Source organism: Enoplosus armatus, chromosome 18 (genome assembly GCF_043641665.1).
Source record: "Enoplosus armatus isolate fEnoArm2 chromosome 18, fEnoArm2.hap1, whole genome shotgun sequence".
NCBI lineage: Eukaryota > Metazoa > Chordata > Actinopteri > Centrarchiformes > Enoplosidae > Enoplosus > Enoplosus armatus.
In genome coordinates this window covers 9,612,000-9,756,178 of record NC_092197.1, presented here as the reverse complement: position 1 = coordinate 9,756,178, position 144,179 = coordinate 9,612,000, and the positions used below count along the sequence as shown (strand labels likewise).

At 41.2% G+C, this 144,179-nt stretch overlaps 3 protein-coding genes across 3 annotated transcripts in view; 1 reads left to right on the top strand and 2 right to left on the bottom strand.

Annotated features, from left to right (window-relative positions):
• Positions 1 to 47,631: 47,631 nt before the first annotated feature.
• LOC139301132 (mediator of RNA polymerase II transcription subunit 13-like) lies at positions 47,632 to 118,873 on the bottom strand. The gene is made up of 31 exons (XM_070924441.1): positions 118,787 to 118,873; positions 103,247 to 103,484; positions 75,265 to 75,349; positions 71,650 to 71,733; positions 62,481 to 62,626; positions 61,868 to 62,074; positions 59,963 to 60,127; positions 59,293 to 59,449; positions 59,078 to 59,182; positions 58,212 to 58,868; positions 57,728 to 57,941; positions 57,530 to 57,611; positions 57,274 to 57,395; positions 56,937 to 57,033; positions 56,574 to 56,788; positions 55,408 to 55,586; positions 54,273 to 55,201; positions 53,743 to 53,922; positions 53,349 to 53,578; positions 53,028 to 53,226; positions 52,642 to 52,924; positions 52,296 to 52,548; positions 52,009 to 52,197; positions 51,665 to 51,888; positions 51,389 to 51,531; positions 50,803 to 50,961; positions 50,258 to 50,422; positions 49,778 to 49,941; positions 48,761 to 48,925; positions 48,444 to 48,553; positions 47,632 to 47,848 (listed from the first exon to the last, which is right to left on the bottom strand). Exons 1-31 carry the CDS (start codon positions 118,856 to 118,858, stop codon positions 47,716 to 47,718), a joined length of 6,351 nt encoding a protein of 2,116 aa, XP_070780542.1. The 5' UTR covers positions 118,859 to 118,873; the 3' UTR covers positions 47,632 to 47,715.
• Positions 118,874 to 133,411: 14,538 nt separating this feature from the next.
• On the bottom strand, positions 133,412 to 141,343 carry mtfp1 (mitochondrial fission process 1). The gene is made up of 4 exons (XM_070924702.1): positions 141,253 to 141,343; positions 137,152 to 137,279; positions 136,427 to 136,659; positions 133,412 to 135,870 (listed from the first exon to the last, which is right to left on the bottom strand). The coding sequence occupies exons 1-4, from the start codon at positions 141,320 to 141,322 to the stop codon at positions 135,804 to 135,806; spliced, it is 498 nt and encodes a 165-aa protein (XP_070780803.1). The 5' UTR covers positions 141,323 to 141,343; the 3' UTR covers positions 133,412 to 135,803.
• A 1,773-nt stretch (positions 141,344 to 143,116) lies between these two features.
• Positions 143,117 to 144,179, top strand: part of lman2la (lectin, mannose-binding 2-like a) — a 4,226-nt gene continuing 3,163 nt past the window's right edge. Inside the window, exons 1-2 of the mRNA XM_070924708.1 lie at positions 143,117 to 143,165; positions 143,749 to 143,867. Of these exons, the coding sequence (XP_070780809.1) occupies positions 143,117 to 143,165; positions 143,749 to 143,867 (168 nt within the window). The remainder of the gene's footprint in view (positions 143,166 to 143,748; positions 143,868 to 144,179) is intronic.

Here is a 144,179-nt window from a genome sequence, read left to right as displayed (position 1 = left end):
AGCATGGATAAGAAAGATTAAGAAAAAGAAGAACTCTTGATTTTCCAACTTTCACTTATTCATTAAATGTATTATGTTTACATACAACATATAAAGGGGTTTGTTGATCTAACTAAATCTAATTCTTTATGATATATCTTTTATTAGAGTGAATATAACAGGATATTATTCTTATTATACTCTATTACTCTCATTATAAAATAGGATATATTGTTAAAATCAGCATTAATTCTACACAGAGAAGGACTGGATTAAATTAACTCACATCCAATCAATGATCGTCTCAACTCCCCAAATATTGAGCCCAAATCTAAACACAAACTGTCTATGTGCCCTTGTTTTTAAATATGTGGGAGCCAGAAATAATAATATATATACAGCAACGTCACTGATGAAAATACTGCATGTATTTGTTGATGATGTTACTCATTTTATTTAAAAGCTACCAGACACTGGACAAATCGCATAATCCACATATTTATTTCCAACAATGTGTTTACAGTATGAATATTTAATCTGGTGTTTCAGATGAATAACAAATCAAAGTTATCAAGAAAGAAGAAGATAAGAAAGCACAGTGTGTTTTCTCTCATCTTGAGACGGAACAGGTGCTGCTGGCCACCAAGATCCGTGTCAACCGGAGATTACGGCACTGAGGGATTGTGAACGCAACTCAAGAATTACTGTCATAGGAACTGAGATTACAAATATGGATTAGGAGGGGAATAAGACGCAGATAGTGCTAAATTCACAAGATAATCTGTCGACGTGCCTTGACGAAAATATTCCTTTTGTGAAAACAGAATTAAGATGGCTTTAGGGGTGTACATGTGTGTGTGTGTGTGTGTGTGTGTGTGTGTGTGTGTGTGTGAGGACTTTCTCGCATGTTTGTGTGTGTGCTGGGTGAGGAGTGGTTGGGATTATTGCAGAAGCGGATGCACTTGCTGGTAGTGCTTGAAGTGAATGTCTATTATTGAATTACAATATCAAAAGAATGACCATTATGTTATATGTAATATTTTTATTTAATAATAGGAAATTAACCTTTCATTTAGCCTTTAGTTCTTGATCTACAGAATATAGATATTTTTTCTGTTGTGTATGTGTTTGTGTTTCACACATTCTTTTGACCGAGACCAGATATCTGAGGTTTGCTTGCCAGATCTAATGTGATCAGAGCACAGAGAGAGTGTGGACTGAGTATGTGTGCATGCAGCGGTGGGCTCAGAAGTGAGTGGTTTGGAGAGAATTCATTAGCGTGTAGACAGGTGGCTAGTATTACACTCCACTAGTGAAAGTCAGCAGCCCGAGCTGTCCTGCACTCCACTCTCTCACTTCCTCTCTTTTACTCTCTCTCTCTCTGTCTCTCTTTCTCTCTCTCTCTCTCTCTCTCTCTCTCTCTCTCTCTCTCTCTCTCTGCGAGCAGCAAAGCTACACCAGCCTGGATGACATTTCCAAAGACAACAGGCCACTGATTAGAAAATGGTCTGCACTGAAACAACAGCCTCCGATCTTTATCAAAGTTTAACATCCCCCCTTTCCCCTCTCTCTCTCTCTCTCTCTCTCTCTCTCTCTCTCTCTCTCTCTCTCTCTCTCTCCAAACTTGCTATCTATCCGTCTCGAAGGCCTGTCTCTCTTGGGAGCCAACTATAAGTACTCCATCAAGCAAACCGCATTAGTGTAATTTCGTCCCAGGAAATTAGCAGAGCAGAGCGGCGCCAATTAGAAGTCAATAGCTGGCTTTATTAATCGAGCTAGCCATCGCACTTGATTAGATTAAGCTGGGGCTGAGCTCTGTTTGTGCGTGTGTGTGAGAGTGTCTTTGTGTGTTTATTCATCTGTGTTTGTGCCTGTCAGTGTATTGCTTGTGCACCCTTGGCTGTGTGTGTGTGTGGCCTCATGCAGAGAGCGGCAGGTGCTGCTGACTTGCTGATCCTGTCTCATTGTGACTGTCTGCGGCTCTGTCAGAGCTCAGTAATATGTTGATATTGACCCTCTTCGACTGCAGGCTCTTAGAAGACACACTGCAGAGGGGGCCAGAGCTAAAGGCATCAGTTAACGCAGAGACAAGGCAGCCAATTGGATAAATTAAACTGACATTATTATATTAACTATTGTAATCATATAGCTGCAATTAGCAGGCCACATAAGGAGTACCATATCATACTATCACAGTGTAAACCATAACAAACAGATGGATGTTGTCATAAATAAAGTAGTTTCACAACTTAACTCCATTCTACATCTATACCTGTGTCTTTGTCTGTTCTTGCGATGATGTGAAAAGCTGTTTGCAGTCAGACAGATCAACAAAGATCAGCGGATTTGACAGCTTAGGTGGCATTATTCACTGATATACTGGCACAAACAGAAAAATCTTGAAAATATGGACATATCCCTCCATATATCCCCTTGGTAGATCCTCCATTTGCGGATTAAAGTGTGAATTTCCGGCGTTATCACTGCCCCTACCCATATATGTAATCTGAAAATCTCAGCCCTCACTGACAATCCTTCACAAATTTGGCTTAATCCGTCTGCCATATCTGCTGGCTAACACCTGTTCCTGAAGGAGCAGGGAGTGCAGAGACGCTGTAGAGAAAGGAGGGACATCAGAAACAGGATGTATTGGAAATTTTCATCAAAATGTGTCATTTTTTTGTCTTTTGTGTCTGTCAATTTGTGTATAGGTCCTGTTGTACATGTGTGTTTTTTTCTGTCAGTCTGTTTATGTATCTGTCAGTCTTTTGTCTGTCAGTTTGCCACTTTCTCCCTCACTCATAAAATAAATCTTTGTAATCCATATCCTGAAATACACTGGAACAGAGCCTGGCTTTAACCAAACACACTTCAAACACATGTGGTGAAGTAGCTTGTACACAAATTATGCATTCAGAAATGGAACGGAAATTTACATTAGAGTGACAACATTGTAATTTTCTTTTAAAACACGAGTCTCTTAACAGAAGTAAAAGATCTAATCACAGTTCACTGCTGCCACTGAGCAGAGGGCTTGGAGTGTTAAATTTCCAGCTGAAAACACTTGGAAATCCAAGGCCCCTGTGTGTCTTTAAGACATGGAGTTAGGGAACCACAAAATGGTCAACACAACCAAACCACAGAAACCCCACTCCCTCTAAACACACACACACACACATGCACACACACACACACATGCACACACACACACACACACACACACACTGGCACCAGTATCACCACTACCTACCCAGAGTGGCAGCCCTTAAGCCAATCTGTAGATCCAGCTCACCATCAAATTTCCAACACAGCTGGCACTCTTACGTTAGAATTCATTGCAATCTGTGTTGAAAGAAGGCGAAATTAGTCTTTTTACACCAATGCAGCCCATCATCCCATCCAGCTACAGACATGCTAGCATAGCCCAGGCCCCAGAACAACATTGGGCTCCACTGGCCCAGAAAGGGCAGCTCCCCCTGGGCCATGTCTAAGAGGCTGGTGGCTAAGTTGCTCTGACAGCTACATGCTTTAACAGATGCAGTTCCCATCCAGTGAAACAGCCTCTTTGGGAGCAGATAAGCTAAAGAGAGCTGGTATGGCTATAGTTGCGTGGGTTTAGGGGGTAGCAAGGAGGTGAGGCTAGCTAACTAACAGCTAACTGTAGCTGCTGGATAGAGCTTGTCCATTCTGATTGAGCTCATGAAAATTATGACCGGTGACCTCAAAGACAATATAGTGTCAGGGAAGGGGGATGCTCCAAGCTGGATATCAGTAAATTCAGAAAATTCAACCGCTAATCTGGGAGGACATAAGACATGGGCAAAGATTTCTTTGCATTGTATTCTGTTTGTTAAAGAATTCATTAATACATCTCATTGCAACTACCTAAACCCTGCTGTAAATCTCTTTTGCTATAACGGACCAGTCAGTATAAATGCCAGCTGGATCCATGGACAGCACATGCCAGGAGCTATAAACTCAACTGCAACAGCAATCAATTGTACATCATGCCAAGTTACTTTCTAAAGGGTGGCAGTCTTACACCCCACCTAGAGATCGGCTTACGGGGCACTTCAATCTCAAACCTAATCACAGAAGCAACAATAGCTGTGAAGGGAAACAAAGCAAGAGGCATTTCATATTCATCTCCCTTGTGTCAGGTGGACTAAGTGCCAGCTGGACTGAAAGGGCTGGCAAGGAAGCAGGTAATGTTGCTGACTGCAAAACAGTCTTGGGTTACCGAGTAAAACTGAAATCATCGATCAGTGCCGCCACGGGGGAATTGTAACTGTGCTGTCTGAAGACACAGAATTTAAATGTTTCTGACAAGGGGAAGTGAAAGAATGCGAAATGATTTTCAAAAAGGTCTGCAGTGAATAATTGAAATACCGATTTATTATAATAAAGAAACAATTAAAAACAAATCCACTCATCCACTCCCACTTGCTGGTAAACAGTCACATTTCTCACTCTAAAAGCTAAAGGCTGCTTGTACAACCAGCAGTGGAAGAGTATGCTGTATAATCGTTTTATAGTTAAACGTGCAAAACAGTATTTCATTTCAGAAGAAAATACAGAAATGATATGGGAAGAACCTCATACCCACCATTTCTGTGCTTTAAATAATAAACAAACTCTTATGCCCACAGAGAATATCAAATTAAATCCTTAAGTTGTTTGTTGTTCACTTATAAGAAAACATCTTCACTGACACATTAGTCTGCCTCTCAAAATTGTAAAATTATGGCCGAACATTTAAGTTGTGACCTCTCAAAAAATTCCCCAGATCTGACAAAGGGCCCATTCCTTACCCAACAAACAGCACCATTCACATTGGCTGAATCATGTGAAGCATTGCAGAGACATGACCAGCTGCTAACCTCATCTGTGGACTAAAATGTGCCTCAGGAGAACAATGTGAATGAATAAAGCCCAGCATAAACAAACAAAACCATAATCCGGGGCTTTTTAACACGATACTCAGAGTTGTTGATATTCCCAATTCTTTCCTTTCATTTATGAGACTTGGTGAGGACACATAAACATGAAATCAAAGCGTGGAATCAAACAAAATAGAAATTATCTGTCAGTGCTGCTGACTGTTTAAATGATCAGGCAAACAAAATGAGGAAAGCCAAACTCTTTCCATGTTACTCAAAACATTACAATATGGAGGCTTGAGGGAGCAAACTTTCTGTGGTGCTTTCATCAACTACTACCTCCCTCTCTTTTTTCATCTCTTGCCACCAAAACATCTCCTGCTTTTATTATTTTGAGTGCCTTCGGGCCCCCACGCTCATCAGTGTGTGTGTGTGTGTATCTGTGTTTCTGGGAGAAAAACACCACTTATTAGGTGTCACGTCGTGTTAGAAGCCGTGACCTGTCAGGGCTCGTCTCGCTACTTATCTGTCACCACTAGCCTGTTCAGTGTCTGCGGGTGGCTTGGATCAGCGCACCTCAATACACATATTTGCTGTTCAAGCATGGCCTGAACAACAGAGAGGTCAGCCATCAAGATGACCCTGATTGTCAAACGCAACTAAATACAAAGACGTTTTAGAAGCCTTCTAACCCTCGGGCTGCATGGCCAGACTTTCTCAACAATTATCATGTAGCCGCAGTGAGAGGGGTTTCATAACAAATTACCAAAAGTCCAGTTAGCTTTGGAAATTGTGATAAGTTCATGAAATCTATTAATTTTGATGCGTGTCAGTACCGTATGAAGTTAACCAAGAAAAAAGTGGAGCCCGAGTTCTGAAGCGTTGCCCCAGCGTTCACCATTTTCCGAGCTATAAATCATGCTTGTGATGGGGCCTCGAGAAACTGGAATGTGAGAGCGTGACAGTGATGGAGGTGAGCTGCCAGACAGGGCGTCAGGTAGCTGCCACACAGGGTTGATCAGCCCCGTGACACGCCAAGAGGCCCGGGCCTGTGACATGCTGTGCTGTCCAACAGGTTATGAAAGCAGGCAGGATGGCGTTGGGGTGACAAGAACCAGGGGCTGTCAGGAGGAAAACACAAGGACAAGATGTCATGTTCACCATGTCGGCCAGGCGCCACTATCTTTGATTTTGCACGACTGAGACAGCCGTGAATACGGTCTCTGCATGGCGCTGATGGATGTGTGTGTGTATATTGCCTCTCAAGGATGAGGAGATGAAGAGATGTGTGTGTGTTTGGTGTCCTTTAAGAAATGCTAGCGCAAAGCAGCTGATCTCTCACACATAAAAATACATTTTATGAGCCTCGAGTTTTGAAACCTTTATGCAAGACAGTAGCTTTGCTGTTCTATCCAGATAGACAGTAAATCCTTAGGTAATGGCACATCCCATTGCTGGCTATCACTTCATTCATGGGGCAGGTTAAGTGTGTTTAGTTTGGATCTCACTTCATTCTACCATCTGTCCCAAACAAAGCCTGAGGTACCAACTGTCCTTACCTGATAGATTTGGTGGTAAACTTTTCTCCGAGGTCCTTCTTAGATGATTTAGCCAAGCTGTTTGGAATAAAACGACAATTGTGAAACAGTGGAGATGCAGCAGGGTCGCTCAATGTGTTCCTTGTAAAGGGATTCTCATGATGTTGAGAAATTGAAAAGGATGCCTTTGTTTTGTGAGTTGCCGTTCAAAGGCAACATTCAGAGAGTTTGTTTTCGACATCCCCAGGGGCTTACCAAAACCCAGTCATTGTACAAATGATTTTATGTGAGAATGGCAGGAGAAACCAAGTTGATGTCACTCTCTGTCTGTTACTGTGTGAGGATTACAACCAGGAAGGGGTGGGGTGGGCTTAAAAAGTACTGCAGTTGGAGTGACAACCAAGTAATGCATTTAAGCTACAGTGTTTTGTTGTTGTAAGCAAATTTAGATAACTAGCTATTATCTTGAATGTGGCCAGATAGGAGAAGTTATTTCATGATACTGACACACACTAGTTATTTTGTCATCTTGAGAAAACAGCGTCCCTTGTTATTTCATAGTCTCAACACAACATAATTATCTATATTCAGCAAGTTGTTAAAATCTTTTTTTCTCATGATGGGATTATTAAATAGTCAAGTCAACGTGACTTCCAAGGGTATATTAAAAATGAAATTTGTGATCTTGTTGTGGCAAAATCATTAAATAATTAATCTGTTAATTTTGTCTGACATTGTAAAATTATAACAAAAACAAAGAAGCAATCATATGCATGTCCTTTCTGATCTTCCGTACTTGAAAGCTTAAAACAAATTGAAAATGATAAGCAGTTGCTCCAAAATACAGTATACTCCTAATACAGTAAAGTTAAACATGTGACTTTAAAGCCCAAATGTCGGTTAAGTTTTTTTTTTTCATTTAAGTCCATTCTCAAAGCCTAAAATGGCATGTTTGCTTTTCTGGCCGAGTTTCTGTCTCCACTGTGCTGGATGATTCATGGGTCCAGTGAGGATGAATTTACACATTTACAGTGTCAAAAAGTTGTGTTAGACGCAATCTAGCTACCCCAGGCCTCCAATAAGACAACCCAATGCTATGCTTGGTGAAAGACAAGTGGTGTTATCGGGATCATCTGTTGGACATACTCCAGACGCCGCAGAAGCAAAGTCATCAAGGGCCATGGCAGATCACAGCACCTTAGGGCCACGTTTAAGGCACTGTGTGAACTTAAGGATGAGGGCGTCCTATTCCAGACATGTTCTTGTGATGCTTGTGAAGCACGTACTGGCAAAGACCTCACTCAATTAATCTTGAATGGATAAATACTGTACAGCAAAACCATGCTCAAACAGACCATGCACGCTGAGATTTAGGGACAAACAACAGGCAACGTTCACACACACACAAAACCCCACCCTCTCCCAGCCCCTTCCTTTCATGCTCTGCATTAGTGTTTACCTAAAAACCCATCCCTTGTTAAATCACAGCCCGCTGTTGACTGAAAAGTTTAATGATAGCTGCAGGGCCTTATGCATTAGTATCTGCTATTGGCAGTCATTCATTTCTCTCCTCTCAGGCTTTCCTCATCCTGCCTCTGAAGAATAAGGGTTGAAGTCACGGTCAGGACCTCTTAATGGGGCTGTCGTTCCTGTCTTTCCACCAATCACAAGACCTGCTCTCGAGAAGTGTTGGTGCAAGGTCAGATGACATACAGCAGAAGCATGACAGTGCTCTTTGCCAACAGTGCACACGCACACGCACACACACACACACACACACACACACACAAACACTGTGGGCTACATATTTCCTAATAGTGCTACAGCATCCTGTCATGTGCATATCTGTATCAGATTTCAGATTTATCTTCTCACTGACAGCTCCTTGTATCCAAACCGAACACAAACACCAGTCAAGCAGGTTCATCTATAAAACTGTCTAAATGATTTCATTGATTAGTAAAATATGCATGCAGGTTTGGAATATTCACTTTAACAAAAGAGTGGTGCTCTTTGATAAAATTTCACTAAATAAGGGTTGTATAGGAGCCGCTGTTGGTTGTTGTTAAAACCACCTTTAGATCTTGCATAAGGCTCTATATATACTGTATGTCTCGTCATGTCATATTTGAACTGCCGTCTCCATGTCAAACAGAATGATGAATAGAATAGGAGATGAACAGAGAAAAGCTAGAGGGTGAATCAGTCTGCGGCAGAGTGCTTCATGCAGTAACAGACAGGAGATCAATATTTACAGACACTCCCCTGCTTTAGACAGCATTCATGTCAGAGCGAACAAACAGTCCTCACTGCAAAGGTAATGTCCAGCCCACACACTACACTACGCACTCACACAGACAAAAGTATACATTCTTTCTCTTACCTTGTCCCCCCTCCCTCTCCCTTCCATGCAGAGACACTCCGACCTGAGACAAAAGGACAGGTAAAGGTTGACAAAAGGTGTCTAAGGATCTTTTGAGTCACACACACACAGCAACCGCTGTCTACATTCACCCTGCAATTATCTCCTTACAGACCTAATCCTGGCAGTTAAGTGGCTGGCTAAAAGCATGTGTACACAAACAGGGGCAGAGAGCAAGGTGGTGCATGCCGTTTATCTGCTGGCTCCATCACACACCTGATATACGGCCATCGCCAAACCTGACAGGAAGCTACTCGGTCTGACCTTACAGGAGTTGAACTACACAAACATAATGCATGCTTGCATACTTACATTCACACAAAAACAAACTAGATTAATACACGTTACACTGGTGAATATGGATAATAACAGAGCAGTATGTTTGATTTTGTGAACTTTCCATTTGCCAAATTTGATGAAGTGCTGGAACCTCTGAAGCCAATGTGAGTTTGTTTCTGTACTGTTTAATCACTGAGCACCCCTGTGGGCAACTTGGTGGCTTTGTGGTAAGATAATTCAGACCCCCCCCCCCCCCCCCAGGAAAACAAATTGGTGTCACTGCATGTAGCTTTCCACCACTTGCTTGCATATTTTGGATGTGAATCTTAAACAATGGGTACATTTATTGTTCCTCATTCCTCGCTCCTCACTTGAGCCGGAAATTTTTCCAGTGTGCCATCATGAAAGACCTTTCCCATTCCCATATTTTTGCTCTTTTGGAAAAGACACAAGTGAGGGAAACATGGATGCAATTAAGGGAATTGGGAGTTACCCAATCATTGCAATTCCCAAGTGAGTGTCAGTATTAAATCAATGTGACTGGCTCCAGCCCACGAAAAATATTGTGTTGAAGCCACTGGAAGCTACCTATAGGTGAATTGAAGGCAATATCGTAGATAATTATTCTAAAACAAGTAAGTGCTGAGTTGTTAGTTTATGGGGACAAAGAAAAAATACATACAACTTATTTGAAAAAGGGTGCATGAAAAGCGGTATAAGATGAGAGACATATCATTTTTTTAATTCAATAATAATGTGGAAGTTGGAATAATGGCTCCATATCATCCAGCCTCAAATCTGTGTATGAGGCAGGTCATTTTACCCTGACTAAAAAGAGCAAAACCAGCTCTAAAGGGAAGGGTGAGAGAGGTAACTTGAGCCAGTGTGAATGGACTCATTGTTGTTTTGGCTTAATTAGGCGTGACAAGTGAGGCGTGAACAGATTCCCATCATTAGGCCCCCTAAAAAGCCCATTAGAATCAATGGGCCACACTCCGGTCAGACTTTCTGTCTACCAGCCAGCCAGCCTCCTGCCCCTTTAGCAGGACACTGGATATAGTTACAGCCACCCAGCCACGGCTAACTCAAACAAGGCAACTCTATAGCAGCAGCCCTAACACCCGAGGTAATGCAATTGACGCCATGTTCAAGGGAAAAGGGGAGGATGATAAGAGAGGTAGGGACATAAGTGTGTGAGTGGTGGCTTGGGGTAAATTTTGCGTGGAAGTGTGTGTATAGGAAAGTGTGTGAGTGCAGATGTGTGTGAGAGAGTGAGAGTGTGCATCCACAAGCATAAACCAGTCTGCTCGACAGAGACCTGTACCAGACAACAGATCCCGGCAGCCAGCGTGGCTGATAAACTGCAGGGATTAGCAGGCACTTCTGGAGCCCAAGTGGCCCTATCAATACAGGACCGGGCCCATTGATCTGTTGTCTGGGCGGGTGCTGGGGCTAATTCCTGGACCTTGGCTCTGAGTGCTCCTCACAAGGGAGGTGGGAGGTGGGCGGAGGTGGGGGAGAGACTGGCTGGCTACAAGTGGCGCCATCCGCAGACCCTACTGGATTTGAGGCTCTGTGCTTACCATTCAGTAAACCAACTCAAGAGCCCCATTACCACAGCATGGCTCATCAGAGAGAAACGACCAGTCCAACACATGTATTGTAATTTTCTAAAAGTCAATAATTAGCACATTACCTAAGGTGGGAAGTACAATCACAGAAGTTGAAATGAAAATGTGGTCGCCTAATTCTGAGTAAGCTTTGGCCATAGAAAGTTCCATTTGTCATGTGATGTGGATACTGTATCGTGTGTAATCCAGCCAGGGAAGCTGTACTTCAAGCTGATATTCAAAAAGAAAACATTTATGAATTAATATATTTATAGTTGACAATTAAAAATAAGGTCAAATTACCAGTTTACTTTGGTCAAACTTCACCTAACTAAATAAGTGTAGAATAATCATACTAATCAGATTTTACTGTAAACAAATTACTCAAACATTTGTCAGTGTCTGGTATGGAAATTGCAGCGTGTTGACAAATGGAGCTTATCTAGAGTAGAGTAGCCCGCATTAGCACCTCCATGTAATCCCTTTCCGTCAAAGATATGGCCAGTGGAGGAAGGGTAGAAAGAAGTTAAAGGGATGGTATGATAAGAATGGGGAGTTAGAAAGGGTGAGGTACCTGTTGAAGAAAGGGAAAGAGAAAAAAGACGGGTAGTGGAGGGAAAGCGAAGTTAAAGAAGGGCTGAAAAAGTTAAGGTGGAAATAAAGTAGAGTAAAGAGAAAAGAAATAGGAGGGTGAATGACTCTGCACTGCAGGTAGGCAACAAGATTTCTTTCTAGACCGACTTGAGGATGTTGTTTTAGCTACATGAACACAACAGGCTGCTACTGATTGCTAAACACACAAAGACACACTCACAGCGCACATAAATCTGTGAGGCCATGCCTTGCAGCAGTAAAGTGTAGCAGGAGTTTGTTAGTGCAACAGAGAAATGGACATTAGCAACAGATAAACAGAAATACTGAAACAGAGTGAAAGATAGCACGCCAGTATCACAGTGGAAAAACAGAAAAGGAGAAAGAAGGAATGATAGACAGGTTTAACACTGCTACTATTCAGTGGTGGAGAAGCCAGAAGAGGAGCACTTATTGCTGAATATTTCATGGCTGGAACTGAATGACTGACTGCCTGTCTGTCTGATTTAGTGACAGTCTCATTCTGGTGCTGAGGTGCACCCTGAGATACCGGAGCACATCACACATACTGTATGAAGAAGGGATATACTGTACTGATTAATGCCCATAATACACAGAACATGTGCATGCACTGAAGGAAAGGGGTTAATCAAGTCCATAGCCTTGGTAGTGCCACTGTGAGGCTGTGCGTCGTTAAAGCAATGCTTTGGACTAAATGCTAATAGCAGCATGCTAAAATGGTCACAATGACAATGCTAACATGCTAATTATGAGCATGTATATTTTTTACCATGGTCACCACCCTATTTTAGCAAGTAAGCATACTAACATTTGCTAACCAAACCAATGTATTGGACAAATTTAAATTGTGAACCAATGATGGTGCTGGATGAAAAGTTAAGGAATCACATGGTATTACAATCCACCCTGAGGAGAACATGAAGGCCTGTACCAAATTTCATAGCGAAGACATTTCACTCAAAACCAAAAATGTCAACCTCATGGTGGCACAAGAGAAAAAGTCAGGGGATCTCCAAAGAGTGTAGGATTCATCCTCTGAGGGACCATGAATGTCGTACAAAATGTCATGGCAATCCATCTAATAGTTGTTCAGATATTTCAGTCTGGACCAAAGTGGTGGACCGACAGACCAACAACGTCATCCCTAGTGTCACTAGCATGGCTAAAAACTCAACATATTATTGGATATTTGGGGGCACACGTGACGACATCGCTTTGGAGAATGCATGCTGCCAAACAAGAATGATACAATGATGATGTTACAAAAATCCAATAATATGCCAGTTACAGTATGAAATGTCCGGCCACCACTGTGACACTGGCACATGTCAGCATGTGACCATACATGTGACATGTTCTGTGGTCTACCTGTTCCTCTTCAATAGCTGCCCTCACCTGTGCACAGCTGCAGAAAAACGTCCCCTTATTTTATGAAGTGCAGAGTTACAACAGCTTTCAAAGGAAAATATTCGGAACAACCAGTCATACCTTAACAATTAAGTCAGAGAATTTATAACGTGACCCTATAATTGCTAGAGGTTTAGCCCAAATGTGGCAAGGGAACACTTGAAAACAGGCATCTTTATTTGACCTGACTAACATGAAATGTATTTTTCCTCATTAGTAGGACAGAGTGCTACATATAGCACTATATATATCGCAGATTAAATATGCCACGTAAAATTTGTTGAAACATTTATGCAGCACATAGAAAGAAGCAATTGACAGTGAATTCTTTCTTGAACAACTATACACACATGCTCTTTATGTGCACTTCGTGTGTTACTGTGAATTCTAATATTCAGATAACCTTATTGATATTTCAGCATACAGAGTAAACAAGGAAATCCTTGTACCGTGACTTGTAACGTGACGAGTGAATATGAAAGTTGAATTGGAGAAGTATGACAACAGGTGGAGCTGTGATATAGAGTCTAAAATATACTGCTGAATGTTACTTTATGAATAGCCTTTAGTCAGAAGTTAAGTATGTGTTCTCTTATTTCAACCGCCATCCACCTTGTCACCACTTTCCCTCATTTCCCCCTCTCTGCCCTTACTGGGTCATCTCAAACTCTCTCCATCGACTCTCATCTTTCAGTAGAACCATCCCCCTAAAATCAACTCAAAATAACGTTTCACCTCCAAATTCCTTCCAGAGACATCCGTTACCTCTCCGAGCCCTTCAGAGAGAAAACCCATTCATATTTGATTCACGTCTGAGCAAAAATGGCAGTAATGTCTCCCGTAATCATGACAAGTGTAATCAGGCGGGCTTTTGATGGGCTAACGGTTGGACGCGCGCTCCACTACTGTGTCAGGAGTGATATTATATTTGGCAGCTGTGTCACATTTTTCTAAAAAGCTTTTCTTTGATTTCCAGACAAAAAGCTCTCGAGACTCTGCTGACATTTAGATCAATTTTCCTTTGTTTCCATACTTTTCTGTCAGAGAAGAGAGAAAGGTTCGAGTTAAAGACGGTTTTCCTATATTCTTCAATGTATTGTTTTTATATATGTAGAGAATTTATTAAAATGTAGTTATTTGGATATATTTTATAGAGCATTAGGATTATTTATATATTCATATGAATGAGTACATTTGAACTTATGCAGACAAGTATATATAAAGTACATAAAATATAGTTTACAGACCTATTTTGGGGTTGTAGTAAGATGTTTTCACCAATATTTTTCTTTCGAGTTGTTGTTCCAAACTGCTTAACTCATTTTTTATAATTTTCCATCCCCTCTCAGCCTGTATTTTATAATAATTGTGTGAAAATCATTGCACCCTTAGGTGCCTATAAGCACTATACAAAACTGAAATGAAAGAATCAATTGAATTACGTCAGCAAGAAGTATTAGTGGCTGTGATAGATGCAGTTGTAAGATGGCTGAAAACGTCTAAAATACTGAAAGTGGCAACCTCAGACAACAAATACAGACATGCGCATTTACTTCTTTTTTATTATTTCCTACCATAGTTTAAGTCTAACCAATTTTATTGTTTAACAGTTTGGGTTTCTTGTTAACTTCTCTTCACTTTGCCTAGCTGCGTTAGATGGAACCATACCTTATTTTGGTCTTCCCAAAATGCAACTGTAGATTATTAAAACGGAGACATTCCTACAGGTAAAAGAGAACTGCGATTACTAGGGGGAAAAAAGGAGGGGGGGCAATGTTGGCGCTGAAATGGCTTTAATGTGTCATGTAATCGCGACAAGTGTGAGATCAAGCGGGTTTTGATGGGCTAACTGTTGAAGTGCTCTCCACTCACATGTCAGGAGTGATATTACATTTGGCAGCCTTGTCACGTTTTTCGTAAAAGCTTTTCTCTGATTTGCTGACAAAAAGGTGCTCTTGAGATTCTGACGACATTTACTCCCATTACCTTTTCCCTCCTCTGTCAGGGAGGGGAGCCTTCACAGTCTTCAGCCAAGCAAATCCTCAGACACTCCCTGCATTGATCTGGGATGGGGATCAATGGTAAATCAATGAGAATTCCTTCATTGGCTCTCCCTCTTCCTGTACAGGCATCATCTTCCTTTGCCTCCTTCGCTTTGAGCCAATGCAAAGCTCAAAGCGATGCTCTGAAATGAGCTTATTCTCTACAGATTGTTTCTCCATGAGGCCCTTGGCATCATGTCCTGTGTACACATGTGTGCAAATGACCGTTCACGCACATGTGTAAGTTTTTGGTTGCACGCTGTTTGCAGTGTGTCAGGGGCCCAGGATCCTCCTAATCAGGCCTGACACCACACCAGAGGCCCCTTATGCTACCCCTCACTAATTTCGACCTCACCAGCAACCTCTCTGCTCTACCCCTCCACCAGGCTGACAGGGGCCAGACTGTGGCTCCAATCAATCCACACTGATGGCAAATAGCTTCCAGAGCTATGCCAAGCCTATTATTTCCCACCCAGAACCCACGTAGGCTCAGGTGAAATTGGCCAAGCTGAAAAAGAAGGACGGGGGTCATCCTGGGGCTGACACAATTTACAACCACACACTCAAAACACACACGCAGACATCAGAGCAATCACCATACCATTCGCTGAGATTCTGACAGCATAAGTGCAGTCATACCCATACATGTTAATGCTATCATATGTGTTTAAATTTACACACACACCAGGAGGAAGTGAGGGTTCTGGCCTAAACAAACTCAGGATGCCAGGGAGTGTGGGTCTTAAAACACACTTCCACATGGGATCAGGTGACTTCTGATGAGCGCTAGTTAGTCTTGGATATCTTCCTCAAGTGCATCCACATTGCCCGGATAATCATGAGGGAAGTCAACCCAGACTCTGAGGGAAACATTACGTCAGTTTTCTGTGACTAATTTAAGCAAAAAAAGTAAATTGACTTGGAAATGTGGTTATTTTTTTCTGCCCATGAATGATGAATTCAGCATTGCTAGGATGTCATATGAACTGACACTGTAAGATCGCCATAACTCATCATCAGACACATGACCGGCCTCCTTTGAAATGTTAGCTACTGAACTCGCTGTGATTCTGAAAGACCACAGCCAGCCATGCTATGATTGACTCTGTCATGAGTTCGCTTTCCCACCTCTGAAGTGTCAAGGTTCTCGCTTGTTTTTTTTTAAAAAGATTTTGCCAAAAACATACAATCCAACTGTATGCCTGCAAGCAACAATCGACCAAGCTATGTCTTTTACCCTAAATCATAATCTCCAAGTCTGCCCCCTCTTCAGAGTAGAATGACATGTTTACAGAAGACGAAATGAACTTGTTTTTAAGCTGCATGTGAACCTCTAAATCACCTCTATGACTGACACACAGCTCACACCTGCAATGATTCCCCTCCTGCACAGATCTACCAGTGCAAACAAGGGTTGTTCCCGCCGCGAACCACTTTACTGTCTCTCCCTCTCTCTTTGCTGCCTTGTTCAGCTTGTCGAAGAAGATGCTGATGAAGAATTATGTTTTGTTTGTTTTAGTTGGAGGCGAGAACATATTTCACGGTGTTGTAGGTCATAAAGCAAGTCGAATTCTATGTGGCGTGGGGAGGAAATATGAGCCTTTAAAACTCTTTAAGTGATTCCCTCACTGTCTTGGCCTCGGGGCGAGGCTAGACTTGTTTCAACACAACCTAACAGAAGAAGGCCCAAAGCTATACATCAACAGGGAAGTGATTTGCAAGGGGTCATTGGGGCAACATATGGTCACAAACTGAAATTATCATAGGCTTTCTATATGAGATCAAATAATGCTACTGTAACAGACTCAAAAGGAGTGTTTTTCAGCACCTTCTTGTTTCTTTTCACAATATTGTGAAGTAAAAACATGGTTAAACATCACGTTTATGAACGCCTCTCTCTCTTTCAGTATCTCACTCGCACTCACCTACAATCACCTCCTCCAGCCTGATCATATTGTCTGAATATGAGCACTGCACACATATAGTCAAGATTACGTCAGTTACCAAGTACAGCATGATATTTACCAAGCAGAATCTGCTTCTGAATAGCTCTCTTTTTCTGCTAATACAGAGTTCATTTCAGGGACGTGACCCTCTGAGTGATAAACCATCACAATTACCATACGAAGAAAAAAAAGAAACACGTCTGGGAAAGAAAAGTTGGGGCTTTCCTGTTGCAGGACTCAGAGTAACACAGAAAAAAAACTGCTTCTGATTGGCTGGACTAGTCAAAAGGCAAAAACCATCCAGGGACATGATAAAGGTCGTATAAATGAGTGTAGTGTGTGTGCGAGCTGAATCCCTTGTGCCCATCTTGGCCACCCTCCAATTCAACTCAGCTGAGTTCTCGTACGAGGAGGAGATAATTGTTCCAGTGATCACTGTATGAGAGAGATTTAGTGTTGCTAAGAACCAACAAATGTCAAAACACCCCTGATCCTTACAACCCGTCAGTTGTTCCTCTTATGCTCTCAACTGAGAGCCTTGTGGTCAGCTCATTAAGGGATTTAACACATGTGATTATACAACATATATATGAGTGTTTTGGGGCCGTGAAAGGGAATCTTTTCTGAGTACGAGCGCAAAGAAGTACAATTACTCTCTCTGTTGCTCCCCTTTCTCTGGCTCTCTTTCCCTCCCGTCTCTGCTCTCTGTCTCTTTCACCTCATCACCTCTCTGTGTCTCACCACTGTGAGGGAAGGAAGCCATGAAGAGCATCACAGCCTGATTTGTTTAACGTGCCGACTTCTTCTATGAGCTGTGTGATTGTGTGTGTGTGTGAGTGTGAGTGTGCATGTGGGAGACAATGAATCAGTCAAAAAGGAAAAGAGAAGAGAGATGAGACTAGATATCTTTAATAGCACAGTATATTTGACATGAAGAGGCGGGAAGGCTGGATGAGGTCCATGGCGGACATATTGCACCCATACACTAACACGCATACACACACTTATCCCTGGAGTGTGCCCCTCCTTGTCAGCCAAGTGGTGCTACGCTTTGATCTTGACACTGTGGGTCAACCCAAGCCCCCATCTCTCTTGTTTCTTTTTTCTCTGTCTCTCTTACACTTTCTCTCTCTCTCTCTCTGGCTCTGTCTCCCTCCCTCCAGCCGTCTGGATGGCTGGCCCGACAGCCTTGGGGTGTTTAGGCTCTGGAGGGATCCCAATTTCCTCTTCTAATCATGACATCATCCTGCCTCAATAGGTTAAAGATGTGGCCAGGATATTCCCTGCTTCCTTGTTCTGCAGCCTTCCATCAAATTACACACATTACATGTTGCCAGCCACGCTATTAGAGTCTATTTTCTAAAAAAAAAAAAAAAAAAGGAATGCATGCATGCAAAAGCTGTTTGGTTGAGGGTTAAAATCATGTGGAACTGGCCTCCGAATGTGAACATCCTGTATTTGTGCATTTTGTTAGTGATGCAGAGTACATAAGTTTGAGTGCAGCCCATATCCAGGTCATGAGGTAATCCAATAGTGCCATTCATCAGTAGTTTGGAGATTGTGTCCCAGCCTCAGACTTGATTAAAGGCTAAGGCTGATTAGAGGTGAAGAGTAGCTGTGGCCTGCCTGGCCTGTCAATAGCTGTTAACTTCACCTCCACCAGCTCGACTAATCACACCAAGAGTGGCTCATCTGGCCGCTCTTTGCTGAGCACTGCACTGAAGCTCTTCTCTTCTCCTCTGTTTTGTTTCACTTCTTTGCTACAACACTTTACTGTGTTAAGTGAGTAATGAGAGAAGCCCAGATTACAATCAAACTTTTCATTTTCTGCCAGGCCAACAGCTGTGCTCACCCATCATGCACATAATGAAACAATGTTAGTGGAACAATTCAGGCCAATATCAGCATTGCCATCACGAGGGCAGCTCAAGTCATGGCAATTCACACTGACTAAAAATTTTGAAAATCTTTTTTGGATAGCACAGCAAAGCATAGTTCAGTATAAACAGTGACGTTTTATAGCAGATTGTACAGTACCTGTACAGTGCCTGGTTCAAAGATCATAAGTTATAGTACATAAGGATTTCATCATAGGGTTGGGCGATTGGGTGAATAGATCGGCTACATATATCACTTGTTTTTTGGTGGCAATTTTTGTCATTTTATTGTATTTCACACACACCTACACACCGCACACACACCTGTTGTTGGGCTGACGGTTGACAGTTGGAACATTTAAACATATTGCCCAACACTAATTCATGCGTTACCCTAAATGTTCTTTTTATGCATTTTGTCCTTTTACCTGCCTACCAATGAAGAATCCTGCCAAATACATGTCTTCTCATAGCTCTTATCTGACAAGTGTATCTGTGCTGCAGGTTTGGACTCACATATGAATAACAATGTACATGCATGTTTTTAACATATTAGATTTCCATTCTGTTTATAACAGAGAGACAGCAACAACAAACAGACCTTTGACCAGAGGGTCAGAGATTTGAATAATTTTATTACTGAATAGGAAATGCTTTTGGGGAAAGTGAAGTGAAAGCTATTCCTTATCTAAACAAACCCCAGGGCACTGCAAGGGTAAATCTGTAAAGAACTGCACACCAGCATGACCAAATGGAGCACAGCCAGGAAAAACACCTGCAGTGACAACACTTATCTGGGTGCGGAAAGAGGTGTGACGCTCTTGAAGTAACTGACAAAAATAACAATTTTCTGCACACTTTATTGTGGTTTTTCCCTTTCAAATCCTATGTGTGAAAATGTGCAAGAGGCATGCATATTTATTATGTTATTGTTTAAGAGGGCTCATGCAACCACTTCTGATAACTACCTATACTTCAAAGAATAGATGTAATATATCCTTTCTGACCGTCCTGCTGTCATGAGTCTTCTAACTAGAAGTTTGCTGAAATAGTTGACTTAGGCTCCTGCATATGAATGATGCTGTAATAGCTGGTATGCATCAGCAAGTATAAAGAAAATATCTGCTGACTACTGATGTCACATCTGTTGCAAGTTTGTCAATCCTAAATCTCTTATTTACTGTAATATTTTTCTCTTTTGTGCTTTTAAGTTTATGCTGATTATATCCCACTAAAGTTATGGTGGCTTTGTTATAGTGATTAAATGAATTATTATGAATAAATTAAATGAAAACTCTACCCAGATTTTGATGAACTGTTGTGGAGGAAAGTCAGGGAGCTAAATGCACTTCTAGATCCTGCTGACACAGCAGTCTCCATCTGGTTGCTGTTTCGGTATGAATCAAAACATTGCTGGGATTTGGGGTCACATTTCAATTCTATATCAAATTAAAGAGGATAAACAGTGACCTGTCTTCTCACTGCAGCTGCAACCACGCAGGCTTCATGTAGCTGTAAGGCCTCCTGCACCCTCTGACTAACCATCCAATGGAATGGCTCCATCATTGAGAGCAGTTAACATTCCCATCCACCTGTTCCTGCATCAGCGAATGACAAGGTCTCATGGGCTCAACTTAGAGAAAGGTTCATTCGGCACCCCATGCCCAGAAACCCGAGCCCTGAATTTTAAGTCCTCGGAGGGAGGCTTTCAACCCAAAGCGGGCCAAAAAGGATCTTCAGCTCTTAAACAGATTTCAGGCTCTGAGGAGGCCCCCGACATCCTTGCCAACCCTCAACACTTCCACTTACCACTGCCCTCTCTTGCAGTCAACATGACTGTTCAATATATAAGGCGGTTGGTAAATTATGGAAGATAATTGGTATTTATCACACCTGTCCTTTCCATTGGAACTGATATTAACATTCTCAGATTTAATGTAATGACATTTTTTCATCAGTGCTTTACGTGAGGTTTGACTTTACATAATCGCTGGTTTTATTTGGTCATCTTGGTTATCTTTTGCACATTGTGTTTGTCTCTATTCACTTGACATAATTCAATATGTCCAATGGCTGTGGAGATTTTGGCAATATTTGCCACATAGGCTCTCAAAAAGAGCTTAAACTGTGACAACGTGACACTCTTTTATTTGCATAGTGGCAATAAAGACTTTACGGCTCTTAATTACAGGCAATTTGCAAACCATCTTGGAATTATTTTCAGGCCATTATCCATAATTTAAATCTAATTAGTTTAGCTTCAGTGGTGACCACTGGGTGAGGGCTGTACTTGACATGTGATTTAATTCTTTATTATTTTATTATCAATATTGTTTTAAATGGACAACTCTTAGGTTTACAGAGGAAACTCAAGCTCCGGACAGTTTTGAAGATGCATTGAGAATCCATGGAAAGTTAGAGCTGTAACATTTACTGTAGTAGGCTGGCTAGCACACAGCCAGGGTGTGTTTTACATTAGGGAATAAGAGAGTGATACTGTGCTTGAACCTGGCAAGTAGTAACCTTTATGGTGGTATGAGAGGCGTATTGAAGTCAAACTCACACAGCCGTTTTTCATTCTTCTAACTTTTTCATCTTTCAGTCAAGCTTGCTCTCTGGGGATTACGTTTTTCTCACCATTGTGATGAAGCAACACCTCTGGGATCTTTTGGAAAAACACAGCAACACTGATCTAGCAAATAAGGTCACATGACTTTTGTAAAAGAGACATTATATTGTCCGTATTTTGAAAGCATTCCAGTCCAGCAAACAACATACCTTGAGTTTGATGACCAGTTAGCATGTGTACTCACGCACTTACGAGCATATCTCCTCTTTTATTTGCAAAATGAGAAAGGTGGGAGAGGTGGGGAATTGGATTCCTCTAACCCTGCTGTTCCCAGTCAGTGCGGCTGTAGACAGCTGGGCGCCCACTACAGTTAAGATCAGAGGCCTTGATAACCTGGGCCCTGATTTATGGAGAGCAAGCGGCCTTTGCAATCACCTAATGAGGTAGAGAACGCAGAGTGTTTACATGTTTATTAGATAGCCAAAACCAGCTGGGGACACTATTTTCCTCCACCTCTCTTTCTCCCTCTATTTCTGTCTTAGCATTCAAAATGTTCTGTCTCCGCTGCAAGGGACTATTATGAAATCTATCTATCTATCTATCTATCTATCTATCTATCTATCTATCTATCTATCTATCTATCTATCTATCTATCTATCTATCTGTCTGTCTGTCTGTCACTCTGTCACACTGCAGTAAGTTCTGAACAATAACTTATTTGTGATAAAATGGATGCTTTACATTTGAGTAATTTCTCTTCCAAAGAAATCTTCACTTGCAGTCTTTTGTGCCCTGTTTCTGATACTCAATTAGATTTTAATATGTAACACTGATCCGAAAACCAAGAAAGGTCATCTGATGCTGAGATTAAGGGGAAACAAACACCCCTTTTTATACTGTTGCCGGTAAATAGGGGCTAGTTAATAGAGATACACCCATGAGCGTGTAACAATGAATATTTGCTTTCTTCCTAATCAGTCTGGCACAGGTATTTTATGATCCCCAGCAGACTCTATTGTCTGCTCTCCACAACCAAACTGCACCACATACTTTGCCGTTCTCATTACAGGAGGTCATGGAAAGTGTCCTCAGTAGGGGCTCGTCTGCCTCAGGAGACTGGAACTTACATGCAGCTTCTTGGCTTAATACACTTCAATATTTAACAGTTTTATCTAAGCCTATCTTTGCGCTGGTAGTTCAGCTGGTGTGTTTGCGTATGCATGCACATTTGTGTGCATCCATATATAGACATTTTCAGTAACCAGTGCTCACTGGAAATTAGATCTTATAATCCCTGCTGCTGGCTAGTCTCTTAAAACTAAAAAGAGGAACAAGTGGTGGTAAAGGCAGGTACTTGTGTATGCACACACACACAACCACTCTTTCAACAATGTTCTCTAGGTTACAGTGATAAATGACTAAATAACACACATGTGTACACACACACACAAACACAAGCACAAAATAACACACTTTCCCATCAGCATCTCTGGAATCCCTCAGCACCTGGGAAAAACTCTTTGCTGTCCAAAAAAGTTAATGCACAACAGACCGCTTTCTCTCTCTCTCTCTCTCACCCTCTCGTTCTCCGTTTGGCCTTGTAAAACCCTTGCAAATCAAATCCGCTTTCCATCAGGGTTCTGTAATTGTTGTTTTTGTTAGAGGAACACTGGTTCTGAAGGCTTCAGAGCTTGTCTCTCAACTAGACCGGATCTCTGCTGTTGCTTGGGTCTTGTTATCCACTGCTGTGTACTAGTGGGGAGCAGATTGTGTCAGAATCCCTGCTGGATCTAAAGGAGGTTTACAAGTCTCCTGACTGTTCTTGGAGAATGGGTGACCTGTAAGATTACAGTGTCAAGTTCCTCTAACAGTTCACTGCTTGGGCTTTTGTCAAACTGGAGCTTGTCGGTTTCCTCTCATCATTCGTCCAGTTTCCTGGATGTTCTGACATTTTCCTTAGAAACAGGGGATATATACAGGGCTTAATCAAACATACAGTGGCTTGAGAATTAACTTCAGCTCCCTACCTAAGGCCACAGCGGTCTGTTTGGTTTCTCTGGACATGTACTGTACCTACATGAAAAATACCAGCACAAAGATGCACAAATATAAAACACACTTCACTGCTGACTGGCTTGAGTTGTGAACCTTCAACTGACACCTAAGCAGAACAGCTGAATTCCTTTAGGGATTCACAAACACACACTTTAAGCAGCAACAGATTTACACACCTACTGGTTTTACACAGTAACTTGCGGGAAATTCTGGAGGAGCTCGATCATCAAAGTCTGCCATCTCAACGTCTATCTTCCCTCTCCTCCTTTGCCCTTAAATGCCGACCGGCCGGCGCTCTTAACCAGCCCCGACCCCAACAAATCACTCATTTTTATACAATTACCTCCCGCTCCCTTCCTGCGCATGGCTGGGTGCAAGTGTCGCCCGTCTGCCTGCCATTGTGTGCTAATTTTAGGCCCATTATTCGCTGTAACAAATGTGCAATGGGCAGAGTCACTTTCACATTAATAGTTTGCACCCAGAGGGGAAGTCTTCCCCCTCATCATGGATCAAAGGTCTCCTCTATTGTATCTAACTTCCTGTTTCCCTTTTTAGCCTCTGTGTGTTGTTTTTTCTCACTCTCTCAACCTGGACCACACTACACGAGCAGTTCTGGGCTTCAAATTGGACACTTGCTGTGAGTGACAAGCATGAGGAGATGCCCTTTGACCCTCTCGGTGATGGCGGGAGAGCCAACAGGTGATTTGTGGAAGTAGGAGTAGATGAGCGGAGATGCGTAAAGTGAAAGCTCACGCTCTTGGTATCATGTGTCCACAGAGAAATCTGGATTCCATTGTTGTACTGTCAGCGGAGGTACCCATATTTGACAAATGCCTCGGCACCTTTCTCCAGTCAACTCCCACAGATGGTAAATGATAGAGGCTGAGCAGCTAAGATAAGCGTGACCTTCCCAAAATTCCCCAAAATAAGCCTTTTCCAAGGCAGAATGGGCAATTGAGTGCTCTTGACAGTGCCCTTATAATCTTGCACCATCCCCGTGTAAAATAATGCCCACTGCACTTTTCACTCAAAGGATTTCTTCCCTATATATCACCTCCAATGAGTTACTACTTTGGATGACTGATGTAACTATGTGTCACAGGAAGCTGTACAGTGTAGCGGACTTGGAAGACCCTCATATCACAAAGCGAAACAAATCTCATCTCACCATTGTACTGTGAACAACTGACCCAACACATGACTCCTATGAATCACATGGACACGTCTGGCGGGAAGATAAAAGGCAATAAATAATCAGGCGGGGGAAAGTCACCATTAGGGCCAGAATCAAGAAACATTCCAGTTTATTCGTCTTTGATCATATTTATATAGTTTCAGCCATCATTCCTATTGGTAATAAGAACAGGACAGGGCACACAAGCAGTCAGACGATCATACAGGCTTCAAACTAACCCAGGGTTAGACAAACTTATCAAGTTATCAAGTCAGTGTTGTCACCATCCATCTGCACTAATCAAGGCTTACAGTGCTTCCTGTCTCAAACCTGAACCCTTGATGAGATAAGATTTTACATGTGTGGCAGAATTAATTTATGTCTTCATGAGCAACTTCTTAGTCATCTGTTTACAGCGTGCTCTTTCAAGTCCTTTTCTTGTCTGATGATAAGGTATATACAGATACAGATACTGTAAGCTATCATACCAGTTCACACTAGTTTCATCAAGCTATATCCTCCAAAAGACCTGCACCAATAAATGGAAACTGTGGATGCACAACTACACAGCAAAGCAGTCATACTTTCTGATTTTGTGATACACAAATATCAGAAAAAAAGAAGGACTGAGAAGATCCAACATGGCTCAGTGAGGAGGCATTTCTCTGAGCCCAGTGATCCTGTAATTAGGGCCACACAGAAGGTGAAAGGGATTGCTGATTGCTGAGAGGGTGACCTCTTGGGTGACGGGGGAATGGAGGGCTATAGAAGCTGCGGCCAGTACTGCGGCTATGGGAGTGCGTCATCCTCCGCCATGTGACGTGTCCATGTTAATGCAGAATGTCCCCTGTGGGACAGCAAAGGCACTGAGCCCTGCAGACTTAAAGAATGAGCGGTTTGCTCATGATACTTTAGGTCAAACATTCTCCTCCCGGCAGTCAAGGCTGATGATTTCACAGAAACTGTGTAGAGAGCCACAGCTAACTCTCGGCTAGTGGGAATTTAAAGTATATTACAGACAAAATATTCATTATTAATGTTGTGTACATATAAAACTTAAAACCTTTCTACTTCAGAAGCGAAGTGAATAAACAGAACTATACTAAAAGCACTAAAAGAAGCAAATTGCAGAGATGTCAGAATTGTTTTTTTAGATTCTTGTTTTATTTTACATTAAACATTTCCAACCGTCATCATTTTCATTACCATTTTGTCATCATTTTACATTTGAAATATTAGTTGCTACTTGAGTACAATTTGTTGCTCGCTATTTTCATAATTGCCAGATAATGGAGAGAGAAAATAGAAGGCTAAGAACAGAAACAGAGAGAGCAGGAGCCTGGTCTGACAACAGGCTGCAGCTGCATTGCCCACATTTCTTTGGTTTTTAAATTATTCTAGCCATTCCTGTGCCTGCTCCAGTACCTATGATGGTAGCAAAGGTGTACTAGTAACTAGCTATGGTATATGTTACAATGAAATATGAAATATGAATATTCCAGCTGCTAAATTAAAAGAACTATGCCAAACAAACATGACAGCTTACTTGTGTTTCCATGATTTTGATATGCACCTGTACTTCTCACATTACACCTGTGTTCAACACAGCTCTTCACCAGACACTATGAGTATCTTCTGACTGATTTTAATGTATAAATTATAAAGGGGGCTTTGTGTGCATGCGCGGATGGACAGGGGAATTCATCAGTCATAGTATAGGCAATTTGTCAGTTGCCACTACACCACTGAAAAGGGAGATTTTTAAGACTCCTTAAATTAAGCTATATTGCTAAATAAGCTATGTTGAATCCACCTGGACCTGAATTTCCTTGACCCATTCATGTGCTATAGTTGTCTCTGTGCTGGACACTGCCTGCTTCTTCAGCTTGTCTCTCTCTGTTACCCCCACATGATAACTTGTTATAGCCACACTGGGCTCTGCCTGGAACAAGCCCAGACAAATTGACTTTATCCTCTTTTGTAAAGTTCAGGGGTCTGACAGACGGACAGACACACACAGATGGGAAAGAATATCTCTGAGCATCTGTATGTCAGGGAGTCATCTCATGGGGCATGTTCAGAGAATATAGAGCGAGGTTGAGGGGCGGTGGGGGTTAGTACTGTGTGGAATGGAGTGGGGGGTGGGGGGCAGGTCACTGTGCCTTCAGGCAGGTGGGGGTGGGCTCAGGAGTTAATTGGTAGTTTGGGGTTTGATGCTGAATGGTGGTGACAAGTCTGTGTGGCCAGACCCAGTGAGCCCCTGCTGCATATTCACTGTGTCGCAGGGCATAGCGGCAACTGTCACAGCTCACCAGAGATAGATAGATAGAAATAGAGAAAGGGGCAGTAAAGGGAGCAGAGAGAAAGATGGGTGGGGAGGAAGAAGTGAAAGACAGATTCACTTTTTTTAATTCCTTTTTTCCCTACCAGTTTTCCTTCTTGCCGCATAATGTTTAAAATGTCCAACTAGCTGTCCAACACAATATGCTGGCATTTTGTTTAATTTGAACTGTTCACTTGCCTGGTGAGAAGGGAGAGCTGTGACTGTTTCAAAGCCAGCTAGTAAGTGGGAGAGGGGGAGAGTTGGGGCCAGAATGAGGCTCCATGGAAGCATGACGCTGGAGTGACTCAGTGAAGCCCTGGTCCTAATTGTGGCCCAGGGAAACTATTGTAGCCAGGGTGCAGGTCACCCCGGGCCCCAGGAAGGTTACACTGGCCCTCTTAAACCTGTTGTTGCCTGGCGCTCACATAAAAATTACACCTCGTAAATATGTACAGCTAGGGAGTGTGTGAGGCAGGATGGGGTCAGTTACTTTTCTGAACCCTGCCCTTTAAACTTGCAGTCACCTTGTCCTGCTGCCGACTGCCTGTTAGGTTGTTCTCTCACAGCCTGCGTGGCAGAATTGGAGACAAGCAGCTGTGTGTTTACTGGCTTGTCCTTTTGCTGGGTAGTGGTTTTTTGGCACCTCATGTTGCTCTTTAGCTGGATAGCACCGAATTACGTCTCCTGTGTGCATATGTGACTCTTGTACTTGCTTTGATGCGTTAATGTATTAAGGAGCAAAACCTTGTTTTGACTCTTAGCTATTATTTTTGTGCATAGACATTTCTGTCATACACTCTTATTAAGCAAAAATACTGTTGCATCCTTTGTCAGGGCACTATGGCTCTGATACAGTTAATATTGTCGGCCTTTAATGTTTTTGGCAATGTTATTCTAGTGCAGACATGAAAAGTTAATCTTTGAATTGCCAGTGATTAGAAACTAGCTCAATAATCTCCTGCAATTCAGTGTCTCCTGAGGCAATAAATATATACAAGTCCTCCCACGAAAAACGACAACATCAGTTGTTTCGGCAAATGCCTAAAAATGACATTTGTTTTCCTTCAACTGACAAAGACCTTCAGTGGCCATAGTAATTATGACTCTTATCTGTTGGGATCAAAGGAGGAAGTTGGGGTGAATGGGCGGGTAAACAAAATGTGGGACACTGCCACAGGAGACAGCTGTTTGTATCCCTTTTTCTACCAATAGTCAACGTTGGTTTCCTTTAACTATGACTACAATCGTTCCCTAACCTTAACAAAGTGGTTATTGTCCAACAATGTACTGTATGTGGTTTTGGAGGGCACTGACAAATGTTGTCATCCTGCCGATAGGAAGGAGGACTTGCTGTCCCCAGTTTCAGGATGTATTTTTGGTCATATGTGTTGCGCCCATTATCAATCTGGTTAGACCCCAATGCAATCAAATGAAATTTAGTTCTAGAGTAAACTCACCATGTCAGGCCATGGTGACATTAAAAGAGTACTCCACTAATTTAGCATTGCACCCCTGTAACACTGTCGGCCTCAAGATGGACATTTAAAAGAATTAATGTTAATTATCATCTCTTTATTCCACAAATTCTTCTTCCTTGTCAAAACCTGACACCTACATTACCCACAATGCAGCTCAGCTTCCAAAAGTTCTGTTGGAGATTCTGGTGTGTTATGCTATTAGCAGCTAATGTAGCCTTGAGCTGCTAGCCTCAAGCAGAGATGAGGAGCGGGCTACAGAGGTCTGTTAAGTTCACTTCTTTCTAACTCCACACCGCCAGATTTCTTAAATTTTTATAAAAAATAAATGTGTAATCCTTAGCCCCTACCTAACTCAAGGGACATCACATCAGCAATTTATCAAAACAACTCCTTTATACAACCTTTTCACGTATGCAGTAGTATTCTCCAAGACCTGTAAACAGACTTTGATGTGTAAAATTGCTGGAGTTCCCCTTTAAGTTAAGCTATTTTATCATGCATTTTATGAAAGAAAGTTTCTTGTGAGGGGTCAAACCAATACAGAGATGAAATGAATACAAATACATGTATTTATTTACTATTGAAAATCCAGAAAAAAAAATCTATCACTCAACTTTGTCACATCATTGCATTTCTCCAAATGACTGGAACAGAGCAATGTAAAATGTATTAGCCAGACAAAAAAACACAATGTAAGGTCCATTGTCTATTCTGGTCAGAGTTCAGTCACATTCGCAGTGCACAGGGCACCTTCACATAAATATTCACTGGTCTGGTCTGTAGGGCAGGTCTAGCCGGGCCTCTTACTGTATGCACGAGGTGTACCACTGTATGTGCATATGTGTAGAACACGCCTGTTCTAATAAGACCTCTTTTGTCATTAAGGTGAGTAATGGGGACACAGGCAATAGAGAGCCCAGGGGAAGGCATCAAAACCTTTGTCAGTCTGATATTGTTTTAGAACATATTTATTCAGCTTCAGCCTCATTACTCTCCCTCTCTCTCTCCCTCTCTCGCTCTCTCTGTCTCTCTCTCGCTCTCCTTTCTTTGCCAATTTTCTCCTTCTTTGGTTCCCAGGGACCTATGTGGGAACAATGGATGTACAATTAACGTGGGCCAGGCACGGGAGAGCAAGCGTTTGATGTTCCTGTTGAGTGGCCTCCTTGCTGAGGGTAGGAAAGCAATGTTTGGCTGTGCTCAGGCTTTACTGTGTGTTTTCCTTCTTTCTGAAGCATATTAACTCCCAGATTATTAAAATTCAGGCCATAAATAAGCTGATGGCAGCTGCAATATGCCAGAAATAATGTTTACAAAGCCAAGGCCCTCATTATCTCCCCAAGGCCTAAAGTGGGAAGACAAGGAGAGGGAGAGAAAAAAGAAAAATGCTTTTAGCCTCCTTTATGCACACTTACTCTGCTTTTCTTCAATCTCATTTCCTCACGTGCTACTTCCTCTCTCAATTAGTGTAAGGAGCGAGACAGAGCAAGGTATAGTCATGCTAATACCTGGCTAATAGTAACAGTATGGAAATGAACTCCACCAGTTCTATTGATGAACAGTAAACATATACTAGTTTTTTTGATAGTGCAGTGGAAACTTCTGCACGCAATTATTATTCTAAGCTAGTTAGCTGCCTAACTAACTATACACTTACCATAGTTTATTTCCCATATTACCAAAATCTTTCCCTGACCTTAACCATTCTGTACTGAAATTTTTAAGAACATACTAAAACGTGTGCTCCCATTTTATTTTGAACAACAAAACAACCTACCTGCTTGGAACTTGTCCTCAATTTCCCTTATCAGACTTGTCTCTGCTGGGCACAGATGTTTGCAGGTTCTCCAGAGACATCATCACGAAAGAGCAAAACATCCATTGGAGTGGTGCAGCCAAATAATACCCATCAACTTGAGGAGTACACAGCCAATTCTTCTTTAAATGTAGTCACAATGAGAAAGGACATTCAATTGCATGCACGCTTTGTGATTGCACATTGGCTGTTCATGGGGAAAAACAATATTGGGCAGCCAAGAACTGGTTTGGGTTGGCTGCCCTGGCAACCCGAGAAGTGAGCAGTAGTATTTACATGGTTATGGAGGCCAAGTTCATAAGAACTCTTCCATGAACAGAGTCACAGGTTCAAGGGACGCTTCCATCATTCATTTAGCTTTATGTGATTCTGGGTGAACGATAACGACTTTGTTTTACACACTGCTGAATGAACCTAGCTTCACAAATACAAAGGCATGTTTACTGGGTAAATGTTTGAGTATTCATTTAATTCAGCTAAAATCTAACAGCTCTTCCTTGGTGGTGTGTGCCATGACTTGAGCTGCTGCAACAATGAATAAGATGAGAATGAGAAGATGCAATTTAGGCAGAAAACACAATGCCTGTGTGTATGTGTGTACTATGTGTGTGTGTAGTGATACGCACAAACACTCATAAACACACAAACACACAAACTAGTAGCAAACCCACTCGCATACACACACACAAATCAAGAAACAAACGTAATACATACAATGGTGGCAGGTGCTTGTTCTAAATCTAGTTGTAATGTCAGTGTCTTTGATCAGTGGGGCTGCTGATGGAGGCCGGGGAAGGTCAGAGTGTGTTTTCATAAGAGACAGACAGCGTGTCACAGCAGACAGGAGGGAGTGAATATTGAAGTGTGAAGTAATGAGGAGGGTGTTGTCATATTCTCTATCACAAGCACACACTGAATAGGAAGATTTTGGAGATCCACTTAATAAGCAACCTTATCTATACATAAAATATGTTGATTCAGCACTAATTTACGTTGCCAAATACATTTTAGAGGAAACGTTGACGTTTTTTCAATCCAGGAAGTACAACATTCCCATAGTAAGGAGGTCAGCGTGGTTGATTGGGACTTGGAGACTGAGGTTTGTCTCACCCGTATTGTAAGATTTAGACACCTAAAACAGTTGGCTAGAGCTAAAGTTTGACTTTTTGGGAAATACACGCGGGTTAGATGAGAAGATTGATACCACTCTCAAAGCTAAGCTACCTGGCTACAGCCAGCAGCCGGTTAGCGTAGCTTAGGTCAAAGACTGGAAACAGAGGGAAACAGCTACTCTGGCTCTGTTCAAAGGTAGCAAAATCCACCGAACAGCACTACTCCTTTAAGGTTAGGCAAAGCTTGTGATTTGAAGTATATTTTGAAAACACACAGAACGTTTTCAATATTTTACGAAGACCACAATCTTTTCCCAACCATAAAGAAATACTATGAGTTGAAAAGACTTAACCATAAAACATCAATCATGCTTTACTCTCCAGAAAGATATCGTAGGAGAACAAAGGAAATACGCTGACAGTAAACCTCAGTATGAAGATTTGATGTTGCCAGGAAGCAGATGCGTTCAACATATTAATTAAAACCTGTAATCCTGCTGCAATGTTCCCTATAAAACATATTTGTGAATGCAAATTATTTATATGTAGGAGACAAGGCTGCAATAAGAACCCAGAAATAGACTTAACAATGCTAACCAGTGATGACAACGAGGAGAGGGACTTTGCTTTTAAAGAAATTATCTAAAAACTCACCAAAGCCCACAAAGAGTGGAAGTCCAAGGACGAAGGTGGAAGGAGTAACATTTTTCTTTTTTTTTCACTTCATTGTTTTTCTTCCTCTTTCTTCTGCTGCGGTCCGTGTCTTTAAGTGTGTCTAAGACTTTCCATTTGGCTGTCACTTTAGATCTGCTTCTTATCTTCTAAGAACTCATCTACTCCTCTTGGCAGCCAATGAAAGTGGTGTGGAGGTGTAGCACTAAGATGGCATATACGCAGGGTGGCCAAAGTGTCAGCATGGAGGAAAACCTTCCTGTGATGGCTTTCAGTATCTCAGGTAAAGGGGGAGAGGTTAGGGTCGTGACAGACAAAAAGAATATTTCTAAATTAAGGTCACAATGTGGCAATGTTATTGAAGTCTTTGAGGACACAAACAATGACATTTGAGCTAGCTACAGAATTGTTTAAGTGAAGTTGTTCTGTGACAAGGTTTTCTCATTTATGTCAGTGTTTTGAAGTAAGGAAGCAGAGGTGTTTGCTCCTGTAAAACAAGCATACTCGATAAACGCGTTTCTGATAGAATGAAAACAGCACAGAGGAGTGGTGAAATTTATCGGTGGCGCCTAAACAAATTGGCAAGATGGAAAAAACTTCAATATACTCTGCATAGGATTTAATGAATCGGATACTACTCATGCAATTGCTGCCAGCTGCAGAGCTCCATTTGCAGCTGAGAGGGAGAGAGGATAAATCAGAAGTCAAATGCCAATACGCCATCGGCCAAATCTCTCAACCTGATGAAACACAAGAATAATCAGATTTGGAGACGCTTTTTGGGAGTGGAAGTTCTTGGGGAGTGGGAGTGTTGGTGATGATATGATGACATGAGCAGAAGGGACAGAACAAGGAGCGCTTTTTCCTGACTGACTGACAGCCCCAAATAAGGCTGTTCTCTTAGGGGGGTGGGGGGGGGGGCAAAGGGTATCGTACCCAGACATGATCCCAGCAGCTTTGAGAGAAAACACAGAGGAGGAGAAATGATCTTTGTGGAGGACTGAGGATGCATTGGTTGATTTGTGGGTCAGATAAGGGTAGAGAAACTGAGAGGCTGACGGATGAATTAGTCTTGGTAATGTTTGTTATATAATGTTTTCATGTGCTTCTGCGTTGTTTCTTTGTACACAAGGTCAACTGAGCGTGTGTTAGGCTGTGCACATTAATGTTATTCTTCTGTAGTACTTTTATTTACACGCACAATTATAGTAATTGCATAGTAGTGCATTTGTTACTGTATTTGTGTATATGTGCAGTTTTTCTCTGTATATGGTTGTCCATGGTGACAAATGTGTGTGTCTGTGTTGCATGCATTTCATCTCCTTGCTCATCAGTTAACACAGGCGTGGACAGAAAAGCCTGAAAACAACAGCATCGTGGCTTCTCTGTCAAGCTGAACATGAGACACCTCGGCTGTCGTTACATTTGCACGCTCTGCACTCGCACTCTTATCACACACTTGCCATCACTCGGTCAGCTGCTGACTGTTTGCATACATTTTACAATGACATGCATTTATCTGTAAAAGGCTTAATGAAACGTGAGATTCCTCCTGAATCGGGTATGTAATAGTTTAGGACATGATTCATCCATCACAGGCAGAGCGTGTTTAGACAGGAGAGTTTGTTACACCAGTCATAATATTCTCTGAATTCAATACAGTCAGAAATGAGCTATAAACTCATGTTAACAATCGTGCAATATCTGCCATGATTAACTAGCAAATCTTTTCTAGTTATAACAAAAAGTAAAAATAAAAAGCTCACACAGAAACTTTTCAGCTATTTACAGTAGGTTATGTCCATCACAATATGTTCTATTGTTGTATGTAATCTCACTGTGTGTAAAAGTGTCCATTATCTTCTCTTCTGCCAAACATGTTAGTATTTGCTGGAATAAGCTTGTTTACATCTGCTCATTCTCATTGGCATGAACAAGACCTGTGTTACCTACAGTGAAAATAAATAGACAAAACTCCCCCAAAAAAGACCCCACACATAAACATAGACATTAACATTATTAATGATTATTAGTTTTAAAAAACAACAAGCTGCAGTGAGCAGACTTATATGAAGTATCTGCAAACACATGTCTTGGAATAAATAAAACAGTTCATGACAAACTGCCAAAATAGTTTTTTCCACTTTTCATTAAAATAATAATTTCCAATAAAACATTTTAAACCTGAATTATATTTTTAGCCTATAGATTTTCTGGGTTAATTATGAATTATATTCTTGAGCAGTTTTGGCCCCAACTTTGGACTTGGACTGAAATATGAAAACCACAGCAATTCATATGTTTTTTTTCTTGAATGTTTTCCCGGAGAGACTTTTTGCTGAAGTTGAAGGAAGGGTGCTGAACCTCGTGTAATCTTCCTATTGCTTTGTAGTGATTGCCCTGTTGTTACTCTGTTATTTCAAGCGGGCAAAGCACTGCACGAGCTCGCCATTTAAAACTGTGATAATGCAAACACACCGTCCACACAGTGCCAATGTCAAACTGAGGGGAGGCTTTGAGATGATGTAAACGGGCCAGCTGTTTGTGTGGCTCCTACTGATCCATACTATTCAGCTCTCTGAATGAGAGAGCAGCAGCAGCAGCAGCGGGAGCGAGAGGGCGGGAGACAGCAGGCTACTGTAACGAGGAAAACACCGGCGTGTTTGCTGGGATGATTTTCTTGTCTTTCAGCCTCAAGTCTCAGTAGCACTTTGATGTTACATAGTATGTTGTGGTGTTTGGAGCTGCAAAGTGTAGCGTGAGCGTCGGTGTGTGTGTGTGTGTGTGTGTGTGTGTGTGTGTGTGGGAGCATGCCAGCCATACAGTATACAGTATCATGCTGCAGCAGCGCCAGGTAGGCAACAAGCACACACCGCACTGTGTTTCCGTGGAGCAGAGACAAGAGAGACAGCAGGCCTGAATCCGATCCGAGTAAGATCATTTAAACTAACCCTTTACCGCCCAAAGTTTAATGCAAAATTTCATTTTTATGCTTTGAAAGATTTTACAAAAATAACCTATTTAATAACCTACTAGTTTAGAATATTCAGACGTGATTTGTTGCATGCATGCGACTGCAAGCAGGCCCCTTTTTTCATCGTCATTCCCTAATAATTAAACTTTAAATGCATTCTTAAATGCAGTAAATGTTTTTCTACGTTTAGCCTAATTTTCATCTCCACGTCTGGCTTGTAGTGAAGGAGTAAAAAAAAGTTTTTGTTGATTTTGCAAATGAACGTCATATATTTTCAAAGAGATCCAGGACAAGTAAATATACAGAACATCACCTTCTTTATCTAATTATTTTCATTTGATTGGCCTAAAATGTTGCTCGTAAAGGACGTTCAGAACTGAATATAAAGAGTATCCTTTCAAATTAAGTTAAAAGTATGAGACGACAATGAAAACGTTTTTCTTAATTATACACAAGTGTCGACATCTATAATTTTTACTGTAAAATGTATTATTATTATTATTGTTATTTTTATTGTTATTGTAGTTGATGTTGTTGTTGTTGTTGTTGCTGCTATTATATAGGGTACAATATCCTGTCCAAATGTGAGTGAAAGTGCCTGTATCCTGCAGGTCCCTAGCGCCATACAGTGGCGGGAAAACATTTTCAATGCGCTTCCATTTTGGTCTCTTCACCGCCCAAGTGATTTATGCTCTCTGTGTGTGTCACTTTGTGAAATATATAATTTTTTTTTTACAAGCCGATGTATGATTGCTTTTTTCCCCCACTTAAAGCCCATTGATAACTCTAAAAATATGAATCCATCCAATTCTATCTCATAGAGACTGTTATTTTTTTAGTTTTCTGATTGTTGATTTGAATTGTTTGACAATTAGGCCATAAAATATTATCCTCCGACTATAAAGGTGATGTATCCTGTCAAAACCAAAATAAACTTTTGTTCGAGTCAACTTTGATGTCAAGAATCAAAAGCGTTTTAGCTCAAAATCCGTTTCAGGGGGAAAAGCCTAATAGCCTAATTGGGTCTATCAAGTAAAATTGATACAATAACATCCCCTTGCGCGGTTCAAAGAGTGCCCAAAGAAAACTGTGACACTTTTTTTTTTGGTCTAATGACCCCTGCAATTTTCTTCCACCCGGACTCATTTACCGGCGAGGGGAGGAAATATTACATGGGACCATTTGAGGATGGTTTTTCTTTGAAACAGCTTCTCCAGGTCGCTCCTGAGGGGAGTTTGAAAACATGTCGGCTCTAATTAGCGCTTCAGACATCAACACACGACTCTGGGAGTTTGTTCTGGTTTGGATTTTGACAACAGAATAGTCTTTGAAAAATCTAGAAATTCATGTTTTAATGTAGAATAAATCCGTTTATAAAGAGTGAATAGTTTCTGTACACGATTTCTAACGTTATATCACAAGACAGTGTCTATTTTAATATTGTTTGTTCTTTATATCGCATTATATTTACTTCGACGTGCTACAAATAAATCGGATTTTTTGTGTAATAAATACATGCTTTTCTTCGAGTGTATTAAAATAATAAAATGTCCTCCATAAATTTCTTCTCCTAAAAATGATCTGATTTCATTTTAAATCCTCTAAAAAGATATATATATATATTTGACGCAGATTAACGTGAACGCAACACGGGGGGAAAAAGCAATATATAATGATAAGAGTGCAAAATTACGGAGTGCCACCATTAAATATTTCCCCCGCTGATCATTTAAAAGAAGAGAGAGAGCAGAGCAGCGTCGCTCTTTATTTCGTGTTTGAAGGTATTTCCCAGTTTTTCTTTCTTTCTTTCTTGTAAACACTTTCACACAGCATGCTCAGCCCACGGTCATCATCAAAATTATTCTAAATATTACTATTGATCAAAATTATTTAAAATGAACAATCTTTAAAAAAACATCACATTAAAAGCAGTTTTCTGGTTAATATGGAGGCAAATTTAACATCAATTCATTCATGTCAGGATGTCAGTGCCAGCTTCATCTCTAAAATCTAAAATACTGCTCGATTTTGCACTTCTTGTTCACCCTCACGCAAAGTGATATGAGAAGAAGGAATATGATTATGCGTCACGGCCGTTTCAATCACATTACATCAGCGATGATACCAGTATCATAGCAATCATTTACCCCAGTTGCCTATTAATCACCTTCCATTAGTGTCTTTTACCGGCCTTTCAGAGGGGTTCCAGGATCCCAGTCCATGTTTGAGGATAAATGAGTCATCATGCCAACCGCAAAAAAATACACTAGCTAACTGCCTTTTGTTCCCGTGTGTCACTCCTGCGTACTTTTTCATTGTGGGTTCAGAACACGAACACGGGCATCGATTAAAATGTGTTTTCCCACCATCAGGATTGGCCACGGGACAGTGTCCCATGGGATCCCATGGGTTGGTGTAGGCAGAGGGAAGGAAAGGAGAGAAGGGAGACTCATGTGCAACACTTTAAAAGAGGAGGGTCCTCCATCTTGCTTTGTCAGGGGGCCTGCTGACATGGGGAAACATCTGCTGCATAGAAATAGAGACTGATGACTCAAATTATATGCAGTCAGAGGGTCTGCCAGCCTAGATGGGGAATGTAATGGCGGAGAACATGGATAGACAGCATCCGTTCGACCCCATGCCCCAAAAGGTGTGGGCTCAAAGCTCACAAAATGTAACCTTTCCTTGTTTGTACGCTGGTAAAACCGATCCGGCGGTGAAGATGAAAGTTCTAACAGATAAGCTAATATATATGTTCACCCCGAGTTGATCCACACATGTCAGAGGGTTGGGGTTGCAAAGGGTACCTCACCTTGCGAGCTTACCGGGCCGACCACAACAAAACACACATCAGCAGGGCTGTTTGTTGTCTGTCTCTAATAATCAGCCTCTCTGCCATTTGATCTGGCAGCTGAGAAGTCTGTCTCTGTCTGCTGCATGTTCCTTGTTGTGTTGGTCCACTTGAGTGAAAATGGAATTTTTAGGGGCACGTTTCACCTCTTGGTTTACTCTGCAACAGCAGCTCGCTGATGCTTTTATGATTAGGACGACTAAATTAGAACCAGAGGAAGCAGAGCAGGAGAAAGACAGAGAGGAGCGACTCGAGCGGCCAAGGGATGATCACTTCTGCCTGCTACCTTTTCTAGTATTGACACACAGAGCCAATAAACCCTTGTTTCAAAGCGATGAATGTTGTCATTGTTATTGTAATGATAATCGCCATATACAGGGCTCATGGCACGAGGAAGCACACTGTTCCTTGATAGCAAGTCAGTTGTTATGATCATCAAGGCAGACAGGCACAACATTTGCTCTAAGAATGTTTCATCAAATTTCGCCACCATAATAGTGTTGATTTACATGCAATTGTGAATCCTCCATGTGGATGACAAAAGAAAGCTGAAAAGCAGGGAAAAGGGGAATGTGTGCTGATGTTCTCGGTTTCAGTCATGCCAGTAAGCTGATTTATCTTACTATAAGAGGCAGATCTTGAGAATATGCAAGGAGAGAAAGCAAATGGATCATTATTATGTGTTCCTCACTCCCCTATCTTTCTAATGACCGCAGGGCTTTGCAATTCTGGCTTTGATTTGAAGCCCATTCTCCAATGTGACTTGAGTGGACTAGCTGAGCTAAGACACAATTTTCAGGAGATTGCAGAGTAAGTGCCTCTGGCAAGACCTTTTTATTTATATGGCACTTGACTTTTTTCTATCTCTTCCTCCTGTTTGGGAGAAAGAGTGCAGGAAGGGGAGAGACAGAGTTTTCCTAACTGTTATTGATTTGGGGTTTTTAAAGGATGAAGATCACTATGAGATGCAGGTCAAAACAAATATTGATGGTAAAAGGAGTCTGCACTAATTTCTTTAATGGTCCTCGAAAAGAAGAGTTCATATTTAGAGTGGTGTTTACAGTCTCGTGACTTCTGAATATGTTCAGTTTCTCCCCCAAAATGCCCTCACAGAAACAGAATGATCCAGTGCTGTTTTTAATGATGCTCAATTCATTGAAATATGATTTTAAGTATAGCAGCACATGGGATGGAAATAAATTCTTACTGTGCATGGACACATATTTACTCCAGTTTTCCAAGAAATTGTTCATGCCAATAAAATTAAAACGTTCAAGAGGAAAAAACAACAAAAACATATGTCTAAAACAGCCCTCCATCTGAATCGCTTACAGAGATTTGATGGATTTAGTTTCACTATGTTTGTCACTATGTTTACATGACGACACTGACCTGGTTAAATGGCACTGCGATTTGTTTGTGTGTGTTCGTCCCAAAAGTTCCGTTCTTAGTCTGTGGACATTTCCAACAAACTCTTGAGTTTGAATTACAGTACATTGTCTCCATTGTAATCTTTATAAATACTGCTCTCATAACGATTAGCCCCCTACACTGATGTATTTGTCCATGTGTGTCTTTGTGCGTGCTTGTTTATGTCAGTGTGCGTCCTAAATGACACGAGTGCATTCAAAGGTCATTGATTGATTTGAATTGGTCACAAGTTGATGGTAAAATGAATGCTATATTGAACCTACAGTCATAAGTGTAGCATATGTTAATGTCTAATATTCAAATACACTGTTCATCTGTTGACTAACAACTCTCCCTTGTGGGCATGGAGGACATTGCATGAGTAAAGAAACGAAAAAGTTTGAAAATCAGCTTTTGTCGCTGCTTCAAAGCATGCTGGTTATCTCGTCTACACAAGTTCCATCACAGTTTCACGCTCTTTTAAACCTCACAGTTTTCATAGTTTTCAGTGTTTTCTCACTGCCTCACTAAACTGCTTTTCAGAAAGTGGTCCTTTCCAAATCTTCCAGAGTGTGTGTAGTGTAATAATTCACAAAGGCACGTACAGTATGGCCGACCTCAGATGTATTTTGTTAAGTACAGTAAACTGCAAAACAAATAAAAACATTACAAAATATATTGATTTAATGTGTCATTTCCAAACACCAAAAAAGTATAAGACATTCCTTATTCAGGAATATATATTTACAGCAGAGTTGAAAAATAGCAGTGTATCTGTAAAACATTGCAGGAAGTGCAGCGAAAATAACATCATTGCACTTTTGCATTTTTATTAAATAAAGTACAGTAATAAGCTATGACCACAAGCAGTGCAGTTGAACAATAAGCTGTTGCTCAACAAAACACTGCTGTTGCTAGGCGACACAAACAGGAGTGTATAATTACCAGTGTGAGTGGCAGTTTTCCATCGTGCGTAACATTGAAATTCGCTGTGATTCAGTCGCAGGTGTGCCGCTGTTTGGGTGTTTTACAGCTGCTTCAAACATGTCTCAGCCAATCACGGCTGCAGACTGGAACCTCCTCTTAATAATTAGGTCAAATAATTAATGAAATAATGAAACAATGAGCCTGGAGAGGCCGTGTTTTACATCTCAGAGGCGTTGATAGGCCTCGTCAGGATGCCAAGCGGGGGTTGAAGTGTCCGATGGCTTATTGGTTTTTAAGAATCAGCAGAAACACTCTACGTGCTGTAGTATTGAAAAAGATAGAAGACTGAAGAAGAAGGTTCAATTATGAATTAAAAATTATATTTTCTGAAAACAGTACGTGAATAACAGAAATATGACATATTTCTTAAACCTGTATGTGTTAATTTTGAAGAAATAACAACAGGGCTTTGTTATGTTAGTAAAGTAATGATCAATGATAAACCACTCATGTGGAAAATGTGACAATATGTTAAAGCCACACACACACACACACACACACACACACACACACAGACACACACACACACACACACACACATCTGTTTGCCAATTGTTTCCCTTCCATCTGCTCAATTAGTTTTAATATAGAGATCAATATCCGACAGTAAAGGGGAATAGTTTCAAAGCTTTTACAGAACAGACCTGCGTGGTTTCTGTGCCTATAAACTGAGAGTAATTAGTAAGTTAATCACCACAAAATATTTAGGCACTGAGTATAAGCACTGCCTCTTCAGCAGACAGAGGTGCCAATCAGATCATCTTGTAGTATAAGCTGAGGAAAGAATAACTGAATTTCATGTGTCCTTTATCATTTACAATTCATCAATTCCACTTCTTGTCACCTTCACTGACTGAACATCTGTTTACATCCACACCTGTTAATCAGCTCAATGCAAATCACTTTTGATTTCAGCTTTACTTTGATTTCAGCTTCACTCATCGAATTGGAGCTTTAATTAGTGGAGGCAAACATTATTAAATACTATGATTAGGCAGTGAAGAATCTGTCAGAGATTCTTTGTTTGAAACCAGTAGCAGATGACCTTTCATAAAAGAGAAACCTGGAGCGAAAGCTGAGTAAACAAAACATTCAGATGTGTCTGGCTAATATGCGACAGGGTTATTATTATCCAGTGCTTGTCAGACCAGTGGACCCCTTATTACACATGTTTAGCTGCACTGAGAAAACATGTACCTGATTCACAAAATTAGTGCAAAATTCCAGCCCTCATCCTTGGTTTTCTTATGGGTCTGCGTTCCCCACTCAGCCCCCCCGGGACTGCTTGTGGCATACAGTCATCAGGGGGATTAATGTCCTTCAAACTTTTATATCCGACATAAATGACAGATTGTTTTCTCTCTTGCGTTTTTGATGTGTGCAACAGAGGGGCCTGCTTTGAAGTCCGCAGAGCTTTTATCTTCCTCTATTTACATTGGCTAAAGTGTTAAGTGGATTTCTCGTTGGGCTTGAAGGATGTAATACCCTGCAATGAGAGATTTACAGGAAGGGGAATCACAAACTCTGCTCGTGCTCCTTTCGGGGGCCCCTTCTAACAAAAACTATTTATGCAAATGCAGAGGTTGTGGATGGAAAGCACTCCCAGACAAAATCAGATGTTTTCCAACAGGCTGCCGTGCTGAGTTGGCAGATGTTCTGTCACTTCAGCGGGGACCCTTTTTAACAAAAGCTGTTGATGGCTCTCTGCGTTGAGTGTAAGCTGCGCCAAGAGCTGCATTTCCTTGGAGCCATCTGGAAGATGGCTGAGGACTTGGCTTGGCTGGAGCTGGCCTACCACAGGAGCACCAGGGAAGTGAGGGCACTAATTGAAATGAATACTAATGACCTAATAATAGCAACTGACCTCCACTATTGACACGAGGGGAGGAGATGTTGATATTTGCACATTTCCACCTATCATCAAAATATAAATGGATAGTAGGTTAGTGTTAGACCAAATTTAAGATGGGGAGATTAGTACTTTTTTTGAAAGGCCAAATCACCCAATTACTGTTATCCTCCACAGTAACTGGGACATTTTTTTGACATTTGTTGAATTTAAAAAATAAAGATTTGCATTCCACCAAAGTCCATAGGTAACAGAGATCTCAAAACCTCACCAAATAAAATAAAATTCATTAGATTTACAGGTGTAAGTGGGAAAAAATGTTTTTTTGTGATATATGTGAACTGACCTCTTTAAGAGCAATAATAAAATAGTTTAATCAAATAATAATCTACTGTATGTGGATGAAATCAGTAGGAGTGAACAGTTGTCAAAATTTAATTGCATGGGAGTCAATTTATAATGTCACTAAGGCTGTTGACTTAAGGACGGAGGCTTATGATTCATGTTGAGTGCAGCTGGAATAAAAAGTAAATAAACTGGGAACCACCAAACTTCCATTATACAGATATAACATCACATCTTCTGCAGAAGGAAACTTCAATTCAAATTCAATGTAATTTCAAAATGTAATCACTACCAGAGTATATCGAATATCAAAAAATGTGTGTACAGACTTAAAAAAAACAAAAACACTATAGTGCAACTGTAGTGGCACATGAAAGAGATGCAAGTGATGCAAACATAATGAATGCATCTATTTCACGTGAAATGTCAAATTAAGCTGTCAACTTGTGACTCAAGTCCACGCCACCCAAACCAGTTTCCACGTGGTTCTAAGAAACTCCAGCTGAAAGTATGTATGCAAAGTAAAGTATGTCTATGTGTCAGCTCTAATGACCCAGTTAGCGTGCCAAACCTGGTGACAAAGCCATTTGAGGTCACATCAAATGAAAGCAGGAGCTCTCAGTCCTACAACCTCCCAACACGTTCGGATGGTGGTGACTCTGACCTGCACCACCCACATCTCTCGCAGAGCCCTGAACCCTTGCTGACCCGGCTGGCATATCAGGAGGTCAGGCAGAGATAGGACCCACCACGTTGTCCATCCCCCCACCCCCCAAATGACCACTGGCTAAAGGCTGCCATGACAGACACCAGACAGACAGCAAGGTATCCAAGGAGTGTGTGTGTGTGTGTGTGTGTGTGTGTGTGTGTGTGTGTGTGCTGTATGTCCCTCTCCCTTCAAAGCTCAGAAAAATCTGCAGTGTTACCGCCATCTACAAAGCAGTGTGAGGCTACAGCCCCCAGCTGCCTCCACTTCAGAGGGAGAGGGCATGTCAAAACAGCACATGGCTCTGCCCTGCCAAAGTCACGCCTGCAAGTGGAGCGCTCTCTCACGGGTCATCTGGAGTGACAGAATGGCTGCGGCCCTGATCCTTCACGCACTTCTGCTCTGTCTAGGCGGTTTTCTGAGGCCCAGGAGACGGGATGGTCAGTTCTGTAAAGATCTGCATTGATTTACATCAAACATGTTACTGTGTTTTGTGAAGTAACTGAAGCATACTTAATGATCAGCCATTTTGGTGAGCTTTGAAGTGTTCCTCTCTTCTCTCAAATGAAATAATTTAGCAGTATTTCTGGTGCAACTGTCAGGAAGCAGTTTGGCTTTATGTTGCTTTGAATTCAGACTGTTTATTTTTGTGTATCCAGTACATCTACTCTTATAGTATATCTACTAATATAATTGAGACTTACTGTAAATTAAAGTTGTGGGCATAATGTTATGAATGACCTGGGATATTTTTAGTATGAATCTAAAATACATTTCCATTACATGTCACCATTCAGTTAAAAGATGCAGCCCTTTTACATTCTGTTTCATGGCAACAATGAGCTGAATTTTAGTGTTAAGTCGACCTTTTCGCTCTCGTAAGAGGGCTTTTTTGAACAACCTTGTCGTCACATGTGGTGCACTGTTTGGCAGAAAAGCGACATAAAATGTCATTGACTTCTAATTGTGTTTGCGCTAATGCTATGTCAAGCCAGACCCTGGCCTCTTTGTCCAGTCTGTAGGCCATTTGGCTGCAGCAATGCACTTGGAAAGCAAGATAACAGGTGAATGGCCAAGGTCTAATAGGCCATCTGTTGAAAACACATTGCAGTCAATTAAGAGTCCACTGCCTCCAGTTGTGATGGCCATTAGACAGCCCCACAACCACAAGTGACTCTTCAGTGGCTTTTACTCTTCAGCTACACGCTCCTTTTCATTCATGGTGTCCTCGAGCTGCCCAGTCCCTCAAAGACTGACTTTTTGTCTCGTCCTGTTGTCCACTAGGCTTTTCTAAGTTCTATTAAAATGCAGTTTTCCACTCAAGGATTTTATGTGACCCTGATTGTCAAATATAACCTCCTTCACTTCCTCTTCTTCCTCTCGTCACAACATCGCACAAAAGGAGCAAAGCTCTTACCTCCCCTCAAAAGGACATCATTTAGAATCATTACATCCACACAATAAACTGACTTAAAAGTCCAAAACATTTGACAAATGCATTTACTATTTTTCATCTTTACTCTAGTCCTTCACAGTGCCCAACCCTCTAATACACACGCACACACACACGCACACGCACACGCACACACACACACACACACACACACACCTTAACAGGCAGTTGACTCTCCTATGTTTGGTACTGCATTTTGGATTTATTTCAAAATCGTGCAACAACTGAGACAGACAGCACACCTAAGAGTTCATGAGATTAAAACATCAAACATGCCGCTGCGTCCTGTTGTTGGCTTTATTAGGAATACACTAGAATTATGTGGCACTCCTTGTTTTGTGACTTCTTGTGAATTCTTTAGCACTGACCTATGTCAGCTGAGTGCAGGGAAAGCACGTTTTTAATGTGATAAAACTTTATTTACTTTATTCCCTTTTGTCTCTGTGTTTTCTAAAGGAATTTAATAAACTCTTGATGTGTGTTTGCACGAGTTAGCTGAACACAAGTTATAAAACTAGATACATCAGAAAGGACAACAGCTGGGTGTTAGTCACTCCACAGTATCATTCATTATTTTCATTTGCTTCACTGAACTAGTCAGTAAACATTGCTCCTCTTCAAAGTTCAGGATATCATCTCATCTCCACATCCAGCCTCCTTCACAGTGACAGAAGCAATGCGTATTGTTATGGCAAAGCCTTAGATGTAATCTCTTTGGTTGTTGTAATATGGACGGCAGATGTTGCAAAACAATGATTCACACCTCTTGACAGCACAGTGTAATAAAGGGTTTATCTTCCTCTTCACACAGCTTGTTATATGGCACTGTTAAATTATGATGGTTCCTACTGCACGCTGTATTCACACCATTTCATGTTTGAACTGTCACTCCAGCTTTTACTGTTTCAAAAGTAGATGTACATCGTCATATACTGAATTCATGAAAAATAACTGGACAAAGAAATCATTTCTCATTTGACAAAATAAATATTAATTTGTCATCTGGATTTGTGTGTGTGTTTCTATTGGCCCTGACCCAGATCTTAGTCTGAACCCAATCTTTAGCATGACACAGACCCTATTTCTAACCCTAACATTAAAGGGCTTGAAGTCTATTTATTAGCACAATATACTGTATGTACTTCACAAGTTGATTATCAGTTACTTAAGTAAAAGTAGAAATACCTCACTGTAAAAATACTCTTTTACAAGTAAATTCAAAATATGAAAGTATAGAAGCATTACAAATTTTAACCACTTGATACTTTTCTGGTTAGTTTAATCTATGGGAATCCATCATATTTTATGAGATCATCATATGTTTTTGATTACATTTTAACCTGAACTTTAGCTAGTAGCGGTCAGATAAATGTGATGCAGTAAAAAGTGTATTCACCCATGACATGTAGAAGTATAAATTAGCTTAGAATTCAAATACAAATCAGAGGCAAGTACCTCAAAACTGTACTTTAGTGTATTACTTGAGTGAATATATTTTGTTACAGTCCATTATTATTATTATTATTAAGTGACCAAAATGAAATAAGAATATAACACAGTCAGTGGTTTACTGTCGTTGGATTAAAAGAGAACACCGAACACAACATCATTTTCAAGAGTTTTAATAATTTACTAAAAAAAGAGTGTAAAAGTAACAGATCTCTCCCACTAAAGTGGATCTGTTTCATATTCAAAGTGATGACAGATGTAACAAATTTTTGCAAACTTGCCCTTGTCTGTACATTTGTGTACACTTAACTTGGCAATTTCACCTATTGGCTGTAATTAAATGAGTTTTGTACTGTATACTGTATATCAAAAAAGCTCACAGCAAAAAAATACTTTGATATGAATCACTTGAAAGTAAACCAACCAGCATGAAATGTACAGCTTTAAGAAATTCCAAAAAAACACAGCTGAAAAGTGTATATACAAACATGCTAGGAATCTAACAAAGAGCAGACTGAGTGAAGCTGAAGAGACAGGCCTTTCTGAAGAGACGGTTTGCTTGACATCATTTAGGAGAGCCAATGAAATAAAGCATCATTCTTAAATATTTTATATTATAACCTTGCAAATGTTCAAATACCGTCTTCTCTTGCCTATTTCAAGTTTTTTTGGCAGAAGAGGAACACTTTATAAATATAGAGTATACTGTATCTCCTGCATCAATTAGCTTTAATTTAAACTCATTAAATAAAAAGGTAAAATGTTCAATATCTGTAGAAAATAAAAAAAACAACTTAAATGCATTTTCTTTGATAAATGTTCATACTGTGTCCACTTCTAAAGAGATGGTTGTGTCCATCACTTTTATCATTAAGTGCCTGCTTGGAAGAGGTAATATATATTTATGTATATACATATATATTTATATATATATCAAATTCTATGACATGATATAATTTGTATAAATATGGCATCTTTACAATTGCATTAAAATGACAATTTCTATTTCAGATCCCAAGACAATTAACAGTCAATTGGGAAAAAGGCCTTGTTTAAGTTTTTCATTTTCCTGTTTTAAATATTAAAAATAAGTCTCAATTCTTTGCAAAGGTACGTTTTACATTATAAACAACACTTCTGTCCTAACTGGTCAAATGTTTTCCATCGTGTTTGTATCTACAACACTTTGGAACGTGAGGGAAAAGAGCCGTTATCAAATGCTCCCCCCTCTGGAGTAAATGAGGACGTTTGCCCCTTTCAGAGTAAAGGTAAAAGTTTCATCAACAGACTGCAAGTTCCAAGAAGCTCAACAGTGCCGTTCTATACAAAAAATGTAAAAGCATCATTGATGTAACAAAGCCATGTGTTTGTGTTGTCATGCCATTTTGCTGGTTGTACAATATGGAGTCATGTGGCCCTGCACAGATGTCCCTCTTCACAGGTGAGGTGTGTAAAGAGAATCAGAGCTTCCACGGCTGCTTCAAATGCCACTAAGAGGTGTAGCCCAAGTGGGACATAATGCTGTTTTGACCGGGAGAAAGTTGTGATATGTCAGTAAAATGGGCATAGTTTGATAGATCCATCTGTTTTCCCCCTCAGAAAGCACCGCAACTGGCACTGAACCAGTTTTGAAGGTACAAACCTTACTGGGTTTGCAGGGTGTCGCGGTGAACAAGTAAAAGTAAAAGTTATTGTTCAGAGCACTTCACTCTTCTTATTCATTACATTCCAGGCATGGGAGAGTCTGACTTGCCGCGTCCTTTACTTGGCCATTAAATCCATGTGTACCCAAAACCACAGAAGAGCTCTGGTGCTCTCTGGTGCCCAGAAGGAGGAAGCGTAGGCACAGAGGAAACAAAGGTAACCGTCAGTCCCCTAGAGTTGTCCTTGAAGTCTCTCACAGCTAAAGCATGTTCAGGATGGCATTGTACATTTGGATCAGTACGGCCAAGTGGACAGGCAGGCAGGACTGGCGGTCTTGGGTGGCAGGGGTGCACGTCAGCCAGGAGAGGGCGTTGTACTGCTCCAATACAAACCTGTGTTTGAAAAATACACAACTTTAGGAATAACAAGAGTTTATTCAATGAATCCACCTTAATCATAATAGTCAGTTTTTAACACTCAATATTGATATTGAATATTTATTAAGTATTGGTTAATAAATATTCAATATCACAATGTAATAGCATACAATGGCACAAAACGTGTTTTATTTTAATCAATTCTTAATGAGATATTTACCTTTAATTAAGACAATGATAAATATAAATAAAAGTTTTTGTAATGTTATCTGAAAGCCCTATTATCATCTCTCATCAGGTATGATGCATATGCAAATGATAAGCTGCTCATTTTAACTGACAAACAAATAACTTTAACACATAAACCTGTCCTTAGCACACATTGCAAAGACAAAAAAAGTATTTGTTGTTAATAATGAGATCATTGGTGTTATATTTAATTATGTTATAATAATGAACAGATATTTTAATTACTTAGATCTATATCAACTACTTGAATAAGACCATTGGCCATAGACTTTGTACTCACCCTCCAGTATCTGCTAGTCAATGGCAGTTCTATACAGCAGATGATAAAGGGATATCGGGACAACATGTGTTATGTATTTACCTGAGCACATCAGAGGTGGTCTTTGAGTCTAAGGGGTGAGGGGTCCTCTTAGTCTTGTCTGACACCAGCTCATCTGACTGGGCTATGGAGATGTGGTGGTGGAGGGAGGCCTGAAGTAAATACACAAAGGACACAATGTCAATTGCTGAAGCATGCTTGGCTATAGTGAGCAGCTGTGTGCCACTTTAATGTTTAGTGTTGATCTAATCAATATATTAGTATCACTTTTCATCTCTGTATGTTTCCCTCCCATATAAAATAGGCTTTACTCTTTGTCTCTCTCACCCCCCCACACACACATGCAGTGTTTTGAGTACCTTGAGGAACAGTGGACACTGGCTCTCAGCCTGCGGGCAAGAGGCCCAGAACCAGTGAGGAAGTCCATTTGCCTGTGCTGTGGAGACGTAGTAGCCCAGAGCCAGCGGCTGCTGCTTCAGCTCTTCTGGTGGACTGTCCCTGGACAGCAAGCGCTCTCCCTGGCTCTATACACACAGGAGAAGGCCAGCAATTCATTACAAACCATTACTGTGATCCTACCAAATCCTGGGTCATGGTCTATAACAGTTATTCATTCATCTACGTCTTACAATTCTGAGCCTTTGCTCTGGCATGAGTGAGTTGTCTGCCTAAAACAAGAATATGTGAACATTTTCACAGCAATGCATGAAAGCATGAAAAGAGTACTGACGGGTTACAAACTTTAACAATAATATTGCATATTTATGTCATATTGAAAGACAGAGAGATCTCCTGCAGATAGTTGTAGCATGCAACCCCTGTAGATATATAGTACTGTAGTACTGTAGTTTAAGTTTTACATACAGCTCCAGCTACCCCATTTGAAGAGAAAAAATACCAACAGATTATTTTAGGCTTTCTTTTTAGATTATTTTATGTGTAACAGTTCCTTTAACCTGTAACTTGCTTGAACAGCTGCCTGGGCTGTTCCCACAGTTTGACAGTACTGAATGAAAAGTGCTGTAATACAGGTTGTCAACACATCTCCTCTCCTGTGCCTCCAAGACAAATTCCTCTGCATCTATTATACTTGGCAAAACTCAAATTCTGATTCTTGATTGATAACATGAAGCGTTGAGTGTAAAAAAAAGACTGCAGAAAAGGAGCTCCCACGCTTCACGATCATACCCTGTATTTCTCCTCCGTCCTTTGCAGAGTCAGAGCAGCAGACAGCCTTCTTTCCCTCTTCAAAAACAATGATTAAGTAGTAATGTGTAAAAACAGCATCATGTCATTGTTTTCCCTTGTAAGAGGGTGTCATTTGCTACAGCTCAAGCCACTCTAGTATGATTTCTTTCCACTGGCCCCTGACTCACCTTGGTGTGCTGGAAATGTGATCCCATTCCCATCCCGGACGGAGAGCCAGGCGAGGGCACAGGAGAGGTGTTAGGGGAAGGGTGGAGGTTCCCTGTGATCAGCATCATGTCATGGCCAATGTCGTTCTCCAGTTCATCAGGAAAGGGCAGGTCGAACATGTCATCTGAGGGAAGAAACAGGGAGGAAAACAATGTCAGCACCACCCCAGTGAATTTAAAACTTCTCCAGTTTGGGATAATTTCCCACCAACGCAATTAATATTCCCACAAAGGGGTATGTTTTTAGTACAAGGCACAATGTAGTGTTTTGCACAAGCTGTTTGTGACTGTGATGTGGGGAGAAATGTTTAAGCACAAAGATGCCACCTGTTGGTACAAAATAATATATCCAAAGCATTTTTAAACAAGGGCTTAGTTTTATCTTTGTCTTAAGACATAATAATTAATCTTGTAACTGACTGTTATCCTGCTGGTCGTTACCATTATTGTCTTCTGTGGGGTAGGAACTGGGTGCCAGCTGGGTGGTGGCAGACGTTGGGAAGACTAGGATGTGTGTACAGGAAGCATCCTGGGGTGTGTTCAGCTGCGAGGTCTGCAAGTTCAGAGCAGTGCTCCGGCCAAACACAGAGCCCATGGTCACTGCATCTGGACACACACATAGAGAAACAGAGCAAAGGTGACGTGTCTATTTATACTAGGTCTTACAAAAAGTATGTGTTCAAATTTGCTGTAAAATAAAAAAAATCTCATAATATACGTTATATCATAATGTCACATTTATGTACAACTTTTTTATAATGCAGCTCATTTACAATTTTTCTTATCTGAACAATTATGTAGCCTGTTTTTGTACCTACTCTGTGCTTTTATTCATATATTTTGTCACTGTTACTGTTTTTGTCAATGTGAAACTAAACTAAACAATACAATTCCAGTGTACTGCAATATCCGATATTATTATCACCATAAACATGAACATCACCACTGTTATAACCATCATTATCAAAAGTTGACAGACTACTAACCAGGCATGACCACAAAGGAACCCTGTGGCTCCATGGCGACCAGGCAGGCGCTGAGGATAGTGGGGGAGTCAGCAGCTGAGATCCCACAAATACGACAAGCCTCCTTCAGCTGGCGCCCTATTGAATGGAGGGAATGCTCCCCGAGGAGTGAGCTCCAGTCTAGTTGAGAGAGAGAGAGAGGGAGGGAGGGAGGGAGGTGCATGTGAGAGAGAGAAAACAAGAGATATTTAGAATGAGGAGGAGACTAATTATTCAGGGAAAATAAAAAAGACCCGAACAAATAAAATGAGAGTTATAAAGAGGATAGAACATAAGTGATAGAATTTAGCCATTTTATTTCAAATTACAGGAGTCTCAGCATCCTTTGAGCAGTATGGATACACGCATAGTACTATGTACAGACATTTCCAAATGAACACTCACTAAATTATTACTATGTTTTTCAGTATACGCACTTCGGTAAACATTGTGATTATGGTGATTATAAAGTAATTTTTATCCACATTAAAATAAAAGAAGCAAAAGGATCTTGTGACAAACAGGTACTCTATATAAGCCTGTTTTTTTCTGAATTGACATCACTCACCTTTTAGCTCCCCGTGCCCCAGTCTGCCTAATCGACCAATCACAATCCTCCATGGCAGTGAGGTCATCTGGATGATGCCGATACACCATTCCCACATCTTCTGCAGTCCCATCTTCCTGGCTGAAACTTTTGGACGACGCGCTCTGAGGTGAAAACAACAATGAAATGCGCAGAGAGATTGAAGCATTATCTCACACATTCTTTCTACATGTGAAAACAACAAAAGTAGAACAATTAAAAATAGCAGCATTAGGACCATAAACAACTTTTCCACACCTGTTGGGTACGTCAATGTTGATAATGCAGGTCTCCAAGAGCTCCCCCTGCTGGTCGGTGCAGGACACCAGGATCCAGCGCTGGTCATGTGACAGGCAATATCCAACAAAGAGCACATTGTATTTGGGAGGGATCTCGGCCCATATCTCTCCTGGTTCTGGCTGCTTGGGACGGGTCGGACCAAGGATGAAGGGTGGACAGTATAGCTGCAGTGGGCTGGTGTGCTGGAGGAGGAAATTCAGATTTCAAGAAAGAAAAGTGAATTAATGTAGGCAATCATTTTCAGTGTACAAAAGACAAATAAATCAGTCTTTATTACAGAATTACATGATTTTCATGCCTACCTCTGGACTCTTGAGTACAGAATTGACAGTGGACACTGGTCCAAAGCCAGTCAGGGACTTGATGTGTGTTTGCTGGGGCAGCAGACGTCTGCATTGGGAGTAACAGGAGAAGGCCAGGGAGCGCAGATGTTGCAGATACAAATGGTTCTCCCCACTGGCTGGCTGGAGGAGGTACTGGCACGGCACCACCTAATTAAGATACACCAAGATGGAAAGAAAAGATGATGATCACAAGAGCAAGAGTTAATTCTGCTTAAGTCTGGTCAGTGTAAATCTGATCTGCTTACCTGTAGCACCAGTGCAGGTCTCATCGTCTCAGGCAAAGTCTGTAGCATCTCTGTGTAGCAGCGAAGGAGTCCTAGTAGCCAAATGCTACCTGCCTCCACCTCGTCACCCTCCCCTTCCTCTCCCCCTTCGTTTCTTGCTCCACTTGAGCTGAGAAAAGCATCCACTATGTAAATAACGATAGCTGGTGGGTTGGCGTGGCTCTCCACTGAGTCGGCAACAGTGGGGATGCCAATTCTAGACTGCTCAGGAGTGCTGAAAGAGAGCAAGAGGAGAAATAAGTTGTACTATAGTTGTACTACTTCAACTAGTGGAACCAAATTTGAGATGAGGTCATTTGGGTCTTACAGTTCAGGGTTTTCTGCTGGTGTGTTGGCTGGTGGTGTGGCACCGGAGGGCCCTTTAGAATCGCTGGTTGCTCCTTGTGTTGTCTCCCCCGTCTGGTTTGAGGTGGCTCCACTCGGGGTCGGATCGTTTCCTGAACTGACTGCCCCTGGAGCTTGTTCACCATCAGGGCCCCAAGCTTGAGGCTGCCCAGAAGAGGCCGGCTGGGCTGTGGGGTTTAAGGGAGGCTGGACTTTGGGAGGCAACAGAAGACTGCTGTCCAAAGGCAGGGCTGACAGCTGGGGACCTGCATTTAAAATAATTTAAATATAGAATTGAGTGCCTGGATGCTATTTTATTTATTAGATTAGTTTAGATTAGATTAGTTTAGTCTGTTTAAATGTTCTCACCAAGCTGTTGCTTGCATGCATAAGCATAGAGTTTAAGTTTGCTGAGGTTGTCGGTGTGTTGCTGTCCAGCCCAGGGTCCAGTCAACCACTGGTCCACATCCAGCTCCTCCAGCTTTTCTGGCTCCACTTCCTCCCCCACATGCACAAGGCCATCCCTGGACACCTTGGCCAGAGGACGGTGCTTCCCAAGGTGGCATGTCTAGAAAAAGAATAAGGGCTACTGTTCATTTGCTCATTAGAAACACTTATCATGTTATATTACAATATAAAAATATGTGTTGAAACTCTACCATGCCTCTGATTCAGAATCCAGTCTCCTACCTCGTACACAGCACTGAGCTCCTGGAAGAAAGCCCGGGCTGCAGCCAGCAGAGATGGGCTGTTGGGACACAGCACCACATACACCACATCCCGCTGTCCCCCATAAGGCTCCAGCAGCAACTTTTCCCAGAAAGGTAACGACAAAGGGGACAATGCCAAGAACTCCCTGTCCCGGTCATAGCCCAGTAACACTGGAGGGATGGGCAAGGGCTCTGGTGACTCCTCCGAACCTTAGACAAATACAACATTTTTAGTTAGTTACAGTCTAAAGACGACTTCTCTGTGCAGTCCACACCATCACTTTAGACATTTGTAGTTTTACAAGTAACATACAGGTAAAAAACTAAGACAGGGGATTCGTTTTCTGCGTAAAATCAAGAATGTATTGACTCACCGTAGGAGCCTCTCCCAGCCATCTTATGGAACTGCTGCCAGGTGAGTGGACCCTGAACGTGCTGAATGTTTTCCCAGGTCCGTCCTGTTCTCTTCTTCTGGATGGCATCCTGCAGGAAAGGCTGCAGGGACAGCAGCATACGAACCATATCCTGGGACGACAACATGTTCATGTCCACCACTGTGGAGACATAGACATACACATACACACACACACACACACACACACGAGTACACGCACACACACGAGTACACACACACAAAAAGGATACAGATACACACGTTAACATGGTTCTATACACAAAAGAAACAAATAAACATGTTTGTTCATAATCCTGTTGGCATGCTTTACATATTGAATTGCACTGACAATACTTGTTGATTAGAGCATCTTGTTGTTTGGGTTGAACAGATGCACCTAATAGTGGCCACTAAGTTTATCAGATACTGTTATCCCAAGGATGCACTGAGTTATTTTTATGGCGTATATTTTCCAAATCCCTTCTTTAACAGCCAAATCATGCTTCTTACCATTCGTGTGAGGCCAGGAGTGAAGAGCGGTACTTCTGACAACAGCTGGATCTACTTTCCCTCCTGTGGGGTTATCCACATACTGCAGCCCCTGTTCCAAGGCATTGTAACACTCCACACAGGCATCACTCCCATCTGCCCACTGCTTTTCAGACATCCAGCTTTGGAGCAGTGCCCCCTTACGGCCATGGCAGGAACAGCTGAGGGGGAGATGCAGCGATGCCAGGGAAGAAATGGGCTGGGAACATTGTTCCTGCAGAAGTACCATGACTAACGGAGAGGCAGGGGCTGCGTCCTGCGGCCGCTTGGCCCTGGGGTCACCCATAGTTGGGTCCCGCCGGCAAAGAGCCAGCCTCCTCTCGGCCGCGCGGCCTACCTCAGAAGTCCGACCGTAAATATCCAGCTCATCCTCCAGGAAAAGGCCTGTGCCATGGGCCAGCAGCCTGTTCACAATGGCGCTGAAGCCACACATACAGCGGTATTGGTCTTCACAAGTGGAATCAGGGATATACACCCCCACATCTGCTCCTTTGACATTCATATTGCAGGCACAGATACAGCAGCTGTCAAAGTTGCGATCCTTGAAGACGTTGAGGACAGAGTCTGAGAGCAGGAGGATAGCATACAGGCTGTGGACCTCAGGCAGGGAGGGTCCCGGCCGAGCTAGAGGCTCTACAGAGCTAAGAGGCAGGCTAGTGGAGGGCGTGGAGACTGGCGAACTGAGCTCAGTACCATCCTGCTTCACTGAACCCTGCCCAGAGCTTGCAGCGTTAATACCACGCGGTGTACGAGGGGTTCGTGGAGTGGGCACAGAGAAGCGGGGAGTGGCAGGAGATGGGAGGATGCCAACAGTGGTGCTCACGGAGGCAGTGGTGGCGCTCATCTGGCCGTACTCCTGGTCCGTGAGGGTGTTGACACTGGGGATGTTTCTGGAAGCAAATTGAAGGAAACAAAAACTAATAGTTAGACAGTTAAACAAGTTTACTCTAACTGCCTGGACAGAGCAAAATCCTTTGAACCTGACATTACCATCCTTAGTGCACTGCACTGTTCCTAGTGAGGCTGAAAAGTTTTTAAAAGCTGTAAGATCTGCAGATCTCTAAGCCACAAAAGCTTGTCATAGGTGACTACTCACGTGTATCCGTCTCTGATGAAAGTGTTATTTTGGGAATGCATGACCGTTGGGAAATGCTCCATTTTGGGCAGAAGGGCCCAGGATGGACGATAGTAGCATTGCTCAGGAATCTTGAGTGGTGGTAGACTCTGGCTGGGTAGGCAGGATAGTGGAGCAAACATGGAGGAGCCTATTTGTGGCTGGATAGAGAAGACGATAATTTAGTAACATAGACATACATTTCATTGCTCTGAGTGGTAAAAGTATCTATTATTTGGCGACCATTTTTGTGAAATTACAAGATGCTTTTGACAAATGTATCTAGTAAGCGTGCCTGATAAGCCTTACATGGTCCACAGAGACAATCCACACACATTGTCCACATGTGTAAACATTTGAAGCCATATTTAAACCTTGTAATGAAATATCAAAAAAGAAAGCAAGATCTGTAACAACATTTATAGACTCTTCAAGTGACGTCTAAATGTCATGTAATCACAAAAGGAAATCTTTAATTCCTGTTAGCTTTAACAGGTCTGGAAAACCTCCCCTGAACACTCCCAACTCGCACTGAATACATCTTGATTATACACTCAGTAAACGATAGAGGCTGTAGTACAACACAAAGAAAATCTATTCCATCTGGAGCGAACACTCAGTTGTCATTAATTTACTTGGATCCAATCAGTTCTAATGCTAAACTGAACCTTTCAATCCTGTTTGCATGCTTTACATATTGAATTGCACTAACAATACTTGTTGTTTGGAGAAGCTTGTTGTTTGTGTTAACGAGCAGATGCACCTAATAGTGGCCACTAAGTGCATTCTACTATAATTAGTGTTTCCCAGCTCACAGAGCCTGCAGTCAGTACAGATGTCTGACTCACAACACAGAGATGGCTAATTAGCGAGCTACAGGTATAAGTGAAACAATTCCAACATGATATGTGGGCCCGACCAGCTGCTCAGGAGTCGACTGTCAGTCAACACGTCCTTCTATTGACTTCCCCTTGAAATGGATTGAAATAATTTATGAACGTAATTAACCAGTCCCTGTTCCAATACTTCAGCGTAATTCTTTAACACATGATGCACAAAGCTAAATATGCTGCGGTATGTGCTCTAAATTGGGGAATGATCCAGAATGTCTATTGACTACCTGTCTGTTAACTACCGCCTCTCCTCACCTTGATGTCTTCCTGCCTGGGACTGGCCACGCCCTCCTCAGTCTCCATCCTGTATTCAGCAAGCTGGGTGGAGGCTAAAGGTGGCAGGTGGTCAGCTGCTCCGCTGGGCGCGGGGGGCTCTTGGCTCGGGGTATCACGATACATGATGGGAGAGAAAGCTGGGTGCTGCTCTAAAGAAGGTGGGGTGGGAAACATCCGCTGGAGGTCTGCTACTGCTGAAAGGAGATGGAGAGAGGAGGAGCAAAGGGGTAAAAAATTTAGTTTACACTGTGTAGAAGATGAAAATCATCTCAGCACCTATACATAAAAACTGTAGCTAAGAGATAAATGTATTTCATCAAGATTATAGCACGAAATACTCACTTGATGGATAAGGTACTGCAACTCTCCCTTCTTTCCCCAGAGGGCGATCTTCTGTTGATACTGGCAGCTTGGTTGAGTGCTGGTTGGGGTAAACAGTCTACAAATTATTACACATAAGATTAGAGGATCAGTTCTGTTTAATACAATATTTTCTAAAATATAATGGATAATGAGAGACTCCTAATAAAACCTAATATTAGTGTCTGTGTTTCCACTAAATCTTTAAATTGTTACTTTTCTCTTGTGCTAACTACAGTATGTTTGCCAGAAATGAAACTGCAGAAGAGAATAAAAATAAATAAATACATGTAAGAACATAGTATGTATGATGCCTCACCCCCAGCTCTTCCTCGTCTTCATCAAATATGTTGTCTAGATCGGAGATGTTGACCACTAGATCTTTTTCTCTGGTCAGAGAAGGATTGGCCTTGGCAGCTGCGTCATCCTGACTTGATTCATCTAAAACAACACACAAACAACTTTAGGACAATGGCTCCAAATTAACTGTGAATAGTTGCACTCTGGAATATAGATTGCACTCAATGTACTGTAGAATATGCATATGACGTTGATGGTGGCGGCTGATGTTCTACCTGATTTTGGAGCAGAGTTAAAAATGGACATAGCATCTTTCCCATCAGGCAGTGCTCCATTGCTGGTGATTTCTTCTCCCTGCTAGAAAACAAGAAAATTCTATATTAATAGTGTAATTTCGGCAAAAGCTTTTAAACAAAGATTATTTGAAAAAGGTGTGTAACATGCAAAATATTGATTATAGTTAGTTGTCCTACCTTGACCTTCTTGCTGGGTTCTCGGCCTTGACCCTTTAACCTCTTGGACGTGGAGAAAGTGTACTCGATGTCTCCTTCCTTAAAGTCGTAGGGATCGTCTCCGGGCTCCCGCAGTGCCTCCACGCCTGGCTGCTGGAACAGGCCCAACATGTGGATGTGGTCTCTCACCCTCTCCTCTGAGATTTTAAATCTCTTGAGCGTCTGTGTGTACAGTCTGGACAAAGAGAAACGCAATTAAATAATGTGTGACAGAAGTTCTTTTGTGTCCTCATATCTCATACCTAATTTCCAAAATAACTCATGCTTGATGAAATAGCTCCAGTACTGTTGTTGATATTTTTGTCTAGTAGATTCTGGCTCAGGTAGCACTCTCCAATATTTCCAGTAGCATAGAATCTCTTTATCTGTAGTCTTAGGTACGCCTTGTCCTTCCTCTCCAAACTGCACCAAACATTTTGCAAAACACTGCTGTTGTGTCTCCTACCTCTTCAGCGGAGCTCCCTCAGTGGCTGTGTCTGTCTTCACGTCCTCCAATTTACCAGAGGGGAGTTCAGGGGGTCTGAAGTCAGTCTTATCAGTCCGGGGTGTCCTGAAGCCTCTCCACCACCCGGCCCCATTCTCCCTCTGCCTCAGCAGAGCTGCATACACAGCTGTCTCGCTGGTAATCATCCCCAGCCCTGAAGCCCCATCCGGACAGACGGGCATATCCACAGGCCCATCCAGGACCTCTGCGTCCTGCACTCGAGGGTGTGGGCTGAGTGTGGGTGGAAGTGGAGACATTGGTGAATGGAGAAGGGACTCAGGGGCTTTTCTGCCATTGGAGAGGGGTTTGGGATACTTGCAGCTTGGCAGAGCTGCCAGAGGCTCCAAGGGTGGCTCCAGCGCCACAAGACCCCCGAGCTGGGGCCCCCCTGGCGAGTCCTGTTCCAGAGGGGTCTCCTGTGTGACAGATAGACGGTGGTGGAAGGGGATCGTGGCAGGCCTCTTGGACTGTTTGTCAGCCTTTTCTGTCTTGTCACTGGTCTTATGTTTGGGCAGGGAGGGAGGGTATAATGACGGGCCAGAGGACGGTGTGGGGTTGGCACTAGTCTGGGGGTTGGCAGTGGATGTGGTGGTCAGGTTCAGCTTCTGCTGCTTCAACCTGCAACAAAGTCAAGTGGGTTAAAAAAAACTAAAAACAAATAAAAACCCACTAAATAACCTGTTTTAAGATAATCACTGCAGAGATGAGTCTTTGAGGTGCCAAATCTCCCCACTGTTTTTTAGACTGGTCTGAAAAAGGCTTTTAATATAAATGTAAATTGTATAATATATATTATATTGAACAGCTTGGGTGCAGCTCTGTGGTACCTGGAGCAGCTGCAGGACGCTCTCGCTCCCAGATCGTTGAAGTCCCACGTGGTTACTCCATTTGGCACTTCCTTCTTAGGCGTCACGTCAGTTGGCTGATTCGGTCTGCAGGGGACAAACAAGATCCATGAGGGCACCGGCTCAGCTGCATCACTGCACTTCAGTAATAATCACGCCGCACAGAGAAAACAAAACTCAGCGATGGTTTAACTTACACGTACTGAGGCTGGCTGAGGTAGCACTCCCTCCAGGCCTGGTGGACTACCTGACAGGTTAGCTTCTTCCCAGAATGCTTTGGGCTGATGCTGGCGACCCCCATACTGCTGTCCGGTGTGGGGACGCTGGAGACGGAGGTCACAAAGCCACTGTCCGCTAAAAAAGATGAAGGGTCGAACAGATGAGGATAAGGAGGATTTAAGACTAACAGTTTAGTTTAGCCTCCATCTATCATCTCCTCTAAACACTAAATGATGGGTGCACACTTGAATTTTACAGAGCAAAAGAAAAACATTTTATTAATTTTATTGTATTGATGTAATACTTCAGACTCAAGTAGTCTAATTGTGTAATAAAATGCTGAAATTCATTGACTGCCTGCAGCTACATCATTTGTTATATATGATTTATTCTTGATATTAATGCATCTATCTATGGTAATTTCTTTTATTTTTGCTTGCTGTTTATATCAGATGACATTAGTGACTGCTAGCGTATTTAGACAGTTTTACTGAGGAATAAACCTGACTCTTCATGATGATGTTCAGTGGTTTGTTAAGTGGTTAAAATGTATGCAGTTCAGTGTCTATGATGTTTCAACATGTCAACATGTATGTACGATGTTGTATGTCCTGCAGGTTAGTGTGTCTCTGTGTGTGTATTTGTCACCTGAGCAGGGCTGCTGCGGTGACGTAGGCGGTGTGAGCGGCACGCTGCAGTGGTTTGGCTCCCTGTTGAGGCCTTGAGCTGCAGGAACAGGTGGAGGCTGCTCCACTGGTAGGTCCCCCTGGGCAATCAGCACCAAAGCAGCCGGGTAGGTCATCCTTACTCCACCTGAGAAGACGGAAAGAAGGGCATTATTCACTGTAATGAAACAACAGGATGGACTGCTGCTCACTTTTAACTGTAAGGTTTATTGAAACTGTCAAAAATGAGCACCATTTGTAAGAGTCAGAGGGAAAAGGATATATGTACAGGACATTTATGATAATTGGCCACAAGTACTGCAATGCACTTGCTCCTCATCCATTAATGTAATCACGCACGTTCACTCACTGCTCATATAAAACACATCTTAAATCCCTTCGCACTCACTTCTTCATTATCATTTCAGGCTACAAAGACTAGACAGACTTTCCTTTTTAGAGTTTTGATTATAATCAGGTCAAACCAACGCTGAGGGATCAGACTGATTAGACAAAGCTATTAGAATAACTCCCCGGGGCTTTTACCTCGACTTCCCTGTCTTTTCTTTCTGTCTCTCCTGCTCTCTCTCCTCCCTTCCAGACATTTCCCCCTTTTCCACTCTGAGATGTGCTAAAAGACTTTGAGGATCATTGCAGCCAAAGCACACTTCAATAACACCCCATCCAGCTCAAACTGCCGGGGAGTCTACATGGAGACCGAGGGTAATCAAGGTGATGTTTCTCTCTCACTGTTTGCTTTAGGAAAATATTTAAGGGTTAAAGATGGATTTACTTAGAGCATGGGTTGCCTAGCACAAACCAAATATCATTACACTTTCTGAAATAAGGCTGAGTAGCAAAACTGCAGACACTGAACTCAAACTACAAAATGATGTGCTACATATAGAACTTTCTCCTCATTTAGACCCAAAACACTTTGAGTATCCATCTGTAATATTGCACGAGAATAAATATGCAACTTGTCTCACATCCAAATAGAATTTCAAAAGCTGGTGTTTTGTCAGACTGTTTCAGCGACCATTCAGTAGTTTACTGTGTGTGGAAGATGAAAATATCCAAATAACCACCAAGACTAATTCAAATTAGACAGTAAAAGAAAATGGATGCAGACATGTTTATTAATGATTTGATTGCTATTAATTGGTATAGAGTCCAATCACTTGGGATTTTTTTCTACTCCAAACTCGATAAGGTGGTCGGCCCAGGAAACTTTCAAAAGTTGAGGGCAGACATTTACCTTGGATTAGCGCTGACCTCATATCTCTTTTTTTATAAAGCATATGAAACGTACAGATAATTGTGAAATATCAGAAATATTATGGTCCCCTTGTCTCTAAGGAAAAAGCTTTTATTTCTTTGGGCTCCTTCCAATTCAAATCATTTACTTGCACTTGTTCATTCGCTGTCTTTATTTTACTGTTACTTGACAGTTTGCTCATTTTTTTCATATGATAGTATCTATCCTGTGGTTGTAACTCCTTTCTGTTTTTGTTGTTGAGTAGGTTGTCTTATTTTTTCATTCTCATTGTTGACTTGTTGTGTTATGTGTTGTGCCTTGCATTGTTTTGTTTTCTGTTTGTTCTTGTGAGTGTTTGTTCTGGAGCCCCCTTGATACATCTCAAGTGGTTCATCCTGATACAATAAAATCTGATTAATTTAGCAGAACAACATCACTGTGGCCTAATGTGTTTTTATCGCTCTTCCAATGCTGAAAAGATCTCCAGCGTTCTTCACTACGTACTGCTGTGCGGTTATATAATATACAGAACATTTTCACTACAGCAAATGTCTAAATACTGGATATTACTGGATAAGATTTTTTCCATGAAGCAGTTAAATCCGACAAACATGTTGACTTCCTACATACCTACGATGACCTCCACTGCCACGTGACAGTTGCGATCATAGGCCTGGCTCGCTTCTTCTTTTTCCTTTTCTCCACTTCCCTCTTTCTGCTGAAGTACCACGGGGTAGAAGTAGCTCCACTCCTCCATCAGTTTCCGGGCCGCTGGGTCACTCATCTTGTAGGCCTGACCTGTCAGAGTGCCGCTCAGACCGTATGGACTCAGGATCACTGCAGACGGTTGAAACAGATATCGTATTTCATTATATTGCACAACAAAGATACACACTGAGGAGGGGAAACGTAAATACAATGAGTTTGCAGAAGGATCCCATAATAACCTAGTTTCATTTAATCATACTGTATGATTATAGCACTCAGGGGCCATTTGTCTCCATTCAGTACTTTTACTATTGATACTTTCAGTGCATTTTGTACTTTAGTACTTTAACAATGCAAGACTTTTACTTGTAATGGATATTTATACGATGTGGTAATGTTACATTTAGTAACTAAGTAAAGGATCAGAATGAGTCCTGGCAGGTTGTATTGTACATGTTCATCAGTAATGCAACACATTTCTGGTGCATGCTCTGGCTCTGGTGCAGAGAAGAAAACAATGGGTTTGTGGTATTACCTTGTACTGGGGTGATGGAGGCCTGTGCGAGGCGGATGTGGTGTTCTGTGATGTGGTATGCAGGCTGGTGCTGGGCGATCTCCACACTCGTGCACACGTTGCTCTCCCCGTGGAGGAAGAAGGAGAAGGAGCATGATAGGTGTTCACTGGGGACAGAAGACAGTAAAGGTTCAGAGACCACAGACGTGTAGTGGTGTGTGTCGTCTGTGTGTGTACAGTGAGCTGATCATAGAAAGACGTGAACAAAATCTTCAGCTACAGCCCTCTTTGTCCAATTTAATGAAATGTACACTCACCTTTACAACTGTTAACATAATTACATTGAGATTTAAATTGAATCTAAGTGACATTTAATGATGTTAAACTTGAGATTAAATAAACCCATAAATCAAATTCACTGAGAAACAAATGTACAGCATGAATAATATGCCGGTCTTTGACAGATGATGAGTGCTTTTCTCCAAACAGCAATTTGGACCACGCTCAGAACGTGTCTTTGTAAAAGTCTCGCTAAGCTCTACCTACATTGATCATCTTCAACGTTTCCCACATGAGCTCCTTATTGCAGGTATAAATCCTCATTTGCTTATGACTGATTGTGGTGACTACATGTTTACATATGCAGCGCTCTCTTTATTACATAGCCCAGGCATAGTTCATCATGCATTGCTCTTTTTTTAATCACAGAGGAGTAATTGTTGTGGCCTTATTGCAATCTATATACCAGTGGGCGGGCTGGACACCATTAACTACCACGACGGCTTCACTGATGTATATTTTTAATCTGTAAAGCTCCTTGGTTTATATATTTCAGACTGACAATAAAGTCAGCAGGTACTGTAATCTCCTTGTGATTACCCTGCTGCCTATGCAATATCTCCTTTGCCCTGAGGGAGCCGGACCTCCATTTGAGCTGTAATGGATCATCAAATTCAATAAAATGGCCAGTTCCAGTCACTCATGGGCAGAACTAAACACAGTCTTGAGGGAGAACAGATATCTCCTGGCGTTGACCATGAAGGCCTTTAGATGGCGCTGAGTGCACCCAAAGAGAGAAGAGGCCAAATTTCTCTGCCTCATAAACATTCCTGATGCAAAAAACAGACCATCATAACAGGTGGTTTGGATACAGGTCTGCACAATCACAGGAGGGAGAGCAGAGCTAAATACACATCCATTTGCAAGAACACAGGCCTGAGACAAACAGACCCACAACACACTCTCTCTCACACACACACACACACACACACACACACACACACACACACACACACAGCACTAGTCTATCATCTCCACAGTTCACATCTCTACAACACATGAGTCAAAATGCTTTCGATGTCACTGCCCTCCAACCTTGTCCTCAGTGCATCATTGCACCATATGATGAGCTATATATAGCTGCATGGGGAAGCTAAGGGGAACAGCTGCAAGTCGAGAGTACCCGTCCAGCTTACTGCCATGCACATATGCACAAACAGTCACAATGCCACATGCTCTGATTATCTTCTGTTTGCACTGATTTTTCATAAAGTTATTTTCCTATATGTATAGACACGACTAAGGGCACTTAAGGCAAATAAGTTAGTAAGTCTTTCCATAGGCTGACTGACTAATTGGTTGATTGATTGTATTTATTTCACCATGTTACACTTTCTGTTCTCAGCCCTGCACACATTAAATAAGGCTGTGAAATGAAGCATCCATTAGAATTTATTTCCCTCTCGTGTTGATAATTCTGTTTATATTGTTATTGTACATTTTTATGAGATGGGAGCGCACTGATCGGGACTGATGTGTGTACAAAAAACACGACTCCCTTAAGACCCCTCATAAAAACCGCAGCTCTGGCCAAATAGCAGGGAATCGCTGTCGGAAATCATCTCCTCTCTCTTTGTATTGTCGGCTCTCTTTCCAACAGAATTAGTTGCAGGACACTTTTGATATTTCAGCTGGAATTAACTGTGTGCTGATACAGAATGTTTCACCTTGGTGCTCTCAATTAATTCTACCTGATACTTAAACGTTATTACAAAGCGAAGCCCAAAAACAGCTACTGATGAAAGTGATTTAAGTCATTTAATATAGTGTAGAGAGGGAAGGCTCAGTTTGGGTAAACAATTACAATACAAGCAATTGTCTAACCAATAACTAATGTGCAACAATTATGACCTAAGATCTTTGCATTGCAATAAAGTGCAATTAAATGCGAGTCAGGGAAAAGCAGAATTACAAAACGAGCATCAAACTGTAGGCTGACGCAGCTGAAGATTGATGCTCCCTGTCCTTTTACAAAGGGCATTTTTCTGCACAGTAAGCGGGTGTGAGTGTGTGGACACACTGGGGTCCTTGCATCCTCTGGGACATTTGTGCAGTCGGCAAGCGCATGCTTGTGTGTGTGTGTGTGTGTGTGTTTGTGCGTGAGAACAGTGGTCAGAGATGTGAGGCAGCTGTGTGTGCTGGGCTGTATGAGTACAGGTATTAATAAATGAAGAGGAGTGATGGCTGAGACTCGCCTCAGGGCTGACAGTACTGGAGAGAGATAGAGAGAGGAGTCAGAGAGAGGGAGGGGGGGGGGGGGGGGGGGGGGGGTGGGTGAGGGGGTTGAGAAATAGAAGAAGAAGAGTGAGAGGAGGAAGAAACGAGGAAGAGCAGAGCAGAAAGCAAGACAGCAATAGAAGAAGATGGAGACAGAGTGAGCACTAGAGGCAGACAAATTAAGGAAAAGCATGAATAAGACAGAGACGAAAAGGGAAAATAGATGGATAGAAAGGAAATTAGGGGGACAAGGAGAGAAAGACACAGAATAAAATGAGGAGTGAGAGCAAAATGAGTGCGAGAGAAAGAGGAGGAGGTGAATAATTCAGTGCCACGCACTGCAATTGCTGCATACATATCGATGAGATCAGAGTTTTAATGGGTGGCTACTGAGCACAATTTTATGGTGAAATCAATCAGGGAATGCAGAGCCGGAGAACACACAGACGCATCACATGTGCGTGTCTGTTTCATTTGGCTTCATATGTACAGTATGTGCCTTATATGGCAGCGTTAACAGCAGGAATTCAGGTACATTTAGGCAATCCGATGTGTACAAATGTGTGTATACTGTATGCATGCGAGTGTGCACATGTAGAGGGAGACACAAATGCATGCAAATAAACCCGCAGTCATCGTGACAACATGTGAACACACACGTATGTATCACATGCATGTCTGAATGCCAATGAAAAAAAAAAAGATGAAGTGACTGTGTTGGGTTCATGTGACAACATGTGTCTCTTCACCCAATCACAACGCTACCAGCCAGCCAGCCAGCAGGGGAGCTGGTTAATGTCCGACATGCATCATGGACTTGACACACATGTCTCTACGTGTGCAATCACATGCACACAAAACAACAGTAGTTATCTTAGTTGTCGGGATGCTCTCATGTCTAACCCAGTAGGGAAAAATATAAAGCAAGATTAGATTAAAGGAGGTAGAAAGTAATAAACAGTAAAACAACCATGTGCAAGACACACAAAGCTTCTTTCTTCACTGTAAGAGGCATCTAAAGCCCATGATGTGATAACTGTGTTTAAATATCATTAACTAGTCACATGCACTAAGCAGGCTTGATAGCATTTTCTTAGATTCTCTCAAATCTGGGGGATTAATCTCTTTAATCTGCACCTTAAATTCTCCACCACAGCAGCACTATTATGAGTTATCTTCATCCTCCTCGCTGCCTAACCCTTCCTACATAATCTGAACACATCTCCTGAAAACACAAGAGAGTAGACATTGCTCTGGTGTATGTGGACCGATGTAGAGGATGTTTACCCTCTTGTAAGCTCTCGTAAGCAGCATGTATACATTTGCTGTAAAAGTCCTTCCACTGCACTGGCACAATACATTTATTCCATACAAACAAATCCCACCATACATGCATAATACTCTCAGGCTTATGCAGGTGCGTGCACGTGTTCCTGCACACACACGACACACTGGTGTTAATACGAGCAATAAGGGGGATATAGTCAGCTTGATGTATTATTCAGTGGCCCCAAGTGGGTGGCTTTAGCCCGTGTTGCTATCACAATGTTTGCGCTCCAACACTTCTCCAACTATTTATATGGATTCACAATGAAAAGGCACCATGTTCAAGGACACATTCTTTGCCCTCTCTATGGGCACAAAAAGCACAGACAAAACTGGATTTCTTTTTAGCTGTGAAAGACAGCAGAGAATGACTGAATACTTCCCCACACATCTGCTGCCATGTGGAAGTTGCTAACCTCAGTAAGAACCTCAGTGCGAGCTACTACAGGCCTTCATATCTGTGGTCCTAATTAAAAAGGAGGAAAAGGATCTGTTGGTAGGCTGTTGCTGTGATGTATCACCGTCCTCTCTATTGATCTGTGTGGTTTTTTTTTCTCTTCCTTCTTTCTCCCTCTCAGTAGTTTTACCTGGTTATATTAGAAATCTGGAGGATAGCACATTACGTGTTCTCTGTTTTTTTGTCTCTAGGGAGGCACAAGACACACGCAGAACAACATGTTTCAAAGGAGAACATGCAAATATTTCAGTAATACAAATATTTAACAAGGGTACTGACTGAATGACAGGGTGGCACTCCTGCACTTTTATATCAAAAGCGCAAAAAAGAACGTAGATTCAGATACATCAGATACGGTCACATTCCCCTGTAGTACATTAATATTTTTATGGCTCACAGTGCATGTAGTCAATCAATGAGCCACTGCAAAGCTGCTGTATTTAAATACAGTAGATTTTCCAGTGGCTTCTCTATAAAAGCCTTTTTACTGCAAATGGACTGCTACAAAAGTGGCATATGGTATAATGTGTTTTTTATTGTTATTTTTTCTTACATACACATACATTTCAGTGTCATTTACATATTGGTGACTTTGAGCTGGATCCTTTGCAAAAATGCCAAGAAATACATTTGAATGTTCCTTCCGTTGACTTCAATTATAAATTTCCATAGTATGCTTGCTTGAGCTCATTTGGGGCTTCTAGCTTTAAGTTTGTAGCTGATTGCAAAACAAAAGTATGGACGGCGGCGTAATTAAGAGCGAGAGGAACAATGAATGGGATGTCTTCTCCTTAATGGTGCTGCTAACAAGTATTTACTGACTGAAGTATTGAGAAACGCAGTGAAAACACTACATAAACTAATTAACATTTCCTCATTCAACTCGCTGAAAAGAAAAAACACTCTTTTCTAAATCCTACAGCTCTAAATCCAAAACCCTTTAACTTTTATTACAGCCTTTTTTCCCAACCGGTCTTTATAAGCCAGTCACAGAGTATTTTAGTCAAACCAGGATTCATTCAGTCAGTAACTCATTTAACCTTATCCATCTCTCTGCCAGTCAGTCCATAAGTTTCTGTCAATCGTGGGGGCATTTTCCTTGTCAGTCACATTTGTAACCAGTGAAATAATCAGCAGGTCTCTAAGTCAACCAGAAAAAATTCAGAGCATACACCACGTCTGGGATCTTCACCATTCACCCATCAGCTATTTTACATGTCATTGTCAATAATCTTTTTTTTTCTGTGATAAAAGTAAAAAAAAACTAACATCACATCCCTGAAAAGTATTCATTTAAGCCTTAAAGGTCTTAAATTTGTATTTTTGTAAAAATCCTTTTGAATCTACCAAACTATTAATGCATTAGCATTATGTTATGTGCAACATATCACATTGTTTTGAATGACGATGAAGAACAAAGGCTAAATGAGGTAGAAGCATGGGACTTTCTTCCCCTAGATTAATGCAACCGGGAGTTCAAGGTTTCCTTAAGCCCCTGAAAGCACCGGGGGAAAGATTTAACCAAATATACCAATATCAGCAAAAGTAGGTCAGTTGGCATTTTTTTATTATATGCTTTTGATTTTTATGATTAAACTTGAATTTAAGATTTTGTTCATATTAGGGAGGACTTTGATCAAACACTCCCCGGCTTCCTTCCTCCCCTGCACATATGCTTTCACCATGCTATTTTAAATATGCAAACAAATAGAAATAAACAAACAATCTTGGTAAATGATGCGTGCCCAGTACTTTTGAGTGTTGATAAAATGTGGAGGATAGAGGAACAGGGGTGACAAAAAAAAGGAGGATTTTTTTTTTTTTTCATATTTTCTTTTCGGTTTTTATTTCTGAAGATTCTGTGACCTTGTGATCTGGCATAACACCAAATGTTTGTTGCCTTGGAGATGGCTAATATCTCAATGTCATTGGTCCCTGAGGAGAGGAGAGGAGAGGAGAGGAGAGGACTTGTATTGAAACAAAAACAAGCTATTCTCTCAGGTCAGGTAAGGATTTCTTTTCTTTTTAAGTAATTTAAACAGGCAGTGCAACTTGTTTCTGTTTCATGGTCAAGTACCAGAGGACAGCTCTGTTACGCTGTAAAATATCAACATTACTTATGCATGAGAATGTGGCCATTAATGCGAAAGAGAGCACCTAGATTAATAAATATACTGGGCACTGTACTTGGCATGCATAGAATTGACTGTACTAATGAGAGAGACAGCCTCTAATACATCCATTCAGCCGTCTATAGTAATGATTAATTTACGACCCCCCACCTTCTCTGATTCCCACCTCCCCACCGCACACTCTGAGCCTCCTCCCTGCTCTTCCTCCTCTCTCACACTCTCTCTCCCTCTCGCTCCCCTCAGCGTCTGATGCAATCCGTTACCAACCCAGAGTGCTTTCCTCCCATTCAGACACAAAGAGAGCGCGAGTGTTGTGCTGAGAGAGGAGTGAAAGGAGGGGGGGGGGGGGGGGGTTGGATGTGTCCTGGATGTGCCAATCCTCGCCGTGCCCCGAGGACACATATGAGATAAACACCAGATAAGCCTGACAAAGGCAGAAGTGCCAAGGCACAGGAGTTGGCACGGGATAAGGGGGCATGGCATGGATATTAGCACTGAAGCGCCCCCTGTTGGGGATAAAACGGCACAGTGTGGGAGTGAAGAAGAGACAAAGGAGCTGGTTACAGCTGAGGCAGGAGGTCAGTGTATGCCTAACTGAGCAATGTTCCCTCATGGCATGAAAACACTGATGGCAAGGGATCTGCAGGGGTTCTTACGGCTCATGCTGTCAAGTGTGAGGCAACGCTGCTATTCTGGGAACAAGGGATGGTGTGTGTGTGTGTGGGCATTTAGGACAGTATGTGTGTTTGCATGTGTGCTGGAAGCAAGCAGTGGTGACATGTGGGAAGGGAAAAAAAAACGTCATGGCTCACTTACACAACATGATACATGTATGCAACAGCCGCAGAGTGCAGGCGTGAAAAGACTGTGACTAGTGCAGACATTTACATCAGATTTCTATTTGTTTGTGTCTGCGTGTTGAAGAATGTTTCTCTCTCTCTCGATTCTGTCTCTCCTTCCAGGACGTTCAATAATTCACAGACAGAACGAGTCAGGATTGGCTCAGCAGGGGGCGTACCAGCTGACAACATATTCTGTCAAAATGAAGAGGAATTACATGATGTGCAAAAGAGACACACACGCATGAAAATCTCTGCATTCACTCAAACACTGAGCTTAATTTCAGAACATCTACACTAAACATACATTTTTATGCATACAGTATGCATGCACATACTTCCCACAAATGTTATCTATGTTGACGCCTCTCTGCTTCACTCCCTTTTGGTAACTTGTAATGTTGGTTATATTCCGTCATAACATATTTTTTTTGTTCATTTTCAACCCTTTCTGTTTAAAGCAAAGTCTAAGCCTTTTCAATGAGATAATTAATGAGCAGCGTCCACTTGTCAAACAGGATAATGCATCCAATAAATGCACGCAGGGAATATGAGCACGATGTCACAACCAAATGTCACCATGGTAATGAGAGTTGGGGGTCACCTCATGTGGCCAGCGAGGGTGTGAGATACAATGTGAGAAGTTTGGTGTACATGTAGAGTATGAAGTGTTAATAGGACACAAACGTCATAGTTTAGTTCATACTGTATGTGCAGCAGAACATAAAATGTCTTAGGAAAGCCCCCAGACCAGCTTCAGTGCTCCTTGTTAAGAGTCTCTTGAACTCTGGAACTGATGGTGGAGGAGAGCATCGTCTAACACTTCAAAATCTCCCATTTGGGTGGAGATCTGATGACTGTGAAAGCCACAACACATGATTCACATCCTTTCCACTCTCATCAAACCATTCAGTGACCCCCTCGCGCATCTGCATTCATTATGTCTCTCCACTCATTTAGTCAGGGTATTTCTTTCCTTTAAAGAAGGTACAAGGTACAAAAAAGTTCACAATCACATCAGGATTCCTCTCAGTACTTCTCAAAACACCATACGTATGCAACACAAGCGACACACTCTCTCTGTGGGACTTCCACCTGCTCTGAACGGCTGAACCCGAGTCTGCTTCAGCACATCGCAGCAGACCGCACTCGTGTCAGCAACTTTTCTACAGCGAGTTTCCTGTGCAACTCTTAATTTGCACCACATTTGAATGACAATGCAATTTACAGCTTTCCAGTTCAACAGACACAAAGTAAATATAAATAGAGGGATGATTTTCGTGTTTGCTGCCTCTGAGCAATAACAGATTTTTAAAAATGAGCCATTTGACAGCTAAGTGGTTTCCTAGGAGCTGTTTACTCGAAAATACTTAGCATTAGAGCACGGCTATGTTAGAGATGTGAGGAATGCTGCATCCTCACCAGCAGGAGAAGCTGAAGTGGGCAGACTGAGCTGTGAGAGGGAAGTAGAATGGCTGAAGCAACAAGTTGAGCTACTGTCATCACACCCACCCCTCTTTTTACGCTGTTTCAGTCTGTCTCCCACATTGCCTACACAGTTACACAGCGTGACACACACACACACACAAAACCACCCCTCACCCAGAGAAAGAGAGAGCTGTGAGAGCTCGACTCAGCTCGGCTCTCACCTCTCGCCACCATTCACGTCCTGGTTTTTAATAGTCTCACGCCACGAGCCAGTCGCTGGAACATCAAGGAGAGGAGACTCGACACATACTGAATCTCATGAAAGCCATTCACATGGCCGGGCTGCGTCACACTTTGAAGCACACACACACATGTATTTCTCACAGCCTAACATGCATGAAACCTGACAATATCTCAGTGAGCTGTGTGTGTGTGTTTAAAGTTCTCCTTACCTGTTGCCCAAAGACTTTTCTTCCAGCTCATGTGGCTTGAAGAACCACTTCCCGATCCTCACAAACCCTTTGTCCATCAAACATCTGCAGCAGTAAAAAGGAGAAGAAAGAGATGCCAGTAGAGGAGGAGAGAAAGAAAGGTATTCATTAGACGAGGAAAAAGAGAGGCAGAAAATTGTCATTATGTAACAGAGGATGATCGATTAAAAGAAACACCTCAACAACACGTAAAATGCATTTCCATAAGACAATCGTTCAATAAATAGTGCTCTTATATGAGGCTTAGAGAGGTTTTGATTTAACTAAATTATGTTGTATATGATTTCATTAGATTGCAGAGTGTTTCTCAATGACAGCTTCAATAATATAAATGTCTGGCCATTTCACAGCTTATATGAGTAGAAGCTGTTTCATGCATTTTTATATTGAGTTGACCTTGCACAAGTTAAATCACTTTGATCTAGTGCAAAAATAAGCAGAATATTGGGCGTTTTTTGTTTTATGATACATTACAAGTTAACTGCAGCAGGGACGCTCCCTCAGTTGCATCTGAGCAAAGGCTGACTTATGGAGTTCATGACAAGTGCACAGGAAAAGGAAAGGTAATCTTGCTAATCTGCTTCCCTCAAAGTGGTGTGCACTTTTACACATAGCTTTCCAAATTCTTTTTCTTCCTTTCATCAGATGAAAATTTGATCACATCAAACAGTTCAGTCATCCTGCTCCCTATTTGGCGATCCCACCATCTGGGCACTTCTTCACCTCATTTCAGCCTCCTTTCACAGACAAAACTCAGCGCTCTCAGGACTTTGACTCGTCCCTGTGAGCAGGTGCCAGTAAATTCCCTGTTGGATCCTCTGACCCGGGTCAAGGAATAACAAAATGATTGTGGACGCCTCTCCACTCAGCCAGGCTGAGCTATCCAAAGCTTTCAGTCTCCAGCTCTACCATCTTTGGCGCATTCTTATCAACGCCTTTTCCGATCTGACCATGGCGCATAAGGTCCGTCTCTCTCTTGGAAACAATTAATTTTATAATGTGGATTGATCACATCAAGGCCGATTCCCAAACTGCTTAGGGATGCACTGATCCAATACTGACCTTATTAAGAGTAGTTGCTTCATTGGAGCCCTTTCAAAGAACTATGAGTAAAAGCCTTCAGATGCAGTTACTAAATGCTGGCTCAAAAGATATTCTTGTTGACACTGAATCCAACTGGATATAACCAAAGTCTCTTAAAGTTTGCTTCTTCCACTGTCTTGGAAAATGTGAAAATGTGTATATTAATCTATGAAGCAAATATTACAGTAAGGTTTAAACCTGCATTAATTGATTTTTTGGCTACATGGGGCATCACAGCAAGCTGTAAACACAACATTTACACATTATCACCATATATAGTTGGCAAACTTTTAAGGTGTTTACACATCCAGCAGACACCACAGTAACATTTGCATTAATTTTGAGTTTCCTCTCCTTTAAGCTCTCTTTTGCTTTCTCCTCTGGTAAAAAATCTGGCTGTTTGGCTGCTAAATGCTCAAGTCTTTACCAGCTAGTTGCTAACTTTGTCTGTCGTGTGTGGTGGTTTTTATCAAAGCTTTTTCAATGACAACTGCTGCATGTGTCTGGAAATAAATAAGAGAGGCAACACTGGTAAAAACAGTGAAGTTGTGGGCCATAAAACCAACACAAGGAGCTGAACGACACTGATAATACTCTGGGGAGCATAGAGGAACCGCACCGCTGGCTGATGAGCAACTCCTGTCACTCTGAGCCATTATTAATATAAAAATATTGATTAAAGCAGCTTTGAAGACAAATATGTTTGGGAGCAAGTCTGCTTGATTGACAGTTGTCTCAGGCTAAAATTGCATTGAGCAGTAAACCCAACTGGCAAAGCAAAGTCCATGTTTCTCTCTCATCTAATTGTATCCTACGGGAAAGCACTGTAAAAGGTATTGACAATGTATATAGTTTAGGGTTATTTGACTAATGTTACATTTTGCTAAATGTTGTATATATCTTTTGTTTCTGTGCCACTCCAATCGATAACAATGATAAAATCTAATCACTCCATATGAAAGCCTGCTGCAGTGGGCTCCAATAAAGCTAGCCTTAGCCCCAGTGGCAGATGTCCTGCTCCCATAACTCAACAAAACATCTGTACAGTCTGTTGAAGTGATTACTCTGGGACTTCAACCAACCACAAAACCCCAAAACTCCTTGCTGTTATTCCAGTCTTACGCTGAAAGTTTCTAAAACAAATGAACCAAACAACAGAGCTCTCCTGACCATTACAAGCCTAAATTTGTCTTTTTTATGAGGACGTCTTGTCTCACAAAATCCGTTTGGACATAAAGTTTACTCATTGTACTTTGTAATGTAGGTCTTAACAATTGTCTTTTCTAAGTGTTATTTTTCTGTGCTTGTTTTATTGAAATATTCATAATTGCTTTATCTGTAATTGTTTGATTAAGACTCTGTTAATTCAGATTTAATTCTAAATAATGACAATAATAACAGCCAGCGACAGAGGTCAATTTCACCTGCGCTATATGAAAGAGAAAGTGGAAATGATCCCTCCTGTGTTGAAATAGTGAGCTATAAAAGGAGTTAGCTTCAAGGTAATAGGAAGGTTAATTCAGCCTGCCCCCTATGATGATCACTGATGCTTAACTTAATAGAGAGCAAATATGTGCTGCTTCATTTAACAGATGGCTCTGACTCAGAAAGGAGAGCTTTGGGTACTTGAGCAAGTGATTCAGCACTCAGATTATAATTTCATTAAGGTGAAGCTGCCGGAAGAAAACTAAAATTGTCTATCAATGTGACATAAAGTTCTTTTGTTTGGTGACTTTTGTATATAATTTAAAATGTCAAAATGAGACACAATCTATATTCAGAGAGCTGATTCAAATTACTGATGATGTTAAATGTTAAATATTTCAGTACATTTAAGTATAAAACAACAACATATATAATCGTTTTAGCTCTTAAAAGTGCTAAATAAGTCTGATTTATTATTCTTAATATTGGTGTATGTGGGTGCATGTCCGTCTTGTCCAGTAAACTAAAAGATCCATCAGGAAAACTCACTTTCTGCACACTATGCTTCACTTGTGCTCTCTAAATCAAACATGCACCAAAAAGTAGATCCAGTTAGATTCAGTTATTGTAATATTAACAAAACAAAAACATATTTCTATGAATTTTATAAAATACTTAACTTTAAATCCCCTATTTAGCATTTAAAAGCACTATATAAACACTATAGTAGTATATAAACATTTTAAGGGTTTATTAATGTACAGCATTTGTCAACAATTAGCCTCTACTTATTGTTGCCCCAAGAGGAGTTTGACATATACATTAATAAACACTTATATTTTCTTAAAACTACATTATAGTGTGTTATACACCATTTATTATATGTTTAGATTCTGCTTTTAAATGCTTAATGAGGGGGTTAAACTAAAGTGTTGAGTGAAAACATTGTGCAAATGAAATTAAGGTAATTTCATTTAATTTCAGATCACTTTGTGGTTTTTGTAAACTCAAACTTTATAACACTGCAAGTTATGTACTTCGTGAAATACGTGTTGACAATGGTTTTACCTTTCCAGCAGGTTGTGTATGGCCTTGAACAGGAGGGTCCGGCACTCATAGGACAGCCCGCACTCCCAAAGCCCCTCCTCAGCCACTGAAAGAAGAGAAGAAAATAATGATCACATCACAAATCTCATTTTATTATCTCAATAATAAAAAAACAAAACAGTAATATAGCAATATTTTCTGTGACAGCGAAACATCTGCACACACCAGCTTGCAGATAATAAACAACACATGATTCAGTGTTTAACTACATGTGTTTATAGTTCACTCTGTCAAAACATGCTGCATGTGCTGATGAGAAAACCTGCACATCATATCAGAAATTACACTGAAGAGGAAGTTTGTGTGTGCACGTACATGTGTGTGTGTGTGTGTGTGTGTGTGTGTGTGTGTGTGTGTGTGTGTGTTTGTGCACATGCATGTGTGTGTGTGTACAGAAGGTGCTTGGCTGTACAGCTGTCAGGTTGGCTGCAGCAACAGCCCAGTCAAACCCCATGCAGTTGTCAACCCCAGTTAGCTGGAGAGTGAGAGTGCGCCTGTATCCATGCAGGCTGACACACATGCTTGCGTGCTCAGGTTCGTACACGCACACACGAGTTTTAACTCGACCCATTTTTCCTGTGAAATTTAAGCAGCCGTAGACAAACGTGGTCAAAAAGGCAGCACTTTGCCCGAGCCCCTGACATGTCAGCAGCCAGTCCACGTGTCAAATGTGATTTCTTTAACCCGCCCCCCTCGACCCTTACCCTCGGCACCAACCCCCATTGCCGTCCTCCCAAAAAGAACACACACACACACACACAGGAGCCAGTTAACAGTGTTTCTCTTTGTTCTTTGCCATATACCTGCAGGGCTCCTGGCTTATGGGTGGGTGTTGTGTTTGCTTATAGGGTGGCGGCAAACAAACCAAGCATCACAGAAATACATAAGAAAAAAGGAATGAGAGACAGAGGCAGAGGCAGATCGCCTGGGGGAAGGGTGGCACAAACCCCAGCAGAGGTTTTGTCTTTCCTCCTCTTTCTCCTCTTCCCTGATTTCTTTTTTTCTCCTTTCTCATTCTTTGTTGCTTTGTTGATATTTCCCTACTGATTTTTTTCTTCTTCTTCTTTTTCTTCTTCATACCAGAGTGAATGAAATTTCCTTACTCGCCAGAATTACCCCGTAACCATGGAAACGCTGGCGGTGAGAACATGGCGCCCTGGCATTCAATTTCAACGCTGGTCCCTCCCGCCCCTCACCCTCCTCCTTCTCCTCCTTCCTCTGTTCTATTGCTTCCAACAACCCTCCACCACCTCCCCCTTCCTTGCCCCCCCCACTCCCCCCACTTCCCCCCACCCCTCATTTACTCCTGCTTCAGGGCTCAGACAGGAAGCTCGCTCTAGCCAGCTCCTCTACAGAGGAGAGAGATAGAGTGAGCACCACGAGCAGAATGCCAAGTCTCCAGCAAATCCAGCTCATTAGCTCTCACTGTCTCTATATCTCCCTCTCTTTCGCTCTCTTAAAAATCCTCCAACTTTTTTTTCTTCCCCCACTCTGCCAATCCTCCACAACCCATCTTCATTTACTCTCGTCATGACCAGCTCCACCGCATCCTCTTGACCCCCATTACTCAAAAAAAAAAAAGGGTGTCACTGCCTCTTCAACCTTGCATCCTCCCAACACTCCCACCCAAAAGTCGACAAAACTTTTCCACATTTGCTGCCCTAATTCCTGAATGTGCTGAATTGAACTGAATTGTAGCTCTTAAAAGAGCAGGCACAATGTGTTTTGCAAATCCCAACAGCTGTAGCAGCACATACTTGGATGCTTGGGGAAACATGCAATCAACATCAGACGCTCCTGTTTATATTGTAGCTGTCAAAGAGCCAGCTCACTGCACCATATCAACACAAGGTGTGACAAATCACTCTTGCAAGCAAACAAGGTCAGGCAGCCACACCAGCATGCACACACACAACCCCACACAAACATTGTAAATGTAGAAAAAAAAGTGTGTGAAATAAAACAATGATCGTATACATTAACACAGTGATATCCCTTTAGGATGTGTGAGGCGTGCGCTTGGAGAAAACAACATGAAACTGTCAATCAGTAACCACCATGTTTTGAGTTTTTACTGCCTGTTAATCAGAGGAGGAACACAGATGGCCCAAGGGAGAAGTGCACTGTAGACACTAAATGCACAGCTAAGTGCAATAGGGCTTTAAAGAATCATGATCCATCATTCAGCCACAGCCAGAGCTGCAGGGAACTGCATCATGCCTGGAAGATCTTAAAGGAACTGGATGTAATCAACCTCAATTAGATTAAACTGAAAGCTCATCAATTTTTTTTTTCTTTTTACAGATTTTCACTGATAAAGAGCCAGATTTTTTTTTACAGAAGCAGATCCATTAAAAAAATATTTTTTACACTGATTTTAAGTCCTCCATAGAGCCAAAAATTATGTTTGTTTCCAACAACTGAAAGCAAAGAAAAACGCCAATTGACTGACTGATTATGCACCAGACTCCTGTTAAGTAAGTAAAAATATATATTTTATAAACAGTTAAGCTAAGCAGTCTGTGTTGCAAATATTTTTAAAATCCAATTTGCACTCCCATTTATGTATTATTGATTTTTTTAAATCTAATTTTCAACAGAATAAACACTAAACACGAATACATTTACTGATTTTTCAAAGCTCTGAGCTCTAATTAAACTGTTAAATTTCTAATATGCACCAATTGGACGTTTTTATTTTGTGGAACAATTCTAAAATAAAATGCTGCAGATAAAAATGTCTGATGAGGGAAAAAAAACAGATTTGTTGTAGTTTATTCCAAACAGTCCAAAACCAGAGTGTGCACAGATATGCATGGTCACAGTGCAACGATGAACATCAGGTATCAAAATTGTCAGAACCATTATGAACGTGTGTGTGTGTGTGTGTGTGTGTGTGTGTGTGTGTGTGTGTGTGTGTTCATCTTCATGCATGCAGAGTGTGTGTGAGAACTGGTTCCCAAAGTGCCTTAGTGCCATGCAAGCTCTGGGCCTGACTTTGCATGTGTATGTGTAAGTGTCAGTGTGTGTACAGTGCAGTAACGTCCTCACAAATGCGTGTTTATTTCACACAACCTTCCTCCCCCCATCCCCGAGCCTGGATGCTCTTAACTGCCGCGCCACCCCAAACACAAACAAGCAGTGATGGAACTGGGTCGCCACTACCACTCTCTATATTTCCACCTCTCTTTCTCTCATCCTCTGTATCTAACCCTGTCTTTTCATCTCTCTCTGCTTGTCCCTCCCTCTCTTTTCCCAGTGTGTTCAACCCTCTCTCTCTCTCTCTCTCTCTGTCTCATTTTTCACATCCATCTTTCAACTCCTCTCCCCCCTCTCCCCTCTCTGTGCTGGTCTCACACCACTAGAGGGAGTGACCACTCACCACCACAATACTGTGCTGACAAACACAAAGATGGTATTGATCTGAGAGGGAGAGAGAGAGAGAGTTGAGGTGTGACAACACTCTGTCTCGTACACGATGACCCCTCTCCACACGTTTCCTTCCTCCTCTCTCTCTCTCATTCACTCATTTGTCTTGGATCAATAGCACCAGCAGTCTTGGCGTCCAGTGGTGTCTCTGCAGTGTGCAGGCTATGAGCTCTCACTGGGAAACGTGTGTGTGTGTGTGATCTCACACAAACCCCACTGCCACTTTACTAATTAGCTGCCCTGCTGCATGTCTGAGCAGAGGTTGGTCTCTGTTTGCTGCGTGTGTGTGTGTGTGTGGGGGGGGGGGGGTGTAGTGCCTGCGGTGCTTGTGCATGGCAACATGCTTTAGTACGCTTATGTGTTTTTACTAATAAGAGAGAGAGAAAGATTAAAAGGCTGCACAGATGGACAGAAAGGGAATCAGTGAGACAGAGGGACACACAGGGAAAGACAGATGAGGATGATGATAACAATGATGAAGATGAGTGGACTGAACTTTGATAACAGATTACAGGGAACAAAGTCTGTGGAAGTGGGTGATATGATGCAAAAGTAATATTGCGATAATTATCAGAGAATTATCTTGAAATGAAAATCCAATATTAACTGAAAGTTTTTAAATCCAGTGAGTTTACTGTGTTTTCAGAGTTTTACTAAATCAAAAATCCTCTACACACACACTTGAGCGTGCTCGTGTGTGAACCCTCAACACAGAGAAACATACGCAACCAGGTTTATAATGATGTAAGTTGCTGTGAGAGAAATTGGACACGCGTCTGTAAATGTATTAGTGTCCTATAAAGCTCACACTGCATCTTTATGTCACTACCTGACGGTTAAACTGACATGAGTGTAAGTGGTTTATCAACACCCTGAGGTGCTGGATGAAGTCTAAAGACGTCACCAAAGAAAATGAAAAGACCATAAAAGCTGATTGTTTCAGAGTACAGGCTAGGGCAGTCTTTGGATCAGCACAAAGGAAAGTAATTGTTAAGTCATCAATATTGATTCAACTCTGTAGATATTCTATTTTATTTTAAATTGACCGTCACATGCGGACAGTATTTTGTGACATCTGAAACAGGGGTTCACTCCCTCCACTGTTATTAGAGTTGCATTCCGCACATAAAGGGTAAACTCCCACCAAGGACAGGTGTTCGTGTGATATGAACAAAATAGCAAACTTCTAACAGCCACTCTCCCATTTAACACTCACACGGACATCATAAGAACAAAAAGAATCGTGTGCAGGGAGACACAAGAAGCCCAGAGGGGAACACTTATAGCCTTTACCTATATAGTAATAGCAGTTCACTGTCTTTGTGCTGACGGTTAATATGGCAATAATATGCTGTATTACCCTGGAAGTGAGCCAGAGCTAATGCAGCTAGGCCAGCTGAGCTTCACAGCCCTCCACACAAAACAGAACATGGATATATCCTGAATTCATATGTGTAAAGAAAGGGATCAAAAACACATTGACAGTATGGCCCGTTTTCAAAGGATGTCAGGAGAACCTTTCTGAGGAACTTATTATTCAGGAACTTCATTTCCACTTGAAAAATCTGCTTCCAATTTATGTTCTTTGGCCATAGTTTTAGTTTGAGGTGTGGCAGGAAAACGTGGCAGGAATCTTCCTGTAGATGACAAACTTTTATGTTCGTCAGTTCCTGAAACCTTTTAGATCAAAAGGGCCTTATTTTAAAGTGAGGAAGATCATGTCATAGTTTCTTAAATCATCGTATCTGGCCAACCATCTTCTTGTCTATGTTCCTTCAGCCAACTTATTAAGGGATTCTGCTCTTTGAATATCATTGTCATCTTATCATTCTCTCTTTCAGACCTACTATTGTGCAACACACCACCTGCGATCCAAATCTCTTCAGATTGTTCCAGGAGATTCAACTGAGACGATCAATTTTTCCACTTTCTAGCTCTACTCAACCAACACCAGTGTCTAGAGTCTGAGGGGATGTCCTATCTTGTATCTAATGAAAATGCTTCACGTCAATTGAGTCTAATCACCAGTCTTTCTCTATTGCCATCTTAATCTGAGAAAAAAAAACTGAGATCTATTTCTAAAATCCAATTGGATCGGCATCAAGTATTAATGAGGCTTAAGACACATATTTCCAGTGTTAAGACAAAATGTGCTCCACTAAGCTGTGTTGTGGACAGATGATTGTCAGTGTCTACAAAGCGACCATTCAGCTGATAGACTGAAACACTAAAACAGACCTTAAGCGTCACCTCTCAAAGCCATGCTGGTACAAGTACAGCCAATCCTGGTTTGAGGACGAACAAGGAGAGTGCATTGACCTATGCTCCGTACAGCTGATCACATCATACCATTGTTAAATAATAAAGGGACTCGTCTCAGCTTCCAATGTTGATTAAATCCAAATTGTAATAACTCGGTTTATTGTCTTCTGGGGTGACGCAAGGCCCCATTACCCTGTAATTGCTGCCATAACTGAATACTTCAACATCTGTGCTGAGAAAAGACATTGTTTGTCATCAGACATACATTTCCAACGAACTTAGCACAGTCTCCATCCATTAGCCACACTAATTCCTGATGATTATAAGATCAAAGTGGCTTTTATGTATAGCTATCCCATTTGTCCGCTTTGACAACTCCTCTTTAGCATCAGTTTGAAACAGTAGTGAGTTTTGAGTTGGGTGACAGTATCTCTTTGCTTGAGCCCCCTCTCTCTGGTTGTAAATCAGTGAAATCAGCAGCTGTGAAGTTTAGGTAGAAAGTTAACCTGCAAATCATTGTGTTTCTAATGTTAAACGGTTGAGAAACAAACCTCGACAGGCCTAGCTGGTCTTTTATTACTCTTGTTTTTTTCTGGTTTCAGTCACATGAGCATCAAGCTGGCTGATGGGAAAGATCCCTTTACACACAAGACCAAGGATCAGGCGAGGTCAATTAAACATCAAGTAGCTTCTGATAGAGGTAGCATAAGGACATATGCCTTTTATCCTGTGGTGTGTAAATACTGTGTATTTGTACAGCCCTGTACCATTGGCCTTACTGTTTAAATTGTACATACTGACGTGTATGCTTGTAAGACTCAGTTCAACCATGTGAGTCTCCACTGCCTCACTATGCTTTACACTTACAGAGGTAAATATGTTCTCAATAAAGACGGTGAGTAATACATAATGCAGGAAATATAATAGGCTCTGAGATGGAAGGAAATTATGGATTATAATTTTACACAGTAAAATGTCATTTTGCAGCAAACCAAAGAGATATCTTTAGACTTCCTCGCCTCTTATCTATCTGCATTTCAGATCATTAAACAAGCAAACACCCTGCAGCCTCCACCCCTGTCCATGTGACGGTCACCCTCACCGTTCTCACGCTCTACTGATACCATTTCTTAAACTTTTCAACGACACCTGTCAACTCAACACAACAGAGTCTCTGCCATGCCTCTAAACACACCACCACCAACAGGAAACTCTGTGGGCTTTTTGAATTAAACAGATTACAAACTTTTACAACCTATAACCTGGAGGCACAATGACTCACACTGCCTTTATTTCAACCCGGACACAGGTAAGATTTTCAACTTCTGGTTGAAGTCGTGAATGTTGGCAATCTGCTTATAAAATCTAGTTAGTCATCCTTCAGGTATAAAAACTGGCTCTCTTATCAAGTCATCTCACCTAATGATGGTGATCCTTTTTCAATAAAGATGCGACATGTGAGTTCATGCGAGAAACCTGTGTACAATCATACTTTCACACATAAAAATATACATCACTCAACAACGTCATCAAACATGTAATGGCAAACAAGTTGAATGTGCACATGGCAGGCACTGAGACCCAGAAAGCCCAGAAAGGTGGACAGAACGAGGGGCAGCAGTGACAGCGAGGAGGAGGAGGAGGAGGAGGTACAGAGAGTGAAGGGATGAGGGGAAAGTCTGGAATCAATTAGGTGACTGAGCTGGAGTTGCTTGCATAGTTGTGGGGGTGAGTCAGGCAGAGAGGCAAGAGAAGGGACCAGGGTGTGAGTGTTGTGCCATGTTTGTGTTCATAGAAACACAAAAGCAACTGCAGTATATGCCTGCTCATTAAGTATTTGGTGACATATCTAATTGTCCATGTGAGTATTCTGTAAAAGCCTTTGGACGTCTCTGTACACCAATAGCACCAGTTGGACCAGAGGAGTCAAGTTGCAGCCAGAAAAGCTCCACCTCTCCTGAGCTGAGGTCAAAGCGGAGGGTAAGAACGGGCGGCTGGCACCAGCCCAGGCCATGTCAACACAGCAGCTCTCAATATTCCCTTACACAACTTCCCCTCGTTACTTCTTTGCACGCCGAATTCACAGCACTTTGTTTTCTAGCGCTGCTTCTGACGATGTGGGGATTTGACTTGAAAAAAAAAAAAAACGAATAAAGCACAAACAGAAACTTTGTGAGCATGTTACTTCTCGCTGTGCGTGCAGCTGAGGTTTGCAGAACAAATCTGAATGTGCAGACATAAGAATCAGCACAGAATACATCATGCCACAGCTTTAAGTACCACAGATTGTGGTTTATTCGCGTGCTATTATTCCTATACAGCATGTCACACTGCTGCCAGCGATGACCTGGTGTGAATACTAGGAGCCTAATGTGTCTCTGCTGCTGGTATGCTTGAAGCATACTGATGAGCGTTACTGTATGTGTGTCTGCTTGTGTAAAATAGCAAGATTAACAGGAGATTGAAAAGAAAATATACACAGAGAGATAGAGGTATACAGTGACTAGGTGTGATTCTCTGAGGAGTCTGCTTCTCCATGTGCAAACAGGGATCTATTTCACAGACAAAGCTGCACATTTTACACACTCAAAAAGAGGGGGCAATCATCATGGGCATGCAGGAAATAAAGAGGAAAATAAATAATTGACAAAAGAAGAATCACTAAATGCACAATGCTGCACCACCATGTTAACACTAGAACAGCTGCTGCTGCTCACAGCTCAAATTTTCTCATCAAACCAACAAGACAGGCCGCACATAATCTATAGGCGTATGTTCAAATTCAATTTGTGGTGTTACACTTTTTAGAGATTACAAACTTTCTTCTGTATGTTTCTACATTTGTCAGCTTGCTGAGAATTTTCCATTTATTTTTAATTCGGTAAACAGACATGACACATAAGCTCCTTAATTTATTTAGCATCTCACCAGTCGGCCCAGTGCTGATTTGGAGTGATACTGTGTGTAATTCCAGCGCCTGTCATTACTGTAACAGCGTGTTGACAGGCTAATTTATAATTTACAGGATATTTACTGTATTAATGCAAGAGTCAATGGTGTAATTAGACTGACTGGAGAGGATCTAGCTGGGGCTATTATGCCAACATCACGAACAAAATGAGATTACACTCTAATATAACCTGCTATAAAACGGCGTGTGTGTGTGTGAATGTGTGTTTAGGGGTTTGGGGTGAACGGTGGTGTAGAGGGAAGACTTAGAGAGAGGGATACAAGGGGTAGTTAGTATGAGGGAAAGACAAAAATAGAAAGAAAAGAGACACAGAAGTCATAAAAAACGACTGCATGAAGCAAAGAGATTGCTGAAAAGTCATGACAGAAAGGGTATGAAAATAAAAAAGGCTGTGTGTGATGCTGAGAGTGAAAAAGGAGTGTGTGTGTGTGTGTGTGTGTGTGTGTGTGTGTGTGTTGCGCGTTGGCCTCTCGCCAACCCTGACAATCAAAAAAGAGACAACTGTGCAGAGAAAAGCCAACAGAATTATCCCACACCCTTACATAATTTGACAGTCACTTAGCTCATTCAACCCAGCACACACACACACACACACACACACACACAAAGGAACACCACACACGCACATCTTTTGATGTTTGGGCTGCTGTGGATGGAGGGATGCTAAGTGCTAAGTGCCAAGTGTTTTCCCATAAGCCACTGGGAAATAAATAAATGAATGGGACGCGTCATCTAAACTGTTTTGCACACATTGTCATGAAAACACATTTTGTCTCTGTGGTCGCACATAATCACAACTGGCCGCTTGGATTTCAACACAGAATTAAAAGTAAAAACAAATGATATGAAGGGAGTAAGAAACAAACTGGACTCTGTTAGTGTCAGTTTCTCTGCTGAAGAGGAATTCACCAAACTGTTGGAGTATTCCTTTAAATTCTAAAATTGGCTTCAGCCTTGTGACCTTGCATTCATAATTGATAGACTCTGAGAGGTTAACATTAAAATAGGTACTACTATAATATGTTTGTATCAGCATTTTTAGATTATGTCCTTTGCTTTCATTTAGATATCCTCTGCACAAAGAGCAACTTTGTCATAGAACTGTGTGTTCAGATGTGGAGGTGTTTGCTGAGTGCCTGAACTTCAATTATTATGGGTTTATCTGCTCTCTTCTGACCTTTAACCAAGAGAGATAATTATTAGTCAGCTGTATTGTTATAATAATATGTATTCCTTTCACATTTTAAGTTTTACGCGAACATGAATTCATCTTGTCCTGAATTTCCCTCAACTTCTAAAGAATCTACTGTTTCCTCTCAGAAACAGGAGCAATCCTGTTTGTCTGAACACACAGGAAGTACCAGCAACTGTTTGTTTCTGTTTACATAGCTGAACGTCGTGAGGACGACTTGTATTTACAGTTTGCTATTAATGTAAGCAGATGTTTCTGAGTAACTGCAGTGGTGGTCTGTGACCATATTATCCGTCTGTCTTGGGTCCATTTTACACCTGGATTTCATGCTTTTGTGCTGCATCTGGACAAAACCAAGCCACCCTGGATGGATGTTATTGTCAAATATACACTGAAAATAGTCCATAATAATTAATCATGAATTGGTCATGACCTACATGAAGCATGCAACTTTCTTTTGCTGATTTTCCGGAAATACGTTCAAAACTTGCAGTAAATTTGGATGGAAACTAACCCTAACCAAAAGAGCAATTAATCACACGATTGAGCCACATAGTGGCACTCACAAATGCACAACATCCTTCTTCCTTTAGATGAAGACAAACTAAGTGATAGACACAGAGTTAAAAATAGGGATGAATACTTACAGCAGAAAGCCAGTGACACTAATTCAAAAAACTAAGCTGCTAGGAAATATTAAATACCATCAAAAGGAAACAGACCTGAAACCTTCACCTCTCCAAAAACTGACAACTCCTCCTCTTTACTTCTCACTTTTACCTTTTAGAAGTTGTTTCATCTCCTTCTAACCAACCATGACACCACCCAGACACTCAACGCCGCCCGTTCCTGTTCACACCAAGAAGCAATCCATGTAATAAAAGGAAGGTGGACTCACTTTGGGTTCACATTATGTTCACCGGCAGCGTAACCACACAGCCTGTGCTCGGGTGACACCACAGCACCACATCATGGTAGGTCAGTGACAAACGATCAGAAATGTTTGACTCGTCGCTCCAGAGGAAGAGACTGGAGAGTGGCTGCGACTAAAAGTGGCTTTTGTTTGTAGTCTGCAACGCCACCTCAAGTGCATGAGGTCTGTTCAGGACCTTGATACTTAGACTGTTGTTCTGGTGGAGTGAAGTGATGCTTCCTTTGATGCCCATTCATTCGGCATCTCTACCTGCAGCTGTCAAAACAATGTGTCAAGTGTCACGCAGCCGGTAGTGCCGGGACGTGCACAAGCCAAGTATCTAGCAAATGACAGCGGTAACAGCAAATCTTTTTTTAGTTCCACCTCTTCCACCTGAGGATTTAATTTATGTAAATATTTTGAATGATGCAAGTGTAACATCATGTAAGAAAGTCTACAGAGAAAGACAATTAATATTAATGAGGAAATTGTCATTTGCACATTCCATCCTCTTTGTTTTAAACACTTTTCATTTTAAAAACAAATATATTTTACATATGTTTCATATTTTCCATGTTATATTCATGATTCTTGACTTTTGCAGTACTTGCTTTTTCTTTTTCTTTTCTCTTACTATGTTTTTCGTTATCATTATGCACCAAAATACCAAGAAAAAATCTTTGAATGTCAAAACCTATTTGGCAATAAACCTGTTTCTGTTGAGTCTGGTGGAGGACAAGTTTGGCAAGCATTTTACTGATGCACATTAAAATTAAACACACTAACAGATTAAAATATAAGAGCATGATATCATTAATCACTTTAGCGTTTGCCAGGGCGGTGGAGCTGGCGGTGTAAAAAGGGCCCATTTCTGTGGTGTTGACCCTCATGTTAAGCCACAGACACTTGAGCACCTCATTAGAAGTGAATGGGCCTCGAGGTGGGAGGCCGGGCAGCTATTGAGAGGCTTAGCGGGACTCCACAGGGCTTCCTAACTGCCACTAGAGGGGAGAGGAGAGAGATAGAGAGACAGAGAGAGATTGACAGCAAAGCTCTCTCTCTCTCTGTGTCTTTCTCTCTGTCTCTCTCTCTCTCTCTGTCTCTCTCTGTCTTTCTCTCTGTCTCTCTCTCTCTCTCTCTGTCTCTCTGTCTCTCTCTGTCTCCCCCCTCTCCCTCTCTCTCTCTCTGTCTCGTCTCTCTCTCTCTCTCTCTCTGTCTCTCTCTGTCTCTCTCTGTCTCCCCCCCTCTCCCTCTCTCTCTGTCTCTCTCTGTCTCTCTCTCTGTCTCTCTCTGTCTCCCCCCTCTCCCTCTCTCTCTCTCTGTCTCGTCTCTCTCTCTCTCTCTCTGTCTCTCTCTCAGATGAGCGGGAGATGGAGAGCTCTCCTCTCTCTCCAGGCAGGCCAAGCTGCACTTCATTCATGGCAGAGTCTGGGGAGTCTGACTTGGTCCCTAGTGTGGTCCTCAGAGCACTTACAGCATGAGGATACATTTCTCAGTGAAGTCTTGCATAGCACGGCTATCAATAGTTAGACGTAATTAAAAAACATCACCTATCAGTACATGTTGAATGTAATATCTCATACAAGTCAGATATAGGCTCGATTAATGAGGAAGCTGCAGAAGTTTAAATGCTGCATTTTCTTTCTTACTTAACCACATTTGAGTTTATATGTGTATATATATATATATATATATATATATATATATATATACTTTTGTACACTATATGATTTTGTTTGTATAGTTTAAATTTTCCTTTGTAGCTGAAAATTTGTCTCATCCAAAAAGGGGAAAAAAAGCAAACAAACCAAAAGTACAGTTTCCACAGGGTTGTGTGGGAATCTCGCTTCAAACTCAGAAATGATCATTTCTGCTTTTTGGCTTCACAAGTTCTCATTATCCGAGTTTTTACGACAAAATTCTTCGGGCCTCTGTCATTTGAGCGAGAAATGTGGTTAAAGAAGATTAAGGACAAACGGATGCTGACCATGAAAGAACAGCCCGTCGTATAAAAAGAGGATGTGGGAATTCATCTCAGTGGCATCACCAGGCAGTGATTTTAATCCCGACCGGTTACACCAGCAGGCCGCTAGAAATGTAAAACAACAAACTTCACTGAATAAACCAAACAACTACAAGTTTATTCACTACTCTGACATGTGTTTAAGCACAGTCTATTAAGTATACACTGCAGAAGATGACTGAACATGTGCAGGCTTTCAGTAAGAAAAAATAAAATTTTCATGATTACTAATTGTTAAAACAAAAAGAAACACAGTCCCTATAGGAGAGTAGCTGTCTATTGTGGAGACATTGATTGTGTGGGTACTGCAACAAAATCAGCATTTCTATGCTGGTGATAAAAACGCCAGGGGAAAAAATCAATTTGGCCGTTGTAGTCACTTGATGCAGGCTGAGAGGCCTCGCACAAACTGCAAATATCAAAGGCAGCTGGCTCGTCTTCAAAAGGGAGGATGGAAGAAAACAACAACAGTATTCATTCCATCTAATCCTCAATTATTTATTTAAAAAATATATGTATATATAGCTTCATTTTTTGAGCCATTTTTTTGTTGTTAAACAAATTTGGCTTTAGTCTGCACATCATAATGCTGATGTCCTGGAGCAAAATAAACCCAATCTTAAAGTCAGACTGAAATAAGATGTGGAGGAGTGCTATTCTTATTTATTTATATAAACAAAAACATGTTTTTTATGTTTGTTCTTGTTTTTTTTAGCTCAATGTACTCTTTTGTTTTAGGTGGGGTTTTTTGCAATGCACTGAAAGCTATATTCAAAAACTACTGCGGACTCAAGCTGCATGGTATCACATGATGACATATCGTCATGTCAAGTGTATTTATATATCCAAGAATAAAACATTAAAAAAAGTGCCTCAAAGGGTTTTGCAATCTGTGCAACATACAGTTTGACACCTGCTGGAAAATCATCAAAAATAATAACAATTTGCCCATATATACAGTGTGAGTACATTATCTTACTGTTATCACAGAGGACTGTGAAGGTTGCTTTGGTCTGACCCACTCTGAACTCCTTATTGCACATAGATCACTGAGTGTCAGATAAGTATAAGTGTATAACCTGAGGCAACATTAATATCAGCCCAACATCTACACATCTTCCGTGCATGCAAACGTATCAAAGATAGAGTTGTGCGACTCTTGTGAGCGGCACATTTCTGTTTATTGTGCCTCCAAATCATCACATAAAAGACTCTTACATCATTCCTTTTTTTTCTAACTTATACATAAAACACAGCTGCCTTTGTAAGGAGCTATAGAAGAAAAATACATAGAAAGAGTCTATTTGTTTTGAGGAATTCCTCTAAACCTGTATACTATAATAGCACTAGATTGCAGCAAAATAGAAATGTCATACTCTTTCTCTCATTTCTCCTCCCTCCAGCCTCCATCTCAGAGTTTACCCCACCCCTCAACTTTTTCACTGTTGCACCCTTCCCTTAACACTTACACCGATTCCTCCAACAATTCCCTCACAGCCTCTACACTCCTTCTCCTCTCTCTCTCTCTCTGTCTCTATGTCCCTCTTTCAGTCTCTCCATCTCTTTCTGTCTCACTCTGTTACTCTAAGACACACACACACACACACACACACACACACAAAGCTCTCATTCTTTCAGTTTGTGGCTTTTCTTTCAAAACTGAAAGCTTGCGAAGGAAAAAACGTACACCCCCACCCCTTCTCCATGCAGCTGGGAAACTTCACCCCTACCATCTCATCTCTCTCTTTCTCTCTCTCTCACACACACACACACACACACACACACACACACACACACACAAACATGGTGCAGGGTCAGGAGGTCACAGCCCACGCCCTGACAACCCACAAGGGGTGGAGAGAAGAAGAGGAGGCGGGAAGGAAATCAGAGATTCTCCGTCCTTCCCCACAAATTTACAGACAAGTAAACATGACTGAGGCAATTTTTTCCTCAGTTCTCAGTCGGCTTCCTTCATTCCTCGTTTCCTAGCTCACTCTCCCTCCTCTCTCCGTGTATATATCTGCCCCCATCTGTCAAGGAAAAAATTTTTTTCCCCCCACGATCACTTTTTTTTTTTCTTCTGCAGTGTGAATTTGCAAAGTAAATCTGTGAGATTGCGCCGTACATCTGTCAATCCTGTCAGAAACAGTCACAGCTGAAGAACAGACTGATCCTTTCTCACAGATTTGAGATGAGAAAGATGTGAACAGGAGGTGTGAAGTGACCAATTTTTTCGAAATAAGTGTATGTTGTTTTTGCTGGCAGGATCGCAAATAAGGAACAAAAAAAAAAGAAAGAAACATGTGCAGAACAACAAACCAACGGCATAACTAACTGCCCAAAGAGAAATCGCAGATGTTCTTCTCTCCCTCCAAACAAACCACTTCTTTTCTTCTTTTCGAAGCATGAATTCCCGTCATACACACACACACACACACACACACACTCCCCTCCCTTTCTCCCTCTCTCTCTCTCTCTCTCTCTCACTACATGTATCTCTCCCTTGTCCTACCCCTCCCTCTTCTTCTTCCCACTCTTCCCGCCCCTCCTCCCCTCTTTTTCTTGCTCATGTTTTCTTTTTTTTCTTTTTTTTTTGCTATCATGGAATCGTCGCTTTCCACATGTGACTCACTTTTTCACCAGCCAAAGCCAGACAGGAAAAAAAGTAAAATGCTTGTGTCTTCTCTCTGTCTCTCTCTTAGTCTGTGTGCCCACCCCCCACCCCCCTCTCTGTAGGTGAAGCAGCATTCCTTCAGGGGGCTCTTATAACCTCCATAGGTCTCCCTCTTTTCAGCGAGGTTGTTCCCTATTGAAACATGTGTCAGCCGGCGACCTACTTCCCGATTCAAGCAAAAATTGTGAGGCTAATTATTCATCCCCTCTGTTTGAGTTTTGCTTCTGAGAGCTGTTCCTAAGACAAACCCTGAAGGAATAAAGAGAAGGAGTAGGCCTTGATTGGCAACCGTACACCCCCACCTTTTATTTGCCAAGGAACCGAGTGTGCTCGCAGACATGCGCCACCCTAACATCACAGAGAGCAACCCCAAAAACAAGGGAGGAGAGAAAAAATAAAGCACAACAAAGCCTGAAAAGAGGAGGAGTAGCAGGAGGAGGGGGGAGGATGGAGAGAGGGCTGGAAGAGGCGAGCGTCAGAGGAAAGAATGGATGCCAAGCAAAACTTGTTGACACAGAAAAGGGGCTTGGGAGTCTTTTTAGATCAGGGGTGGATATTTTTTATTAAATCAGATTGTGAGAAGAATAACATTTCTCTATTAAATGTATCATCAAGGCTCAGCTGACTCAATAAAAGGTTAAAACCTGAGTTGCGCTACTTTCATTTTTCGCTTTTTATTTCACTTTCTTTTACAGTAAAGGAAATACCTTTCAGTGCAACACGCAGTGCAATCATGTTATTGCATCTACGGAAAAGGCCAGTGGAGATGAATATGAGCTCCGCACTCTAAAAAATGTCAGCAGCAGGTTGCGCTCCTTAACGATGAATATTTCCATGAATAATACCTTTCTACATTCACAGAGGTGTCTCTCTTTCATTGACTCTCTTTTACTCACTTCCTGCCTGCTTTATTTTACCCTAATGGACCCGTGTGGCCCTCATCTTGTTAATCTTTAACGCCTTTCATCCAATTCCTATTCACCGATTTATGACTTACAAGTCATAACCGTAAAAGGCTTCCTAACGAAACCTGTGTAGAGAGAAACTACCACTTTCACCCACATTATCAGGTCAGAAACACACTTTCCTGTCTGCTCACTGGCACCTGTTCTCTCCGACAGAGTTCAACACACATCCTGGGAGGATTGCTGTGACGTGTTTGCACACCCCTCATCATTTCTGCTGTGCATGCAGGGATCACATTGGCACAGCGCTGAGCAGCGAGAGCAAGGCTGTAAAGCTCTTGTCACAACGCCTGTGACAATCTCACTTGATTCTCTTCTTCACTTGTTAATTTGCCGTTGTATTTCATCATTATGATGATATCAGTAACAATGGCTGGGTAGGTGGGGTCGAGACAGAAGAAGAATGAGGGGAAACAATAACAGAGAGGTAAAGGGCAGAGACGAGGAGAGGGAGGGGTTGTAAAACACATCATAACACCCCACTATTCCCCAGATCTTTAAATTTGATATATTATGATGGACCTGAGAGTGTGTCCGCCTCAGTATAACCTTAAAGGTTAGATTTCACAGCATGCAGTATATCCAGCTGCTCACTGTCATCAGAATGATCAGCTGGTTGCAGTTCACAGTAGACGAGTCCATGAAGAGCCGGCACTTTAGGGTCACCTGTTTGAATCCTGGCAGCGACAATCAGGGAGGTGAAATGGACACCGGCCTCCATTCACTTAACAACTGCTGCTGAGATGCACTTCTGCAAAAACACTTCATCCGTCCTTGATTCAAGGAGGGCCGTTAGCAGAAGACTGTGGCAGGACTGCACACAGGATATGATGGTGCTATTAGGTGAAGATGGTGTAGACAGGTGTAAATATCTGTCATTGTATGAGGAGGTGGCTATAAATTACAAACCTGCTCTGAAAATCTGCACTAGAAAAAAAAACGGCAGATTAAATTTGACATTTTGGAATTATTTGCTTTCTTTATGAGAGTTAGATTTGAAAAATCAATACCACTCTCATTTCTGTGTGTTATGAAGCTACAGCCAGCAGATAATTTAGCTTAGCATAAAGACAGGTTGATAATAATAATAATAAGAGAAACAGGTTGAAACAGCAGGTCTGGCTGTTATTTGTGCTCTGGGGTGTTATATCTATGGCCCAACTGGATTTTTCGAGACTGAAACTGTTCTGATCGATATTTGGGAATTTAAATCTGATTATACATCGACCGATTGTTTTGTTTTATTACATGACAAACAATCTTGATACGGATCCCTTAAATTTGTTTTTTTCATGAATTTTGATCAAGATACATACTAAGTGGGACATTTTACAGTTGAAAAACGTACTTGTCAGAGCTTTTTAGCAGCCACACTATGTAATGGACGCTGTTTCTAAATTACTCCAAAACTAGTTTGGCATTTCTGTGCTGAAATTTCTTATACACCAACATATACAAGGATACGAAATATCTGCAATAAGCTATTATTGTCCAATATATCGGTTTAGCTCTAATTATATCTCAAACATTCAATCTGCACAAAAATCTAATTGAAAAAATAAAGTTTTACAGGGAGTTATGTGCCAGACCATTTCTTGGCAGGGTGCAGTGACTTCCTGGAGTTTTGTCATCAGCCATGGGGTTGCCAGGAAACCAGCGGAGACAAGAAATAGTTCAGCACTAAACCCCATTTAAAACTACAACTTATCATGTTTACACTCCAGCAAGTGTATTTCCCAACGTGTCAAACTATTCCTTTAATGCAACAGACTTTTTAATGCTTCACTTGAAGAGGATGTAACTGTTTAAGTACCTGATTCCTAATGAAATCATTTATCTTATCCGGTGTAATTGAACTGAGGGTAAACTGGTTTGCACTCAGAGTAGAAAAAACTGTCTTTTGAAGTTCACGTTTGCTGTATCTTTCATTCTTTTGTAATGTAGAAGAGTAACAAGCACAAATATTGTGGCTGATGTCTTCCTCAGTGACTGTCACAATCCAACCTCTTCTAAACAGGTGAGCAGTGTCAAACACAAAGTTTCTCAATAAAGACACTTGAAAGGCTCCTAATTCTGCTCCCTTGTTTTCCTCAATTAAACTTTAGGCTACGTGCTCCAAGTGTAAAACGCAAATGTAAAATAACATTGGTTTTGATCCAGTTTCAAATAATCAGGAGTCAGGTAGATCCCCAAAATAAACAGGAAATTATGTACGGCACATTAGCAGCTGAGCATCCTCGCCAGCGGATCCATAACAGTAATAACCTCAATCTAACCTGTATTTCTGAAGCAGGTGGCAAGTGGTGAAGAGGGTTTGTCTCCACAGGCCAGATTATGAGTTCACAGCCAGACGTGGACAGATGGAGGCAGAGGTTAACCCTCCCTCCTGCGCTCTGCTACACACACACACACACGCACATTTGGCAACCAGTTTTTCACAGGACAATTACCTTGCGACCTCTGCCAGCTCTCACTCACACACACACACACACACACTCATGGCCAATTACGGACACACACAAGGAATGATAACAGTCACACACACACACAGAAACCTGTCATGGTGTGTACATACACACTCCACAACCCCTCCAGCTCCACAAAATATGGCAGCCAGCTCTGTTTATGAAGGGCACAGCACCCAGCTGCAGCTTTCTAACACAGAAGACAGACAGACTGAGACTCTCTCCTACATATTTGGCAGAGTTTTTTTTTTTTTTTGCTTGTTTAAATCCAGTGCCTGAAGTCATGTCCAATTCACACCCTCTCTCTCTCTCTCTCTGTTCTGTTAATTCCATTATCTCTGATTATTTTCTCATAAGCATTGCTGCTCTAATCCACTTGTTGGTCACATATCTTTGTTGCACCAGCCAACCACTGAACTGATAGTGGAAATGCACGACCCAGGTTTTTAATTCAGTGCTATCTCACTCGCACTCATTTTGACTGGTAACTGTGATGACAGCAGAAACACACTGAATGATGCTGAAAGTCATTTTAAAAAAGGTAAAATGATGACAAAAAGTGGGTTTACAGGTGAACTATTTGTTATTCTGCAAAGGTAAAATGATGCATTCAAAGACGTGGTGTTTAATTATCTATCTACCCCCTACCCCCTACCCCCCCAACCCCCCCCCCCCCCCCCATGCCGTTTAGTTAGTCTTTTTTTTTTTAAGATCATTTTTGGAATTAAGTATGCACATAATTTCTCTGAGACAGTGTGGTGAAGACGCATGTCTCTGGAACAACATTCACCCCAAGCTAGGATTGATTCCAGTCAGAATCTTTTTCTGCTGGATTTCCCCTACTTTGTATTCCTCTCAGCTGTACTACAGTTTCAAGAAAGAAAAGGAAATCTCAGGGTGGTGGAAGACTGAAAAAAAAAAATCTATGGGTGAGGGAAACACATATATCTTAAATACCTTGAAAGATCATTTAATGTGACATGTATCTGATTAGGATGCACAAGATAAATATTTCAGCAACCTCAGATGACATTATTCTGATCATACAGCATAGCTAAATACGCCCTGCTGTGCAGTGTTAAATTGAACGGCCCTCTAACTCTTCCTCCTGCTCCTGCATTCACCTTGACCGCATGCTGTTTTGGTGGCACACTGGAGCACCGCCTATGGTGTTATCAAAGTCATCAGCCCTTAGTTTTTTTCCTGCTGTAGAAACTCCTAACTAGATAACGCTACACCCACACACACTCCTCAGCACATCCATAATCAATCCTAATATAGAGCTCTTGTCTCGTTGTGAATTGAACATATTTGTGGGCTGACAAACCAAACTGACATTTCCATTTTAGCAATCTAGCTGATGCTTTTATTCAGAGTAATTTCTGATAAGTGCAACAGCGGAACAATTTGAAATTCATAAGTCACCGACCCACATTGAAGGCTATAGGGTTCAGTGCCTGCACAGCACACATAACACGTTTTACTGAGTCCTTATTTATGATAAAGGGCAGCTGCAAATTTAATGAAAGCTTTGTTTGAGATTTTTTAACACATTTTTTAACCATCTGAATGGAAAACAATAAAACGTGCATAATAAATAAGCATTAAACTGGTAAAAATACATCTATGACAAAAAAAAATGAATCTCCAATCCTGAAAGAAGGACTGGAAGAAGCAAATCGGTTAGAGGTTTATTCAAACAGGAGCATTTTGTAAGCAAGTAGATAAATAAAGACCGAGATATAAAAGATGTTTTGTTGTGATAGGGAAGAGGTAATGACTCATGCTCATCTAACTCAGGTGGGAAAAGTCATTCCTCCACAGGGGAGAAAGGAGACAGCAAGGCCACTGCAGGGAGAGCGATAAATAATTGGACAATTGTACCAGAACAGAGAGCATGGACAGGAGTCTAGGTCATGACCTGAAAGTATGAGTTTGGTTTTCAGTATGTACAGCCATGCGCCTGGCGTAGGAGCAACGTGACAGGAGAAATTAAGGGACACTGAGGACAATTCAGGCTGCAGCTTCGTGGATGAGAAACAAGGACTGACGAAAATCAGTAATCCAGACTCGAGATGTGTTTCAAGTCTAAAGTGGGTAATAATGTGGTTGTGGTCAGATTTGGAAGACGCGGTAGGTTCAGATCATGGCAGTTTGTTATCCGAGTCACGGCAGTGTTGTCAGTATTGATAGGGAGGCCTTGCACAGATTTTGAAAAAGAAAAAAAACAGCACAGCCTTGTCAAGGTTGAGCTTCAGGTGGTGGACAAGCATCCGACTGGAGACGTCAAGAACAGGTGAACTCCGCTCAGCCTAGATGAAACTTTATCAGTCTCCATGTGTCACATGTCCGGTTGTCAGAGGATAGAAAGTAAAATGAAGAGTGTTGCTGTTCTCAGAGCAGCAGGAAAATACATGTGATGTGACGGGAGAGCCAAAGACGAGAGTCTAGAAAGAGAAGAGGGGGAGGCCCAGGAGTGAACCCTGGGGAACCCCAGTAGAGGTGATGAACACTAAAAATAGAGCTCCTCTCTGCAGTCTATCAGGGTCACACAGGTGATTTGGAAAGTCAGATGAAGCATAACAGGTGAAAAATAGCAGGTAATGAAGAAATGCATTTTTTCCTACAGCTTTATCAAATGATTTTTCATTCATGTTTAATTCTGGATTTCCTTTTTAAAGTAATCGCTTTTACATATGCAGCTTATTTCTTATAAAACTGACAATGGAGTTTAATTAAATGGTGACCCCAGTGCACCTCCTATTGAATAGATTACACTTAGATGTTAAATAGAGATAAAAGACAAATATTCACTGGATACCACAAAGTAAGTCATGAGAAACTCAAGGCAGTTGTAAAAAAATGAAATCCTGGAATTCCCTGTAATATTATTTTACAAGAAGTGCAAGTTATTCTGGGTGTAAAGATAGATTTAATCAATGGACACTTTATTAGGCCAGCTGACGTATTAATACCTAAGGCTAATCTTGTTCTCAGGAGTAGATCAGTTTAAACTGATTTTTATCCTGATCATAAAGTTTCATCTACTGTGAGATGTAACAAGACACAGACACTGACTTGACTCCCTCAAGCAACAATGTGTTACACTGAAAACCTAACAAATGTTTTACTCAGATACCTAATTGCAATATTTATGTATTTATCCAATTTCCATCCATTTTTTATGTATCATTTTAACCCCCAGAAATCCCGAATGACGGACGCACATCCTACTTAGCTTTTTTGGAACTTTCCAAGTATCATCAGATAGATCACATTATTTCAGACTCTGTCATTGTGCTTTGTGATCTGGTAGTAAAAATGTGTCATCAAATTTCCATTTGGTGCAACAGATTGATAACAAACCTAAATGTTTACTGCACTATTTTGTTTCAATAGCAATAAATTATATCTGCACTCTGCACTGACGGCTACATGGGCTCTCATTGGGTCTATTGTGCCTGTCTTTGGTTGGTGCGTTGTAGCTACTGACTGTGTGTCTGTAGGCAGCCAGCTGTGACTAAAGCTTGTTTATACCGGACACGACTCAGACACATTTTTTAGTCATTCGTCTCTCAGATCAGAAACACCTTAATTTCAACCAACGCTGCTGTCTGCAGCAGCTCTTTCCAGGTTCACGCTCCATCGCCCTCACACACATACACACACACACACCACAGTGACCTGTAGCATCTGTTTTCACTTTCATGTTTAAATGTGTCATTTAAATCATACTGGCTAGCCCTTTAAACCATTCGAATTGGACTTTTTGGTCATGGCAGATATTTTGACAGGTCATAGCATAAGTAATAACATTAATGATGGCTGCATTCTATTTATGTGTATCAGTGCCAGAACTCTGGTATGAGATATGTCTATATACGCCTCACTGCCACGGCTTACTGGGACATTTCCATAGAACATAGCCATCTTTAATGATATTGGTTATATCTGTGCTTTTCCTGCTATGACTTCAGATTATCTGCCTTAAAAAAGGCCTCCTTCTCACATGATAGCTGACAAATGACACTTGGAATAAAATGTTGTGGTTTCAGTATAGCTGATACTAAAAGTACATGAATACATGACTCTACTGAACAAGCTACCAGCTACCATGTTAGTAGATCCAAACCACAGAGCATCATCACTGATGCTGTGTGCTGCTGTTTACAGTAAAGGACCCACATGAACGGACCTATCCATACTCACAACATGCTACTAATGCTAATTGTATTGCTTAAAGGTTAATCATAAAACTTGAACACACTTGAGAAGTATTAGTAACTTAAACTTTATTTGACAATACTGCAGTTTTGATGCTTTTCATAATAAGTTCTTATAATTGGGGTGTTACAATATATATGGCCTCATAGTTGTTCAAATACTCAAATAATGGATCTTATCTTTCAACTTATACAATAATTCCACTTTTACAGATGTGACGACTTATTCATCTCTATGATGAATCATCTCATCATCATCATCATCATCCAGTCCCACAAACACACAGAGAAAGTGTGTGTTTGCATGTGTATGAGTGTGTACATGCTGTGATAACAGTGCACTACACACCCTTTGCATGCCTCTGTATGTGTATTCAAATGTCCTGCAGTGTGTGTGACGCTTCTGTTGGATAATCGCAAGGTCCAGATTGTATGTTCAGTCACACGTTAACCATTGTGTGTGTGTGTATGTATGTATGCATTGTATGAGCATGTATGTGTGTCTGCACATGACAGCCTGCATACTTGCTTGCTTGTGTGTGTGCATTCATATTTATGACTCATGTCCAAAATATGCTACTTTCTCTTTCTGGCTGTGCAGGCAACATGCTGACGACTCAGTTGATTCAACACATTAATCCTGTTTCCTCGCAAACTGTACTCAACCCACACACGCACGCACGCACGCGCGCGCGCGCACACACACACACACACACACACACACACACACACACACACACACACACACACACACACACACACACACACACACACACAGAGGCCGATGCCATTTGATTTTAAGAAAGCCAGCCACCGTGTGTTTGAAGGTGATGTTTAAACACTGTCATTGAACCAAAGACAATATCAGAGAATGCAGTGAGAGAGGAGCAGAGAGGACACTAGATCATAGCAGCTCATACTGCTGGCACCATCTCAAAGGCATGATTTATTTTGACTTAACCACCAGTGAAAAAGTCATTCATCGTTTGAACAGTTCTACACTGCAGGATCCACAGCTTCTTCATCACAATGGCCACCATAATTATACGATTTCTGTATTAGATTTGTTTTGCTTATTTCCTCTACTTGCAGCAGCGTTTGTGCCTTAATGTCTAACCTAACTGTGTTAAAAGCCTTAATGTGTAATCTAACTGCAGCTAATTTGAATAATAGCTCAAGATTTGAATGACATTTGTCTCTCGCAGCACTCTGATGGGAAAGCTGTTGAAGGTGGTTGCCCAACACTTCGGTCGACTGGCTCAATAAGTGTCCTGTAAGGTTACAGCGTGTGTCCATTCTGAATAGTGTTTGTGTAACCTAGAGAAAAACATCTGCAGTGCACTTCATCATCATTCTTGAAAAAACACTGCAATGGCAACTAAATAGTTCTCAATTACAGAGCAAGATAAACTACTTTTTAAAGCTTTAAGTATGACAAAGTAAAATGTAAATTATTATGTTATAATTTCAGCCTAATACATATGTTCAAGCCATTGATATCAACTTTTTTGGACACCCCTGTCCATTTGTCCCCTCAACTTCACTTTGCACAGCTGAACTGAATTCCCTCCTAATCCCACCTGTTGGAGTGCAGCCTCTGTGTGTAAATGTGGGACTCCCCTCAGTTTCACAGGTCACAAAACAGTTTATATTGTTTATATCTCTCTAATAGCTGCCGGCGGGCACACTGAAAAGTAATGAATGTAGTGTAAATATAATGAGGTTGAATTTATCTACATTAATTCACTTAAAAAAGCAGTTTAATGAGGTGACTTTTCTAAGCTGGTGTTTTGCCCCTTTCAATGTGTGTTGAAATTTCAATTAAAGTGCTTCTTTTTTTAAGATAGACTGTAAAATTGTATGGCCAGTCTTTTTCTCATTGTTGTGTAAGGTTTGTTGGGCAACATCCTCTTCTTACATGGCAAACATACCTTCTGATAATTCACCCATTCACTGCTCTGCTGGCAGACAAACACTGTGAGCCGACCACGCTGCTTTAATATTTGCTGTATGACTCGAAACATAATTAACCTGCTGATTATTCACAGAGAGCAAGCCGACAGCTTTAGCTGTTCAGTCAAATGTGTGCATTTGCAACAGCATTTCTTAATGGATGAGTGTCTCCAATGTAAGGATAAAAACAGGCCTATTTCTTATATGGATCTGGAATGTATTAGCAATAACAGGAGTTAATTTGACAGACAACAATGACTAGCAACTGGTGCAGATTGTTAAATGATATTATATTGCAGAAGATTGGGAAAGACTGTGACTGTTTTATAGAGAAGGAGGTCAGAGGGAAACTTAATACTTTACATTGTGGTGAGGCTACTGCTGACTTAAACTGACTGAATTGAATGTAGATGTAACTTCCAAATGTGAACCATTTTTAGCCAAAACCAAAGAACAACAAATGTGTTTCTCTCTACTGTATCCCCACAGACGAAAATATGAGGACTGAGTAAGAGCCAAATTCCCATGGGAATATTATGATACCACTTGAATTTGTCCCAATAGTAAGAAAATCTAAAAATATTTTGTGACGTATGAACAGTTTTCCACATTATACAAACGCTGCATTCAAACTGAAGGTTTTAGCTCCAATACTGCGACTGTCTTCTTTTATATACAGCCTTCAAGGTTAGCTCTTGATGTGTTGTGACACTTTCAGAAAACAATTCAGCACATCATGCATCACTTCAATAGATCTTCTTTTTTTTCATGTGACGAGGAGGTCAGCCAGAGAACAAGTGGAGCAAGGAACAGACAGAGAGGGAGGAACTGTAGGAGAAATCACATGAGGAGCAGACTGACACAGGTGAGAGAGGAGAGAGGACGTCGAGGCGACATGAGAGTGAGAGAACGGCAGGAGAGAGAAAACTAACGCATAAAATATTCCCACAGTGACTAGAAATTCAGGTGTGGAGCTCGGTAAAACACAGATATTCCCTGTGTTACAACCGATTCTAATTTGGATGAAATCCAGCTTCACTTTAATTAACAATTATCAACTCCTGCTCACACCCCGAGTGCTATTTTCAATGCTTAATAGGAATTATACAGGGAGACCTGTGAGGGTTTACAGGAGGAGTAAAGAACTCTTATTATCATAATTGTATGCAGGATGTGTGCGTGTGTGTGTGTGTGTGTGTGTGTGTGTGTGTGTGTGTGTGTGTCTGTATATGTGTTGTGTTGTAGGATAATCCTCCTCAAGAGTCCCTCCACACTAACACGAACTCTCCATAACTGGTCAGTACGATGCTAAATTAGCGATAACTCTGATGCTGAAAGACAAACAAGTAACAGATTTTTAATTCAAAGACAGTAATTTAAAATATTTTTTTATAAATCGATGATCTGCTTAATGAGGTAGCTTAAGCATAAACTATAGGGAGGAAAAGTATGGAAAGACTGGGTGGGTAGGTGAAGAATGGGCTCAAACTTGCAGAAAATAGAAATAGTAATTAATATCCAACATACATACATATAACAAGTATTTAAAAAGTATTAGTATAGTAGGAGGATATTGCCCAACCCTATCTTCAGGTAATACATTTTTGATCTGGATGATGAATTCCTGCCACTACAAACTGCTATATAACCATACCATAAACTATATATATAATCCATATAATCACTATACACTATAGTGGAATTTAGGGATTTAGAAACTAAAACATTTGCTATTAAATGATTGGAGACATGGTTTGGATGTTTGTATGAAATAAGTTATCTTAGTGCCTGTTAGTGACACAAACAAAACTCACTTGAAATGTACAGTGTATCTTTCTCTGTTACACGTGCCTCTGCAGTCTGAGTAAAAGGGCTCTCCCCAACAGCAGCAAGAACATCTGTCAAATATCTACTGCAGTGCCTGAAAGGCCTTTTCACATCAAGTCAGCTTTAATAGGTAACTGAGGACTGAAATTCTCGCTATCACTTCAACCTCTCCATCCAATATTCCTGTTATTTTTTCCTCCTGACTGTTGTTCTGCTAAACCAAACCCGATATAATCCCTCTCCTGTTTCCTCTTCTCCCTGTCTTCCCGAGGCTTAGTCGATATGTTAGACTTCCACACACGTGCGCAGTGAGATAATGAAAATGTTTCTATAAATAGGGACAATAGTGCTGACAGTGGCACTCTCTCAAGTGAGATATCTCAGTGTAATTTTCACTAACACTCACAACCACACACACACACTGTAAATACTGGCAAGAAAAAAATCTACTCTATTGCTGTGTGCTTCATCATAGTGATAGTCCTGAAGCAGCATATGAACACTTGAGTTGCAAAGCAAACACATTTCAGATATGCGCTATATGAGGCTCAAATATAGGACTACTCCACGCAGAAGAGATCAATGTGCCCTACACATCTTAAACAAACAGCACGCAGCTTGAATCTGCAGCAGACTAAACAGCTTGGATCTGCATAATACTGAACCCTGCTCTGTGTTAGACAATGCAGCTCAACATACAGGCATTATCCTTCACCATAAAAAATTCATTTATTTGCCACTCATGGAACTGAAATTCATGTTGTACATCTAGTTGTAAAACACAACACATATTTCACTACTTCTCAGTCAGTTTTAAATAAGATCTGCTAAAACCAAAAAGACGACTATATTCCATGTAAGAATTCTTCAGGCTATATAATCCAACGCAACATAATAAAAAGCAACAATACACTTATACCGTCTGTACAAGCCTCTAACCTAAACTTTCAGCGCAATCGACGGAAGCTGAAGTGAAGACCGATGGGATGGAAAAATAATTGAGACGGATCGAAACAGAGAAGCCTCATCATTCATGTCTTCCTCACCTTCCAGCTCATGATGAATGACGTCGGAGAGGTTGGGCTCTTCGCCCCACCAGAAGATCCACAGCTCCTTGGCGTCGGGCTTGATCTTGCGTCGCCATACGCACAGCAGGTTGGCCTGCACGCAGCGCATGAAGCTGCGCAGAACCGGGTCGTCCTGGGCTGGGGCCGAGATCACTGGCCCGTACTCCCCGCCGCTGCGAAAGACGTAGCAACGCCATTTGATGCCTGTCAACTCCGCCTGAGAGAGGAGAGAGAGTAATGATTAAAGCAACCGTCCATTAAACAACCTTAAAATCAGGTATACAGCGTTGTTTTTATGTGCAGTGATAGTAATAAAGTAATTTCACTCTGTAATGTATTGACAGAAATCAATCTTTTAAGTCAAAAACACCAAATATTTTTTCTCATTCCAGCTTCTCCAATGTGAGCCTTTTCAGCTTTTCTCTGTTTTTTTTGTGACGTTTTATAGACCAAACCATTAGCTAATTAATCAAGAAAATAATCAGCAGATTGATTGATACTGAATATAATCATTAATAACAATCAAAATCATTGTTATTTAAGAAGCATGTTGAGCGTTTGAGTTCCTGTTGTAGCATATCCAATACCTTGGCTTTTTTTTTTTTTTACATTTATCTAACATGCAGTAGATGAAATAAAACAACCACTATGCATAATCTTATGTGATAGCAGGCCTATTAGTGATGTATTAACCGTGAAGTAGTCTACTTCAGTGTACACAGATTTCGTTCACATGAAAGAGAGCATCAGACAACGTTGATTCAACCAATAACTGCATAGACGCTGTCCAATTATGTTATATTTTTACAGAGTCCCTCTTTACACAGCTATGTTCCTCTTGTAGATGTACATTTAACGCCCCGCTGTTGTGCTGTTATAACCTTATTTAACCGATGCCATCACTTGCGGCTGCTCACGCTGTAAAGAGACAATAAAGTGTGTGTAACTATTGTAGAGAGAAAGGGTGGAGAGTGACAGTGAGACATAAAGGATGGCCTTGAGTGAAATACAGGGAATGAACTACTACAGGAGAGACAGCATTGAAATATGGGAGGGAGCTACAAAGAGTGAGAGAGGAGGAAATAGTGCCGGGGTCAATGGTTGGAGCCGGGCCCAGCAACTGACATCTTCTCCATTTCATCTATTGGGATGAAGGGTGTTTATGTTGCCTATTGCAGACTTGGGGGCGTGGAGGCTCTCTGCCATGATGCGTGTTTAGTGATGAGCCAGTAAAAGAGGCAAACTTCTACGTCCGCCAGAGCCAGAGAGACACTAAACATACACGTTACTTAATATTTTGTGAATGAACATAGCTATAAGCAAACACATCAACATATCTGTGACCCTGCGATGCTCATGTGTGCTTTGGAAACTTGTTTCATGTTTGTTTGTGTCCTTGTGTTTGTATTTTGTGCATGAATGAGTCGAGCGGCACAAAAGGCATTGTTGAACAGGACAGGGATTTGGCAGGCAGGGGGGGAAATCTCCAGTGCGTTGCGCTGCCCTCTTCTCCTGTGTTCACCCAGCTGTGAGGATCATGTTTGGCACACTGGCTCAGGCACCAACACATCCAAGGCCAGCTGGGAGACGAAGAAAAAAAACTACTGACCCATCTTAACACAGTGACAGGTAGAAAGCGCAAAGAAAATTAAAGCCTGCAGTGTCTTTGAGTGGATGAAGAAAAGGCGGCTCCACAGCTTTGATGACTGTAGAGAGAGGGACTGAGGAAGCTTGTGTGTGTTTTCAGTGTGTGTACACAAGGGTCGCAGGGATGTGTCCAAATCAAAACTAAAATCTAGCCATGCTTTTGAGGAAGTAAAGTGCTAAAAGCATGTGTTATCACAAACATATACAGATTGTCAAAAAGCAGCATCTTATAAGTGAGGGTAGACTGAGGCATGCACATGACCCCCAGGAACATCCTGACTGCAGAATGCACCCATAATTACAAGCATGTCCCTCCTGTAATGACAGTGTGTGTAATGGGAGATATAAACATTGGCGCTGTGATAAGCCAAGCCCTAAAATTAGCCATGACAAGGTCAAGGATGCTGTTTCTCCCAAAGCAAAGAGGAAGACATCTGCTTGCACTGCCTCGTCACTCCCAGTCAATGTCAAAAGTTCCTCCACTGTTTGACACAGCTGTCTGCTGCTACTGAATCAGGAGCGGTAGAGGAGGATAAGTAAAATGTCAGAACGCGCATTCACAATAAAGACATACCAGTTGTTTGTTTTATAAGGCAACACATGCTCTCTGGTGAATTGATTGTTACAGATCCCCCCAGACATGGAAAATGCTCTGCTTGGAGTAATAATAATACAGTCTACAGCCATTCTAGCAGCTCTGTGTGGCTGTACTCAGGCACAGGGATGCTTTGAGCTAAAGGCTAACATGAGCATGCTAACATGCACACCGTGACAATAGCATGTTCACCAACTTAGTTTATAATTCATCCCGAGGGCGGCATGCATGCGTGTACCATAGCATAGCAATCATCATAGCAATCCATCCAATAATTATTCAGACATTTCACACAAATGTGCTGGAAAAAAAGTCAGGGGATCCACAAAGTGAGTCTGCATATATGTGTTGAGATATTTCAGTCTGGACCAGCCAAACAACCTACCAACACTGCCATCCAGAGTGTGAGAAGCTAGCATGGCTAAAAGTTCTTAAAATGACATCTACTCATTCTCTCTCATTGAAAAATCCAGAATCTATGAATAATGTATGCAATTTATTTTGTTTCAAAGTGTTAAACTACTGGACTACAATGTCTCCTACTTCAATGAAAAGTCCATTCTCAGTGTGTGCGCACTGGAGGCTTCAAGCTTCCGCATCACACGTCTGTTGCATGTACCATGATCAGCTGCCAAACTAGTTGTGAGATTTAATGGTGAGCACAGAGAAACTTTCCCCCTTCAGCGGATGACTGTTAAATCTGCCTTCTGGGGTCAAACTGTACATACATCATTCTGTACAGGTCAAACACTCAAGTGCAGTAACAACACCCAAAACACATTTTTGAGTGGAGGAGGGCTTTAAGGCAAAATCTGTTCACTTTTTAGTGCCGAAATATCGCTTAAGGTATAATATTTCTCCAATAACAAGTTGTACTTTCAGGTGAAATATTGCACTAAATGGCCAGAGGTTGCACTACGTCTTCACAAGTCCAAAACACAGGTGCTGTGTATTTGTTGGCCATGTGAAAAGCACTAACCGAACACCCTACTGAACTCCTCTGGAGGATTAGCTGCAGCACAGTTGCAGGAAGAGGAACAGGGCTACAGTCACATGCTCCCGGGCAGATCCAAACACATGCCTGCACACAAACACTAAACACACACACACACACACGCACACACACACACACACACACACAGCAGCTGTGATGATGTGCAGACCAGAAGTGCTCAAAAAACACTGACATGCATCAGGAGGCAGACATATTTTCCGGCTGATGTCCAGTTATTTTTCAGTGATGGCCGCTAAGATCTGCCTATCTGTGTGTATTTCAAAGGGTGTGTGTGCACATGCATCCAGTTGGTGTGTGTGTGTGTGTGTGTGTGTGTGTGTGTGTGTGTGTGTGTGCAGGGCTATATGTAGGTGAAAGCTCTTACACACTTCACCTCTCTGAAGTCACAGTAATACCAGTGCTAACAAACAGCCAATTCTTGCATCTTTGTATGAATACATTATCACTTGTAACACATAAAAGAAAGCAGAGAAAACCTGTCAAGCGTGTCGAGCTATTATCTCTGCAACTGTGCAGCAAATCAGTGTTGTGAGTAAAAATCCTGTCACGCAAATAAAAATCATTTCAGGTATAGTTCTATCATTGTTAGTCATTAAAGAATCGGGGGTGAATGTGCAGACTCTGAACTTGGATTATACAGATACAGAATAGATTTAGTGTGCAAGTGTTCACCAATCAGAGGATAAATCATACCATGCACTGGCTGTACAAGTAGTATTTTAGGTGGTAAATGAAGCAAAAGCATGTTATAATAGAGAGGGTTAGCCAATTGGGATTTTAATCTGAGAAGATATGTTGTTTGCCAACATAGCAGGCAGAGAGCAGAGCGAGTATGTATCCAGAGCAGCAAATTCCTCGCCGTTACTCTTTCAAAGTACGAAAGAGCAAATCAACGATTATTCTAGGCAGCCGTCTCAGTCTCTTTTAAAAACTACCACGGGGGTAAAAAGGCAAAGAGGTCAAGGAAAAAAGACGGCGGATTTAGTTTCACTGTCAATAGAGCCGGCACTCCTCCAAGGCCCTTGTTCTATAGGTTAGCTGGTTCAATTTCTGATTGAGTGCAGGACCAAAAACAAGAGCTTTTTCCTTCCATTGCTAAGACGGGCCGAGGCTTTGACCTTACCCTCACCTCTATTATCTTTCTCGTCTCCACTTCTCCCTCTCATCTCTCAGCGCTCTCTCACAGTCACGGATGCCTATTGAATACACCCAGGAGTATCTCACGCTCCCCCCTCGTCTTTTTTCTTTATTCCTCTCTTTAATGTCTTTTTGTCTAATAAACAGAGAAAAGATAACAGCTAACCAGAATATTTTTTGTGTTAGCAGAGAGGCGGTGGAAGATTGAGCTCCATTTCTTGCAGTGTGATGAATTCTTTATGATTTCTTTTTTTTTTCTTTTTTTTTAACTGCTTTCAAATGGGAACTTCAACTTAAAACCAGAGAGTTAAAAATAATTTCCTGAATAGAAGGTGAACTGAGCCCAAGCTTGGAAAAAAATGATCTGTATCCCAACCAGAGGTCAACCTCGGTGCACCAGACATGTGCTCATAATCAAAAGAAAATATGGAAGTTAGAACTTTCATCTTTAGCATTCATGGCTCAAACAGAAAGCACTGGATAAAGTCTAAACCATGTGACTTAAACGGAAAAGAGGATCACATTTCCAGAGATTCAAAAGGTTTGTAGGTGCAAGTGACTGACAACATACATATACTGCATATTGTTTTAAGCCCAGGAGCTTTACAATGTAGAGGAAACCTCCGTTACTTAGATAGCAGCGCTGAGAGGAAAACACACTTGACATGCACTTTGCAGGAATGCTTCTGCAGACTGAAAATATTTTGCTCCTCCTGTTCTTTCTCAAAAAACTTGCGGGACCTTTTGAATGGACTTCTTGAACCTCCCAACATGTGTGTTTATGTTGTACTTCCAAGTAGGAAAGCACACACAGACATACACTCTTTTTCACACAGACATGACTCCGTACTTGTAGAGCACTTCCTTTCACTTTCATGACAAATGACCTTTGATGATTGTATACGTGAAGTGAACTACAAGAGCAATCATTAAAAATGCAAGTGTTTGTAGAAGAAGTTAAGAAAAAATAGAGGCTTGAGTTTTATTAAGGACACTTCTCTAGAAGAATTAAAGCTAATGTGAAACATTTGCATCTAAGTGGAGAGGTGCCTGGTGCTCTATCAAAGCACACGAGAACGCCATCTAAGAGAGATGCCACTTCTTTAGGAATCTCACAACAGCCTAAGAGCCTCGCAGTCTGATAGTCTGACAAAGGAGGCACTTTATGCGATTGAGAGACAGCTTGTATCAGCAGTTTTACCTACTCTGGCACAAGTGAAACACTTGTTCTGTCAGAGTGGCATAGCTTTCTCATCAACGTCAAATCTGTTCAGACACTTGACAAGCTGCCAATATTTGGGGTGTGTTCAGATCGTTTGTGATGCCTGTGAGTATTTAGATAAGCCTCGATGTCTTTATCAAGACACATGCAACACTATCCATCTCTCTTTCATTCAATGTCAAAGAACAGGGGACATTTAATTATTTCTAACAGACTCTGAGAGAGAACTGACCCAATACAACTTATCTGAAGTTTCAGCAGAAACACTTTTAAGTTACAAAAGTTACGCTTTTGATTCTATCTATGGTCTGCATTTTTCACCAATAGCCATTCAGTGTATTTAAATTGCGTATTTACCTCTCTATATATAGTAGTTAGTGGCAGAGTCTTCCATTCCCACACTTGATTCAAATAGCCTACAGGAAAGACATGTATACATGTACAGGAATACTGTTTTATCTCATTGATATCAGCCTCACTATTTACTGTTCATTCTCTCACTGTTGTCATTGAGTTGCTACTAATGCTGAGTGAACATTTCCTCCTGCTGTTAGTTCATATTCAACAGGCAAACACAGGGCAGCTTTTATTGTGAAGCAGTCACAGGAAATGACATGTGTTTGTCACCAAGGTTAGTACTGAGCACAATCGTTCGTCAAAACAAGACAACAGTCATTTAAGTATTACTTGAAACACTACTTATCAAGACAACTGTAGAGTATTTGCTGTAGTGTTAAAGCACACTTGCTGTTACCACCAGTAACCGGGATTAAAATCTTAAGGATTACAACTTTAATGACACATTCTCCTTGAACACATCAGAGCTGGCACGATGAAGCAGTTAAAAAAACAAATAAATCTAGACAAAGACAATGAAGGTTGGGCGGCTGTGCTGCTACGTCAGCTGTGAGAAGTCACCAGTTAGAAGCGCAAGTGGCAGAAATCAGAACAGGCAACGACTCCCCCTTCATCAATTAACCCACTGAAATCAAATTAACCCACAAGGAGTAGCGCTCCCCTCTGGCATTTTACACCACAAATGAAGAGCGATGCACATTACTGCACTTGTGAGGGAGCGAGAGCAACACAAAAGCACCAAACAGGTGTAGAAAGAAGGCCTCTGGGGCTGCAGACACTAAACAGATGCTTTTCCTCTGCCTTCTGCCGCCACCTTTACAAGTCCCTACAAAACAAGGGACCGTCATTTGATCTGTGTTCTGCTGTAGCATCCAGCCCTGGGAGGTGAGCAAGCCAAGCGACCTAATTAGAGCAGCGAGAGTCCCCAGGGCTGAGTGACGGATAGACCTGCCAATCACGCGGCAGAAAGCCTCCATCAAGCCATGACTTCTCACCTGACACAAAGAGATGCGGGAGGCGACAGCAGAGGAAGACCAATAAAGGCAGCGAGACATTGTGTACAGTGGCGCTGCCGCATCTAAGAGGGCTGACAAGATCCCCAGCCATTTGGCAAATAAAGCAACACAAAGCTGCAGCGTCAGGCTGCTTTTAAAGCGTTAAGGGACAGGCTAAAGCAGTGGCCCTGCTTAGCCTAAATTATTAACGTGCAAATAAATAAACCAGTCTCTGCTTTACTTGTGTCTCTGGTGTAACTTAATTAACCGTGACAAGCCACGGGGAGGGAGAAGTGAGCGAAAGACACAGACAAAGACAGAAAAACTGAGAATCACAAAGAAGGAAAAAACAGAAGACGGAGAGAAAAGTAAAAACAGTTGCTAAGCAACATACAACATCTATAGGAATTCAGCAAGGTACTCAATTTTTGAGATTTCTGTCTCCAGGGTTACAGTGGAAATATAACATTTTAAGCACTTCTGTGGTCCCTTACTTCACTCTAAAAATCACAAAGGAGCATACTGTACGTCTCTGTGTGTTGTCCCCCCGAGCAGAACTACACCTCCATTTGCTCCCTTACAGCTGGAATTCATAAACTCAAATTTGGCCGAAGATATTATCAAGCACGTCATACATGCGTCAGGAAAGTCCAGGGATTACCAGAAACAAGACATTAACATTGCAGTATAGGATTACTCACCAAGTTTCTTTCAGTGAGAGAATGAGAGAATTTAGCGCAGTAATTGTACAATTAGCGCTGCACAGAGGCTTCTGAAATGCCTACAAGTAGTTAATAGTCTGATTGTTCTTGAAATTGGGCAAATGGAGCATAAGCGGTATGAAAAATATCCCATTTGGCTTGTAATTTCCTGCATTGATTTTTTCCTCGGGGATGCCGTTTCAGATAAAATGACAGCCCTGCATAAGTCAGCATGACTTTTCCTTGTTTCATTTCACACCAGATAAACAAAATATAAAGGAGGAAAACTAGAAAGCACCAATGCCTCTGTCTCTCTGTGTGTGTGTGTGTGTGTGTGTGTGTGTGTGTGTGTTTTTGCAGGACATAGGAAGGGCCGGGCTATTAACTTCACTGTAGGTCACACCTGAACAGGTTTCAACTCGCAACTCACCTGGCTGCTGTCTGTAATCTGTAGTTTGCTTACTAAATGGGAGTGGCAGCCAATCAGAGCTTTAAAACTAGAAGTCCTCTGCAATTCTGCTAACACGTTCGACACACACTCTTATGTAATCCCGCTCTCAAGTCCTCCTCTCCTGTCCATTCACTCTTTACGACAGATACAATGGAGCCATGGCATGTTCATATCTTCGCTAACACCTCCCTGCCTAAACACTCAGCCCCATGGCTCCATGCTCACTCGGTCATGCCCGGTAAACACTCCATCAAACCTTTTTGTGTCTAACTTTTATACTGCCTCAAGTCCGTTTATTATATGAAGCAAGCCAGGACTGAAATTGAGCTGTACAAATTTTCATTAGCATCTGAAAAATCATGGGTGACTGCCTAATTCAAGATGAGAGAGAGAGCGCCGTTTGGCAGCGTGGGGAGAATCAATGCACCACAAACGGCTGTGAATCAACAGTCTGCACATAATGTGTTTGTTCTCATCAAGTACCCGTCTGATTGGTTGCAGATAATCTCTCAATGGAACATGGACACATGATAATTAGAATTTGCAACAGCACAGCAGACAACATGAATGTTTTCTCTCTCCCCTTGTTTTGTACCCCCTTTAACCTAAGTGTGCTCTAACTGCAACTGAATCCCAGCCAACCATGATATTGGCAAAGCTGTCCAGCTTGCAGAAAATATTCGCCCGGTTACAAGCAGGGCAGTATCTCCCTTTAAAGAAATTCTCTTTGTCGAGGTGCCTGGAGTCAGGTGACGGGACTGCAAACAGATTTCCCCGAGACAAAAAGGCCATAACTTTCGTGTGATGGCGCAGAGACCAGCAGCACCAGTAAAGTTTGATCTACCAGTCAGGCAACGGCGGTGCAGCTACAAACATCCAAACTGTAATACATTGGAGGAAAGTGGTGTTAATCTGCATGGAAAAACACCAGCGTTTGGGGGGGAAATGTGTCTGAGCCAGGTGGAGAGTCTCTGCTGAAGATAAGCATTTCGCTACAAGAGAGAGAACAACTAAATTCAGCAGTGGTACATTTACTCAGGCACTGTGTTTAAGTACAATTTTGAGGTACTTTGAGTATGGGTTAGGGTTAGATGCTGCTTAATGCTTCTACCCCACTACATTTATTTAACAGCTATAGTTACTAGCTCCATTATGTCTTCGCATACTGCACACACTGTAAAAGTCTCGAACCATACCAAGTGATTTTGTCTATCATTGAGTTCTAAAAGTCTTATTTTCTTAAAACAAGTAAAACAAACCAGTTTTCCCTATTTTTTCATGAATTCATTAATTTTCTAGAGTCAAGAGTAATTTTCCTTAATTACAGAGCAGTGAATGCTTTCTTTCTTCTATTAAAAACAGGTTGAAGACTCAATAACTAACTAAATATACCCTATTTATTTTCTTTGCTAAATAATCATCACCCTACAGGATAATATAAAGTATACAATTAGCTCAATCTCGACACACTACAACATTAAAACACTGCTTACAGGTTAACACTCAGGTACCATATGTAATATTAAAAGTGAGTCCTTTTACTTTTGATACCGAAGTACATTTTGGTGATAATACTTGTTTACTTTTACTTGAGCAAGATTTTGAATTGAGGTGTGTGGTATTGTTACTTTAACTTGAGTAAAAGGATCTGAATACTTCTTCCACCACAGACACTGTGACAATGATGTGGTTATTATCTATCAAGCAGCCTCTCAGTTAGTGTGCCAGCTAACTAGCTAACTTTCCAGCTATCACAAGCACTCGATGACACCGGCTACTGCCCATTCCTACCAATCCTCCTTTCCCACTCAGCCTTCTGTCGCCTCGCACACATGCAGGAACACCAGTGGGCACCGAGAATAGAACACAGCTGGCACTGCAGGGCCTACATATTTCACACTCAAGCCACCGTGCTCCAAAATACTCCTGCCCATCCCGTCCCATTTCCAGCTCCGGGACCAGCGGTGGTTCCCTCCCTCCCTCCCTCCTCCTCCTCCTCCTCCTCCCTCCTCCTCCTCCCTCCTTGCCTGTCTTTGAACCGTTCTTCACCTCTGTGGCAGGGCCCTGACAAGCCTACTGCTCAGATAAGATCCATGACTACACTCGGGAGACTTTAACAGAAAAGAGATGTGTAGTAAAAACAGAGGCACGAGTGAGGAGAAACCGTGTCTTCCTGTTCCCGACCCATAACCTGCCCTTTTTTTCTGTCAGTGGCTAACCCGTAACAACGCTCGCTGACAATGCTTTTTGAACCAAACTATTTGAGGAGCCTGTACGTCTGCGTCTGACATACAGACCGCCGTGTTCACACAGGTGGGCCACTGCCTGCTTGAGTCCTATTGCGATGACAAGGGATCCCCACAGCAGTGACAGGGGCAGATTAGTGGGAGGCGCCACACACAGTCTCAAGGTGAAGCCAGTTCTAGCTGTCAAAATTGCAAGTGAGCAGAGCCAAAAGCACAGGTTGGGCGTAGGGGGTGGACTGTTCAGTGAGAAGCAACCAGATGGAGCTGCTCCATAGGGCACGCAGCAGAAGACTGGGGGGTGATGCCTTGGAAACTTGGATTAAGCCTCTCCTTGTGTAAGAGGACGCTGCCGTGGCTTCAATGTCATCCTTAGATATCTCAACATAAACAACACCTTTATAGTTTGTACAGTTTTCTACACTGAGTGTTAAAAACTGCCAAGTACCAACAGCTGGCATCGAATGCCTACTCAGACTCACAGTGACGTTTACTTATCAGATAGCTCCTGCTTTAAAAAGATAAGTCTGCTGATAATCTATATTCTGCTTACTGTCAACAAATCCCATGAAAAGACAACAATAAATTGATCCTGCTAACAACCATTGTATGTGCAGGTTATTCACTGCGCTTTAGACCTCCATTGTTGTCTAAAAACCATTAAAAACACATCAGAGAGTCACACCTTTGACCTGGGAGACATGTTACAATGAACATGGGCACTGTTATTTATTTTGAGTCAATCCTAACTACAATACATATACAAACTATTTACAAAACATTTGCTAAAAACTACAGGGCCCAGCTCTTCTTGGAAATTGTATAGCCTTTTTAAAACTGTCAGTTAATATTTAGGAGTCTTTTGTAGAAATTTTGGTCTACAAAAGGGGTTTTGTGGGAATTGTTGACAACAACAAAAATATAGAATATCGCCAACCTTATTCTCTGCCATTTCATTAAGACAAAATTCTCTTTCAGCTGCTTGTGTTTAGGCTATAGGTTTAAGAGCTTAAAATGATATATTGGCCAATATTCCTTTTTTACCATAACATAAACCTACATTTTTGTTAGTACTGTGACATGTTACAGACATTTTACAAGTGAAAAATAAACTTGTCAAAACAATATGGCATGGCAACACTGTTAATAAATTGTGTTGGCATTACTGTACCGCAATGTCTTGTTACTTAGCAACATATTATGCACCAACACCAACATATCTCCACCAGAATTAGCTTAACATGGATTGCAGGCTTCAGTTTAAACAACACTGAAGATTTGAGAACTTCATTTGGGAACTTTGGCTTCTTCTGTTAAATGAGAAAAAAGGTATTTTGTAAAGGAAAGTTTATATTTCTCAAAGTAAGATTTTGTATCAGCACCAACACTCAGGCATCGTATCTGCACTAGTGTTGAAATATTTCAAACGATACCCAGCCCTATATAAACTCCAACTGGACCGATTCTTTGGCTCAGCAGATTGTGACACACACTTTATCCAATTGCTGCCTCTTCTTCATCCCGAAGCATCCTTGCGGTATCCACCGCCATTAATAACAAGGAAATGCAAACAGTCTATATTAAAAAGGCACCGTCCCTGATTACCTGCTTCTTCTTACAAGGCCACGGCCACTCACCTGCCATAAATCAAGGCGCTGCTGCTGTTAATGGTATTCCCTCAGCCTCGTCTCTTAGCACTTTATTTCCATGCCAGACATCATCTAGTATCATTATTATACGTGCAAGATCTCTATTGGAATACAGTTTGGCTAATGAGCACCTCTTAGTTGATCACATTAGACCTGCACTTGAGGACACTTAATTACCAATGTTGCACTCCATGCGCCTCTGTCAGGGGGACAGAGGAAGTCCTTTAATTAAGGTCTCTGCATTCTACCTATGTTTGTACAAGCCTGCGTCCTTGGGATGTAGGATGCATTCAAAGCCCAAATAAAGGCGATAAAACATGAGGTGTGTACGTGCACGCAAGTGTGGGTGGAAGATTTAGTGTGTTGCATTTTTGATACATATGTTTGTGTGAGCATGTGTGTGGGTGTTTGTTTTCGTCCCCTCTCTCTCCGTGTCGGTGCTCATGTTTGTCAACGCATCTGTGTGTATGTGTGTTTGTGTATAATATGATGGGTGTTTGAAGTTTGTCTCCTGAGTCTGAGATGGTTTACAGTGTTTACAATACACATGCACACACAAACCTGCACACACTGAGGCTTCCTGTGTCGTGAGGCTCTTAACTGTCTCCTCTTTGCGTTTTCATATTCAGGCTCAGGGACTCTGGCTCGAGTCAGTGTCAGAAGAAACCTGCCCACAGAAAGATGACTGTTTTCTCTCTCTCTCTCTCTCTCTCTCTCTCTCTCTCTCTCTCTCTCTCTCTCTCACTGTCATTACGTTCCTCCCTCTTTAATTTTCTCCCTTGCTCTGTCTCTCTCTTTCACTCTCAGTTTCTCTCTCTCTCTCTCTCTCTCGAATAGGCTGAGGCTAGCAGTCAGGAAATGCACATCAGTCATAATACTTTCCTAAAATGAAAACAGATTCCGCTGCAGTCCTTCAGTAGCGCTCTTCCCTCGCTCCTTCGGCTGAAAACATTCCTCTGTTTCTCTCCTCGTGTCCTCCACCCTAACCCTCCTTCCAGCTCAAATCTTTCCTCCCCTCTTACGAGGGGTCTCGTTTGCTTTCTGCACACAGATGGATGATCACCAGCACACACAAGACAGTTGTTTTGTGGGCTGTGTGATCGCGGCAATCTCGAGTATGTGATACCGGCCTCACAGAGCGCATGACGGTAAACTGCTGCGCCCCCATAAAGTCCCACAGTGTGGGCACTTGTGCTTTCTAAGGTACTTTTTATTGATGCAGGTTGCAATAACAGCCAGTAAATCAGTGTGAGCGACAAGGTTAGTGCATGTTCGAATGCTGTTTAACAGGCTGTTGGACCAGAGCGCTCACCGGTTAGCCACTTATGTAAGCCTATATGACTTGGAGGAAAAGGTTAAGAAATATAGAGATTATATTCCTGTCATTTTGGACCTCTAAATGACCAAGTTAAGACTTGCAACTGATGACATATGATTTAACCACTTTTTAGTCTATAAATGTCAGAAAATAGTAAAATAAGGCCCATTACAGTTTCCTGGAAACAAAGGTGACATGTATGACATCTTCAAATTGCTTGAACAATAAAAACCCCCAGACGGTATTTCATTTACAATAACAACACAGAGAAAAGCAGGAAATCCCCACATTTAACAAACTGGAACCAGTGACTGTTTGGCATTTTTCCATGACAAAAATCTCCATTGATTTTCTATTGATCGACTAATCAATCATGCAACCACTTGTTTCAGCACTAAACCAAGTAATAAGAGGTAAAACGCATGCAGAAAATCTCCACTGAGCAGTTATTCATATAAAATACATATCTCTCTGAGTCTTCTTTTGCTGGATCAATACTCACACCTGATGTGATTCACTCACTTCCAGCAGAGCTTCAGCCTCCACTTCTAAAGCTTATCGTGCACATATGTCTCATTCTCAACATCAAGATGCCATCTGCATCCCTGTGCCTGCCTCTTTGTGTCAGTCGTACCCTCTAACCAGGAATCTTGGTGTCAGTGTTTTGTTCTGTCCTGGACTTCCCTGTAGAAGCCCTGCCAGGGAGCAACCGCTGTGGCACTAGCCAGTCATAAATACTCCCAACAAGCCAGCTGATGGATGGTTCTTGAAAGGGATGTTCGCAGGGCCGGCACGATGGCCAACAACGCCACGGCAGGTGAATGAAAGCTTTCCTCCACGAGGGAACAGCCTCGACTGAGTAGCTGACAGAGACGTAATCACTGTTTCCGACTGTTACGTGTCAGACTGAGAGAATTTAAGACGTCTGATGCTGGAGTGCTGGTGCATTTATTTTAGCGTCAGTGCACAGAAATTCAAACAAGATGCTTTTGAACAGCTTAAGATACTATTTTGAATCTCCCTGTTTGCTCCCTTTAGTCACAACAACTAAAGAAACACATGAGAAGGAAGAACTGCCAGTGCTTTGTTTGAAATGTCAGACATTTCTGCAAGCTGTGTGACAACTACAAAGTTTGTTTCTTTCCTCTATCCACCCAAAAAAACCATCAAAATCCATACCAGCTTTGGTGTGACGTGCAGTGTTACAGGGGCCAGCTGCTGCTGTGGCTGGTGGACAACCTGCACGATCACCTAAAAAGCCCTCAGGATCCCTATGTTGTTGTGGTTCTCAGCAGCCTCTGCCTGAGCTCAGTCTACCACATGCCTTTCCACTTGGCTGCCTGTTGTAGTAGGACAGTTAACTCGCTGATTGCAGGATGAAAAGTGTGAAAACACACTGCTCAATCTCCTCCACCCTCAAAACCAGTGAGTTCTGCAAAAATGATACTGCCTGTGGAGCCAAAACCCCCTTTTTTTCCAGATAAACTGAGTGTGAAAGTGTTGTTTCCGCTGTGAGCCTGATACATGCTGCTGTCTGTCAAAATCTTATTAACCTTCCGCACGTTCACACAAAAATGCTCCCCAATCTTCCAATTTATAACCTGGTGAGCTGTTTTTTCTAATTGTGGATCAACACATTAAACTATTATTCTCTGGCTTTAGAAAAATCTGACGGAGGCAGCAGTACGCCTTCTCTCCAAGTTAGTTGCTTGGCAATGCCACAGAGTTCCTGCTAGATTTCCAGTGAAATGATGATTTAAAAGGGGAGGGGGGATAACGGCCAGAGCGCACTGTGCTCTTGATGGGAAAAATTAGTGTTTCTGTATTGTTTATCTGCCAAAAACAAGTACATGCCAAAAATAAATGGTCAGCTTGTTTTGGTAGCATTTGAAAATTGCATTTGAAGCTTTATGAGATCAATCAATGGACTGCAATCACATAATAAAGTGGAGTTGATTGAAGCCTCTAGGCTGAGATGTCCTATTATACCAGACTTAGTGGTGAAATATGGTGTGCTTTTCCCCCTGCACCACTAACCAGTGTTAATAATTACCTAATAACGACATTAGCAATTGGTTCACCTTTGCACGGCAGACACACATTTACGCGTGTCTCCCACAAGTCTCATGGCTTGTCGATCACAACTGGCACGCGTGTCTGTGACGAGACATGATTTATTGATACTATACCAGAGAGAAGATGTTGGAGTGGCAGTCCTCAAGGCTTGCCCCGTTAGCCACCCAATTCGCTGTTGTAGTCATAATCGTCCGCCGTTGGGGTCGTCAGCGCTGGGCATGTCGAAATCCTACATCGGTATCAAAACACCGAGCAGGGCTGACAAATCGGTTCCCTAACGAGTCTGCCAAAAAACAAGCAGGCTTATAACCTCACAAGAGGTCCAGATAATAGACGCGGGTTGGGGGCAGAGGAATGGGCGTATTCAGAAATAAGTGCAGAACGCATCCATGGAGCCCCAGCGGATATATTATAACGTTGTAATGTTAATCCAAGCGTGTGCGGGGATCAAAACATCGTTACAATCCAGGTCAGGCGATTCCAAATCTGATCATTGTCAGCGGCGGAGAGCACACACACGTATCCATTTCAATCCACGCACAGAGGAAGATCAGCCCGTTTCCATATCAGTCTTTCCGCTGATAGTTTCATCATTAAATGAGCATAATCCATGGGGGAACGACTCCTTTCTTCCGCGCCGAGGTACAGCCCCCCAAAAATGCGAAATTAAGAGTCCAAACTTCTTTTTTTAAAACAAAAATCGGACGCCGCTCTGCAAAACAATTAACTTAGAGACATTAACATGCAGGATATCTGATTCCGCCTGCTCCACGAGCTGATGCACCACTTGTGATAGTTTTCGAGAATTGCACGAGCTATTTATAGCCTTCTTTCTTACCACAACCGTTCCTCTCACAATGTAACCCAGTCCGCCTCGCGCGAACAGGCGCTGCGAGCAGGAATGTTTAATCCTTCTGTTGCTCTTCAATTCAAAACGGACCGCAGACGAGGGGTCGCCGAGAGAGAAAAGCCCCCCAGTGCTCCTCCGTGGCAGGGCGGACAAAGTCGAGCGGGTTCCCAATAACCCTGAATCATGAGTCAAACCGTTCAGACAAGAAAAAAAAAACTATTCTTACACTCCACCGCCAGGAAAACGACAAGCAGGCTTCTGTAGAAGGAGGTTTGAAAAAATCCTTCCTTCCTTTCAGTTTTTATATCATTACGAAACGTCCTCTCGCGGCCACAACAGCCTCAATCTTGCACACACACACACACACACAAAAAATATCTGACGGGATTTTTATTTATGTTATTTTAAATGCACAGTTCAGGCAAAAGTGACAGTCCTTGTCTGGCGCCGATCGTTGACATAAAGAATATGTTGCATGCTGCAGGGTTTGTCTTTCTAAACCACCACGACATGTAAAAGCGTCTCCTCCTCCTCCTCCTCCTCCTCCTCCTCGAGAAATGATGATTTGATTATTGAATTAAATCCTCAAAACATGTGCACGGTGTCCTCGGCGGCGACTCCTTCCTCATTGTTTATCTCTCGGAGATTATATTGGTAAATAAGTGTGCGTGTAGCCCGACTGTGTCATTCTCACCCTCTGTGTCTGTTTGCTTTACGCGACGCGTCGCTGTAGCATTTTTTCCCCCCTTCCGCGCACGATCGTCCAGCCCACCACGCATTGTAATGTAATGGCGGTCGGAAGCGTACTACCGAGACTCGCCTTCCCATTTGGCCAAGTTTGCGCTCACGTGATCAAAGTCTGGGATTACAGTACTGTTTAGTATCTTTGATATGCGACGCTGGAGACGGCGTGCATGTCAGCAGTCACAGGCACTCCTTTATTGTCGCACCCTTTGTTGTTACACGTTTCTTTGCTGCGGTCTGGTCATCTGTCTATTAAAAGTGCCTGAAGATTATTTTATGTGATGGGTTTTTTGTTTTGTCGTGGCTGTGTGGTGTCTTTCTGTGATGCATGTGTTACATAATGTAACTGTGTTCTCACAACAGAGGATGTGACAGAATAGAGGTCAGAATGACTTACTGAGCTCATGCTGTGTTTCATAAGAGGCATCTACTGTATGTAGGTTAGTCTTACACTCGCCAGATTCATAGCACTTGGAGCACTTGGTGGTCTTTATTATTTGGAAAAATAAAATGAATAGTTAGCGAATTATATAAAAGCAACCATATTCAAATCAAGCATTGTTTGCAGTTATCCAAACTGGTTATATCCAGGGCCGTAGCCAAGGTTTTAGAGATACTGATGTCATGATGAGGTGAAGCCCCCCAGACACCAAAAAGAAGTCTCCTTTTTTTCATATTTGGGTTAGGAGGTCAGATTAATTTAAAGCTGCACTAACCAATATTTTTATATCAACAAATGGAAGAAATGACTGTGTGTAATGTGAAAGGCATCACAACCCCACAGAGCTAAGTGGAGCACTTTACTGTTCTGGTTCAGTCTCACTTCTCACAGCAACCTTGTTTTTCTCCTCCACAGCAGGCAGCTGCTTTCAGTGATAAAGCTCCACAAACCCACTGTACTCTACCTGCTCAGCACCAAATGGCAGACAAACAAAGTTAACGACTGGCTGGTGAGCATAGTAAAGCATTTAGCTGCTAAAGAGATGTGTCTTGGTGGCCAGAAATACCAGAAAATAGAATATTTCAGTGTTTACTGCTTTTTGTGCTGCCCCCAAGTGGCCAAAAAAATAATGTAATGCAGGTTTAAATGGAGCAGTTTCAAGCAAATTCCTCTCAAAATCAACAATTGCTTATAAACTCAAGTCTAACTCACCTGTCTTAGAACGTTATTCCTATTTTCCCTGTAACTAAATCACCAGATTACAGAGTTCCAGGGAATTATTAGGAAATTACGGGCTATGAAATAAACCATTACATTTATTTCCCAACATAAAATGCAGGTGGAGAAATGCTGTATTTTTATTTATTTATTTTGTTAGTCTAGAATTAATTACGTTTAATTACTGGTACTGGTCTAAAAAAGTTTTAAAAAAGCACTACATGTGAGGTTTTAACTGTAAGATTTAAATTTATAATCGTAACTTCACACTGATTTGAATTACAACTTACATGTTTACAACAAACATGTTATTTGATCCAGTCATGTGAAATACATTGTTATATTTGCGTAGACACATTGTTGGAGGTTTTGTTTACACCGTCTATAAAAGTGTGCTTCAGTTGTTCTTTCTGTTCTCTGAGATAGCAGGTGGTGCCCTTTGAGGCTGAAGAACAAAAGATTATTAATATAGCCACAGTTTCCTGAGGTAGACGGAGGAGGCCATCCAGGAGTCAATGCATCAAATATTTGTGTCATTATTAATAATGTATTGGATATTATATATATATATATATATATGTATTGGATATTATATATATATATATATATATATGTATTGGATATTATATATATATATGTATATGCTCTACATATGCTTGGATTTTCTTTATGTTTGGGTTACAAAGGCTTCTGGTTTTAGCTTCAAACTCTACATTTCCTTACAGATGTTAACTTGATAGGGACTGTTTTCCTGGACTACAACGACTATAATACTACAGACTGTTTTATCTCAAATATAATTTTAGTCATGAATGAACAGGAAAATGAATAGTCAATAGCTGCAGACCTTTGCACATGGATCCTCCTCGAGGTCTTTAAAAAGATTCAATAGTTGGTTTATTCAGTCAATAAGCTTTTTATTCTTCAATCACATTGCCCCTCACAGAAAAATAAAATATATCACATTGAACTGAATGGACTTTTTCATTTGCAGTCATAAAAGTGCAATGATTTTTAAATGCACACACCTAGCCCTTCATCCTATTATCAGGCTCTCTTACCGGGGATTTATTTTGCACGTCAGTGTGACTGCATGAAGAGTCAGCTGAGATGATGTTTAAGACTGCACTAATTACAGACTAATGGGAAGTTTCTCCTATCTCCCAATGGAAACACTGAGCTCAGTCAGTCTGTACATATAAAAGGAGTGCTCTCTTGAAGTGAGACGTGGTCTTTAGAGCAGCAGCAGCAGCAACGGTGGTGAGGTGTCATCAGTGTGTCAGAGCTGCTGGATGATCTAAGGATGCAGCCTAAAGGTTAGACAGGAGAGGAAACAAATAATGTAAAGGCAGTTGATATGCAAACAGTTGTTTAGCTAATTACTGACAACAAAGACTATGAGCCATTGTTCACCTGACTGATATATAATGATTATTAACTATTATTAGTTTAAGCGCAAGAGACATCATAGTCGGGTAAATACATGTCGTAGGATTTTTATTTTTATGTTGCAGCATTGGGGGAGACGTAAACATCAACCCATCGTCATGTGAAGTGTATAAACAGATGCACAGTGACAGTAGTTTTATTTCTGTTTTATAATTTATAGGCTGTTCCAGGCTGAATTTCTATATGTGAGGGATGTTACCTCAAAGTGTAAATCTAACGGAGCTATTTATAGACAACTGTTTTTTTTCATTTGCTGCCATACATCTCTAGAAAAGATCATCATATAGTGACATATCCAATCCATTATGATATAAGTACACTTTTGACATTAATCACTTCATACAGCTTTATGTATTTGGCAATATGTACCAGCTTGCAGCTTGCAGCTGGTACATGTTGCCACAGAGAGGGAGCCTTTAGTCCAGTGATTCCTCTTATATCTGAAAAGCAGAGGGGAGAAAAGATATGAATCAGATGGATGAGCGAGGGCTTAGCCTGGCGGTTATTGATCCCTTTGCTCCAGGAATGATCCAGAACTCATTTGAGACCTTTTTTTCTCCCCCCTTTCGTTCAATACATCCTTAAAGGCTTTCAAAAGACTCTCGCACACAGTTTGACACACTTGGTGCGGAGCTGATGGGATGAGATGCTATCAGTTTGAATAAATCTATTTCAATATGCCACACATTTCCCCTCATCAGGCTCCCACTGACTTGATCTGTGTGTGAGGAGAAAAGATGCATTACTGGTCTGATTAAAGATAATGTGTTTGTCTAGACAATGTGTTCAGACTTGTTTGGGATGGAGTGGATAGGCATTTGTGTGTATGTGTGTAGGCGTGTGTGTGTGTTTAATGTATGGTATTTGTGGATCTTTCAATTATTCTCCTACCGTATAAACTGACAAGGTGCAGTAAACTATGAACATGTACTCACATGAATATATGCAGACGTATATATATGTAAGTGGCACAAGTCTGAAACACGTAAAATATGTTATTTACTGTTTTAATAGTTCTCCTGTAAATGCTTCACTTTCTTAAAGCTTTGGTTAGTCTCTTTGTCCTTTAAAAAACATTTGTCAATTATGCAATAAACCTATGAGTCAGAATTGAAACTGGGACCTGATAGAAGTGACAAAAAAGAAAACAGAGTTTTCCATCGTTTTTGTTGTTTTTTAAAGCCCCTGAAAACTTGGTTACACATAAATATTTCTCTCTGATATTAAATATTCATGATTAAAGCAACAATAAAAGCAAAAGTTTTGGGGAAAAAACATCCTTAGGCATTATTTATTAACAGTTTAACTCTTAATAAAAAATCAGTTAATCAGCAAGTTGCATTTAGTCAAACTTAGTGGAGATTTACTGTAGACATGACATCACTACATTAAAACAGCAAACTAGTTCTTATGTCGCTAGAGATGAGAGATTACTACATACTTGCACAGAGTAAATGCCAGGTGTACAGTAACTGTTGCGTAGCTAACTGACAAAGCTATCGTTAGCTTGCTAATATATTAAGCGTTTAGAGTCAAGAGTAAAAGACGCATCAGATGTGACACTTTATTGAAATGATGTTTAAGACTGCGTAGATTACATTTCACAAAAACAACACAATATACATGGAATTACAAAACATTACAGCAATATTGTTAGACTAGCTAAATGACCAAATAGCGTCGGTTAGGTTAACATAATTATATATTTGAATGTATTGAACTCTGACACACATATTTATCCATGTTGCATATGTGAGTAAAACGAAGTAATACATATTTACAAAGAATTGGCAGGGATTTTAATATTGTTTGGCCTCCTAAAACTGTTTGTGAGTACATAGTTGATTGCTTTTGATTTGATTTTTTCCTAGCCACCAAATTATACATTACTAAAGTCTTTACTAGCTAAAACATTCCTTAAGTTTAACAGGTGCAACCTGATTTAGTCACAAGTCTAAAACTAGCTAGTAGCTGCTCAGAAGCTACACACAAACTTAAGTAATGAATTTACGAATAGCTGGTGCAACCCAATCCAGGACTCTCTGGGTGTGGTTTGACCAGATTTGATTCATCATTTTGACTCAAATCCTGATTGGTGCACGGCCGCACATGACATTACCTTTTTCTAACAGAGCCCCACCTACTTCAAGCTGGTGTGAAGAGAACAGACAAAAGAAAAAACACAAAAATCTTTCATATAAAATAACAAAACCTGTTCCAAATCTGGCAGATATTTGTGTCATCTTGTTTGGTCCCATAGCTCATAGTAAGAAGCTGATTGAAAAAAGAGATTTTCAGGGTCTTTAAAACATAACAAATAGGTCATGAAGACAAACACTGCTTCTACATGTGTTTCTAAATGTTTTGTATACAGCTAACTGTTGGAGTGCTCATTATTAATTTAGGACGAACATATTGCGAGGGATTCTGCTTGCATGGACATCAAAGGGGGTTTATCATTCATGCCCATAGAGGAATGTGTATCTTTTAAGAACAAGCAGTGGCCTCGCAGTATCTTCATTAGTGATTGATGGATCACCGTACTCTAAGTTAACACACACACCTAGCAGCAAATTCTCTCCATAAAATCAGAGAGTTTCTTCTCTCTTTCGCAGCTCCAATACCTCTCTGGCATTTCCTGGAGCGCGGAGAGTCTGGCTGAGAAGAATAGATGGTGTGCATTATAATGAACATGGGCTGACACCGCCTCATCCATCATTCCACCCAGGGAAATTATAGCAGCGCCAGAGAGAGAGAGGGAGAGAGAGAGAGACTTTAAATCAAAGAGCGTCTATAGGTCTAACTCTTCTTAGACTGTCATCAGCTCATTGTTGTTTTTTAACTGCCCAGTCCACTTCTGATTTTGCTCTCAGAAGGAGAACTGTGGGTCTCCCTGTCAGCTTACTGTATACCCACTGTAAATCTCTTAATGTATGTTACATTGAATATGCTTCTGTCTGTTTATACTTATATACTTGTTTTGTGTCTATCTACACAAGGTCGGACTGCGTTCTTTTCTTTTCACATAACTGGGCGATTATTTTGATTATTCATTGATAGGAGATAGTGAAAAATGGCCTTCGCAAGTTCCCTGAGCCCAAGGTGACATCTTCTTTTGTCCAACCAACATTCTAAAATCCAAAGGTATTCAATTTACAATGATGTAAAACAACAAAACAGCAAATCCTGACATTTAAGAAGCTGGAACCAGTGCATTTTTTCATTTGTATTTAAATACTGTATATTGGCAACTATTGGATGGATTGCCGTCAAATTTGATACAATCATGGTCTCCAGAGGATGACAAAACTTTGATCCCCTGACCTTTCATGTAGCACCATTATCAGATAAACATTTGATAAAAAAGCGAATGACATTCCCATCAGCCTCAGCTGTACTTTGTGTTTAGTGCTAATTAATAAATGTTAGCATGCTAACATGCTAAACTAAGACGATGAACATTGTAAACATTATACCTGCTTAGCATAAGCATGTTGCCTTCTTAATTGTGAACACGTTAGCATGCTAGTTAGTTAGCATTTAGCTCAAAGCAATGCTGTGCCTGCAGCTTCACAGAAACGCTACCTTCTTTCTTCCTTCTTCTCATCTTAATTAATAAACTACTTAAACAGATATTTAATTATCAAAAATCCTGTCGAATAATTTTCTGTTGAGTGACTAATTGAATTGTTTTAACACTGAATTCAGATTTGCTCACTACAATCTAGTACATCACATATTTTAATATGTTGCTGTTTTCTTTTGCCTGTTCTGCCTTGTGATGCTAGATGTTCCCTCCGTCTGTACTTTGCTGCTAATGACTTTAGTGTCTGTCTGTTGGCAAAGGATGCACTCAACTGACCGTGATCCTCTCTCTCCTGTGAGCCCACTAGACCCAGTATAATTCATCCTCATACTGGTTCGGCTCCTGTGTCATTTTATGCACATTTATCAACATGCAGAAGATTTGTTTCTGGGCACTGACGCACAATAGAGTTACACTGAGCGCTCTTGTGCTTTTTGGGCTTTTTAATTAGTCTTGTTATATCAAAGGACACTCTGGAGGTGACAGTGTGTTTGTGTACCTGCTCCTGTATGTGTGTGTGTGCGTGTGTGTCTCTGCTTCTGAGTGATTCACTCAAGCACTGTGAAGACTGTTGTAATGGTGTTTCCGCAGCATATTGATTTCACGATGAGCAGACAATGTCTTTGTGAGATTACTCGAGAGATGGGAAATTAGATGTTATCTCATAACAACAGAAGATGAGGAATCATATGGTATGTTATCTGATTTTGAAATTATGTCAAGCTGTCAAACCCACTGATACACAGATGACGCGTGTGCTGCAAGCCTCCTCTTACGTTTCAGACAGGGATGATTACCACAGATATGCTGTAACTAGTAAATCAAGTGCAAGATGGGAAACAAAATATAGATTTTAATTTAAATTGCAAATAGCAGCTTAAAGTTATGCAGCGTAGGAGGTAGCCTGAAGGTTAGAGCAAGGCCTTTAATCCCCTGTTGCCCCAGTAAACCTCCTCTGTGGCCACTATAGAACTGGTTGTATTGCATATTTCAACCTGCAAGTAGAAGAATATAGCCCAAGCCGTGTGCTGGGCTTTCATGTAGAAATATTACCACAGATAGTGTGCTTTAAGTGACCAGCCAGCATTTCCACTTGGCTGCACCCTCTGATGCCACCTGAACAGAATTCAGCAGGAGCCTTCAAGCTCCTCATACATAATGTATTGCAGAAGGTCTGCTCAGTTTTCATGTTCTCCTAATTCATTTCACAAAGAGAGAGAGAGAAAGAGAGAGAGAGCTCTGTCAGCATGCAGAGCATACAGTCACACTGTACACTGTCTATAATCAGGAATCACAGCTGACCGTTTCTTTGTTGAAACAAGCACTGTCATGTTGCTTTTTGTTTGGTTTGAATCCTTATTAAGCCAATACATATTGATCCACATGAATCTGAATTATTCCTGGTGTCATTCTGTCAATATAAAAGTCCTGATTTACCCAGGTATATTTGCAAAGATGGTCTTAAAGAGTACTGGTTGTTTTGTTATAATATAATTTAATTTTACTTATTTGTATGTCTTTTGTGCTGATTATTATAATGTTTGACCCTGCATTTTTAGTTTAGTTTATTTTTATCGTCTTTTTAACACATTTTAATTGATGGTATGAGTTTGATGCTTGCCTTTCTTTTCTAAAGACATTTGAAAATAAATCACTAACTACAATACCAATAATGTGCTAATTTTACCCCATTCCAGACTTAAGAACTTGATCAAATACGGGTAACAGCATAATGTGGCAGAGTTCTCCATGCTCTTTGTTTCAGAAACAGAAACGGATATTTATTAGTTTAATGCTCAGTGACACGGCTCTGGCCTTGCCCTTCATTTTTTATGTCGCCTTCCCCTTATTTCTTTTGTGGCGTGATTTGATGTGCTGTGATTGTCTTTTGTTTCTCTTTTGCTCACAGCATAAAATCATTCATGAAAATCAATCCAAACATAGCCCGCTCTTCAGTTTCTCAAAACGTAGCCTTCTCCTGACCTCAATAAATCGACCAGAGAGCGTCAAACATTTCAGTTAGTGCCCTTAAAGTGGCCTTTCCACAAACATAGTCCTTCACTAAAGGGGGGCACTGAGAGCTGTGTGTGTGTGTGTGTGTGTGTGTGTGTGTGTGTGTGTGTGAGAGGGAGAGAGAGAGAGAGAGAGAGAGAGAGAGGAGTAAGAGCATTGTAGTAACCACCATTGTAGCATAATAAAATTATGGCCCATTACTAATGATTGTGTCTGATCATTTTAGTTTATGTTATTTTAGGGGGAGGGAACCTGTTCAGTATGCCCTTTATCTGAGAGGAAAATGAAAGAACAAAGTCAAGACGTCAAATGAAAATGATATCTAGTTGCTGATGCTTTTATGTTTGTGAGTTATGAGTAATTATTTTTAGCCTGGCTAGTGCTGTAGCTCTAGGGATGGCAATGTTGGTGCCCAGAAGATGATGACTTTGGTGATCCTCTGACACTTGGTAAAGGGCTTCACTTATCCTGTCAAATATCTCAACATCCTCAGGATAGATTGACACCTAATTTTGTACCAACATTCATGGTTCCCAGTGGATGAATCCTGATGACTTTGGTGCGTGAGATATCTCAACAATTATTGGATGGATTACCAGGACATTTGGTACAGACATGCATGTCCCCCTCAGGATGAATTCTAATAATTTTGGCGATCCCTTAATTTTTTATCAAAATTTGTCCAATACTTTGGGCTATGACTAAATACCCGCAAAAACATATTGACATTCCCAGAAGCCTCAGCTCTACTTTGTGTTTATTACTAATGAGCAAATGTTAGCATGCTAACACGCTAAACTAAGTTGGTGAACATGATAAATATACCTGCCAAACAGAAATATGTTAGCTTTGTGTGAGAATGTTATGCACACTGACGTTAGCATTTAGGTCAAAGCATTCCTTTGCACAACCTCACATACAACCTCACAGAGCAGCTAGCATGGCTGTAGACTCTCATCTTGTTTACTTTCTGATAAAGTACTTTGGTGATCTCCAGAAATCACTCTAAAGAGGGGTGATCCATCGTCTTCTTTCCAACCATGCATGCATTTTTTATACCTGGTTATCCTGTCCGGTTCAGGGTTGGTTCGGTTCATCCCCCTGTGACCACGATGGGATAGGTCCTTGGGGCTGGTAAGAGGCCTCTCCATTCCTCAGTATCCCATTGTAACCGCCAAAAACCTCTGCACCCAGTGCCACATTGGTCTAGTGGCATCACTTATCCACAGTATTCATTTATGGCAGCCACAGCTTTACCTCCCTTTCACCTGCTGCAGTTTTTGCACGGTCCTCTCGAGTATCCTCAGCCAGCAGATATTATCTGATCTCAGTTTGTAATCCAAACATAGCACAAAAGCAGTGAAGAAATCAGAGCTCTGTTTTCTCTATTGAATCACCTTTTAGCACCTGTTCCTTTAGCGGGTCAGGTGCCTTTGAAAGGGCAGGTGCTTGAGAGAAACAATGGAGACTAAAGTCTCAGAGCCAAGTTTGTGGAGCCATTGTTATAATGCAGCAGCCTTCATTGCTAATACAGGATTACACTTTGTTTGTTAATATAAAATGTGGAGCAGCATAGAAGGCTTTACATGTTAATCTATCACTCTGAACACACAGAGTTAAATGAATCATAATATTAGCTAGGATCACAACATTCATTTTTTTAAAGTCTGGAAACCCAAACAAGGCAACTCAAAGGAGAGCTCCAGTTAAACGCCACGCTCCTCCACTTTGTACTTATATGGACCTTACTGTTAAAGCAAGAAAAGAGGCTTACAACCAACATTATGAAAAGAAATTAAGGCATGACATGACTTTCTCTGTGTTCAAAACACATTTGATGGAACAGAATAATGCATATAAGCCCAGACAGCAAATCCCAGGGAAAATAATTTCAACATAACCTTGAAGCAAAACCAAATATGCATACAGACATCAAAATATGTACCTTTTCGCGCAGCTTCTCTATATTTGACATGATGTATTAGGCAGAGCTTTTTTCTTTTTATTGGACTCTTTGGGTTCAGTTTATTTTCAATACATAATCCAGTTTTGTGTTAGTTTGTGAAAGAAAATCACATTTTGTTATATTGTGGCAAATAAATTGCTCATTTTTAATTTTTCAAATGACATCATGCTCCGTGATGTAATTACACACCTTTTCCAAACTGTTTTGGTCCAGTGTGTGCTTAGTATTTATATCTGAATTCTATCTGAAATGCACACATTGCAAACTACAATGTAAGCCCACAAACTGTATATAGAATAAGGCAAGAGTGACATATTTGTGTTTGCTTGTCCTGAGTGAAGGCTTGTTTTTCTGCATCTGGCTGTGTGGAAATCAGTGTGGGTTGTGGGGGTGGAGGCAATTGAAAGCCTGGGAATTCCTGAAAAAAAAAGCAGCGAGACGAGTGAGAAGGAGAGAGGGAGGTCTTTTGGCCACTTGTGGCCTTCACAACCCAGGCACAAATCATAGAGGGACATGGCAATCTGAGTGACAGATGAACAATGGTCCCATTTTCCAACCCCCTGTGAACAGGCCCATCCATCACGGGAGGGGAGATTAATTCAATTCATCAGCTTTTTGTCTCCTTGGGCCCCCTAATGCCACCTGATATTGCTCAAGGGGGACTTATAAATGTTTGTGGATTTGATCTGAGCCTGCTTGCTTGACATTGAATTAAAACATTACTCTTTACTCTTAGCAGTACACTGGTTTTGCCAACAGTCTGCCTGCCAATTCTGACTCTGATCAAGATTAATTCTTATGAAGAGGAAAATGTTTGCCAAAGGCAGCGAACAACAACATAAACCAGAGTTTGCAAAGTGAGAAGAGCTTTGGTGACATGGGGGGCTGGTGGCTACAGAGGGAAATAGAGGTCCTGTAAATGTTTTATAGAAAAAGCTTTTAATGAAAAGGCTGAATCATCTGATTTAACTTTTACTTAAATTATATCAAGACACAGAAGATACAGACACCTTTAAGACTGTTAGACACTGTCAAAGGCTATTCACACAAAGAACGATCTACGTCGCTTTGTTCAACAAGCTTGGGCAGTTTTCTCTCTGTTGGCCAACAAAAGAACATGCTGTTTCTAAATATCTAGCAGAAATATTAATGATGTGGTAATTGGCCAGAGATCTACTGATTAGCTTAGATAATTAATCCAAAGTTACATTTTATCATCAAAGCTATGCTCTCAAATACATACATAAAGGACCTAAAGCCTAAGGGTTAAGGTCATAAAATGTATGCTGGTAACCTCAGATCAGTGAGCCAAGACAGGAGGCCAAAGCCAAGGGGCCAGTCCACTGGCGTCATATTAAAAAAATATGTATAAACTTACTGTATAGTGAAAAACAGGTCTTACAAATGTGCAGAGCTGCAGTCTAGTCAAGTGAATAGGTGGAGCATGGCACAAACATAATGTTAGTGATGACCTCTAGTGGCCATTACAGTAACTGAATAAAAGACTTGTCTGAAATATAAGAAGCTGCTTAAAGAAAGTCAAACTAAAGCAACATCCAGCATGTTTATTTCTAATTTAGATTTTTTTTTTTTTTTTTTTTTTTTTTTTAAATGGTTACAAGATTTAAGAGTTGCTTAATTTGTGAGTGAGCCTCCACTCCACACAAAGTCACCACATATAATTTACAGTCCCATTTCGCTCACACTCCAAGGACTCAATGCTCAAAAAACAAAAAAACAAAGTGAGACTTCTTGAATGGTTTCTACACAAAGTTCATTTTATTTTAAGCATAACCTTCCTTCTGAGGCTGATAATGAATCCTGCCTCCTCTCCAGACACACATGTAATAGGCCATGCTCACAGATCCCACTATAGACACCAGCAGGATGGCTGCTACCAGGACGATCTTCCACACTGTCGATTCTTCTCCTTCAACTGAATCTAACAGGCAACAAAGAAGACCAACAACAACAGAGCACTCAGTGAACATAGGCTGGAATGGGCAGGGCATGTTGCAGGCATGCTCTGGATTATAAATGCGCTACTGTTGGCAGCCCACCTTGTTCCTTCAGAACATATGGCTCTGGAGTAGTCAGCAAGGTCTGGTCCTCCGCCGTCACCAGTTCAACAACTTCTGGTGGGCTCGCAGGCCATATTCTCCCCTCTACTGCTGGTCCGACAGCATCTTCGTACTGTGGATTCTCATCAGTGATAATCCAGTGGCCCTGGATGTATCGAGGAATGCCTATAAATATGTCAGGAGTGTGGTACAGAGGGATGGCAGGAGAACAGCTGCAGTCATTTCAGCAGGATCATTCAATAATACAATTTAACCAAATTGATCAAACCTTCAGCCAACAGAAGATGAATATTACAGTTTTCTTCTTACCTGACTGACCAGTTGATGGGGCCAAAAGAGCCAAGAACACAAGATTAAGAACAAACATGACTGTGCCTACCAGTGCTCGGACTTCCTTAGCCTTTTATGTGGGAACTTCATCTACAGAATTGGCATCAGGTGTGGCCTCCCGACTCAATCAGGATAAATTACTGCAACTGGGCTCTCCAGTCGCCTGTTCAGATGTGGTTTTGAGTGCTTCCATTTCATTGGTTAAACCGTCCCTTGAGTTACACCTCTTTCATCTGAGAGTGACGGTAGGTTAACTCAGGAAGTGGAAACTGTGCCTGCACAAAGAACAAGTTGTTATGCTGCCACTTGAAATCACACTGCAGAAAGGTTGTTCTTAAAGGAAGGCTTTGATGCAGACTGCGTTTAGATAATGCTGAAATATTCTTCACAAAACTGAGCTGCCAATCTTCATTTCCTAAAGCTACAGGATGGTTCTGCCTTGCTTAATATTTGTATTGTAAGAAGATGATAACTAACTGTATTACCATTCATTAATGAAACAGGCCAATCAAACAGATGTTTTATACAATGATTTGTGATGATGGAAAAACCACACATACTTGTCATTACACAATTTATTTCACAACAGATTCACACGGTTTTTGTCTCTCCAGTGTTTCAGCAGTTGTTACAGAATAGGAGGACTGCTGAGTATTAGGTATCCACTGTAATGAATGGAGCTTTCACATTTAAAAAATAATCTCCACTTTGTGAACTAGAATACACAGAGCAAAGTTTGAGGTTTGACTTTTTTTTTCTCTTTCAGTTAAGGCTGAAAATGTGACTCACAAAGCCCACTTCCAAACACACTGCCACATAAGAAAACATAGAATATGTTAAAAAAAAAGTCAACCATTTTCATTTGCAGCATGCAACAATAAAAACACAAGAACGTTCTGTGTACAATCTGAAATGTTAAAATTGAATATGAATATATAGATTTTCACTAGGGATGCACCAATATGTTTTTTTAAGGGCTGATGTTTTGACATGTCGCAGCAGGAAAAGCACAGCTGTAATTAATAACATTAATTATGGGTGCATTACAAGTGTCCCAGTTCCAGGGCCATGTTACTATGCACCATTAATCACTGGCATGGTTTACTGGGACACTTCCTGTTACAAGTCACACTGTCTGATGTAAAAAAAGGTCTGTGCCCTTCCACTCATCCATGGTAAAAGGAGGCTTTGTGCTTAAGTGAATGAAAACATCCGATACTGCACACACTGGAGACTCGAGCACGTGTGTTTGAATAATTTAAAAAGCAACAGTTAATGGGCCTTGTGACCTTATCTGGTTATTAAATACTATTAAACAGGTTGCATCACTGCTCAGTATCAGCAAGTAAAAACATGGTATTTGGTGCACCCCATGTTTTCACAATCTTTTCTTTCAGCATCTCTTTCCATGACAAAGTGAACATGGTGTGACACAAACACGTTAAACAAAAGTTATTGCTAAAATGGTGCACATTGACACAATTGGAAATGATAACCATTCCCAATACAGTGTGTTCCTCTTTGTCTTAGTGACAGCTCATCATCGTCATTTCAAGCTACATTTTGTATCAGATTTCCCTTCTTATTTCACAACATTTTAACAGTATGTAACCACATAGATCATTTCTCAAAGTGGGAGAACAATCCCTGTGGTTTGTGGAATTTGTTTCCCTTGCATAGTTCACCAGGAGATACAGTACATCACTTGGCTCCTCAAAGAACAGATTTCTATTATTTCTAAAATAATCCCTTTAATCTTAATAATCTTTTTCTGCATAGGTAAAGACACTGACCGCCACAAGTATTTGAGAAGTTCAACAATAAATTTAGTATACTAGATGGAAATCTCTACTCTTATGTATGAGTGTGATATTTAAAAGTCTGATGTTAATCTATTTTTCAGCTCTAATTTACCCCTGTTGTATACTTTATATCATACGGTCTCAGATTCATCTGGAACCAAGTGGAGTCAAAACAGCTCGACTCCTGATGCTGGAAAGACCGTTTTAAATGAGTTATAGATGTCTGAAACTGGCACGTCTTAACTTTTTCAGACTGAAGAAATTACAATATTGTACATTAAGATTGTCTGACTACAAATTTATTGACCATCAGTTTATATATTGGTGAGAAACAAGCCAAATACTTGTGAGGGTCACTGCACAAGTACTACTTAGTACAAGTGTTCTTAGTTTAAGAGAACCATATACCATACAGAATAATATAGATTGTAACCTTGGTGTAAAAAATGCTCCCAGTGCAAACATATGCTCCCATGACCAACAACAAGGTAGAACGAAACAATGGAAAAGTGCATCAGAAGAAACATATATTCCAGTAGTAACAGACATCTTTGTTTTCATAAAGAAACAAGTAACTCATGAATAAGAGGGGCATCATGGCTTCCTGGCTTCCTGGCCTGTCATTACAGTACCACTGAATATGGCTGATAAACACAGAAAGTGTGGATTTGTATTTAATCTCCTTGACATCGAGGTGAGCCACAGCTCTCAACTCTAAACCATGAGGGCAACCTTGGAGGCTTTTTATGTAACAAAGATCACAGGAATATACAGCACACTGTATCCCTGCTAAAGAATACTTTAAGAAGCAGGACTTCACTGTGTCAAGTGGAATATTTATACATTTTTCAAGATACATTTTTTTAGTGTCGCTACCCAGATTGCCCTGAGAGGTTAAAGTTAAGGAGCCCCAAGGGGATATTTCACGAAGCAGGATTTCACTTTTAACAACTTCCTCATATAAATCTTATAATTCTGAAATAAAATCAATTTTATTATATGTATTTTTGACTAACTGTAGAGCCTTGCTCCATGAAATTCTTCTTCACACTTCTTTAGTGCTTCACAGTGGTGGATAATCAGCACAGGTCTGCGTAGCCTGGACTGGTCTCTACCCAGGAGGGGACGATTTGTCCTGCATGAGCCCTCCTTATTTGTGCTTCTCTCCTTCACTGTAGACCTTCCGAAGGCTCGAGTCCAGCAGAAAATCCACTGACCTACAGGGCACAGGAAGTGGAAACATCGTAATGTTCAGACACATAATGCAGCATTTCTGAATCCATTTCATGAAAGCAGAAGTAATCTATGAAAACTTCCACTTTAGAGGGAAGCTGTTTGTGCAGCTTAACAAGAGCAGCAATAAAGGCGAGATGAGCTAAAATGTTCATGCTGTTGTCCGGTTTGTGGCACCATAACTTAGTCATGTGACTGTCATTGGTGCTGAGACCAGCATCCTATTTTACTAGCTGAGAATGGAAAGTGAGAGTGTGACAATAAACTTTTGTTTCATCAAAACGTTTGAGAATGTAAAAAAAAAAAAATATTATTTGTAATACCAGCTCTCAAATCCAAACATGTAAAGTAGTTTCATTACTTAAAAACACACATTGTGATGTGAAATTCAGACCCCATCCCCTACCTCTACATGGAGGAAGGTCTCTGGTTAAGTAGTGCAATGTGCTGATATCTTTAGGTTTATAATCAAGGGGCATGTGTTATAAAAACTTACATAATCCACATGCATGCAAAGAAAAACAATACACTTGTGCCAACCTGTCTATAGGAGTAATGATGAAGGGGATTGTAGAGAGGCCTATAGCTGTGGTGGTCCACTTGCGGACAGGCAGGGGCCACCTGGTGGTTCTGCCCAGCAGGTACAGGGATGCAGCACACACACGGTTAATGGTGAAGCCCGGGATGATCACAGAGGCGAGGGCCTGCCATACGAACGTGTCCACCACTGCCACCGCTACCCGTGTTGTCTTCCCTGGGTTGTCCCCGTGGGCCTAGAGGAACAGATGGAGGATAAGAAAATGACAGAGGATACATAAAATAATATAACAATTTATTCAGAATTTGGACCTGGATTTCTAGTTTCTCTAGTATTCTAGCTTCTTTATTCAGGAACCCAGTTTCTATTTGATCCTCTGAGGCAGTGGTTCCCAACCTTTTTGGCTTCTGACCCCTTAAAACAAAACTATTTGCCACTGTTTGTCACCATATGTCCACCAGTTGTGATCATTTCAACCAATGAGTGATCTTTCTAACTACTTACGTAGCATAAATAATTTTTTCTGCTTTCTGTTAAACCATCTTGTGACCCCTCAGATTTATCTTGTAATCACTTGTAGGGGCCCTGATCCCCATGTTGAGAACCAGTGACCCAAGACGATACTGACCTGATATTTATTTTTACCCCATCTCACAACATATAATAATGGAAATCTGATCAATATGATTACTAATGATGATAACACATACAAATGGTAATGTCTTACCACAGCTGCTTTCTTGCCTTTGTCCACAGCATCAGCAGTAACGTACACAGTGGCCACAGCATAGCTGCCCCACACAAAACTCACTGGTACCAGAGCACGAAAAGCCTCCCCGACCTCATTGGCATAGCCTGTGGGCAAACATACATACATGCAGATAAGACTTTAACCTTCTCAGTCTCCTCTAAATGCATCATACCCATAGTGAGCCAACCCGCTAAGAGGTCCTAAGCCTCAGGTCTATAAAAAAGAAAATCATTAGTCCGTGGCTAGGCACTGCATTAAATATTCAAAAGCTTTTTTCAGTGACATCACATTTGGGAGCACTCCCAGGATGAGATGAAGATGATGTGAAATTGTAGTGTCCTAACTCCAGTACATATATACTGAAACATACAAGAGGCTAATAACCCTCAACTTTAACTCTGACATTGTGAAAATGGGGAGCAACATTTGAAAAATTATAAAATCACAAGGGTTGAATGACTCAAACGCCCTTGATCTTGTATTAAGAAGACACCTGTGCCGTATGCCACAGTACATATAAATCACAAGTAAAAATGAACACCAGTCACACAGGAAGTATTATCTTTGGCTCAATGACGACAGAACTACCAGAGCGTGGTGAAGTCAAATTCTGCAGTTTGTCTCAATCTCTGGTACTTCTGGCAAAACTGACGACACTTTACAAGCAACCGTGTCACTGTCAATGAAACGCTGCTTGGTGACAGTTTATTTCGTCCTCAATAATGGTCTTTGGCTAAATAAATAGGGAAGTCAGTGCAGTACACACTTCCCATTTGAGGTGGACTTTGCTTGATAAACACATCAAATACGTAGGCTTCTTAGTCTTTATTCTCCACTTCAGGCAATCAAATCAGGACTTAGCGAGGAAACTCACAGATTCAGATCCAGATAATAGATTTCTATTTAAATGTAATTAATCCTCATAACTACTTAGTGGATTATCAAAACACGAAAGATTTTTATCTTGTGCAGCCACTAAAATAATCAGTGTATTCTTTAGTTTGCCAAATTCTGGATGATTTAAATCTCCTACAGCAACAGCATCATTTGCTGCTTGAAACAACAAAGGGAGCTGCACATAATATACTACAATACACATGGAAAAAGGAGTCATATAATGGTCATATAATAATTACTACTGGTCTTGTAGCCAGCCAGTGCAGGGTGGTCTATGCTGGAGTTGGCGTTGATCTGAATTACTGTCCAAATCCAGCCCTGCTCTCCAATAAATCTTACAGAGGTAGAGAAAAAGCTGGGTGGGCATCGCTACAAGATGCATATTTAATATGTTCACAATGATTAAAATATAGTCCAAAAATGTTTCATGCAGTATTAGTAGGGTGCTATGGACTACTAGCTTACAGGAAACAGGAATTTTCCTACAAACACTTAAGTACATGAACTTGTGAGTTCCCCACATCTCAACACACTACAGTAATGACTCAACAGTTGTTTCTTCATTGCTTTCAGAATTTAATTGAATTTCAGCCTTTAGTAAGAGATGGAGGAGTGAATCATGCTTCTGCAACTTCAGTGAGAGAAAATCAAATGACAGCTTTGGGTTTTTTCCCCCGCCCGATCGTCTCTAAGCAGAAGCCAGAGAGCATATCAAATCCTTTAAACTCAAAAACTAATCATTGTGAGCCACTGAGCAATACCCCAACAACTAACTCAGCACTGCCTAGAACTACAAGAACATATTCAAGACACTTTATTTTTCAGGAAAAAGACAGAGAGGCAAATTCTGCACCTCAAAACAAAAATCACAGTGGTTGCTGTTGGGAGCAAACCCAACATCCCGATCAAGAAAATATGTGTATCACAGATGGAGGCACTATAAGCAATGTGTTCTTGCTGTTGAGTTTAAGCTTACGGTGGGTGTGAAGTGGTTAAAATATCCACTTACATATGATGCACTCTTGATGTTTTTGAACGTAAAACAATAAAAACTGGAAAATTAAAACAGAGTTTACAAAAAAAAAAAAAGATTAGAGCCCAATAGTTGTTCCTCATATCCCTACATGTTGGTAAAGGCCTTTTACACAGAGGACATTTTGACATGTCGCAGAAGGAAAAGCTGACTAACTACTGGATCTGGAGCTCCAGAAGCACTTGTGAGCAATGTAATGTAACATGATAACAAGGGGAGTCCAGATAAGATTATCTTCCAGCAAGGCAAGTTGTGAATAATAAAATATGCCATGCCCTGGCATAATAGGCGAAGGTCCAATTCTGACCTGTGAGCAAAGGCGTCACATTACCCTTTGAGATTTGCATTGAGCCCAGCAAGACATGAAGGTGTGTGTGTTCACAAGATGTTGAAGGCAAGAGAAACAGAAACAGAAGAGATAAGAAATGAAAGAGAGAGCATGGTGAGGGCAAGGTGTGAAGGCTTGGATGGTGAACAATATAAGAGAGGTTCAGAGATTTCCAATAACAATGACTGGCAGCAAGAAAAGGAGAAAAATAAAGATGAACTGTCTGATAAACAACCATATCCAGGCTCTGATCTACAGCTCGCCACTTCTGCTGTATTATTTACTATTAGTGGATTTTGAAAAAGACTCAGACTACTGCATTACCTTGAAAGAAACCGTCATGGACAATGACATGTGACAATCCTATAAATCTCTAATGTTATTCATCAGAAATTAGCATGCTGAAAGTTTCCACCAAAAAACTTTGGTCTACAGAGGTGTTCGACCCATCAGGCTACATTATGTGGTGTCTTAAATGTCTGTATCAGTGAATAAGTGATCTGTGGGGTGGTGATGAGGGGTAGTGAACTCCTCAGGACAGACAGCTGACGGCTGCAATGACATCAAAACCTTACAAAAGAGGTGATTTCTGGATTTTCATGCTCATTCAGTTGGATAATCGCCAGATTTCAGGTCAAATTGTTGTCTTTGTTGTATAACCACAATCACAGTTTTTTCATAGCAGTAAAAAAAATAACATGCTTGAGAGTTCTGGGGAATCCGATGCTGAGAAAAAATGTATTCTTGGAAAGATTTGTACAGAGCCATGGTGTGTAAGTAACCATTTCAAGCGAGAAAATACAATATGCTTAGTATTATATTAATACAAGATATTATATAAAATACAATACTGTCTAAAATCTAATGCTATGCTTTATTTATATAAGAAGAAATGCTGCATGAAATTTGACACCAAGTTCACAAGTTTCACTATTCTTTTCAAATTTCAACTCTTTATGGAGTCCCACTAGTTTAAAAACATGGCTCATATTCAGACCAACATCACCCAAATATTAGAAACTGATGTAGTAACACTTCTTCAAAATTCTGTTTACATGCATGTCAATATGGAGATAGAGATTTTAACTGTGCAGGCAGGATTAAAGATGTGAGCACATAGATTATGATGTTGTGGAGGGGATAAACTGATTCACATGGCACAACATGGTCACTGCTGGCCAAAGCAAGCTGTGGAAGAGCATGAGATTATGTTCACCAGGGTGACAGCCTGCACACTGAGAACTGCTGCAGTGTGAATACCCTTCAGATTTCTTTCGTATACATGCCCCTCTCCGCCAGCAGCTCATTGGGTGACAGTGCACCCGGTGTTATAAACGACCCTGACGTTTCAAATAGAGGACAGCAGGGAAACCGCGCACTGACACGAAGTTGTACCCGCCACAGTGACTGTGAATCAGGCATGCCTATGGGCGTTTCTCTGTGGTTTTGTGAGTCACTGCCTCAACTTGCGAAACAACTACCTTATACTGAGACAGACCTGAGTTACAGAGACACCTCTAGCGCAATAGGTAACAGTTAACGTTTAATACGTTATGGAAACCAAGCACGAACAACGCTATTGTTGCCCAGTCTTGAACTTCGTCTATTGTAGCTTCGTCCTGCGGTAACGAAATGTCCTTCAGCAACCAAGTTTTCTATAAATAGAAATTTAACAGAGTAGTTAGCAGGGTATGCTAACCTTTAGCTAGCTAGCACTCAGCTCCAGGGTCATGACGGCTCCAGTGTACCGCTCTGCTCTGTTCATCAGGTAATAGAGAGAACTGAGCCACCACAAATGGAAAATATAATAAATACATACCTAAGAAGCGGACCCATGTATCGCGATAAATGTCGACCGTTTTGCTTGTTTTTTCTTCAGTGGGATCCATGCCTTCCTGCTTTTACTCCATCCCCTTATGCTGGTGTGAGGAGGAGTGTAGGAAACCCGACAGACGGCAGGGGCAGTGAAGGGGGCGTGATTTTAACTAACTACAGCATCCCACTGGCTGCAGAAACGTCCCAACCCCACAATCTACACAGGCTGGCAGCGAAACTACCACTTTACTGCCCTTCATATAGTGTGCTGAGGCTTTCTTTTCTATTACACGCACACTCCACTAATCACTCTTCAAATGACTTTGTGGTGAAATGTCCACAAATGCAATAATCACCTGACTGAAGATTTGTATGTTATGAACTGCACTGCACTTTTTCTGTAAGTATTTTTCATTTATTAACTAGCAAAATTATCATCCCACACCTTTTCAATGACTGATTAAGTATATGACTGTACTAACTCCACAGTAGGCTTAAAACAAAACATTTTATTATCTGGGGATTCCTTTTTGTTTATCATTTGTGTCTTTTTAGTTGTGTGTGGATACATTATTCTTTTAATAACTGGAAGAAAAATATCAGTAATGTGTTTTTTTTAAGAATCACCTTTATAAAACCACCCATAACATTGTGTTTAATCAAATTACCACAGACGAACTGATACACAGTTGGGCCGGATGGTATTCCAGCAGCAGTACTGGTTGGTTTCTGGGGCTCTGGGCAAAATGTAATGAAGCTGCTATCTGTAGTCTCCTATTTTGTACTTGTACTTGATTGGTACTTAAACAGTACAATACATGCACAATGAAAAGAGTGAGGGTCAATATAGGCCCACTGCTCAATTTTGCCCCGAGGGGCCCTGCATATGGGTGTAGCCTTTGTGTAGTGGGTGTAGTTGTGCAAGCTTAGTAGCTGACAAAGCACTCAGCATAAAGAAAGAGCCTTTATGAAAGAGGTTGGGAGAGTACTGTCTTTTGCTGAGAGGAACAGTAGTTTATTTATTTAAAGGACCGACTGACCTTGTTAGTTTTCCTAGTTGGCAACACACTATCTTGCACACTTAACATTATTATTATTCTTCCTATATATATATACATACATGTATATATAGATACCAATCAGCTGTCAGGAGCATGCAGAGAAATTCATAACAGATCTGTTGGTAAAGATTGAATATTAAAACACGGAAAAAGAAGGTGGCACCTCAATGGTACAAATTATATAGTATAAATAAAGACAATGTCACAGCAAGCTTACTGTTTAAAAATTCTGATTCTCCTGCAGCTCCAACTTTATCTTAGGAAAATGGTGTAAAAAAGGCCTACGTATACATAATGGTCATTTATAAACTGCCTTTCATTTATTTAATGTGAAAATACTTGAAATGAAGTGCCGTATGGATCATGAATGTTACAGGAATTTATGAAGAGAACCTGCACCTATAAATAAATCCCGCGCTGTACGGGTTTCCCAAAGAATACCTGGATTAAAATTAGGATTACGATGATTTAAATGCCACAATACAGCATTACAGCTCTGCTGCAGTTGCATATTTTCAATTGATTTCACTATAGACATTATCTAAAGCAATGGTAGTGTACATCCAATTAAAAGCGTGCATTCTGATTGAGAATCAAACAGACCAATGGTGACGAGCCATGCAACACAGTGAACCAATGGGAAGGAAGCTGACGATTTAGTGGGTTGAGTTTTGAGCTACGATGGCTGCCGTCTGCAGGGAGTCGAAAACACCGTTCAGACGGAAAATAATGCCTTTTAAATCATACTGGATTTTCGCTTTTCTTATTATTACTGCGAGCTGGTGTTTTGCCGACGATGATCACGAGATGGAGGAGTTTTTGAAGCGGGAGTATTCCCTTTCCAAGCCATACCAAGGTAACGCTATCCCACCCGTTATACTACACCCCATTAAGGGTTACAGTAGTACTGATTCACAGGGGCAGGCTGAGGGGCGAGCGACAGATGTTTCCAGAATAATGCATTTAGCGATCAGATTACATCCATGCTTAATCTCTGGTCCTCCTAAAATGTCTTGATTTGTCTTTCAACGTTTTTAATCTTCAAATTTCTCTTGCTGCTGTAACATTAAGCCAAACAAGCCCTTATACTGTTATATTGTTACTACATTGTTATTGTATATATTTTTTACTTAGATATTGTAAATGTATATATTTTATTTTTAATATCTTATATTTGTACATCCTTCTCATTTCTAAATTGACGCTACTTTTCTATTCTTGAATGGGAGCAGCTGTAACTTGTGTAAATTCCCCCCGGGGATCAATAAGTATCAAATGGTATTTCTGATTCAGATATATATGTAATACCTTACATTGTGCTTATTTAAAGACCTTTGCTTGAATGCTTCTTTGTACTCTTTCGCTCTCAAGCAGATGTTTTGACGTCTATTGTGTTGTGTCAGCTCTTCTCATGCTGATGGTATTATTTGTGTGTTCAGGTGTGGGATCCTTAGGCTCCTCCCACTGGGAGCTGACGGGGGATGCCATGGTAACCACGGACCAGGTGCGCCTCACACCTGACATGCAGAGCAGGCAGGGGGCAGTATGGAGCCGCATTGTGAGTATAAACAAATGCTGTTACTGGTGTACTTTAGCATTGCTGTCCTGTGATATGCCAGAGTTGTATTTCAAAAACAGATTGTTTTATTAATCTATTCACAGTAACATCCAGGAGACACAGGATGCAGAGCAGTAATACTAGATGAAGTTAAACAGACAACTAGTTACATGTAGTCAGTAAAATGGAGATTGTTAAGTACTGATTTGGTGTGGTTAAGGTCAGTGGGAGGATGTTTTTGCATTCAGACAGAGCTTGGCTGCCATTTAGCAGTTCAGCTATCATCTTCTTTGCTGTAGTTTAACAGTACCC

Bases quoted from the DNA above. Each gene is read 5' to 3' on its own strand.
- mtfp1 (XM_070924702.1), bottom strand. From the start codon at position 141,322: ATGGATCCCACTGAAGAAAAAACAAGCAAAACGGTCGACATTTATCGC. The intron at 137,280-141,252 runs GTATGTATTTAT...GTTTGCCCACAG, and splicing joins TACATGGGTCCGCTTCTTAG to GCTATGCCAATGAGGTCGGG. The intron at 136,660-137,151 runs GTAAGACATTAC...CTGTTCCTCTAG, and splicing joins AAGGCAAGAAAGCAGCTGTG to GCCCACGGGGACAACCCAGG.
- LOC139301132 (XM_070924441.1), bottom strand. From the start codon at position 118,858: ATGACTACAACAGCGAATTGGGTGGCTAACGGGGCAAGCCTTGAGGAC. The intron at 57,612-57,727 runs GTAGGACAACTA...CTTGTTTTCTAG, and splicing joins AACCCAGCAAGAAGGTCAAG to CAGGGAGAAGAAATCACCAG. The intron at 55,202-55,407 runs GTGAGTAGTCAC...ATTTGCTTCCAG, and splicing joins TTCATCAGAGACGGATACAC to AAACATCCCCAGTGTCAACA.